This window comes from Electrona antarctica (assembly GCF_951216825.1).
Source record: "Electrona antarctica genome assembly, chromosome: 22".
NCBI lineage: Eukaryota > Metazoa > Chordata > Actinopteri > Myctophiformes > Myctophidae > Electrona > Electrona antarctica.
Window position 1 is genome coordinate 14928683 of NC_136805.1, and position 143251 is coordinate 15071933.

At 42.5% G+C, this 143251-nt stretch overlaps 10 protein-coding genes across 15 annotated transcripts; 6 read left to right on the forward strand and 4 right to left on the reverse strand.

The window, feature by feature from the left end:
• Positions 1-1827: 1827 nt before the first annotated feature.
• Positions 1828-25524, forward strand: taok2b (TAO kinase 2b). 2 transcript variants are annotated; one of them, XM_079492666.1, is made up of 18 exons: positions 1828-2681; positions 6472-6615; positions 9014-9085; positions 9195-9296; positions 9408-9453; positions 11198-11294; positions 11869-11982; positions 12744-12835; positions 13729-13822; positions 14095-14176; positions 15257-15424; positions 16713-16919; positions 18095-18351; positions 18833-19010; positions 19577-19705; positions 20147-20230; positions 20551-20670; positions 21184-25524. In XM_079492666.1, the coding sequence occupies exons 2-18, from the start codon at positions 6481-6483 to the stop codon at positions 23080-23082; spliced, it is 3876 nt and encodes a 1291-aa protein (XP_079348792.1). In that variant the 5' UTR covers positions 1828-2681; positions 6472-6480; the 3' UTR covers positions 23083-25524. The 2 variants fall into 2 exon arrangements, with proteins under 2 accessions (XP_079348792.1, XP_079348791.1); XM_079492665.1 differs by having other exon boundaries at positions 1829-2681; positions 19550-19705.
• Positions 25525-36143: 10619 nt separating this feature from the next.
• On the forward strand, positions 36144-45573 carry mazb (MYC-associated zinc finger protein b (purine-binding transcription factor)). Of its 3 annotated transcripts, none has more exons than XM_079493292.1 (7): positions 36144-37077; positions 37285-37435; positions 37824-38263; positions 38937-39184; positions 39820-39883; positions 40516-40687; positions 43051-45573. In XM_079493292.1, the coding sequence occupies exons 1-7, from the start codon at positions 37045-37047 to the stop codon at positions 43377-43379; spliced, it is 1437 nt and encodes a 478-aa protein (XP_079349418.1). In that variant the 5' UTR covers positions 36144-37044; the 3' UTR covers positions 43380-45573. The 3 variants fall into 3 exon arrangements, with proteins under 3 accessions (XP_079349418.1, XP_079349419.1, XP_079349420.1); XM_079493293.1 differs by having other exon boundaries at positions 39820-39841; XM_079493294.1 differs by having other exon boundaries at positions 37824-37930.
• Positions 45574-47488: 1915 nt separating this feature from the next.
• tlcd3bb (TLC domain containing 3Bb) lies at positions 47489-53926 on the forward strand. Its single transcript, XM_079492907.1, has 7 exons — positions 47489-48195; positions 49233-49432; positions 49535-49618; positions 49844-50069; positions 50326-50421; positions 51353-51462; positions 51665-53926. The coding sequence occupies exons 2-7, from the start codon at positions 49308-49310 to the stop codon at positions 51930-51932; spliced, it is 909 nt and encodes a 302-aa protein (XP_079349033.1). The 5' UTR covers positions 47489-48195; positions 49233-49307; the 3' UTR covers positions 51933-53926.
• A 277-nt stretch (positions 53927-54203) lies between these two features.
• Positions 54204-56671, reverse strand: pagr1 (PAXIP1 associated glutamate-rich protein 1). The gene is made up of 5 exons (XM_079492908.1): positions 56253-56671; positions 55850-56008; positions 55410-55737; positions 55233-55315; positions 54204-54778 (listed from the first exon to the last, which is right to left on the reverse strand). Exons 2-5 carry the CDS (start codon positions 55989-55991, stop codon positions 54543-54545), a joined length of 789 nt encoding a protein of 262 aa, XP_079349034.1. The 5' UTR covers positions 55992-56008; positions 56253-56671; the 3' UTR covers positions 54204-54542.
• Positions 56672-56980: 309 nt separating this feature from the next.
• Positions 56981-70536, forward strand: kif22 (kinesin family member 22). Its single transcript, XM_079492906.1, has 13 exons — positions 56981-57116; positions 57737-57966; positions 58474-58601; positions 58808-58962; positions 59741-59950; positions 61694-62090; positions 62417-62540; positions 66576-66690; positions 66852-67038; positions 68785-68897; positions 69254-69448; positions 69998-70057; positions 70275-70536. Exons 2-13 carry the CDS (start codon positions 57779-57781, stop codon positions 70302-70304), a joined length of 1902 nt encoding a protein of 633 aa, XP_079349032.1. The 5' UTR covers positions 56981-57116; positions 57737-57778; the 3' UTR covers positions 70305-70536.
• A 1740-nt stretch (positions 70537-72276) lies between these two features.
• Positions 72277-74099, forward strand: prrt2 (proline-rich transmembrane protein 2; the record flags this gene model as incomplete). Its single annotated transcript, XM_079492245.1, has 4 exons — positions 72277-72373; positions 72710-73014; positions 73294-73423; positions 73924-74099. The coding sequence occupies 4 exons, from the start codon at positions 72277-72279 to the stop codon at positions 73935-73937; spliced, it is 546 nt and encodes a 181-aa protein (XP_079348371.1). The 3' UTR covers positions 73938-74099.
• A 13028-nt stretch (positions 74100-87127) lies between these two features.
• On the reverse strand, positions 87128-97776 carry LOC306915208 (uncharacterized protein). The gene is made up of 3 exons (XM_079492482.1): positions 97376-97776; positions 92769-92876; positions 87128-89392 (listed from the first exon to the last, which is right to left on the reverse strand). The coding sequence occupies exons 1-3, from the start codon at positions 97623-97625 to the stop codon at positions 88476-88478; spliced, it is 1275 nt and encodes a 424-aa protein (XP_079348608.1). The 5' UTR covers positions 97626-97776; the 3' UTR covers positions 87128-88475.
• Positions 97777-98061: 285 nt separating this feature from the next.
• Positions 98062-115922, reverse strand: LOC306915555 (scavenger receptor cysteine-rich type 1 protein M130-like). 3 transcript variants are annotated; one of them, XR_013788841.1, is made up of 7 exons: positions 105501-105613; positions 104433-104524; positions 101870-102175; positions 101485-101778; positions 100111-100198; positions 99214-99362; positions 98062-98637 (listed from the first exon to the last, which is right to left on the reverse strand). XR_013788841.1 is itself a non-coding variant. In XM_079492946.1 (6 exons), the coding sequence occupies exons 1-6, from the start codon at positions 115917-115919 to the stop codon at positions 98553-98555; spliced, it is 1140 nt and encodes a 379-aa protein (XP_079349072.1). In that variant the 5' UTR covers positions 115920-115922; the 3' UTR covers positions 98062-98552. The 3 variants fall into 3 exon arrangements, 1 of the variants encoding a protein (XP_079349072.1); XR_013788842.1 differs by having other exon boundaries at positions 104433-104729; positions 105501-105596; XM_079492946.1 differs by lacking the exons at positions 99214-99362; positions 105501-105613 and adding an exon at positions 115850-115922 and having other exon boundaries at positions 104433-104729.
• Positions 115923-117094: 1172 nt separating this feature from the next.
• LOC306915004 (ras-related protein Rab-6B-like) lies at positions 117095-117733 on the forward strand (the record flags this gene model as incomplete). Its single annotated transcript, XM_079492246.1, has 1 exon — positions 117095-117733. The coding sequence occupies one exon, from the start codon at positions 117095-117097 to the stop codon at positions 117731-117733; it is 639 nt and encodes a 212-aa protein (XP_079348372.1).
• A 3935-nt stretch (positions 117734-121668) lies between these two features.
• On the reverse strand, positions 121669-122424 carry LOC306915005 (THO complex subunit 4-like; the record flags this gene model as incomplete). Its single annotated transcript, XM_079492247.1, has 1 exon — positions 121669-122424. One exon carries the CDS (start codon positions 122422-122424, stop codon positions 121669-121671), a length of 756 nt encoding a protein of 251 aa, XP_079348373.1.
• Positions 122425-143251: the final 20827 nt, after the last annotated feature.

Here is a 143251-nt window from a genome sequence, read left to right on the forward strand (position 1 = left end):
GTCCTTGAGCAAGACACAGAACCCCTACTGCTCCTGATGCATAGATTGCCTGGTTGAATATGGGTGAATGTAATGCACATAAAGACTTCTATAACTATTTGCACACATGTGAAATGGGGCCACATCCGTTAATCTTTCTTTCATAGCTCCCTTATCCACTCCACGCCTCCACTCCCACATTCATTTATATTTTTTCTCCCTTCGGGCTGTCCTAATTAACATTCACATTCTCTTCCTCTAACCCTCAAATCATCCATTTTCCATATAAGGCAGTGGTGGTGGGAATTAACTAACTACATTTATTCAAATTTACGCTGATCCCTAATACTATTACTGGGGGTTCACGTTGGTCCCAGTGAGGTTTAGGCAAGTACATCCCATCATGATTTGTGTGTGTGTGTGTGTGTGTCCATTTACACACAATAAGTTAAATTAGTGTAGGGCCTATAGAGATTTTACTGTGTATGGATATGCCATTTTATGTTGATCCTTTTCATGGTATGCTGTCCCTCAGTGTTCTTGGCAGACTTTTAACAGAATGTAAAATTGGTAAAAAAAAAAAAAAAATGTTTCCAAATTGCAATGCTGATGCTGTTAATATATATTTGTAATACTTCATGAGGAATTATACAATGACAATAAACAAAGAACAATCCCGAACACTGCTCTTTCTCAGTGTTTGCATAAACTTGATGCTGCTGAGTAAATATTGGGTAGAAAGTATATTTCCTTTGCAAAGATTCTACAAAATATCAGCAGAACCCCTCTCTGTGATGATTACATAATAATTACACTTCCTGATCAAGCTGTGTGTTCAAGTTGCATGTTTGTGTCTGTGTGTGGGTTCAAGTTCAAGTTGCACGTCTGCGTGTGTGTCTGTGGTGGGTGCACACATATGTCCATATACTCAGTATATGGACATATGTGTGCACCCATGGATTGCACACAATTCTAGATATTTGCGAGGCCGTGCTCTCCAGCTTTGCAGCAGGGTCCTTCCTGTCTGTCACCAAAGGAAGAATCTCAGCATGAGTGGTACAGTCACTCTATCCAGTATATCCATCCTCACCAACGCCACTGGACACAACAACACTGCATGTCTTGATGACACATCGGTTTAGGTTGCCAAAGCACCCTCAAGTCCATGTGGGAATACAGTTTGATCACAATCACCTTCATGCATTCTCCACTCACACGGTCACACCATTACGTGACAAGGCCCTTAGGGAACAACAACCCTATAGGGAAAACCCTGGTAACTTCCTCCTCCATTGTGCCCAAGTCATTGAGCCCTCGGGCATGGCCTCCTTCTTGGACGCTGATATGACGTAATGAGGCACATTATGATGTCAATTTTCCCTTCATTGTCAATGGCGTTTACAAAACAAACATTGAACTAAAGACAGACATTAAACCTGTGTATAGGAGGGGCTGGTGTCCCTCAAAAACTAATGTATCTGTAAACTGCAGCGGTTATAGACTAGCTGGTAGTAAGATGACCTGAGACCATAGTCCATAAGGTGGTTCTCCATTGGTATGGTATCTGCACCTAATTCTATCAGCACATATGTGGAATACCAGGTGGAGGAGGAAAGAACCTCCGCACCTGATATCGCTCTCAACCTGGGACACTGCAGATGCAGAGCATTTAAGGTCAAGTAGCCACGGGACAGACCTCCATGAGGTGAGGTGACCACCGCTCCGGTGGCACCGAAAATCCAGACTATGAATGAGCCTTAAACCGGTTCTAGGGTGGTGCCTGGTGTGCCAATCATAATGGACATCTGACACCTGACATTAAGGTCTGGGTCAGTCTCTGGAAGTGGGAGCCCACCTTTAACAATGTACTTTCCTGAAGAGGGGGTTCAGGAATCTGGACCACCCTATTTAACTCTATGGGGGACCACCACCACATCATAGAGTTATACACACCACCTACACAGTGGTGGTCTCTGTTCTGGAATCTGGAGAGCGTCGAAGAAGAAAGCACTTCCGATTTCCTTTCGGCTGGCTCGCGCCCCGCTCCGCCATGATGAAGTCCTCCTGAACAAAAAAAAAGAAGAAAAAAAAAAGAAGAGAAAAAAAAGGAAGATAGAGACGAGGTTGAAAATGGACAACCCACCGGAGTGACAGATGAAACGCAACGACAACGCCACTGTAATGACAGCGCACAGTGGAACACGGGGCGGACGAGTGGAAATACATGGTCCGGTTTTCCATTGAAAAGCATCTCTCCGGGTCCCCGGCAGCCAGCCAGGGCTCGCCGCTGATGCGCTAGCATTGTTGCAGCTAACCCGAGCTAATAACTCGCCACTGGGTTGCGCTGGGAAGACGGCTAGCCGCGTTAGCCACACAGATACATCAGTCAGTCAGGCAGTCGGCTGGCTGGCTAGCAAGCTAGCTGGCCGTGCGTGTGTGCGGTTTAATTGACTGACATAATATCACCGATGCTAACGTCGTGCTAACGCGCTAGCCAAAGCCCAGTCAGTGCATTGTGTGAACGACAGAATGATGGAGAGGACTTTGAGTAAAACCGATGACAGCCAGAATGGTGTGGCCCGAGCGTGTTGAATAGGCACCGGCGGCCGGAGAGGAAAGGAGACGGAAGAGAGACTGATATTTTACACCCAGGCCAGTGTAGCTAGCTCACCAGCTAGCTACAGTGGATCCCAAAAGTCACGGTAAGACAGACATCATGAGTGAACAGTCAGAACGCCACAAATCATGACATCTGATTCCAATGGGGTTTGGTCAACGTTTGCCTGCTAATAATGGGATCCATCTGTTAACGTGGACGCCGGCCGTCTCGCTTGTTGTTGATTTTTTTTTGCATTATTATTTTGTATATTATGGGCTTGTTGGCCTGCATTTTGAACGGGTGACTGCCTGTCCCAGCCAAGCCTTATAGTTGTTGCCTTGTGTATAGAATACATGTCTGCATTTCTTTGACATAACCTAATTGAGCAGCCATGTGCAAACCCGTCTAGCTTGCTTGTTGAGGTGTATATTGTACACAGTGCACACACTACTTAGGATGTCCATGGTCAGAAAATAACTAACCACTAACGCAGTTGGACACCTTGTTAGCCATTAATTAGGATATATGAGCGTGCATAATATAGTTCCTGTGCACCAGTCTCGTTGGATTACATTACTGTCTGGACTCTGGATAGAGCCTTTTGGACGAGTCCTCGTGCATGTGAGTGACAATCTGGGAATGTGCACATCACCAGACAGTGAGTGTTGCCTTCTGCATTTGAGCAGCTTCTCTTACTAAAAGGGAAGTGCATACTTCCTCACTGAAATTGCACAATGTCCCGAGCAAGGTAGCTGCAAAATGTCAAATTCAGTCAATCAGTTCAAGTGGATTTGGGGATCTTGCCAAAAAAGTGAGCAGCAATGTGTTTTATGGTACAAATGTTCTGTGATGTGATCAGCAATGTGTTTTATGATACAAATGTTCTGTAATTTGACTAAGAGATAAGTAATATGTAGGTTCTAATCGACAAGTTACTTGTCAAGTAGAACCAACAGTTTACTTATCTCTCTCATAGTCAAATTACGGGACCATCAAGTATACTTTGTCATCATCATAATTTGAATTCGGAACAGTGGTTATGGAACAATGTTGTCTCGCAGGGAAGGAGGCCTTGTTAGTAGTTGTTAACCTTTTTTGTCACCTGCTAAAATGGTTGCTGCATTTTAGAATTGGTCAGCCACTATTGGCCATTATTTTATATGGTAAATGGTGCATATTTATAGCGCCTGGCTTTATCCAAGGTGCTTTTGTTTACATAGATTGTGCATTACATTCACCCATTCACACACACATTCATACACCGATGGCAGCGGAAACCATGCAAGGCACATCACACCAGCACATCAGGAGCAATTAGGGGTTCAGTCAGTGTCTTGCTCAAGGGCACTTCGACACTAAAGGCTCATTCATAGTCTGGATTTTCGGTGGTGGGGTGACCACCGGAGCTGAAATAACGTTGAGCGGTGGTGAGTAAAAACAGAGAAGGGCTGGGCCTGGGGCGGTGGATTGCTCTTCACCGCGGCTCGTGATGTCATGTTGTAGTTCGGTGGTCACCTCACCACCGAAAATCCAGACTATGAATGAGCCTTAACTCTATCTGCCACATTACTTTTTAGAGTGGAAAAGTCAACTTCCATGCAGTGTTTGGTTATCTATAAGAGTGGCTGCAATTGGTTGATTAGGCTCCCAGTACAGCAGATGCACCATCCTACTGCACCATCACAGTGCAAGTGGCAGGACTGACCAGTTCTCCCTGCGTCAATCCATGTGGGCTATTTTGAAATACAGGATTTGCATCTCTTCCAGTATACTCCCAGTTGTTTATAGCATGGTTCTGCAAGAGGCTAGCCGTCTGAGAGGGTCTGTCTTAGCCTAAGATTTAAACTCTCGTAGATGTATTTATCAATTCTGAATTTCTGACATTTTCAATCTACGAGAGTCTAAGGGCTCTCGCCCCATGGTGGTGAGCGTGGCACCCCGTGCCTCAGAATAGCTCGGAACATGTACAAATGCTAAATCTAAGGTGCTTACCCTGCTGCCCCAACTGTTCGCTTTCTTTGCGCAAAGTGTTTGAAGACTCAGAGACAGAACAGATTAAAACACGGACCTCCGGGTTTCAAATGCTTACAAAGAAAGCAAACAGTTGGGGCAGCAGTGCAAGCACCTTAGATTTGTACATGTTCAGAGCTATTCTGAGGCGCAGGGTGCCGTACTCACCACCATGGGGTGAGAGCCCTTAGAAGGCTTAGACTCTCGTAAAATGTCTGTCAGAATTAAATACATCTATGAGAGTCTAAATCTTAGGCTAGGTCTGTCTCACTCTCTCTCTTTTTCTATCTCTATCTCTATCTCTCTCTCTGTCTCTCTCTCTCTCTGTCTCTCTCTCTCTGTCTCTCTAAAACCGCTTGACCAATCAGTGCCAAACTTTGTACGCATGCTGCCAGTAGTCCACAGAACCACCTCCACAAAAACAGTTTCACACGGTTTATACATTTTTGAAATATTTAATAATGGAAGCCAATGCGGGCGGCTGTGATCGATCACACTGAAACCTTGCCAAAATGTTGGAGTCATGCATCATATAGATGACGCACGTCACATCAGAGATGACTGATGTCACAGGCTGGTCACACATTAACACCCACATTAGCCATGCCATTTCTATGTGGAGCCACTATTTCCTAGTTTGTCTACACATTATGAAGCATAGTACATGTTTTGTTTTTTAGCCACCCAAAGGAAATACAACTTCCCTCAGTCCCTGGCTGCATTTAATATTCTCAGTAATTTCTAATTACGGTCGGGCACCCCCCGAGCGTCAAAAATGCCCGATTATCGGCTAGTGTAAGGCAAGGCCACCTTTATTCTATTTGTGACATTTACCATCTAGAAGTCCTTTGATCAACCCTGATCAATGAGATGCCTTATATAGAGTATATTATTGTTCATAGTTGGATTAGTTGCCCACTGCTCATGATTTGCAGTCAAACCATTGGCGACCCTGCCCAGATGGGGGGAAATTATGGGCCTGCTGCATTTGCTGAGAGCACTGTAGATTTACCTTGTTTTGTTCTTTGGCGATCATACTGATGTGGACTGGTGCTTTTCAAAGACGTCTTTCTACTGGATATCCTTTCTTATACATTCTTAGATTATTATTATCTTTCTATGCATAATTGCATATGCTGCACAGCATCTGCACATAGACATGCTCCTGATATAGATGACTTGGTTAATACTAAGCTGTGTGTGCGTGACAGTGTGTGTGTGCAAGTTAGTACATGTGAGACAATGTAGTACCTGTCAGTGTTGTTTTTGGCAGCAAATTTCTATTCTAGTTTTAGTCAGTCTCTTGAATAGTTTTCATTTAGTTTTAGTCACATTTTAGTCACCCGGAATGTTTTAGTGTTAGTCTAGTTTCAGTCGACTAAATATCATAAGATTTTAGTCGACTAAATCTACAGATGATTTAGTCGACAAAAATGCATTTGGCGGGCCTTGATGCCGTCGTAATGGCTGTTTTTACACCTGCTGAAAATAGCCGATCTACAAGCTCACAGCGCGTTGCGCTGCGACGCGTTGTGAGCTTGTAGATCGGCTATTTTCAGCATGCAACCCATTGTAAAACGACATACTTGATCTCGTGTCCACTAGTCCCTTCCTAACATTTTAGTCTAGTTTTTATCTGTTGACGAAATTGTCAGTATATTTAGTCTTAGTTTTAGTCATCGTAGCTTAGTTTTCATTTAGTTTCCATTGAGTTTTCGTCAGTGAAAAAAAGGTAGTCGACGAACATTTTTCGTCTTAGTTTTAGTCGACAAAAACAACACTGGTACCTGTAGGCTATGTTACCAGCATGAATGTCTATAATCCTTCCAAATAGCAGCCTGTAACCCACTGTGTATCCCATTTCCCCCCTCAAACGGCCCCAGGCGCTGGCCATGCCGTCGAGTGCCGTGCGGGCTGGGAGCCTGAAGGACCCGGAGGTGGCGGAGCTTTTCTTCAGGGACGACCCAGAGAAGCTCTTCACAGACCTGCGAGAGATAGGCCATGGCAGCTTCGGAGCAGTGTACTTCGTAAGTCACACTTAACACGCTTTGTTCAGATTAGGATTCTTCACTATTATAAATTATTCTTTATTCTACATAAGTGAGATAAAAAAATTATGCGAAGCAAAATCTATCATGATTCTGGAATCCTTGATGTCTCGGCAATGATCACAGGATCTACTGAATGTGAAGGTAGCCTACTGGGGGAAGCCACACTATGTGTGTCATACGCTCAATAAGTCAGTTTTACATTCAATAGATCCTTTGATCTTTTGTTGCCACATGTAATTTCTTGGGGTCTAGTAGGACTATAGTAAATAATAAAAAAATAAATTGCTATAAAATTTGGTAAAAAAATACATATTTAGCCCCATGCTCGAATGCCCCGCCCCACTGTCAAAAACAGCTAAAATCCCTAAAACGAAAGAAAGCAGCAAATAAAATCAACACTCATCTTTTACTTTCTCTAATAACAACCTAAAACATGAACCTTGGTTGAAAAAAAAAAAGTTGTCCTTTAAGCTTTACATTCTTAAAACTAACAAATGAACATCATATTTTCAGTTAGTTAAGTTTAAGCAATTAGGTTTAGTATACAGAATTGTGTATTTCTGCTCCAGCAGAAATACTTTTGTTGATGATAAGTATATCTTAACATTCATTCATTATGTTAAATATAAAGAAAATAGTAGAACCTGCGCACTCCTATGCTTCACTGATAAATGTATTGACTTTTTTTTTTGCCTAGGCTCTTCGTCACGTCAAAGATGAAGAGCACAGGCTCGAAACATTGTCAATAAATATTTTTGGAGAAGATCTTCTCTTATGATCATTCCCTTATACAGCAGCCGACGAGTGATGTGGACATTCTTTCAGTAATTATGATAATAAATGTTAAATAGTTAATTTATAAGAGTATTGGTGCATGCCCGGCTGTTTCAGTACATGCTGTAACAGTCTGCAAAAGCTCTATTGAAGAGAGATTTTGTCAGACAATTTGTGCATGTTGCCCCAACATTAGTAGGCATTTATTGCAATTGTACTGTATTAGGAAAGGTGTGCTCAGATGTGCATGTGCTATTGAGTTCATGCAATATATCTACATTATTGTTAACAGTTTTATTACACCATATATGATTTGTAGATGATATATGGGCCTGTGGAGAGCCAGGGTGCTCATACACGTTCCTTCCTTATTGCCTGATGTTTGTTTTTTGCTTTTCCCCACATCATTTAATAACATTGTGAGAAATGTAATGACGATTCAATGCATATTGCTCAGCTTATACATTATAAGAATGTAATACTAGAACTGATGTTGAAATGCAGTTAGCTGTGACAGAACAGAACAAGTGATGGCATGTGTGCTTGTTTTCTTCAGCCGCACAAAGGTGTGACTTTTCTAGTATTGCAATAAATTGTGCAACACGGGATGTCACCTGACCAATCTTGAGTAATTGTTCACTGGGTGAAGCTTTCTTTCTGTGGTGGGTAAACAGTATGGCCATCATTGCCTGAAAACAAATGCCGTTCAGTAGTGAGGGCACTTGATTGAGACGTACAGAATGTGTTTAAAGCCGGCCAGCATCAAGTGGGGGATGGAAAAGCAAGGTACAGCAGTAGTATGCCTGAGGGATGCATTTGGTAGGAAAGAGTGATGCACATCATTTAGCCATAATAATGATAATAAGGACCCAGGTTCAATCAAAGAGCTAGTCAGCGTAGCATTAAAGGTGGCAAGGCAGTTGAAAAGATTAAAACAAAAGCGTGATGGTGATCGGCAAAGGACAAGTGGCTCATGGTGGATGAAAAGCCTTGTTCAGTGAAGGGTGAACAAGTAACGTTAGGGATGAGTGAAGAGAGTGGAAGGACAGAGGCTCAGCAAAAGAGGTCAGTTTATCTTGTAGTGAACCAGCGTTGCGGTGCGATGGGTCTCAGCTGGTGAAACACACAGCTCCCCCCTTTAAGGAGGCAGTGGCAAGGTGATACTTGTCAAATCTTAGAAAATGATGATGCGACTGTAGTGATCCATTATGAGGTTGACTGGTTGTTAAGTTCAAGGTAAAGCTTCCTTGTAAATGTTCATAAAATTGTGCAATTTTGTTTATTATTGCAAGTTAAATGTTTTGCTGGACAGACAGACGGATAAATAAATAAATGATTCATCGTGGATGAAAGGGTAATAATGGCACTGACAATGCTGTGGTCCCTTTTTTAGTCTTTTCAATTCCTGGTTTGCTGCCACAGCATCATCGCTCATGCAGTGTGTTCTCTCTCTATTATCTCTCTCTTTATCTTTTGTTCACAAGGTGGGGCAGCTTTATTGTTATGATGTTGGTATTTGTTCCAACAATATTTTGTGGATGTGATCATCTTGAAGATCAAATTATAAAAATATATTTTAACCCATTTGCTTCCACTTCAGGCCCATGACATCCGCACCAATGAGGTGGTGGCTATCAAGAAGATGTCCTATAGCGGCAAGCAGTCCAATGAGGTAGGAGCTGGCAGTGCTCAAATACACACTGTTTTTGAGCCAGATTTGGGCTCAGTTTCTCTGTCGCTTGTGGGCACTCATCAATATTCATGCCCCTCTCATGTTCCAGAAATGGCAGGATATCATCAAGGAAGTGAAGTTCCTCCAGAAACTGCGCCATCCCAACACTGTTGAGTACCGTGGCTGCTACCTGAGAGAGCACACAGCATGGGTGAGTGTGTGTGTGTGTGTGTGTGTGTACATTAAACGTACTGTATATGCACTCATGTTGAGTTCCCTAATATAGCTCAGTTTGTTAATGCAGTCTTTCTCTTTCTCCTAGTTGGTGATGGAGTACTGTTTGGGCTCAGCCTCTGATCTCCTGGAAGGTAAGTGAGAAAATCTCTTGCACATTGCTTGTGTATTTATTGCACATTGCTCTATTGCACGAAGATTTAGCATTAAAGTTCATGGAGGCTGTAGTTGTGTTTTTTCATCATGAAAAAACACCCATCATGCGCCTGCACAGGAGTAGAGCTGCATGTGTACAACATACACCCCTCTCCGGTACTTAACAGTAACACATAGACTAAAGGTGGCCTTACACTAGCCGATTTATTTTAATCTGAAATCTGATAGCACCACACACTACAGGATAATCGGAGCGGGGCAGAGCAAATATCAAACATTCTTGATGTTGATCGGGCCGATCCCGATCGCGCTTTGAGCGCGGCCCCGAGCAGATCGATTGAGTCGGGCACCCCCCGAGCGTCAAACAATGCCCGATTATCGGCTAGTGTAAGGCCACCTTTAATTTCTTCTGGGGGGAACCCTGAATTACAGATTAATTACTAATTAATCTGTGACTGTCTTCTTCTAAGTAATTAATGGAAGACTCCGTGACACGGAAGACTCTTTGTGCGAAAGTGGAAATCCTACCGCTTGAACTTTTCGTTTGTCCCAGCCTCCATTCCAGGGGTGGAAGGCTCTAACAGAGACGACTGTTTGTTCAGGCGTCTGTATGGTGCAATCACAGTCCCCTCTGGTTAGCAAACAACTAGTCACACAGATTCATGGTAGCCTGTAGATGTGTTATTTTTGGCATGCAAACAATGTTTTACTATGGAGTATAAATGTGTGTTTACTTAAACATGCAACATTTAGTTGCTTTGATATTGACATACTATGTGGCTATTGACATTTTGAAGGATTCTGGCTTTACAGGGAGTCTTTGTTCAAGCAAACTTATGAAACCACAGTTACATGGAGACTGAAAGTACATAAGCATAACTATTGTAGGTCATTCATTGTTTCATTCATTTATTTTGGCCTAACATGAGCATGTAAAGTTTGAATAGAAGAAGCCCTAGTATTGACTTACTGTAGGTTTGGGACTCCACATGTCATGTTATTTAGCTCGGATGCATAGTTTCCAATGGAGACAAAGCATTCCCTGTCTCTTCAAGATGAGATTTGAACCAAATTAGGACCGTGCCAGGAAGTCTAAGACAGTTTTTCAGCCTGTCTAGATGGCAGTATTATATGGCCTACCGTGTCAATCGTACCACTAAGATCTAGTAACGCTATTCTTATTGAGTCCATTTTCGAGCATTTTCTATTATTTTGTGGAAGAATGGGAGATAATACATTCTGAACAGAACCAGTATATTTTACTAGGGCCTTCAACTACAGTACTTTTATAACAAACGGAAGGCAATTGACCTTTTTACCAATAAAATAATATTAAAGGAACTGTTAACTGGTTAATACTGTATGTGTACAGACAGTGACTTTAAACACGTAATGTTGTTTACTCTGTTGGCAGGTATCAATACACTTTTAGACATGTTTGTGCCAGCGTGGGCGATTATCTTGATCGCCTCTTGTCTTGATTGTTTAAACATGGCGTCATGGGCCGCTATGCTCGATAAAAGGCTTGATAAGGCCAAAGCTTATTGATAACGGGTACTCAATAAGCTTGTTTTCGGAATTTGTTGGGTATCGGTTATCGAGCTCCATCCCTAGTCTTTATAGGTGTCAAAGTGAGTTTGGAGTTGTATTTCTCATAATTTGCAGCACAGAGTTCAGGCAGGGATACTTAAGGCCCATTTCTTTGTCTCTACCCTCATGCAGTCCACAAGAAACCCCTCCAGGAAGTGGAAATAGCTGCCATCGTCCATGGTGCATTGCAGGGTTTGGTGTATCTACACTCTCACAACATGATTCACAGGTAAGTCCTTCTCTACCTAGTACCTACTGCACCTTCATCCCCCTACACATACATTCAGACTAGGGCTGCTGCTATTGCATATTTTCTTAACGATTATCCTATCGATGAACGTTTTGATCAATAGAATAATCGAGATGCTTTTTTTAAAGTAAAAAAATCACACCCGTATGAAGTGAGGGGCACTGATATATTAAAGTCTAACTCATGTTGATTAGGTGATGTAATGGTGATGTAAAACAGACGGTGCAAACAAACATTAAACATACCAAAGAATCAATTACCCATTTTCAGCATACCTTTACAGTCACACAATTGTGTTAGGGAAAATGGCAGATCTACAAGCTCACTGATAAAGCTTATGCAATGGTGTTGGTGATTTCATGCTGTGCAGTAACCCACTTTTATTGCATCTCACCTTGCTCTCCTGCCTTTGTCTCCTCTCTCCACCCACTTTACTGTTCACCCATCTCTCCATCTCTCTTTATTCATCTTCCTGTCTTCCTCCATCTTTTAATTTTCTACGTCCATCTAACTCTCTCACTCAACATTCCTTTTTACACTTTCTCCCTCTCAGGGATGTGAAAGCTGGGAACATCTTGCTGACTGAGCCAGGCCAGGTGAAACTGGGGGACTTTGGCTCCGCTTCCATCGTTGCCCCTGCCAACTCCTTTGTGGGCACGCCATACTGGTGAGATCTTAGAAGTCACAGCGCAGCATATTCTTTGAATAATCAAAGACGTTTTAGCCAGAACAGTAGAATTTTCAAATTGGATTTTGGTCAGTCATGCACATCCCATTTTAGAGTCTTACAGGTAGAACACTGGGAGTTGGTTAAGGTCTGACAATAGAACTTACCAACGACTATTAGACGATGGACATTCAGTTGACAGTAGCAGTGTCTAGTATTGACCATCATTGCTGGCCTTTTATAAACTTTACTTTATGGTTTTTGATTGACGTCGAAACAGTCTATTCCTCATGTTTTGTGGAAAGATGTAGTGTGCTAACTCAACATTTCAATTAGTAACTAATCGCTGTTGGGCGAAAAGCTTATATGTCCACAAACGGTTACTTTTGAGGAAATGGAAAAAAGAACCTGTGTTCCATTGTTGCAGTTACATTATTTTTTATTATGTCATCAGTTAAATATTTATAAAAACCCACAGACAGACTTTGAATCAGGTGTCACGCAAAGCAAAAAAATAGCAAACAATAGGCAATTTTTCAAGCTCAAAACGCATTGCTATGCGACACTATATGAGCCACGTATAAAATAGGCCTATGAAAAAACAAAAATTAAATATAGAGATCCAGTGGTTTCTGCCAGACAGCGACAAAATACAGGTTGGAGTGAGGTAGCAGAAGCTGTCCGTTCCTTTGATCCTCCCTGTGGGTCAAAATAAGGGAATGACGGGTTACTGAATGTGTGTATGCTGTCACTCCATGCAGGATGGCTCCCGAAGTGATCCTGGCGATGGATGAGGGCCAGTACGACGGGAAGGTGGATGTTTGGTCACTTGGCATTACCGCAATCGAGCTGGGTAAGACTTGGCTCTAGAACGGACCCTAAAGTAAATTTTCTCAGCCTCTTACTGTGCTCGTGTGCTCGGTAAGGCTGTCCCAGAGTCTTCGGAGGTTCGGACAATCGCTCGTTACGTTGGCACTCAAATCTTAATTAATATTTGTGTGTCAAATAGGCAACAAGCACGTGGCATTCTGCGTGGCACAACAAATCTGGGTGCTCATTTGACAAATGTAAATAAGAGCCGGAGGTGCCCAGTGCTAAAAGTATCTCCTTGGCTCGTGCTGCGTGCATATTAACTAATTTAGATCGTAGGACATGTGGAAACGTCATAGCTAATCCAACCGATGGATTGTGAGGACGTGTACACACGTCCTAGCGCATTTTCATTGATATCAAACAGGGGGTTTGGCCTCTCCTTCTGCACCATACTCCTTGCTGTTTGTGCATGCGCGTTGCAGCGGCCATATCTGCGCGGCACCCCGAGCTGTTATTTTGAAAGAAATCCCGGCGCTGATTGTGTTTTAATAAATGCGCCTCAAATAAATATGTAATAAGAGCAAATGATATAGGCTGATAATAATTTCAATTATCAAATTGACGCGTTGTGATGTGAAACTAAACTTCATCCTTTTTTTACCGATAGACTATGCCCCCCAAAGGATATATAATTAATTGCACCTTGGTTAAAAGCACTCGGAAGAACCTTCGGTGCTCGAAGATTATTCATTTTTATTTCATTAAAACGATAGTTTGGACGTCCGCTCGAAAATCCCTGCCGAAGCTGGAATCCTAAAAACAGGGTACAGCCTTAGTGCTCGGTGTGTGTTCTGTTGATGCTCCCTTTTTTACCCCTCTTCTGTTTTTACTCACTCTCTCTCTTGCTCTTTCTTTTACTCTGCCTTTCTGTAGCGGAGAGGAAACCACCTTTGTTCAACATGAATGCTATGAGTGCCTTATACCACATTGCCCAGAATGAAAGCCCTGTATTGCAGTCCAATCACTGGTCAGTAATCTGAATTCATTAATTTGTGAACATAACTGTGGTTTGTTGTAATCTAATCAAACATTTTTAAGGTGGGCAGAAATTCCCTGCAAAAAGTGCAGATATTAAAATGCTTTAAAATGTTGCCTATTGGTAGTTACCAATGTTCACATACAATGATGTGTCAAATCAGTGTTCATTTTTAAGAACAACATAATGGTCTAAAATGATTTTAAATAATGCATATATCATGTATTTCCTTCGTTTAATATACTATATCTTGCGCTTTCCAGGTCCGATTATTTCCGTAATTTTGTGGACTCCTGTCTGCAGAAGATTCACCAAGACAGACCTACCTCTGACGTGCTGCTGAAGGTCTCTTGAACCATACATTTTCTTTCTACCACACAAGAAAGCACAAAGCAAATTTATTCACAATCTCTAATATTTTCTTCAGAAATTATATTTAACATCTTACATGATAAATACTGAAACATATTTCTTGTGTCCAAAGTCTCACGAGGACTAAAGCTTTAAAAGGCATATTTTCCATGAGCCATTGGTTCTTGTAGATTTTCATGTCAAACATCCTTAACCCATTTAGGCCTGACATCGAAATTAAAAAAAGTTTTCTGTGTCAGTGGTTCTCAAACAGTTTCATGTCAAGGACCCCCAAAAATATATGTAATTGGTCGCCGACCCCCATCTGAAAATATGTTGTTCCAGGGACCCCCCCCCCCCCCCCCCCATGTTGTTCCAGGGACCCCCCCCCCCCCCCCAGAAGCAAAGATATGAGTTAAAACGTTCACTCTGAAAGAATACATATTCAAGGGCGTGACGTCAGGGCGTGACGTCAGGGCGTGACGTCAGGGCGTGACCTCCGGGCGTGACCTCCGGGCGTGACCTCCGGGCGTGACGCCCGGAGGTCAAAAGCAAAGATTTGAGTTAAAATTTTCACGATTTTTCAAAAATAGCAGACCTACAAGCTCGTAGCGCGCCACTCGGTGGCGCACTATGAGCTTGTAGATCTGCTATTTTTCAATAGCATAATTATAACATAATGTTTAAAACACCAAAAGGGGTTCCCGCCCAAAATGGGTTAACACCTAATAACCTTAAAAGTTTTATGTTGTCCACAATGCAACTTTTGTACAATTGGGTTGGCTGTATGTTGTCTCCCGGCTCTTCTATTAAGACATTTTGGATTGTGTCAAAGGTCCTGTATCACCTAGACGCAGGATATGACACAAAGTTTGACTTGACGGTCAAGATTTGATTTATTCCCTGAGCAAGCGGGCAGGCTCTGTTAGCTCAATGGTAAAAATGTCACAACCGGGTTAAAATCCGGGGTAATGGAGGAAAGTTACATATACTTTAGTGCAGTTTTAAAGTGGAAACAATCTCCCCAAAACCTCTCTGACCATCTCAACTACAACCCCACTTTCCACTACGCAGCACCATTTCCTATGCAGAGAGCGTCCCGTGACGGCGGTGATGGACCTGATCGCACGCACCAAGGATGCTGTCCGCGAGCTGGACAACCTGCAGTACCGCAAGATGAAGAAGATCCTCTTCCATGAGGCTCTCAACGGGCCTGCGCCTGAGGGAGGGGAGGAAGAGGAGGTGAGAGAGGGGGGAGGCTATTAGAAGGTGTGGTGTGACGTAGGGAAGGGAGGAGGGAGTGTTTGAGGAGGCATAAGGGACTGCGACAAGAATAAAAAAGAAAATGTGGCTATGTGACACATTGTGAGCTTGTAGATCGGCTATATTTGGTGTGCGGCACTCGCACACAACTTGGTACAAATCTAGCTTAATCTCACAAAAATAGCCCATGTATACGCTCGCAACTCGTCACATCAATCCAATTTAGATCTTGAACACCTATACGTTGTTATACCTTTCAAGCCGGCAACACCTCTGTTTGTAGTTGTTGCTATATATATATACAGTATATATAGCAACATAAAATTCTTAACCTTTTTTGAATACGTTTTTAAAAAATCAGAAAACGTAGGTCAGGATTTAGAAAATGGCCTCAGGTCTAAATGTATAATATCTGATATTCCTTTTTATTGTCTTCGCTTGCACACTGTCTTTGTAAAGCTGTTGGCTTAGCAAAAAATCTCAGTGCTTTGTTCCTACAGGGCCTCTGAGGATAGAATCAGACTCCAACCAAAATTTGAAGAAAAATCCCTACTAGTCTTTTTTGCCTTTAGAGAAAGTAGCATATATAGTTTATACAGTGAGGGACAGTGCTTGCATCCATCCTGTCTTTGTATTGTGTCTCTTGGTACATCGTGTGAACTCTGGTGTCCTTCCTCTACGTACAAAAGGCTTTGTTCCACTCAGAATCGGAATCAGAATTTGCTGTTGGCCGCTGCCTCAAAAAAGGAAATGAAGGAATTCAGGGAATGCCAGGCTTTGAATGCCTTTAATCATTAGTAGTAGAGAGAGTACACTCCTGGTTGAATGTTAGGATATTCATCATTACTCACTGACTTTTTGTAGAAAAGGTATTTTATAACTGTCTACTTAGGACGATGATGAAATGAAATAATTACTATATTTACCCAGGGTATCTGGGCTAAGCTCAAGAACTTGTTTCCAGCCAGGCCCTGCTCATAGAACATTTCATCGTAGTGGTTCAATGCCTTGTTCAAGGGCACTTCAGCGGTGGTAATTTTAACGTGTCGGACCGCTGATTCGAACTGGCGACCTTCCGGTATCAAGACCGCTCCGCAATCCGTTCGGCCACGTATGTGAGCACATTTACAGTACATGCTTATCCAAAAACATCCTATGAAATGCAAAGAGAAAACGGGCAGGGCACAAAAGTACAACTTAACAAAACAAATGGACTCACTAAAATCTCCCCTGCTTTATTTTGCTTCCCTCCCCCTCACCCCCCAAGGATGTGGAGCAATACATGCTGCGTACGGGCACTGTCAACAGTATGGAGAGCTCCCATTCGCTGCCTTCCATGTCGATCAGCGCGAGCTCACAGAGTAGCTCGGTCAACAGCCTGGCGGATGGCTCGGACGACAGCTGTGAGATGGCCATGATGCAAGAGGGGGAGCACACTGTCACCTCCAACAGCTCTGTCCTGCACAAGCCCCTGGTCAGTCCAAACAATTCAATTCAAAGGGCTTTATTGGCATGAGAAAACATACGTTTACATTGCCAAAGCAAAAGTGGAACAATCCAATCAAAACAAAATGTGAAAATTGAAAGTCAGAATGTCCAATAAGTCCATTTCTATGTACCGAGGTCACTCGATGCAGATACTGCAGGAATAGAGCGTCGCAGTCCCGCCCCTACCATGGACCAGGAAATGAATCCCAATGCATTTTTCCCATAGACATTTCAAAAAGTATTTATTTAAAGACGGTTACGTGTTCGGCCCAATTTTTTTTTTGTTGTCATGATTTGTCACGACTCGAGTTGGCTTTGTCCGCGGCGTAAACGTCTTTAAATAAATACTTTCTGAAAGGTCTATGAGGAAAATGAACGGAGAATCATTTCCTCGTCCATGGTAGGGGGCGGGACTGCGACGCTCTATACACACAATGATTAGTAGTCTTTTGTGGTGGTTGCGTTCCATTTGATTCTTCTCCTATCACAGCAGCTCAAGAATCTTGCTGCTGTTTCCAAAGAGAGTATGGGGGGTACTGTATGTGTTTAAGATGTGAAGGAACTATGCCAACCTGATATGGTCTGCTCATATGTAGTTCCCTAACCACTCATTGGCACAGTTTGGCATAGACCTTCAGTTTGACACAGCCTGTTTTTAGAAGCACAGAAGTTAACCTCTTTAAGCCCTATACTTAATGTTTGAAATCTTATCAATAATAAAATGACATGCCCAAAATAGCCATGATGTAAGCTGTTCCAATGGATGCTCACCAGCAGCATGCACACTCCAAACAAAAACTTAGGTTAACTTATGCTTTGTCCCTGATTGTGTTGCTCACCAAAAATACAGATTTACAGGAGAAACACATTGTGTATTTTACTTCACATCAATCTACTATTTTTAGCCAGCATCAAAGTATACATTTATTAAATACACCAACGATAGAGTGCATAACTATAAGACTGATTAACATTATAAAATACAGGGAAAAGAGTGGGTGCTTTCTTTGACATGAAAGGGAGGTTGGAAGAGACCAGACCAGAATATAGGTATATCATACAACCCTCATGTCAGTCAAGTTAAACTTTAACTCATGACTTTGCAAGAACCTGACACCGTCTCTGTCTGCATTCCATTCTTGGTTCTCCCGTCATCCACAGAGCCATGACAACATCTATGACGACCCCTACCAGCCAGAGGTGGAGGTGGAGCCCTCACGCGCAGGGATTGGTGATGTTGGTGGTGGTGGAGGAGGAGGAGGAGGAGGAGGTGGAGGAGGGGAAAGGGAAAGAGAAAGAGGTGGGGGCAGGCGCCGGCGAGGCAGGGACCACTTTGCCACAATCAGGACGGCCTCGTTGGTCACCCGACAGATCCAGGAACACGAGCAGGGTTCGGCCCTGCGGGAGCAGATGTCCGGGTAAGAACCCATAACTTTTGAAAGGTTAGGGTTGTTTCTGCTTCACCAAGACGGGATACAAGGGGTCCAGAGAGGGGCTTTGGGGGGAAACGGCACAGGTCCACTAGGCTGGAATCAAACTCAGGACTTTGCTGTTATCCTGGTTGAGCCACTAGGGAGAGTGAGACCCCTTCCCGGCTAACTAGTCAAAAATGATACAAAAAGTATCCCTTCATGCAAAATTACTAACATAAGCTATACCATACATGAAAATAGCAAAATTAAGAATGTTGGCTTAAAAAAAAGTACATGCCAGAGTGGCTTGTTAGTCTCTGTAATTTGCCAGCCAAAGAGGAAATCTACATTCCATTGGCGGCTGGCTGGTGTTCATTTAGTTTCCTGCATAATAAATAGGAAACGTTTCTATGAAATTGTAATTGGCACCTCTCAGCGTTTTCACACTTCTTTGACAGGAAACCTTTGACCATCCATGTCCTCACAGGTACAAGCGCATGCGACGACAGCACCAGAAGCAGCTGATGGGTCTGGAGAACAAACTGAAGTCTGAGATGGACGAGCATCAGCTCAGGCTGGACAAGGAGCTGGAGAACCAGAGGAACAACTTCTCAGGGGAGGGAGACAAACTGTCCAAGAAACACCAGGCCATCCTGGAAAAAGAGGTATGTGATGTGGGGTAGGGCTGGGTGATATCACTTCACTTTGCCTCGATAATGATTAATAAAATAAAATAAAAGATCAGCCCTAGTTGTCTGAAGTATGTGCATGTATGATCAGCTATGTTTGCTATTTTTGTATACCACCATTGTACAACGAAGTAGAACACAGGCTTAAGTGGTTAATCAGCCTAATCGATTGAAATACATTTATTTTAATGTTTTTGTGCAGATTCTAAGTAATTTGATTCATCTACATGAGCAAGATTAAGTCTGTTATTGTTTTTAAATATCGGTTTTGACATATTTTCGGTTAATTGCCCAGCGGTAACGTGAGGTTTAACAAGGGACCGGCAGGTCAGTGCGGTCCGAGCTGGAAAAGAGGTGAGCAGAAGGGGCTTGACAGAGGGATGAACTAGGACTGAGCTCCACACACACACACACACACACACACACACACAACTCCTGTTAACTGATGATAATTAATTGTATGATTTTGCTCTCATTGCCCCTTTTTCCCGCTGTTTACACTGTACTGATCCCAGATAAGCGTAAACTTTGCCTGTGTCCAGACAAAAGCAGCCTTGGCTGAGGAAAAGAAATTCCAGCAACACATCCTGGCCCAGCAGAAGAAAGAGTTGACCAGCTTGCTGGAGTCCCAGAAACGACAGTATCGTCAACGCAAGGAGCAGCTGAAAGAGGTGCAGGTCTACAGCCTGTCGAGTGTCGACTGTCACCACTGTTTCTATCACATTGAATGCTTTTTAGAGATTGTTTCTTCCCTAATTTAAATGTGGTTCCAGCAGGGCATAAAACATCGTGTATTTATAAAAGAACAAAACATACAGTAATGTCCCTCGGCTCAATCTTTAACCGGAGTCCGCTGCGAGAAGAACTATATCCATTATGGTATGCATTCTCACTCGGTGAACCAACCTGCCCCCATTTCTTGCAGTTGGACTAGCTCTAAGCTAGGGGCGAAAGGCTTAATCGAATAAAGAAGTTTAATAATTTGAACATTTATAATGTGCTATTAACATCTTGCCCAGAAGGTGAATGATTGTCTTAGTTCCATGTCGTAAAATGAAAAGCTTTGTTTTTCACTCCAACCGTGTTCTCTTGAAACTTGTCCTCCAATCCAGGAGCTGAATGAGAACCAGTCGACGCCCAAGCGGGAGAAGCAGGAGTGGCTGGTACACCAGAAGGAGTGTCTCCAGCAGCTGCAGGCATGGATTGAAGTTCTCAGTCGCCACGACTGATTTCAGTCATTTGGATTCCATAGCATGCCACACACCGAAAATAGCAGAATCTACAAGCTCACACAACACGTGTGTAGAGCTTGTAGATTCTGCTATTTTCGCTTATTGGTTATATTAAGATTAAAAGAGTATTTGAAGTTTAGAAGCATCTTCCGTAAACATGGATAGTCATGAATGGCAAAGTTTTAAGCCTCAAGCTGTGATTTCGATTTCGAAGGTTTAGAAACATCATAAACGTCATTACATTTTCAGTCATGAGATTTTATGTTGCTTTATTCCGTGTGCAGGCGGAGGAGGAGGCCGGCCTCCTGCGGAGGCAGCGCCAGTACTATGAGCTGCAGTGTCGCCAGTACAAGAGGAAGATGCTGCTCGCCCGCCACAACCTGGAACAGGACCTGCTCCGAGAGGTACACTTACAGGCCTTTGGTGGAAATAGTGTTCCAAGGTTTTACTTTGAAGTAAAAGTATCAATGCTGCAATGAAGAAATACCCTGTTACAAGTCAAAGTCCAGTAATCAAGTAAAAGTACTGGCAATAGCCAAAGTTTAAATAGGGCTGAAGTGGTTAATGTATGTTTTGTAATAATAGTACAATATTTGTTTCTGAGATGTATCACGACGTGTTGTGAGCTTGTAGATTGGTTGTTTGATAGTCAAAGGATATAGAAGTTGTTAAGCTTTGATCCTAGAACTTTCGTTATAAGATCCCGTTCGTCAGGGCATAGTCTCAGAAACTACAGCGCACATGGGGAATTGCCACTGACCTAACATGTATAGTACCCAGGTGCTGACGATACACAATTATTGTCAGTACGTTTTTGTTCTTCACAACTCAACATAACATTATTTCTCTCTCCACTCCCTCTGCTGCCTTCATTCTCTTATCTTCTCTCCTCCTCCCACCCTCTTCCCTTCAACCAGGACCTGAACAAGAAGCAGACCCTGAAGGACCTGGAGTGTGCCATGCTGCTGCGGCACCACGAGTCCACCCAGGAGCTGGAGTTCCGGCAGCTAGGCCTCGTGCAGCGCACGCGGGCCGACCTGATCCGCACGCAGCACCAGACGGAGCTCACCAACCAGATGGAGTACAACAAGCGGCGCGAGCAGGAGCTGCGGCAGAAGCACGCCGTGGAGGTCCGCCAGCAGCCCAAGAGCCTCAAAGTGAGTGAGAGCGACGCCTCCTCCACCCAGCAGAGCCAGGGGGAGGACGCCGACGTGGTGCTGGGAGGTAGTACCCAGGCTGGGGTCGAGGGGTCAGGAGAGGTAGAGGAGGGTGAGAAGCAAGGGGACGAGACGGGAAAATCCAAAGCGGAGAGTGTGAAGGCGGTCAGGGAGGTGAGACGAGATGTAGTTGAGGGTGAACTGGAAGAAGGAGCTGTGGAGGGAGGTGCAGAGGAAAGCAGGGATGAGGGAGGTGACGTGGTAGGAATAGAGGAGGTGATGGTAAGAGAGAAGGACGAGTCGGACGAGGTTGAAGGTGAAAGAAAGCCAGAAGGGGACAGAGAAGATGAGGAGCCGAACACAGCAGAGGGAGAGGTTAGGGAGGTAGAGGGAGTGCAGTGGGAGGATGAAGATGATGATGAGGATGATGATGATTACTATAAAGCTGAAATAGACACCACTGATGATGATGATGAGGAAGAGGGCAGGGGCGTGGCCGACGGCTGCCCGTCCGACTTCGTCTCCTCCCTGGAGAGGAGGCGGCGGCATCTCTGTGGGCTCGACGAGCTCTCAGAGTTCTACTTCCCCGAGGTGCATGAGGAGCTGGAGCCCTCCGCTGTGTCCCCTTCCCGCACCCCTGCTCCTGACCCTATGCAGAGCTCCCCCCTCCCCTCTCTGTTCTCTCACACCCTCTGCCTCCTCCTCGCCATGTCGGCGGCAGCACAGCCCTCCAACCTCACCTTTCTTGCCCTCTCTGTCTTCCTTCTCTCCCTCCGCCGCAACCCCCCGCTCCCCTCTCTGTCCTCCCTGCTCCTCTCCGCCGAGCTGGCGCTCATGACCCTCTTCTTCTCGTACCTCTTCCTCCGCTCCTGCATCTCTCTCTCGCTGTCCACTTTCCTGTCGCTCAGTGTTTGGGCGTGTGGCTTCTTCAGCCTGGGCCTGTCCCTGAGCCTGGGGCTCTATTACGTCCCTGTTGTCCTGGTCTCGGTCTCCTTTCTCAGCTCGCCTTCCCTTTTCCTCTCCCTCTACCTGCTGGTGGTGCTTGTGGTGCGGCCGGCCCGCGACTTCTTCCAAAACGCCCCACGCAAGGTCAACCGCCTGTGCATGCGTTTCCTTTTCCGTCTTCCCCGCCCCCTGTTCGCCGTCTGCCAGTCGGTCCTTGGTGGCATAGCGGAGCGCAACCTCTACGAGATGTTCCCCAAAGCGGGCCGCAACTGGGGCGTGCGTCAGTCCCAAATCCCTGTGCCCCTCCGGAGCCTGCCCCTGGAGTACCAGGCCCAGCAGAGCAGTTGCTCTCCTCTAGCCAAGGGCTTGCTCTGGCTGAAGCGTTTCGTCAGGCGCCCCATAGGGGTCCTAGCTGACCTGGCTAATTCCGTGGTGCTGAAGCTAGCCAGCCGCGTGTTGAAAGAGCTGCCACCCGGCTGCCTGGTCAGACTGCGCACACTGGGCCTGTTGAGGGAGGAAAAACCGAGCAGGCTGCCACGCCTACTGCCCAGGGAGGTCAGGGAGCACAGGCTCCGGGAGAGGATTAGGAGGACAGAGAGGGAGATACAGAAGAGGGAAGAGAGGGAAAGGATGATGGAGGGCAGGTGGGAGTTTGAGCTGAGGCGAACCTCATCTGGGAGATTTGTGAGGGGGAAAGTTCGGCCGTGGAGATAGCGACAATGTGGTTACATTGAAAGAAAGCGAAAGTACTAGGGACTATTTGCTGGTGGTATGTGTGTTCATGCAAAATCCTGAGTGTTAATGGGTCCATTTTCGACACACTGACTCAAGTTAAATTAACACGTAAGATTTTACAGTGTGAATGTGTTCCATCTTCCATTATCTCATCATTGTCTTTTTCATTTTATTTTTATTCAGGTCCATGTGTTGTTATAATTTCTTTTGTTATTCCGACATCCACATCAGTCTTCATCGTTAAAGATTAGTGAACTAAGTAACATCGAATGCACACAATCTGTATTTAGGTGGATGTGTGTGCATCGGCTGAATGTGATTGGCTTTAGTTTTGAGTTCAGCCAGTTATATCATGCACAGTTGCACACAAGTCATGCTTGGGCTTTTTTATGGCTGCTGAATCACTGCGAACAGCCAGCAAATCACTGTCACTGTCTTACACCCAGTGAAGTTTAGTATCTTACACTATTGTGCTTTTTGTAAAAGTTTTCTTTTATATTCTCTGTTTTATTATTTCGATCTTAATTTGTAAGACAAATAGTTTTTTTTATGGTTATTGTGAAGGCCATGTCTGTGCAATCTGTGTTGTGTGTGTTAAGTGTTTTTTGGAGTCTTATGATTTCACAAAGTCTTGTTTTGTCGGTGCCTTTAATCAATGGCCTCTTAAAACAACGTTTACACGTTGTCCACATTGCTGAACACACAGCTGAAATTTCACTCCCAAAAAGCTGTATACTGTGAAAATAGGATACTTTACATAATACTAAAATCCTCCCTGAACACTAGCACAACAGTGTCTGCAAAAGTGCAATAAGCGATTGACCATGAGTAGAGATTTGGACGTCAATCGATATTTAGAGCTAACAACTGGAAGCGGTGTAGCTGAAGTCTTCTATACAGGACATGAACAATGAGACGGGGGGCCTTTTTAGTTATAGCCAAAGCATTCAAAGAAGTGTCCTTAGTGTAAGGTAGCCTACACCAAATATAATGCTCATTGTTTGATGTTAACATCATAGAAAACAATGATGGCTGTCGAGATTGTTAGTGTTATCTTACAGCCTATAGTTAAACAATATATTATTGCGATTTAAGCGATAATATTATAATGATTTACCATGTAAACATCTGTTATTTTGTTTTGTTTTATTGTTATATGCAAGTCTACTGCAGGTGTCTGCTTTGTTAGCTGGTTGCATGAGTGTTAATGCTCTGTTGTGAAGTGAAATATGTTCATCTCTTTATTCTTGAAAGTTGACATACATTAATCTAGTTTAGACTTGACTATAAAACTTATTTAATATTTGAATATTTCATGATCGCTAATATATCTGAAGCCATGCAGACAATCTTTTAGGACATGCCATACTAAATTAAGTCCCAAAGATTGGCAAAACTACTGAATGTGAACGTTTAGAGCAAGCAATTGATTATCCTATGAAGAAATTATAGAATAACCAGGCATCTAATTGTTTTTTGCACTGTCTCAGTAAAATGTTAAAGATTTAACAATAAGCCATCAGCATATTTCAAAGGCTTGGACCAAATATAATTTGAAGAAGCTAATAGTGGCTAGTAATTTTCATGGTATTATCTGATGAGAGAAGCATGTACCAAAATTGCATTATTGTGCACATGTAATTGAAGTGACCATGAGATAAAAAAGAAAATAGCAGCTTTAACCACATAGTGAGTCTTTGGAATGATCATAAATACTGCACACTTGACAGGGACCTAAGTACCAGAACGTAGATATCTGTCAGTGTGGTAGTGCTGCTGCTAAATATTTACTAGTTTCCCAGAAAATGGTGCCCTGCTTTATGCCACAGTCAGAGTGTCTACATTTGTCATAGGAGTGGACTTGAGCCATTGAAATGGAAATGATTAATTACCGAATGGAGGAACTAAAGATGAACTCTCTCTCGGCTGTATTTTGACCCAAAGAGAAAATGGGGCATTGCTTTCTGGGTGACCTGTATTCAAGAGTTGCCAAATACATAACCTCCTTAAAGAAAAGGAGATACTGTTCCACTCTGTGATTTTTAGGAGAAATATTTCTGAATCACACAAAGGTTTCACCCTTATGTTTGAATGTAACTTTTGATTTGGAATTGTTCTTCCATTGTCTTCCTATGAGTTATTTCCTGTTTGTCTACGTTTTGTATGTTTTTATGTTTGTAAGTGTTCTTTGTGCATGTGAGATTTCCACAGAGTTTTAGCACCTCGTTTTATATGATTATTTTATTTATGCAGTAAGGATAGGATCTTGTATGGCAGCCTTTTTTCCAATTTCATCCTCATGAAATTGGAGAGTGCACGAGTGTTTTACTGTATGGCTCCGTGCTCCAAAGTATAGAGAAATATTTTGTCATATTTTAAGATTTTTCTCCACACAGAAAAATAAATTATTTTGTGTTGAAATCATTGTCTTGTTTGTTTTTATGATTTTATTTAGCTACCTTGTCCTCATTTGTCACCATTTCCCTTTCCTAATTTGTTGTCAAATGTTATTTTTGTCCCAGATTTCATTGTCTTAATTTCTTCATTGCTTCCCCTGTCTCATAACTCATGCCTCATTACTTCCCTGTGTGCACTCTTAACATCACCAACTCCTGATGCCAGCAGCTTGTTACTTTGCGTTAGTAGTTTAATCATTCTGATTTCAGGTGCAAATTTAAGAAACTATGTTAGTGGCTTAGTCAGCTTGCATTCAGGTGCAGAATAATAATAATAAAGCTTTATTTCTATAGCACCTTTCAAAACAACGTTACAAAGTGCTTTACAAAAGGAAACAGCAAAAGTAAACGGCACACAGCAGGAAAAAAAACACAAACAATGCAAAGCAAATAATAATAATGCAGGCAATCAATTCCGTACAGAATAGTAGAAACGGGAAGCTATGGCAGAGTAAACAATCAATAGAACACAATCAGGAGAAATTAGAATGCATTAGAACAAGGACAATATGAGAAAAGGAATTCTTATGTCATTACAGAATCGTTAGAATAACATACATTTTAACCAACATTTTTAAATACATTGAGAAATTCTGCTTTAATAATTGCAGTTTAAAATGTAATGGTCAAAGATTCACAAGACCACAAAATATACCATATCCTCATTTCACTCACTGCCTGAACTATCTGAAATGTTAAAGCTTAATCTATACTTAATCATCATTGTGTCACTTGTCAATCTGATTCTTGTGAGCAATGAGTTCTTCCAACAGTCTTGGATGTACAATTGCACACAATTTTAAATGCATACAATTTCTATTATTTTTCTATTGTCAACTGTATCCTCTGTTCTGCATTCTTTCATTCCATTCTTACACGGTTCATGTTTTTCAGTTCAGTTCATCAGTCATTCTCTGTGTGCGACATGATTGTAGGAAGAAGTATAATTAGCCTGTTACATTGCCATGTTTTTAACAATGTGAGGAATCTAATATCCCGTCTCGTAAGTTTAAACCACACACCCCCATACTACACAACATTATTTGCAAAGGAGAAATGGATGATGAGAAATTACATCCAGAGGGGATTTAACATCCCTCTCGAAGGCGAAGCCATTATCTGTTACAATAACTATTGCCATTATCAGTATGTACTATTTTCCAAATCTTCCATTTGAAAGTACTGACTGACTTTGGCCCAAATTTATAGCTAAAGACATGGAGCCTCTACACTAACTACAATTATATAAACCTATACTAAACCATCCCTGGCAAATATTTGTTGAATTCATATGAACACATTGAGTTATTATTCCAGTTCTGAACACAGGTTTTTTTTCCCTTCCAGTTAATGGCCAGGAAATCATGGTTTTTTGAGCCTCAAAGACAAACATTGAGCTTGTGCTAGTTCAGCTCATGCTACACAAACTGATGCGCTTCAGCAAAGTTGGGTCCGTCTCTCTTTTCTCTCCCCTAGTCCAAAGAACTGCAGATCAAGCGCCAGTTCCAGGACACCTGCAAAATCCAAACGCGCCAGTACAAGGCCCTGCGTAACCACCTACTGGAGAACACACCCAAGTCAGACCATAAGGCTGTGCTGAAAAGGCTGAAGGACGAGCAGACTCGTAAGCTGGCCATACTGGCCGAGCAGTATGACCACTCCATCAATGACATGCTGTCCACACAGGCTGTGAGTAAGGCAAGGAGACGTCTTTCACTAAACACTCGCACCACACCACCCTGGGGATTGTCCCTGACCTGCCCCGGGAGTTGTACCTGCAGTATCATGACCCTAGGGGTTGCACCTACCTAACCCATCCCAAGTGCCCCATGAGATGTACCTATACCCTGCCCTGGGGATTGTACCTACCCTACCTGCCAACCGGTCTGCTCCTATTGCAATAGTCTTTGTCACACGATGGTGTTCCTTGCTGGAAACTTATTTTCAAGCCACAAAACTTTTTTTTGTTTTGCTTGAGAATCTGATGTTTTTAGCAAGTGACACTATCATGCAATGAATTACAGTGTACAGTAAATGAAGCTTTAGTCCTGTTCTTTAGTGAAATCTCCCCTTGTTCTGTTTCACCTACAGTTGGAGGCCATCGATATTGTCCTTTTCTTTTTGCTGAGGTTTGCGTGATCTGCGCAAAAGGACAGTTAACACATTTTGGGCGGGAACCCCTTTTGGTGTTTTAAACATTGTTATAATTTATCTATTGAAAAATAGCAGATCTACAAGCTCATAGCGCGCCACCGAGTGGCGCGCTACGAGCTTGTAGGTCTGCTATTTTTGAAAAATCGTGAAAATATTTATTTCAGAAAACTGGAGGATTTAGAAGGATTTTTAAAAAATTTGAGGTCAGGCCTAAATGGGTCAAATGATAAGGGACAATATCGGTGGCACCCAACTGTAAATGACTACACTGTTAGCTGTTGAATTTCTCAGAGAAGTTGTTGGTTTACAGTAGCATCACTCCATGCATGAGAACTAAGCAGTGGAATGCAAGCGTTGATGAAACGTGCCATCTAAGATCAATGGTTCATCTGTTGGAACAATATAAAGGAAATCAGGTATGTTTTCAGTTTACAAATCTTTTCAAAGGAAATATTCACACATCCAATTCATCTGGTGCAGGTGCATTGGACAGTATCAATTTATCCGTTCAGGAAGAAAGATCCCACATACTACTGAGACTTTATTGAGTGTCTTGACTCTTGAGGGCACTCTTGACGACATGTGTTTAGCCGAAAAGCATCTGTCATTTTTTTTTGCGTTGGCTATTTAAAAATAGCAGATCTACGAGCTACTGTAACGGTGCTTGAACATTGCAATTTTTTAAAATGTTTTGAAAAATCTTGAAAGTGTGAGAACTACTGATTTAGAAGGCATTTGTAGAATCCGCCTCAGATCTTAATGGGTTAATAAAGTTGATGCTGCTGAGCAAGAGCAGTGTGCGGAATCTTTCTTTTTGTTTACAAATCTTGACTTACTAGTCACATTACTTTAAACCATTACTAGTCACATTACTTTAAACCATTACTAGTCACATTACTTTAAAGTGAAAATACCGTTTTGATTGCAATGGGACATTTAGGCTTCATTAAAATGACTAAATGTCCTCATAAGGCACTCCTTGTTTGCCACAATGTCTGCTGGTACTGGTGTTAAAGATTTTCCAGACACTGATTGAGTCAAACAATGTCCTTTGAGAGCAGACATAATGTTGGCTTGGGATCAGTGTCCTACACACTGCTGGTGTACACCTGTACGTTTGGTTTAATTAACTTAAATCTTAGTGGCCGCTTTTGACCTTCAGGTAGGTTATCACTTTGGCTCAAACCAAACCACCATTTTGATGAAAGATGATCTCTTATTGTTCCTAAGTCAATCTACTTACAGTACTATAATGGCCTATGATCAAAGATGATCTCTTATTGTTCCTAAGTCAATCTACTTACAGTACTATAATGGCCTATGATCAAAGATGATCTCTTATTGTTCCTAAGTCAATCTACTTACAGTACTATAATGGCCTATTAGTACAGGAAATCTATGGAAAATACAGGATCAACCTCTAACTAATTGCAAAAAAACCGAACTCAGCTGATTTTGCATCTTCAATATATCCTGAATAACAGAAAAAAAGTTGCCTGGAATTGTCTGAGGGGAAAGTGTTGAAAATGGCCTGTACAGTGTGGCCACCATTAACATCCTATTATAAGGTAATATTTTCTAAATGTCCTTATGCTTTAAGTAGCATGTGACATATCAAACTAGGGGGTTTTCATGATGCTGAATCCATTCCAAGCATTAGTTTTGCATAAAAACACTCATTGGGCTAAATTTGGCCATAGCAACTTGCCCAAATGTGCTGACCTCGTTACATTTTGGCAAGTTGCTATGGCCAAATTTAGCCCAATGAGTGTTTTTATGCAAAACTAATGCTTGGAATGGCTTCAGCATCATGACAACAACCTAGTTTGATATGTCACATGCTACTTAAAGCATAAGGAAATTTAGAAAATATTGCCTTATAATAGGATGTCAATGGTGGCCATACTGTACAGGCCATTTTCAACACTTTCCCCTCAGACAATTCCAGGCAACTTTCTTTCTGTTATTCAGGATATATTGAAGATGCAAAATCAGTTGAGTTTGGTTTTTTTGCAATTAGTTAGAGGTCAAATTACATTATTACTGGACTATATGCCATTCGACCAAGCTCTCTTAATGGATTTTGTACACAATGAAAATTGTGTACATAATTATAACGTGTTATAGTTTCCCAGCTTATATGCTTGAAGGTTGATAATAAAGTAGTTATCTTCCCTAAAAGTTGTTTCACTACACTGTACACTTGTCGTTCATTATATCATGCATCATTGCAAGATTATTTCAGGTTGCACAACAGTTGCATCTATTACATCCTCTATTTCAATATCCTCAAATGTGTACTTTAATTTAACTTTATTCTCAATTTCTTAAGTGTGGTCAAAAATGTAGTCAACTCCAGCACATTGAGCAAACTTGTGGAATCATGGCAACCCACTTAATGCACACAACCAACGTATGGCTGAACGATCTTCATCCCACTGCACACACTCAACACACCTGAATGATCTTCACCCCACTGCCTTTCCATCTCTGGGGAAGCTTTGCTCTTCCACAACCGTTAACCTCTCTCTAAACCTCTTTCCTAACCCTGCAAACGAACAATGAGCCGGTCCCTCACACAAACCCTGCTGTGTCATCCAGTCTTTTTACTTTCCCTATTTGCGTCCGTTTTCAGCTGCGACTGGACGAAACCCAGGAAGCCGAGTACCAGGTGCTGCGGATGCAGCTCCAACAGGAGCTGGAGCTGCTCAACGCCTACCAGAGCAAGATCAAGATCCACACGGACACACAGCATGACAGAGAGGCCAAGGACCTGGAGCAGAGGGTGTCCATCCGCCGGGCCCTGCTGGAGCAGAGGGTGAGAGTATTAACCCGATTAAGACCTGAGGCCCATTCTAAAAATGTCTTCTGAAACAGTTTTCTGTTTTAGAAGTCAAAGGTTTTAAAACTTTATTCGTGTCAAGGAACCTCAAAATTATATGTAGTTGTTTGCGGACCCCCATCTCAAAATATTTTGTTCCAGGGACCCCCAGAAGGAAAGATTTGAGTAAAGAATGTTCACTTTAAAAAATAATATATATCCGGTGCAGCCAAACATCCGTGCTGTGTACTGGACACTGGTAAGAATGTACAGTCCATTTAGATATGCATGATCAGCACATTTCAGCTGGTTATTGAAAATTAACTTGGCGGCCTGGACCGCTGGCGCAGCTGTCCAGGCACCTAGGCTACAATGTAGTCTGAAACGTGTCGCTGATTCGAGTCCCGATCCTAACGGCCTTAGCACGCATTTCACTGCCCATTTCCTATCAATAAAATTAAAAAAGGAACATTAACGTTGCTATAGATCAGGGGTTCTCTACGTTTTTGGCTGGGGACCCCCGGAAATCCTTTGGCCATGTCTCGCGACCTCCGCCCTGCCACCCTCCCCACCCCCAATACAAATTGACCGCTACAATAAGACTAAAACTAGGATTCTAGACTAGAGCATTGTGACAATGGCATTCTGAGAACCTTTCAGTCGACAAGTGAAACTGTACATAGGATTTCTCAACAGCACCACACTACCTAAGGTTTTTAAATAATATATCTGCATACAGTCATTATACGCATTAGGCAACCTGAAGCTTATATTTATAAACTTACTCCAGAAGGGGGTAGTAGAGAGGAGTATAGGCAATGTGCTCTAAACTTCTAAAAAGTGACAAGGACACATTTTGTTAATTTTGTTAGCCTGAGCATAATAATACATGGTGTAGCCAGACTAGCCACATGTTGTCATTATCTTCATCATCAGATATTTAATTTGTATTTATTGCTGGATATTTTATTTTATTACAAACCCCCCCACCCCCCCCCCTCCACACCCACACCCAGATCGAGGAGGAGATGGTGTCATTGCAGAACGAGCGCTCGGAACGCATCCGCACCCTGCTGGAGAGGCAGGCCAGCGAGATCGAGTCGTTCGACTCGGAGAGCCTGCGCCTGGGCTTCAGCAACATGGCTCTGACGGGCATCCCCAGTGAGGCCTACCCAAAGCAGGGCTACCCCAACGTCCCGCCACCGCCCGGCTCGCGCTCCTCCAGCCACTGGAGCCACGGCATGCACCCTCAGAACCCCACCCCTCAGCCCCACTCGCGCCGCAGCCACAACAGCAGTGGTGGAGGGGGAGGAGGGGAACGCAGGAGCGAGTCCTCTTCTTCCCATGCTCTGAGCATGGCCCTGGGACTGGGGCGCGACGGCAGGGAGGCACACCACTCCTCCCGCTCCTCCGCCTCCTCCTCTTCCTCGTCATCATCGTCCTCGTCCCACCACCAGCGGCATCACCTGCCGCAGCACTACCACCACCAGAGCACGCCGCAGTTGTACCGCGAGCGGGAGAGGGATCGAGACAGGGAGCGTGAGAAGGAGAGGGAGAGGGAATGGAGTGCAGGGGTGCGGGGATCAGGGGGAGACCTGGCCCACCCGCACCCCCACCCCTTCGCCCATCACCTGCCGTCGCGCTCGTCCTCGCAGTCCTTGGCCATGCTGCCCCCGCCTCCGCCCGCCCCTCCCTCCGTCTCTGGCCCGTCCTCCTCTTCCTCCTCCTCCTCTTCCTCACAGGGAGGGATATATGTCAGTGGTGGTGGCGGGCTGGCTGTGCGTGGTGGCCCCAGCCTTATGGCGCTGAGGAACAGCCCCCAGCCCCTGAGGAGGACGGCGTCTGGAGGGGGCCCCGGGGGGGCTGGAGGGAGCGACGGCGTCCTGAGCCGGAGCACCTCGGTCACCTCGCACATCTCCAATGGCTCACACATCTCCTACTCTTAAAGCAGGGAAGAGGATGAGTAGGGAGAGGTTAGGGGCTGGCATGGCAATGCACTCTTAGATTTAGAGAAAAGGGTGGGAGGGAGGCATTTAGGAAAGTAGCTACTGTATTAAAGGCTGTATCTCAATACTCTCAGGTGGCCTCCTTGTCTTGTGTCAACTCATTTACTTGCCTTTGCACGTTAGAATCCTCAGTGTTCAAGGTGTAGGTGGACCTTTGAGGTGGTCTGAGGGCCCTATGAATTGAACACTGAGGATTTTACTGTGTAGGCTGATGTCAAATCGTGGGACGGGTGAAATCACGCACGTTGACATACGTGACACATATGAGGCGAGGGAGAAGGCCAGCCGTCAGACTACTGAGGCACAGTCTTTCTCTCTAGACTCAGGGTGGGCAGAGGCTAGAGGTTTCTTCCCATTCTCAGAGGAACAAAAGGAAGGAGTGACGGAGGAATGTAAATCGCCCGTCGTACCGTTGGGGGGAGGTATGGGAGGTTACAAGTTTTTTTTATTTTTATCCTCACTACTACTTGTAAAAAAGTGAGATAGGAGGCACAAGAGGAGGGACATTTGACCTTTTTTTTCTTTCGTTTTCTTCCTACAGTTGCAAAGCGACAGGGTAGTCATATAGCCATGTCTTCTTCTATGATATTCTGTGATGGAATGGAGAAAGAGAGAGGACAGTTTAAAGTATAGATGAGTCCTTTGCATTGTGTGCGTACTGTATGTATTGTGTGGTGTCCAGATATATCTAGCAAGCACTCGTAATGGGGAAGAATACAAATAAGAAAAACATGGGACACGTTAGTCTCTGTTCAGAGAGATGGCTGTGGATTCTAATTTTTTTATTTATTATTATTGATTTACAACTGTTATTTGATGTTTTGTTGATTTTTGTATTAAGTGTAAAAAGTAAAAAACAAACGAAACGTTGCTTGGAACGTCACCAATGCCTTTAAGGGGTACTTAAGGGATGTCGTGCCATTAAGATTTTGATTTGATGACCGCAAGATAATTATTATGGTATATACTTAAATATGAGTACACCGAATGTTTGTAAAGGCAAAAGACACTGCTCTATAAAAAAGCACCCTGAAATGACAAGAAACATTTGTGTGGACATGTACAAAAGACATGAAAAAAAGAAAAGAAAAAAGCTTTATGGCATTCCCTAACATATTGCATATCTAAACAACATAGTGTCTATGGAAGTCACTGGCAATGCATGATATAAATGTACAAAACATTTGTAAACATGACCAAACGCATCTGAAATGTACGGTAATAGTTACCTGTCCAAGTTTCACTGGCATCTAAAAATCACCTGTCCCACATTTTTGACATTTTATTGTAAATATTTATGGGAATATGAAAAGTCCAAATGAAAGTAATTGGTTTTATATAGTAACAAAGAGGATGATAGTAATTTTGATATATTCAAATGAGTATTGAATTCCAGATTTAGAGCAACAAAGCCAACTGCATTTTCTATAGGTGTCAATATTACCATGACCAATCCTGATGTAATTGTTGTTGTAATCATGTTCACATTTTTCATACTCTCAAGACAAGGCCCACTTTTGATCATGGGGTTGGAAAGTTGTAAAAACTAAAAACAATCAATTAATAGTTGATTAAAAAATATTGCATTGTCAGGTACGGGGTGGGTTCCAGGAATTAATGATTATTAATAAGGGATTATTAATAATTGTTAAGGATTTATGTATGTGTGTGTGTCGAGCAGTATACAGTCTAGTTATATTGCCACTTTTGTAGACAACAAAACGTAATTTTATTGACACTTGTGACCCTTCTACAATGGTAGGACACCACTGAAAAGCAACATGAAATATTCAAGAGGCAACATCAGTTCAGGTGAACTTTACTCCTCTGTACAATCCTTTTTTATTATTGATTTTGTTTTGTTAAAATGCTGCCTATACTAGAATGAAAGTGACGGATTTCCTTTTCTTTTCAACTGAGAAATAAGTTAGTTGTTCTACTACTTGAGCTCACGCTGAACCTCTCAAAGAAGCATGAAGAGCAAGGAACATGGAGGAGGCCAGCAGTGCAACCAACTGATCTGGGAGTGTGTTTTTGGACTGGGGAAAGGGACTTGGCCCCCAATGAGCTGCTGTGAACGTGCGCCCTCTTGTGGCAGTGACCGGAGCAGCCTGTCTATTTTTTAATGGAGGTCAATCAATGATTCATGAGCATGATGATGCCCATGATTCTGAGGCCTGAAGGTTCTCTCCCCCTCACTCCTTCCTGCAAGGCTGCCGTTTACTTGAAATGGGGCTCTGGAATTATGTACCTTTTGAAATGAAAACACCAGCTCAAGACAATTCCCTGTTTACAACCTAATACTTTATGCTTGGTTGGAATCTCAGTGCATGCATAAACTCATATAAACTATTAGGAGTGGCTATTTGATGGTGTGAAGAGGTAGGTTTCACAATGGCAACATGCTTGCTCATCTCTCCTGTGAGGATTGGACTGTTCTCGGATTCAAAAGGGGGACTGTGGTTAGAGCAGGGAAATCCCAGTTGTCCCATGTTGAAATGGATGAAGGATAAGTAATGACGCTGACTCATCTGTGTGGACAAAATGTTTGTGTTTTGCAGAGGGGACATTTTGGGTTAAAAAACAAACAACTCTTTAATCGTATTACATATTCAAATCAAGCAATTCCGAGCTTGAGGAGGAGTGGAAATGATAGTCTTTAAAGACGTATTGAGGAATAAAAGAAGGGTAATTTAAAGTAATTAAAATGATAATAAATTGATATTAACACACGTGACTGTGTCTTTATAATTTGAATGCATGTAATATATTTAACCATGTTGGTTATTGTTAATAGCCTATAACTTAGCCTAAGTAGGTTATCATTATCCAGTGTATGTTGTCATCTATTGCAAAAAATATCACGTAGAACAATATGGGGCTTTCTTTAAATTAACAGTGTCTTTCTTGTGCTCTCACTGACTGTTCCTGTGCTTATTATCTGTCTCTGACATCATCATTATTAATAAGGCTCTTTTCCTGTGCGCACGCACTACCCTTTAAGATGCGTCGCTAATGGAATGTCATTATGGTAGGTATGGTATGTCGTTTCCCATGCCGACCATGTTCCCTACACGGTGACGGTGGCAGCATAGGAATGCTGCTGCTCTATGCTCTAGTAGTAGTCTACTGATCTATTTCAGTGGTTCTTCTTCTTCTCAAGTTCTCATTCTCAAACTTTTTCTTGAAGCATTTCGCACCATAGATATATATATCTATGTTTCGCACCCCCTTATTGGCGTATATCTATTCGCCCCTTATTGTTTTGGCTACACGCCATAGGCTAAATTTATTTTGTGTCTGACCACTCCGAAGAGATTTTTCTCAACTTGTGTGTGTGTGGGGGGGAGCTCAAAGCACATCGATTTTTTTTGAATAGCCTGCTAAAGTATAAAATAAGGATAAAAGCAAGCCATGGGGTTAAACTCAACTGATTGTATAATGTTGTAGCTAATAATGTAGTCCCCCTCCTCCCTGCTTCAAGGACCCCCGGGGGTCTCTGGACGGACCCCTCTTTGAGTCACCACTGTTCTGTTCTATTCTGTTTATCTCTACCAACGCTGCCTGCTGGCTGGCGCTGCTGCATTTTCCGTCGGCCAAAACAATCCCAGGGAAGGAAGAGGCTCGGATCCGCTCCATTGAGGGAGACGGAAATGAGAGGGGGGGGGTTGTCCCAGAAACCCTATCCCTTTAAGAGCAAGTGGGACATAGCGGTGCGAGGAGAAAAAAGGAGAGGAGGGGGAGAGAAGAAAGAGGAATTAAAAAAGAAAAGGAAGAAACAGACAGGGAGGGAGGAGGGAGAGCGAGCGATAAAAAAAGAAAGATGACATCCTCGCAATCCAACCGCCGAGGTGGAGCGAAAGGCTGCGGCCCGGCGAGAGCGCTCTTTGCCCGGGTCACGGCTTGAATCCAACAGCGAGGCTTCGACAAACACCCGATTGGCCTATTGGGGGGGAATCGGGAGAAAATAGATTCATACATTAAAACAAGCATGAGCTGCTTATTCTTATCAGATGCGTGTTATTTAAGCTCTTGTGATACTTATACTTGTGCGTAAAATGCATTTTATTTCACGTAGAATGTATTACGTTTACAGCTAAACAATACTGATAATGTGCTATTTGTTGATTTGAAATATATTTTTGTTGTTGCTATAGATATATGCATTTCTGTATAATCAATCTTTGATCAATTAAACTTCAAAGAGAAATATAGTCCATTATTGTTACCCGGGCCAGCACCACTACTGTCTCGTCAACTGCAGCGCAGTCAAACAGCTGCGTGCATTTTAATTGATAGAATAGACTACCTCAATGAGAAAACATATTTTTGCAAACAGATTCACTCAAGTTATTTTTTCAAGAAACATCCAGAAGCCCGTCGTTTTTTGCTGCAGTATAGGCGACTAATCGTCGGTGGGGTGATCAAAAGAATGCGAACGGCTCGCTCGCTTATCTCAATCAGGACTAGCTGACTTTTATAATCTCCATCGCTTTGGCGCAAAATGGATGCTGCTTGGAGCAATTTTCTCTTCCAGGTAGGCCTAAGAAACAATTGCAGTAGTAGATCTGTTTATGGTCGCATTTTCTGGCCGCAGTTCTGTAGCGGGGCCTATATCGCCTCTGTCCAGCAATCCTTATACCTTCAGCATCATCTTGTGTTTAACTAAAAGTGCCACCACCTCAAGACAATGGCAGTCACTTCTATTTACATTTGGGTGATGGCCTTGTGTTTACTTCTCCAGAATACTCCCACCCAAAACCAAGTGGAGGGGAGCCTCCAATCAGAGCTCATGCCAGTGCATACGAGTTCTCCCCAGACCCCACCCACAGAACACATAGCACAGCCTCCCTCAACGGTGGACACTGCTGCTCTCAATGAAGATCCTACACCTGGTGAGGAATAGCCACACAACATGTGGATTTGGGTGTAAAATAATAATAACTTTTGTGAACATGTCTTTGTTGTCTAGCTACTGTAGTAGAGTGGTTCTCAAACCTTTTAATTTCAACAACCCCCCCATAACTCTTTGAGTGTGTACAAAATTGTCTTGTGGGTCCATTTGGTTCCATTTGTTACACGCTCCATTTGGAACCCCCCTCAAAGAACCCAGAGACCCCACTTTGAGAACCACTATGTCAGATTTGACACGGTTGTAAAATGACCTCTAAGACTCAAATTTACAATTATTTTTGTTCCCATCTCTCTCTCTCTGTTTCTCCCTCTCTCACTTCCTTCCATTCTTCCCCTCCTGGTGTTGTTGCACACCCACCGACTGTGCAGTGAAGCCAGTGTCCCGGCCGGCACGTGTCCCCCACATCTGTGCCATCTGCAACAAGCAGTTCAAGAACAACTACAACCTGCGTCGCCACCAGTCGGTTCACACCGGGGTACGAATGAAGGACAGGGCCAGAGAGCAGGCGGAGGGGGCAAAGGAGGGAGCAGATGGACAGGTGTTGGTGGCGGCGGCGGCAGCCCCATCGGTGATGACGGTTGGGGCAGGAGGGAGGATGGAGAGGCACACGATTCCCCTCTCTCTTCTCCACCTCTCCTTACCTCCCCCTCTAGCCCCTCCCGGCGTGCTGGCGGGGGTCCAGCACCCTCCTCCCATGTGTAGTCAGGATGGCCAAGGGGTTGCCATGGCGGGCATAGTGGCTAGTGTTAACCCCCTTGTTCCGCCTCCTGCTGCTGTCGTCATGGCCACTACTGGGGCGACAGTACAGGTGGGTCAGGGCCTTGTGGAGATGGCTGTCGTCCGGCCCCAACGTAAGAGCATACCTCTAGCACACTGTGTCACAAACCGCTTGGACTCTCGGGGAACCAGATTGTTTTTTTGTGGCCCCGGAACTTGATCACTTTAATTGAAACTAACCATTTTTATGTACAAAAAAGTTTACTCAGTTCAAGGGCCTGTCATTAAGGTCTATCATCAGTCCCCAGGTCCTGAGTTTGAGAAGCACTGTGCTAGAAGCCCATCAAACTCCCCTGCATGCTCTCAAGAGATAGAAAAAGACTTGCATCTATTGGAAAGTGTTTCCCATGACATGAAAAAGAAACAATTGTTGGAAATATCTTACACTAGAGCACAATATTTCAGGAAACAATTACACATAGATCAGGAAAATTATCATTGTGGATTTGCATGGTTTCAATAGGAGATATGAAATATAATAATAAGAATGAATGTACTCTACGAGAGCAGTGGTTTTCAAACTGTTGGTGACCACGGCACACCACAAGGCAAGTTAAAATCTCAAGGCATACCTTACATCCATGTGAAATAGCCTGGGCTTCCCTCATGGCACGCCGTTTGGGAACCACTGTACTAGATTATAGTCCCTACCTATCAAAACCATGTAGCGTGAGTCTCCCTTTCCTTGTTTTTGTCCGCCTCAGCGACCATCAAATCCCAATCCTAACCCAGTGAGGAAGAACCATGCCTGTGAGACGTGCGGGAAGGCCTTCCGTGATGTTTACCACCTCAACCGCCACCGTCTGTCACATTCGGATGAGAAGCCCTTCTCCTGTCCGATCTGCCAGCAGCGTTTCAAGAGGAAGGACCGTATGAGTCACCATGTACGCTCCCACCAGGGAGGGGTGGAAAAACCCTATGTCTGCCCCCACTGTGCCAAGGCGTTCTCCAGGTGATGCTATGAAACAGACTGGGAACGTTTCTCTCGTTCATTACAATTTCTGCAGGGCCTGAGTCGGTATTTAAGGCTGTGTTCATATTCATACTGGCAGCCCAAATTCGATTTCTGCCTATCCAGATTACAATTAGGTTGGCTTTATGAACAGCAGAAAAACAAATGGAAACAGATTTTTGTTCATCGATTTGAACCACTTCCCTTCCCTAGGTGGTTTGAAATGTGACTCAAATCTGATTTCTAAAGATGTGTCTCAGTCGGGAGTCTCTTGACACTGAAGCCTGACTGACAATGCATCGCATGTAGATTGGCTATTTGCTGTGAGTGTCAATTAAGCATTATTCATGCCTATGCTGTTACATTGTTACAGCAGCGACCAATGCAGATAGGTTGATAATGTCTAAAAAGATAATCTGTCTGATCACTTGCAAATAACAGCGTGCTCAGTCCTGAAGATCATGTTTGAGAAACAATCCGGATTTGACTGCAGTCTGAACAAAGCCTTATTGCGTGAATAATAATGCATTATTGGCCCGTTTCAAAATAGCCTGCCCTTGCTTATCCATTGCAGATGAAAGATCTTTGACTTTTGCAACTTTTATCTAACAGATTGTGTGTCCTCTTTCCCTCAGGCCTGATCATCTCAACAGTCATGTAAGACAGGTGCACTCTTCTGAGCGTCCCTTCAAGTGTCCGGTACTTTACTTAGTTACCTGATAATGATAACAGTAATAATACTCATTTAGCAAATTTGTTATTTGCCCCAATAAGATTAGCAACGCCTGTACTAACATGTACACAGTATCCCTGATAGAAGTTGATATTGTGGCTATGGCTAATGTATTTAGGTTCATCCCTTTTATATATCAACAAATGAATCTTCAGAATATGAATATTAACATTCATTATGCCTTTTAGCTTTTTCATAATCAGGATAACAGGTTATTATTTTAATTTGTCGTAACTTTTGCCTCAAAATGAATAGGCCTACTGAATACTAAAGCAACATAAAAATATGCAGGGTGTTTCTGAGGATAAAATTACATTTGATAATCCTTTTTTGTGAGTTTCCAAGCTCTCAATGGGTCTTGTAGGGATGGATAGAATTAAAACTTACTGTTATTACTTGTTTGCAATTGTTGCAATTAGCTTTTAGGCATATTTTATTTGAAGCATTTCAACAAAAAATATATATAGTTAAATGCAGAATATGACTTTATGCCAAAAAAGCATTTTTCCTTTGTTACTTTATTGAATCCAATACACATTTCAAGGTCTAACTGTTCTGCATTTAATAATAATCTGCCATTTATCACGTTCTCATTTAGACCTGTGACTCTAGCTTTGCTACAAAGGACCGCCTGCGTGCCCACATGATTCGCCACGAGGAGAAGGTCCCCTGTCACATCTGTGGCAAGCTCCTCTCTGCTGCTTACATCACAGATCATATGAGGGTACACAACCAGTCCCAGCACCATGCCTGTCATCTCTGTAACCGCAGTAAGTACAAATGATATTTAGTGTCATCATGGGGAGTCTCTATAAAAAAGTGATGCATATTTAATTCATCCTTAAATACAATAAATGGTGCACTTTATATAGCACCTTTAATATCCAAGGCGCTTTACATAGATTGTGCATTACATTCATCCATTCACACACCGATGGCGGAGGAAACCATGCAAGGCACCACCCTGCACATCGGGAGCAATTAGGGGTTCAGCGTCTTGCTCAAGGACACTTCGACACTAAGTCTGTTATATTCACAACAATGTGAAGGGTTGCAGGCACAAGCTAGCTGGATTTGTCCTCGGTCCGAGCTTATTGTGGAGGATAATGATAAAAGTACCCACAGCAGGGACCCTGAAAATATCTGTTTTTTTAGCAGTGCCATCAGCAATCGTGGTGCCTCTGTGGGGGGTAGGTTGTGGTGTTTTTTTGTGGAGTTACAGAGGAGGGGGAAAGTGATTGGCCGTTTTAAGCATAATGGGGCTTCTGGGCTGTGTTGGACAGGGGACGAGGGAGTTTCTCGGGAATAGGTTTAATGCAAGTCTTTTCTAGTTGTTCCATCCTATCGGTGAACTCCAAATGAGGGTTGGGGAGAGGGGGGGAAAACAAGAATAATGGCGAGTCTAGGACCGAGGGTGTGTCTGTAGTAGAAGGTCATTCCATTCACCTCTGCCACGTGGCATCATGGTTGATTCTTCTTTTTAAACAAAACATACTGAAAAAAAAATGTATTAAAAAAATACAAGCCACACAAGAAAAATACAGACCCCCCTCCCCCCACACACACACTTCCTACCCCTATCCCAGAAAGGTAAACAACACAGCTACTCAATATTGTCCATAATACCCATTGACAACAGCAACTTATGTAGATAGTGAAATCAACCAAGAGGGGATATTGAAGGTAGAACCTCAAAGAGCCTACTCCAAATCTTTTCATAAGTAGCTTTATCACGGTTGATTCTGGGTCCTTGTTGTGCTATTATGTCCTTGTGGGGTAAAGATTGCTATTTCACAGATTGGACTGGGATTGTGGTTAGGGTTAGGGTTACAGTGGGTGTTACAGTGGGGGACTGGGGAGTATCAGAGGTGATAGAGGACAAATAAAATATTGCCCATTTGTAGCTTTACTCTGAACTTGGATCAGGTGGCCATCCGCTTTGAAGAGGTGTCTCCAGAACAGATTGAAACGGTCAATGTAGTCCAGCTAGTTGCAGGTTCTATGTAGATAGACAGAGAAGCCTGCTAAACGTATGTCTCTGTTGGTTGCTGTTGGTACTCCCTGATGAATGTAGATGCATCTACTTTGCCAAGTATATTAAACAGTTCAATGAACTCGTTGTAGCTGTGAATGTTATTATTTGTTAATTTGCTTACACATGCACAATGATTACATTTAGGTGCTTAGACAGTATGATGTTTTCACTTTTGTCACTGACCACTGTATCATTTAGGCAGCAGATGTCTATGTCAATCTCCATGTACATTACCTAGGCCCTAGGTAATGTACATGGACCCTAGGTCCTAGGTAATGTACATGGACCCTAGGTCCTAGGGTAGTCACCAAAGTGACTTTTAACAAATGGTCTTTGTTTCTCATTAGCAGGCAGAATAATTCTAATATGAACACTTTGCCCTAAACACATCTCAATAACATTATCTTTGACTTTATTTGGAATTTATACTATTGGGCAGGTAACTTGATAGCTTTGGCATACTCGCTTCCAACGTATGACAACGATTTGGCCCCTGTCTGGGTCCAGATGGAGGCTGATGTAGCCTGCCTGCCTGCCAACCTCCCTCCCAGCTGTGTGTATTCGACATTGTCTATCGCACCACACCACACTTCCACCGCGCCTCATATCCCATCAGTGTATGTACTGTGTATGGGCTCAGGTGTGGTAACACTCGTTGGCACACTGTGCTCCAAATATCAGTTTGCCCCTTCGCTTTAGTGACTCCTTGGTCTGGTGTGAGAAGGCTATAGTCACATTTAAGCAGATTTATTTTGTCCATTTGACCAGCTCAGAGCTAAAGTTTGTATATTGATAGGCTAGCTGCTAGCACATTTGTGCTTGTTTGTTTAATTATTTACAGTGTATGTATTTATTTTGGGGGTTATTTTTCTCGTACAGTGAAGAGTTGTACAACCATCGACTATCGTCTTACTAGTGCACAGTCAAATTGCATCACTTATGTCATTCAACACAAACATACAAATCTGCCTGAGCAGCTATGATGTTGTGGTATTGTTTGTTTTCAACATTTGGGGAGCAGTATGAACCTTATTGCAAAGCGAGTGTACCTTCTGTATGTTCTCACTTCCACACTCAACACCACCTCTCCTCCACCAGGCTTCACCACCCTGACGTACCTTCGTGTCCACGCCCAGAAGCACCACGGCCAAGAGTGGAAGGATAGTGTGGGTGGCTTCGGCGGCACAGCCTCTGGCGGCGTCCTCGTGTGCCACCTGTGTGGTATTCACTGCAAGACACCCACCCAGCTCCAGGGCCACATGGGCACCCACAGCACCAGCTCCATCACCTCCAGCACAGGGCCCAGCAGCTCCATCTCGCTGAGCAGCATGGTGACAGCACCCACCGTCTATGTCACTGGTAATACAGTGGTGGACCTGCTAGTCACAGACTGCTCTAGCATTGCTGCTCCACAGACCCAGAGTTAGCAGTAGAAAGCTCAGCAATAATAAACCTCAGTCCCATAAACAGGGAGGGGTGGGAGGGGGTGGGCACAGTTAAGGGTTTAAGTTGCTAGCTAGATGCTGGTCTGGGTTCAGTTTTGTTATTTCCCTGCAAAATGGGGACGGTTAGGAATAGGATTTTGGTTGAGTGAGATAATCACTACTCAACGCTCAAGGGCAGTGTTACCCCAAGAGAAGCAATGACTAGCAGGTGTCAGTACAAGGGAGGAGTAAAGGGGTAGAGTTATGTTTATTTGAGCAGTGAAGACACTGTGTTTTAATGTGACATTCAAGTAAAGACAAGGAAATATGATGACCACGACAGGTTCATAGACGGTAACAGCGACAAGTAAGGTTTGTCATCCAAATATTCCTGAGTGCTCTGATGTTTTCGGGACTGTGGTATTGTGAGCATCTACTGTATTTCTCCTCCCACTCTTTGTTCTTTCTCTCCTTACTCTTTCTTGTCAATCCTGGCACTGGCTACTCTCTGCAAATGCACCAAGTACTGTATATTTCACACCAGCTCTCATCTTACCCCCATTTTTACAGCTTACTTATTGAAAATCCATAAGGCTTGTTTTAAAAAACAAAACAAAAGAAAACAAAACAAAAAAACAAAGTGTGGAAAATATAATTAATAAGACAAACCAGTGGACAGGAAAATATAGATTGATGTGTGCGCACCACATATGCAGTCAGGTCTGTTCTAGCATGTTAGCCTGCTAGTTTTTATTTGTTGACAAAAGTAATCACATTTGAACTGTAATACTAGATTGTGATGAGTCTCTGGAGGGCTGTTTCTAAATTGGCAAAATACCATATTCAACATTGTGGTTTGTAGAAACAATTGTGGGACTTGACAGTGAAGGTCAAAAAGATTTGGAGTTCAAGATGGAAGTCAAAATAGATTTGAGGGTTCTTAGATTGTCTTACAGCTCGTCTTCCTCCCGGAGTCCAGCCATGGTTAACACAAACAACAACAAATCATTATGCTATACAACAGCTCGGCTTCTGATCCAGCAAATTCTTCTTGCGCCTGAAAACTACCTTTTTGCATGAAAGTAAGCTAAGTAAGTCATACTTATAATTAGGGAGCTGTCATGACAAAAGAAAGTTTTAGCAGTCCAATTAAGTTAGTTGGTCGTAAACAAAAATATTCAAGAGAGTCAAGTATTGATTTATACAAAAAGAAATGTATCATTGTTGGCCATTCATTTAACTATCTGTCATTGCCATAGTCATTTGTTTTCTTCTATGTACCAGTACCATATGTGATGCTCATAAGTTAGATTTAGTCATGTTATTGTTAACGATACACTGTTAAATCCTGAGTGTGTTAATTTAACTCTGAATGTGTATAACTGTAACCAACAGTTGTACATATTAAGAGTTAAAGGAACACTGAGGATTTTCCAGCGCATACTGTACTATGTATAGCGTTTTAAATGCAGGTCATGTCGCTCCCCATGAATCATGAGAGGAACGATCACTTGTCCTTGGTATCTTTGATTGTTGTTTTTTTCTTTTCTTTTGTTTTCTATTATATTGTAATTGATGTGTGATGTCAGAAAAGGGCTTATAAAGTCATAGGTCAGGTTGAGAATTATATCTAGGAGGTTCCAATGTCTGACATCGCCTGATATGCTCTAAACAAATCCTGGTTCTGTACTGGAGTGCTTAATTTTTCAAATGATATATTTTTCTTCTTTTCTTTATTTTTTCTTTTCTTTTGTTAAGTGTTGGTACAGTATGTTATCTTAAAATTTGTAGAACTTTTTCCTTTTGTTTCTTTTTTTTTTTAGATCTTCCTGTTGAGAAAAGTAGTGAATAAGTATTTTTAGGTTTTCTGCATTACACTAAAAGAAAGTAATACCTCTACTCTAGGATCCTGTACAGCTCTTGCGATACATCTTAATGCCTTATTGTACTCAACTGCATTTTAATTATTTTATTCTAAAATATTTTAAATCTTAGTCATGGATTCATTAAGAATATTAATGGGATGTATTTATATTTATATTTTTATATTTCTCAACAGTATGCATGTCTATAAACAATTGTTAGAGCAAAAAAAGTCAATGATGCTTACTACATTATGTTATTATTTTGTAGATGAAGTAGAGATCATGTTATTATTTTGTAATTTTGACAATTAAAAGTAAAATGAGGAAACGGGCAGGGTGTTGCGTGTTCAGTTGTTCACCAGAGTACCTCCAGGGGTCCTTGAGGAGGTTTCTGAGGTAATATAACATTCAAATCAGTTTAACCACACCACTTTCACCCTATCTAAAGGCTCACAACATGTGATGTGTTGTGAGCTTGTAGATCATCTGTTTTCTGAAAAGTTTTGAAAGTTAATTTTTGAATAATTCTTAAATGAAGTTATTAATTAATGCAACAGCCTACCCTGCCTTATTCTTGGGGCACAATATTCACAGGTAGTGGCAGTAAATGTGCAAATATCTCATAATGACATTGTTGGGTTTTCCTTGGCGTGATGTTAACCATTTGCCCTGCACTTGGTCTGATCTTGTTTCCTTCTACAGAATATTCTACACCATATATTTTCACAAGAAATGATCTACAAGCTCACCCAGCAATAAAGTGTCAGTGCCACGTAACACAGGATAATAATAGGCACACACCTCCTTATTGCTTTGATTCCAGTGTTTAGCATTGTGTTAAAGTATCTGTTGCAAAGAAGACAATAGCTCTGAAAGAATGGGTACTGTCCATGGTACAAAAGGTGCATGCTGTCAAAGTAGGGTTGCTGTCCATGGTATTGAAGGTGTCCCACAGACCAATAATGCAACATTGGGACATTGGCTAGAGAATTATCTTTAAAAATGTGTGTGAAACAAACCCTCAGCCACCATAATAGGTAGCCTATATTTCATTCATGTTTTAGCCAAGTGTAGGCTGTGGTTCTGTCTCGTAGACAGAACCACAAAGCACATACTTGCACATCTATTATTTTAGTATTTCATGTTTATTTCGGTTATAAAGATATGCATGTAGGGCAGGCTAACTCAAAGTTAATAAGAATTTCATTATGGGCTAGATGTAGGCCTATATATAATGTCAATAAAGGAAAACCCGATCATAAAACCATTGTATAAAACAAGGGGACATGCATATAGCCCATGGGCCTTCTGTAAAAACGTCATATAACCTACATGTGTGTACTTGCCCACTATAGGCCTACTCCTAAAAGAAAACGTCTTCAAAATCCATCACTACAAGAAATACATGCATTTGTAATGAATAAATAATTGAATATAGCCTAGTCTGGCCTGTATGAATTGAAGACCCTGTCTGTCAAATCAAGGTCACTAAATTACACAATGGATTTATTCACCTAACTCGATCATGATGGTAAACCCAGAAGGGAAATGTAGAAGTAGCATAATAATAATAATAAATGCAAATCTGACCAAAAGGGACAATTAATTTAATGTTAGATTCATTTAATTTTGTTTTAAACACGTAGTATGGGGTGTTTTCAAACTAAATTAGCACAAAGGAAGACTCAGATATAGGAGCAGGTTTCTGATTGGCAGGACAGCATACACGCCCGCAGGGAATATGATAGTCTGTAATGTGAATGTTTCATACATCATCTGTTAGACTGTTACTGACCCATATAAAGGTCAAATTGGCAACCTGATACGAACGTTTCTATGTTCTTCTTGGCTCCATATTCCAACAATATCACGTGCGCACGCTAGCTACTTAATATTGACAACAAGTGGCTGGTCGAGTTTAATGCCTATAATGCAAGCAATACATTAGGCTACTATCATTATTCATTGAATGTAAAAAATCTTTTTGGATGAAAAATCCAGCCCAATCCTTTTAACTCAATGCATTTTGGATCATGCCTAAATTAAAATTGCAGGTGCCGTTCCTTTATGTTACTTGCACGCAGTAGGCTAAACGTGCATTGCCTGTATTTTGCTGCATAACAAAAACATACACAAACTTTACAATACATCAACTAGGAACCAGCCCAGCCAGGCAGTCAGTACAATAACACAATAACACATAATAGCAGTAACTTAATTGCAGTGTGTGCTATCTGGTCTGCACTAATACTGTCTGAATCCACCCCCTGGGGCCATGGCACTAGTACAATAACATGTTAATGAGCAGTGTGTGTTCATCAGCCCTGGCCTCAGTGGCCTGGGGTCAGTACAATAATGTTACACGTATTAATTGCCCAGTTCATAACCCAGTTGTCATATTCATGTGTAGGACCTAGTAGGCAGCAGCAGCCCCCTATGTGGTCACTCACTACAATAACGTCGTTGCATCCTCCCTGGCAGAGGGAGGCTGAGGCTGTCATGTCATGTCATGGAGTGACATGTTATGATATAACGAGTGCATCAACATCTGGATTGAAACTGGTCTAGTGGTTTTGTCAGCGTTTCGGATGGTGTGAGACTCCGGTGAGAGACTCACTGGCGCCAGTTACATTGGTATACCGAGCTGGCCCGCAGGCTAAATGCCGAAACAGTGGAGGTAAAATCATAAACGGCTAGCGGCGGAGGTGTCCTCCTCGATCGGTGCACTCTCGCTACACACTTCGATCCAAGTTGTTGCAAGCAAGCTAGTTTAGCTTGGCGTTAGCTTAGCTTGCTGTTACTGGAGGTTCAGACAGTGTGGCAGCCACACAAACATGCCGATCATCGAGGCGAAGACGAAGACCCCCGGGACGTCTTTAACGCTGCTGATCGCTCTCTGCAGGACACGGGCTTCAACGGGCCGCTGACGGGACTGGACACTGCAGCACCAATATGTAAATGTTGCCGGAGACGTTTCATTAATTTTAACCTTTTGCTGTGTGTGTGTGTGTGCTACCAGTTAGCCTAGCCTAGCCAGCTAGGAAGCTAACTAGCGTCAACCGGCTAGTTAGCTTAGCGGCTATCGGTCGCACACATAATAATACGTACGGTGTGTGGGGAAGAGAAACGAAAACAAACCTAATGGTCACGCAACACCGGGCGAGATCAGCTAGCAAACTTCTCTCGCCACAATTTGACAAGCTCTCTCTAGCTGCTGGGCTCCTTTAGCCCGTTAATGGGTTAACTATACTTAACACCTGGATTGTGTTCTGTCCATTTACAGACAATGGATCATTTTAACAACAATGTATTGCCAGCCATTACAACAACAAAAAGCACGTTTTTGCAGTTGAACATATCATTTTGTTGTCTTTCCCTTGGTTGGGATTTCTCTGTGTGTGTGTGTGTTCTGTCCAGAGAAAATGTTAAAACTTTTCTCCGTCTTGCTCCTTAATTGGCCCGTATTGAAGTTATTGGTGGCGTTATATGGAACTTCTTAATCCATAATAGGAATACATATTGATGTCATTATGACCTAGCACCGCAGGGTGACAGTCTTATCCAGTAAAGGTTGAGGAAAGCTGCTAAAATATAATTTAATAACCCCAGCCTCGGGATCGCAGGCACACTTCGCCTGACCACCACCATTGTCATTGCAAGCCTAACAAATGCCCTCTTTTTAATGGTAAATGGTGTATTTACATAGCACAAGGCCCTTTACAATGATTGTGCATTACATGTACCCATTCACACGCATATTCATACACCCATGGCAGAAGAAACCATGCAAGGCACCAACCTGCTCATCGGGAGCAATTAGGGGTTCAGTGTCCTGACTTCATCTTGTGTCTAGAGATGGCTCTGGAATTTACTTAAGGGAAAATTGCAATACATTTATGTAGATTGGAATGAATGCAGGTCAGATTCACAAATGATTGAGCTGAAGTTGTGTGAAGTGTGATCTCACTTGTGGATGCTTTGTATTTTTCAGAGGGCGGAAAGAGCACCAGACCTCAAGGACCAGATTGTCTCCTGAACGTACCTCCCAGACAGATAGCTAGGGACCATGTTGACCATCCTAGCTGCTGGGTCTGTGTTCTTTCCAGGCCTTTTCCTGCTGTCGAAACAATGTCTCAAATACATCCCTGCGCTGAGGTGGAGCGAGGGCGATGCGGTCATTGTATCTGCCAGGTGAGACATTCCCTGTCACAACATAGGCTAATATCTCATCACTTAAATGCATCATCATGTACTGAGAAAAACACTGTTGTGATTTAACTTGTCTTTTCTTAGGTTGGTGTCTTCAGTTCAGGCAGTCCTGGCTTCTTCGGCCGGTTACGTCATTGCTTCTTCCTGCGATGACATCATCGAGGACCAGTAAGTCCAAAAATGCATATGCATTGTTATTGATTCAGTTTGAATACTCGGACACCTACTTAATGTATAGTCCGTCGTACAGTGATGTCACAAGCTCAACTTGTTGATCTACAAGTGTCGTATCTGGTAGACACGAAACACTCTATAGTATATCACACAAGCTTGCAACATCCACTGTACAGTGAAGTATAAATCCGGCATTATACTGTATTTCTCGCTACCCAGGCATTGGTTGACCAGCGCCTACATCCTGTTTGCTGTTCCCTACTTCGTATATGACACCTATGCCATGTTCATGTGCTACTGGTACAAGCTGCGGGTCAAGGGACACGAAGAAGCTACAGCAGCCCCCCAGCACATGAGCTCTGCACTTACCAGCTACTTGCGCCGTGAATTCCTTATGGTGCTGCACCACGTTGTCATGGTTGCCGTATGCTTCCCCGTCTCCGTGGTAACTATCACCAATAGCTAGCCCAGCAGTGAGCACTCATGGGTAGAGATTTGATTTGGTATGAAGAAAATTATAATATTGCTTATTATTGCATATAATATTGGACGTATCTAATGGACTAGAATTATACGGGGTCCATTTGGTTACATTTGCACTCTCAGATCTAAATTTACACTGGGGATTTTGCTACGTAATGTATTAGATGGACGCAAACAGGACTAGTACAATGACAGTCTTTCCCTTTGTCTTTCCCTAGTTCTGGCGGCAGGGAAAGGGTGACTATTTCCAAGGCATTTTGTTTATGGCTGAACTCAGCACTCCGTCTGTCTGCTTGGGAAAAATACTTATCCAGGTAACTGTCTTTGTTGTGCCTCAAAGGAAATTTTGTTGTGTGTGTGTCTTTGTCATATTAAATCTCTCTTGCATTCTTTACTCCTTTTCCATTTTGTTTAACTGAATACATTTATGGCCATTCCTCGCATGTAGCTTGTCACTTGCACTGGCTCATGCTGACTGCGTGTCGTGTATCCCTCACATGAACAAAACGGCGTGATGCATCTCCTCGTCTACGGTACATCGCAGTTTGCTTGAATACACGTATGAGCTGCTGTACTCCATATGTGTTTAAAAGCAGAGTTGATATGTATATATGCTTTGAGTGCTTTCTATGCCCCCAATCTAAGGCTCTCACAGCTGTTGGCCTCTGAATATAGCCACCAGTATTTACACTGGCTTTAACAGGGATACAATAACGGCCTATATCCTCTCCCCTCCTCCCTCAGCCTGTATCCCCGCTCCTCTTCCCTTCCCCTCCCTCACTTCTGTGCATGTGGCCATTTGATAATCAGCACTTGTCTTGAAGCTGTGACCTCAAAGAGTAAAACAAGGGGGTTATTTGTTGGTGGGGTACATTGTGGGTGAATGGTTGAGCGGAAAACCTCTGTGTGAACCTATGCAAGCATCCACTCAGTGTTATCTCATTGAGGCAAGCTGGCTGTCCCAGATAACAGCGTAGTGTGAGCTGGTTTAAACAAATTAGAAGAATGCCTAAAGCAATTGGTCCATTGTCGCCCTCTCTGCAGCCTTGCGTAGATTTCAACCAAAGTGGACAGAATCCAGAGAGAAGCATGACATACATGGCCGTCTTATATCCACTTGTATTGTTCATGCAACTTCGGTGCTGGATTAACACTTTTAGCTTTCGCCAACCTGTTACCGCTTGCTTTTTTTTTGTTTTTCTTCTCTTCATCTATCTCGACCTCCTCTTTTTCCCTTCCTCTCAGTATAAACAGCAACACACTCTCCTGCACAAAGTGAATGGGGCTCTTATGCTGATCACTTTTTTCATCTGTCGAGTACTTCTCTTCCCTTACCTCTACTACGCCTATGGCAGGTATGTCTTTCTGTCTATCTCTGTTTCTCCCACGCTCCATTTTCTTGCTGAGCTTGGGTGAGATACACAATGATTCGGGCTACTGAAATTCAGAAGATATGTTTTAATATTTTAATTGTAATCCCTCATGACTATGTTATTTAGCAGTTACATTTTACCCAAATAGATCACAAGTCTGTTGTACATGTTTTTTTCCGTACAGGTACGCCTCAATTCCGTTTCACATGGTTCCACTGTCCGTGCCCTGGCCGGTTAACCTCGGCGCTGCTCTGCTTATGGCCCCCCAGGTCTATTGGTTCTCCCTCATCTTCAGGGGCGCCATGAGGCTCTTTAGGGGCACCTCTCGCTCACGGCGACCGCCAGTAACATCGGCAGCTGCAAAAGAGGACCAGACAGGCAGCCATGCACTGCCACAGCCTGTTAACGGCTACAGCAGTCGTTCCACAGAGCCTGAGTCGGCCACTCACTGAGGTGTGTGAAAGGGAGAGGAGGGTCACTTGTGGAACGGAACAAGAGAGTGAGAAAGGAAGAGGGAGGGAGAATGTACCCATGAGCTTGTAAAGGAATGGAAGGTACAAAAGAATGGTGAGACTGGACACAATAAGCAGTACAAAGATATGAGAATATGCCTCAAATTGTGTTGGAAGTCACTGTGGCCATAACCCAACAGCCAAAGGATTTGGGGAATGGCATTATTTGGCTTCAGCTTTTGCTGTGTCTTGGAAACAAATGGAACATTTAGCACATTCAAGCACACATGGATGTCATCGGGCACTGTGATAGATAGAAAACATGCACTGAATTGAGAGCAATTTGCCTGGGAGTATAGCAAGTGAAAGGCATCAATTTTCCTTATATAGATCAAATTCAATCCGGTCTGCCTCAACACTAGGGCAGCACAGGAAATAGGAATGTATTATATTGTGTGTTAGTACATTTGCTGTAGATAGATGGCCTAATTCAGCTTAGTAACAAGAAGCAACAACATCCCAGCTAAACAGTATTTTGAATTGTTAGTGTTATTACCTGTATCCTCTATGTTGTCACTGCCACTCTAACAAAATGTAACCAACCCGCAGACTGACTCATCTTTAGAAGGGAGGTGATGTCATAAGACTGTATTATGCTGCCTTATCCCTTTTCTCAATTATTTGCCATTTCTTTTCATTCATTTCTCAATGTGAGAGAAGAAAGCTTTCCTTGGTCAGACAATGTGACGTGTAGATAGTCTATGTAAAATTGCTGTCACCATTTCCTTTCTGTGAGTTTAATGTTGGATTTCTTTTTATCGGGTCAAGAATTTCTGCATCTAGAATTTTTGTATTCCATTTTCCACTGTAGTACAAGAATTATAGCCGTTTGTCATTTAATGACAGGGTTTTACAGTCATAACTCAGCTTAATGTACACAAACCACCCCCCAGCTGTAGTGTTTGATACAATATAGACATGACTTTATTCCATGTACTGGTGTCACAATAGTGATTTGCAATGACAGGTGTTTAGCATTTTGCATAAAATGTAATGAAAGATAGCAATGTCACTTTAAAACGAACTTCTGTGTATTGTAGGTTCTGTGTTGGTGTCACTGTTACCTCTAAATAGCTATCCACTTGGCTTGAACAGTTCAGTAAGGGGTCCATGAGGTTTGAGTAATTTAAGCTACACAACAAGGGACATGTAGTTTTTTCTCTTTTTTTGCGGTCATGCAGCCGCTGCTAATTACATGAATCAAGAGGTAGTTGGTGTTGCAATTGGAAGGGAAATACTGAACAGTACTTGTATGGCATTGGCAGCATTCACTTGAGGTTGACTTTGGAGTCACCTGTCCAGGGCAACTTATTTGTGTGTGTGAGTGCGCGTTTGTGTGTGCTTGCCGTGTGTTTCTTTAAAATGTTTGTCTTTTTCTAATGACTGTTGTGTGTATGAGTTGTATCAACCATTGAGCCATTTACATTGTTCGGATTGTACCACACCCTGAGCCAATGGTTAAATGTAACCTAAACTAGTTGGGTGACCTGGCTCTTATTTAATTAAGCCCTATTATTTAATTGTCAAAGCTTCTTCTCCCACCTCCATATGACAATTCTCAATAATATGAAAATGGGGCACAAGTGTTTAAGCAGCTACACTTATCTGGAAATTTTATGAAAATCAAAGTTCAGAGGAAACCAAGATGGGCATGCCCAACAATGGGCAACAACGGGCATGTTCTTGAATCGAATCTACTTTCTGTTCCACCATGAAAATAGGTTATTGCTTCTTGCCAATACTAAAGTATTTCAACTGATGTACTGTATATTCCACAAAATGCTCGTTATTTATTTGTATTTATTTATTTATTTGGTTTTATTTGTGGTTTTGAATGCATATTTATGCATACATATTCTACTATATGCTTCTGATCCTCATGAAGGCTGTATTGTCACTCATTCAGCCAAAATATACTCTGTCCTGAAGTTGAAGTCGGGTCTTAACTCCATTTTCTTTGAAGTTCCAGTTTTATGCTAATCTCAAACAGGTTCAGCACTTTTTGATGATGGGTTCCCAGATTGTGTTTATACTGAGTAGTTTCTGCAATTAATGCCAAAGCAACATGAACCACCAGAGGGAGCAACAAGCCACAATCAAGCACAAACTAGGTATACATCTGGAAGAAAAGTATTCAATGAGAATTTGATTTACTGGCCACTTTTGATAGTGGGAGTGAGTAACATTTTCACATGTGGGAAAACCAGTAAATCACATGAGTAAAATGTTTATTAACATCTTATAAAACATAAAAAAGACAAGTCCATCAAATATAAAATTCAAGTTTTAGCGGGAGCCTGGGAAAGCTCTCTTGGCCTTAATTCCTTCTGGCTGAAGTCCTTTTCTATTAAGATAGTTTTTGGGGCATTTTTAAGCTTTTAGAATGAGAAATACTGTAAAGGGGACAAGAAACCTAGGGGAGACATGACAGGAGTTGGATTCTTCCTCGGGTCCTTGTGACGCACAAAGTCAGTGCATTGGCTGGCTGAGCCACAACGCACCCCCATTAGGTCGTTACACAGGTTTACAGAAACGGTGTCTTACAAGCCTTCAGTATCTCCTTTGCCTTGGAGAGAAGATGGTATTGGGGTTGCTGTCTCGCTCCCTTTCCTTCTCGCGCTCTTTCTGGCTGTTGGGAGACAGGGCTTCTTCCAGCCTTTTGTCACTCTTGAAGAGATCTCGCCCTGTGCGCAGAATGTGCTGCTCCATCTTTCGGTGGCGCTTCATGTCCGACAGCACCTTGTCCAGACGGGCTTCCCGTTTCACTGAGGATCGAGCTGAAGATCCTGGGACAGGAAATAAATAGTTTACCACCAACAATAACACCATTATTATTCCCACGATTAGAGGGCTATAGCTCATGCATTTATTGCAATTTTCCACAGTATCCTATGCATTTATGGTAATGATTCATCTTCATTAACAGCCATACCATACATATTATGCATGTCTCTAATGTGACATCACTGGAATAAAATCTGAGGAGATCAGAGCTTCAATCCTACTAACCTAGGTAATAATTATGGCTTGCTCAGAAAATGCATTATGGCAATTGTAACACAGAAAGTGACATGTCAATATGGATTGCACTGTAAATATTTGATAGAACCATTAACTGAAATGCTCATCAGTTACCACAGACTATTAACTGAAATGCTCATCAGTTATTTAAGGTTCTTATACATGTCAAATCAATTATTGCAATGTATTTGTTACATTTGTACAGATTTCTTGTCGTACCTGGCGTTCTACGTCTGTTGATGAAAGCATTCTTCGGAGTGGTTTGCTCCTCACTAAAGTCAAACTCTGTGGGAGCCAGGGGCCTGAAAGAAAAAAAACATTTTTCAATATTCATACTCATTCCTTTTGAAATACAGCTTGGAGGTCTTCAGCAGAACAAATGTAAATAATTCTCACTTTCGTTCTTCCTCCCTGTCCCGTTCTTTCGTTGCCTCTTCCCCTTCCTCTCTTTCTGGTGAGGGAGTGTGCTCTGGAGTGGGAGGCCTCCTGGGAAGGGGCACAAAGTTCAATTCCAGCACTTCCCCTTTAGCAAGGAGATCATACAGTCTTTTAATCTCAGCAGGAGGTGGCATCCAATTTTTGGGATCCTCCATTTCCTCATCACTGTAAGCAAGCTCCCAGTCACCGTCCTCAACTTCGACCTGCTTCCCTTCTCCAACTACTTGTGTGTCTGCTTGTTTCTTCTCCTCACGTGCCTCTCCCTCCACCGCATTTCTGTCCTCATCTGATAAAAGAAAATCACATTCAGCTCTGTTTTTATTCAGATAAATGCATAAGCATTAACTTTAAGAATGACTGGCATAAACCCGAATACATACAAGTAAGGTTGTTGTTACCTTTCCCTTTAGATGGTGTCTCCTCTTGTGTTTCAGTGTCCCCTGTGTTGTCCTCTTGTCTTCCTGTCATCTTGTCTGTGTCCCTCAAACCAAGAGCCTCTATGTCCTCCCTTAATGAGGCGTCTGTAGCCTCAGCCTGCATCTCTCCTCGCCACAAGTCTGTTAAAAATACAAAATATTGGAAAAGCATATTAATATGGCAACACAGAGATAATAGATATTCATGAAAAAACGCTAAATATATGATGTGTTACTGACATCAGTATAAACAGTACAGGGTAGTGAGTGTTAGTTTAGTATTTTGCAGCATTAAGCTAACTACATAGCAGAAACATTAGGCCATGGTTGTTTGCATACAACACATTGACCCAAACATTGTTGTCTACGGTGATCTTGACTTTACCTAATGTCCAGTTTGCTGTCGCAGATCAATGCTGCTGCAAATCTATTATTATTTTGCTCTGAATAAAACCACCAAAGTTCCCCATAAGACTCGTTATAAATGCTAAAATAACATTATACAGAGACGTAAACATAGCGCCATTTTGGATTGAAGAAGAACCGCCTGGTGTTGTGACTGGATTACGACGACGTTCATTTCCACGGATTGTTAAACACAAGGATGGTCGAGCGTCGAAACAAATGAGTGGCCGCAGCCAGTTCACAGTAGATGGAAATCTGTGTTCTTCCTGCGCATGCGCAGTATGCAAATCAGAGCGGAGGACGAGCAAAAACACCTGTAAATGTACAATACATTTGAATGTACGTGTAAATAAGGTTTACGCTTTTAAAAGATCAACATTGTCCTTCAGCGTTCAAATAATCTCGCGTCAACACCAGGTTTTCCGCAGGCGTAGTAGTAGTAGTGCGGTGCCTGTGTAAAGCATAGCATAGATAGTAAGGTGGAAAGCCAGTTTCTATTTACTGTTCCGTGCTCCGATCCGGTCTACAGCCCGCCTGTACTGTATCCGGTATTTTCAGCACACACATGCATGCAGGCACCGTTTCCGTATCCGCTCAGACCTGTTCAGCAGTGGAAAGCGAACCGACCCCACGACGAACGACCGTTTGACCGAAACCTGATTGGCTAGTCTCTCGTAATCAGACATTCAGCCAATCATGGTCGAGATGGAGGTCTGACTATGCGGCACTGTGATTGGCTGAGTTTCATAATGCAGCTTCACCGCTGCTCATTTGAAAGTTTTTCTTGGATCCGTCCAGAAGAAAGAGCAAGAGAGGCCATCCCCAGACCCCGTAGACTTTAAAGGTATTTTTCCCGTGATGTTGTTAGCATTAGCAATACCATACAATAATACTGTCCAGTGTTTTATGACTGTCTGCGAGACTGTTGATTATCTTTGTACTGCATAACATTGTCGCTTGGGCGTACAGGTTCCCATTTCAGTTTGTTTGTCCAAGAACAGCGACGCTAATGTGGCATTATCTTTGCTATTGCTAATGCTAGCTTCCTCTTGTTGTCTACACTAGAGAAGGCCTGTGTTTATCTCCATGGTTCAACGAGTAATCGACACGGTTTCTAACCTGGGCCTCTAAAACCCGATGTGAGATGTGGGCAAAGTGTTTATAAAACCTTACAAATAATAAAAATCATATCGGGCTATATTTCTGGTATACATTATCAATGAAAGGGTACTGATGCTTGTGCGAGGTCTACCTTTTTTCAGCACTGGGCATTATAAAAAATAAATGAAGTAACTAAATGTATACATCTTTTATTTTTAATTTGTATCTATATTGATGCAGCTAATATATGGCACCAGTCTCAAGACTCATTTTCACAATGAGACAATTTAATGAACTCCTTGTGTAACATTTACTCCTGTTTGGAGGATCACTGTTAACATGAGCTTTCTTTTTTGTCTAGAGACCTGGCCTGGCCTGTTTTTAATTGACCTTACAGATACAGACATGGCTCAACGTGTCGCCCTAAAAGATGGTGGCACCAAGAAGACGTCCAGGATTCGCGTCACTGTTCGCCTACGGCCCTATATGGACGCACAAGACGAGAAGGCAGAGGGGCCGTGTGTTCGAGGTCTGGGCACCGAGGATCTGGAGATCATAAACTGGAGGAACGCCACAGAGACGGTCAAATACCAGTCAGTACCATGTCCAATTTCTACACCATTGGTTCTCAAGGATCCAGTGTTCATTTTTGACCTGGAGTGTACATATGGACCCATAACAGTGCGTTTTAACAGTGGGTGAGCATCGGGTGACACATCGCCTAATCGCCCGCTATCGGGCGAAAAGATTAATCTTTTCGGGTGACGTTCCTCCGCCCACTTTTCCACTATCGGCCGTTCGCCTGCTATCGGCGGTAGTCACCGGGTCCCATAAACAAATAATGCGCTTCCGGAGAATTCGTAGGACTGTCGCCTGCTGTTAAAACGCACTGTTAGGGTCACTTTAGTTCCATTTGTACCTGGTCGGAGTTACAGACATGTAAGGGTCCATTTGGTTCCAATTGATTTATCTGCAGAACAGAACGCCCTCAAGGACCCCTCGGATCGAGTTCCTGTTGAGAACTGGTGTTCAACATATAACTTCACATTTCATATAATCATAATGCTGTGGTTAATTTGTATGTGTTCCTATTACTTCAGTTTTGATGTCTTCCATGGTGAGGAATCGACACAGCAAGAGGTCTACCTTTCATCAGTGAAGCCTGTACTACCACACGTGTTAAATGGACAGAATGCCAGCATCTTTGCCTATGGACCCACAGGGGCTGGTAGGAACTCGCTTATTAAATGTTTTACTCAATCAGCAAGTAGTCAATGCAAAGGCTATGTGTCAAGTAAATCATGCCGTAAATCATTCAACTCATTTTTAGGATTAGTTTTGAACCTATTGGCCATATTCTCTGCAATATGTTTGGTCTTTTGTACACACGCTGCTGTTCAGCTTCCTATACTAAGTTGATGTCCTAACTCATAGGTAAGACCCATACCATGTTGGGCAGTCGAGAGCAGCCAGGTGTCATCCCTCGGGCTGTCCGTAGTGTCTTCAAAACTGTGAAGGCTAAGGAGAAAGAGGAAGATGGTTGGAACTACAGTATTGGCATGTCTTACCTGGAGATCTACAATGAGAAGGTATGACTGGAGGACATAGTGTGAGCTGTCTATTCCCATTCTGGCCTGTGCTGTGTCCACTCCACTCTTGACCTTGTGAGAAATATTGGATGCTAATATTACTTGGCAAATGTGAAATTATGAATTTATATTAATGTTTCATTTACTTTTCATACTGCTGTTTGTTATACTGCCATATAGTAACTCTTTACTGCACTGACTGGTTCTGTGTATAAGCCTCCTAGCCAAGGGGAGATTTCTTTGTTGGGCATATTGAGTTTGGCATGCCCTGGTTAGGGGGTTTGACATACTGTAACAACTAACAACCCTTCTTTGTTCATCTCCCAGCATTTCCCATGTATTAACTAAACCCTGGCAGTCCACCTCATAATGAACCGATTTAGTCATATTTTCTCCATGCTTTTCATAATACATTGATTAGCATAATGTGGCGACCCCAGACATTCACGGCCATAGTCGGGACAGTCCTCCACATACCCACCTCAGTCTCCGAATTCCATTCCCAGGAGTGCAGCTCCACACTACCGTGTCTGAACGCAGTACAATTATTTTATTTTAATGATTAACTGCAATATATCAGGTATTCTGAACGGACTGGCATGTCATGTTCACTTCACTTTGCAAATAGCTACATGTCTTCTGTCTAGAAATGTGAAAATAAAACGATGTTCTCTTCTGTATTGCACTTTACTACTAGAAATTGACCCTCAACCTCAAATATATAAAGGATATAACCTGTCTACTTGACTGATATCGCTCTCGCTTTCTTCACGTTCAGGTATTGGACCTTCTGTCACCCGGCACACAAGACTTGCCCATCCGAGAGGACAAGGACAGGAACATTCTCATCCCTGGCCTTACTCACACACCACTGTCATCTTATCAGGAGTTTGACAGTCTCTTTGTCCCAGCCAACCTCAACCGTACCACAGCCTCCACCAAGCTCAACCAGCGGTCCAGCCGGAGCCACGCTGTCCTCCTTATCAAGGTTAACGTAATTTCTGTTCTGGCCCCAACCAATGGTGTAGCGGTCTGGGAATCGGTATGCGTGTCGCACATTCTAATCCCGACAACCTTTGCTGAGTGTCGCTCTCCATTTCAGTCTAAAAGCCAAATAGAATATTGTGGAAAAGTTCATTTTCTTCCATAATATAATTAAAAAGTGAAACTTTCATATATTCTACATTCATTGCACATACAGTGAAATATTTTTTGTTTTAATCTAGATGATTATGGCATACAGCTCATGGAAAAAAAAATAAGAATATTTTATGATGTATATTTTTATGAGACTACTAAACATTTATAATACAGAAATTCGACCATCTGAAAAGTATGTTACTTGTGCACTAAATAGTAAATACGTGGTCTGGGCTACTTTTAAACAAATTATGTAATCAACGGGAGTGGCATGGAGGTGATAAGCCTGTGGCACTGTTGAGATGTTATGGAAGCGTGAATCTATTCTACGTCCGAGCATAGACATGGTAACGCCCCGCCTGCCTCTGATTGGCCTACCGACAATGCCCATCTTGACTGTCCTCCGAGACACGATGTTACTGGTGGTAAATAATACAAGAGAATGACAGCTTGGCACGCACGACAGAAAGGCAAACTAATATTGTTTATGCCGTTTGCTTCGATTGAATAATTGAACACATACATTGTTACTATGATTTGATTTGGGTGTGTTCTAAATAAAGTGTTAGTGTTGATCGTGTATTCATCTAATTATAGTAAACGAATAGTATACTAAAAAGGATAAAGATCAAGGGAAATCACAATAATCAACACAAACACTTTATTTAGAACACACAAATGAAATTATATTACGGCGTATGTGTGGGTTCAGGTCATACCAGTTGGCTGGTCAGTTAAGCACAGTAATTCCATGGTCGGTACACCAATACTAGTAGTTTTGGCACTGTGGGCAGGTGCCAAATTGAGCTGGAAAGGAAAAATCGGCATCTCCATAAAGCGTGTCAACATACTGAAGCACAAAGTGCTCTTAAAAATATCCTGGTAGATGGCTGTGTTGACTCCAGTGTGAGGTTTTCACTGCCAGTGGACTAACACCATGCAGATAACATGGCCCCAAATCATCACTGTATTTTACAGCACTGTATGCTCCTGTATGTTGACAGCTTTATGGATATAGTGATTTGTGATTTCCTTTTCCAGCAGCACATGGCACTTCCCCACAGAGCCAAAATGACTAGTAATTGGTGTACTGACCATGGTATTACTGTGCTTAACTGACCAGCCAACTGGCCTGACCTGAACCCCACAGAGAATCTGTTTTATTGTCAAGAGGAAGGTGTGAAACACTAGATTCAACAATACAAATTAGTTTAAAGCTGCTATCCAAGCAAATCTGGGCTTCCATAACGCCTCAACAGTGCTTATCACCTCTATGCCATGCCCCATTGATGAAATAATGTGTTTAAAAGTAGCCCAGACCACATTGAGTGCACAAAGTTTTCAGATGGTCGGCATTTCTGTATTATAAATGTTTTTTTAGTGGTCTCATAAAGGTTTTAAATATTTCAGTTTGACTTTGTGCACAATGAATCTAGAATATATGAAAGTTTCATATTTCAAATTGAGCTTATTTTCCAAGTTTCTAGACTGTTCTCATGGTATACTGAGGGCTTCAGAGGACTGCATTAGTTGATGTCCAGTTCTTTGCTCTCCATACCAAACCTCTGTCTCTTCTGCCCTTTGTCATTAGGTGGTGCGGACCCAGCGCGCACCTCCTTACCGCCAGCAAACTGGAAAGCTGTACCTGGTGGACCTGGCAGGCTCCGAAGACAACCGCCGCACGGGCAACCAGGGCATCCGCCTGAAGGAGAGCGGTGCCATCAATTTATCTCTCTTTACCCTCAGCAAGGTGGTGGATGCCCTCAACGCTGGCGCTGGTGTCCGCGTTCCCTACCGGGACAGCAAGCTAACGCGGCTGCTCCAGGACTCGCTCGGTGGTTCAGCTCACTCAGTCATGATCACTAACATTGCGCCCGAGTACCAATATTACTTTGACACTTTCACCGCCCTCAACTTCGCCTCCAAGTCCAAGCTCATCGTCAACAAGCCGTTTGTGCGTGAAACCGTGACGGTCCCTGTACCGCAAGGTGAGCAAGGGAAACCAGGTGTGTGGGTGTGTGCTAGGATACAGTTTAAAGTCCTGCAGTAAAGAAGCTTTTGATATTTAAATGTTAAAGTCAAGGTTTTTATACACACCTACCTGCTTTGTGTGACATTCTAGCATTCTTGCTGAAAATTCATGATAGTTATTTACTGTATTTGTGGGCTTTGTATATTTGTGTAAGCACTGCAATTGCCATTACTGAGACTGCCAGTTTCATTTGGATGGCTCTAAGCTCCACAGAGAGTGCTGAAGTGCCTAAAGGTGCAGAATGCCAATGTTGTTGTTTTCCCCTCTGCTTTCGCACTCCAGTGAAGCGAGCCAGAGACGACCATGAGGCTGGAGCTTCTAGTGAGCCCCAGATAAAGAAGCCAAAAAAAGGAAGTAAGAAGACTGAGCAAGGGGCTCCCTCGCCCCCAGCAGTACCTCCACACAGGTTGGAACCCCCCATGCACACACACACGCTCTGTGGGACTCCCTTCTTTGTTGGTGTACTACACACAGCCAATGCATGCAGGACGGAACATTTTAATATTGCCATTTAGAGTAGAGCGCACACACGCTATGGGACACTCTTTGTTGGTGTACTACACACAGCCAATGCATGCAGGACAAAACATTTTAATAATGCCATTAAATTAGGCATGTCAAACTCATCGAGGTTACGTAGGATTCGTCAAAACGCAACTTTGTGCGAGCTTGATTACTTTTTGTCATAGTATTTGGCCAAAACACACTGATTTCAGATCTTGCATATTTACATTTTAATACTTTGTTAGGCATATACCGGTACTGTATATAGGAGCTTTCTGCCTACAGTGTTTGCAGCCTTTCAGTTTCAGTACACTTAATGCTACACACCTACAAGTGTGCGCATGGCACCGAAACCTGATGGTCTACAAATGTTTTCTTGAGAAAGTCCGGCGGGGCGGAACATTTTTTTTTCTTCTACAAATGTTCTGAAACATTTATTTTTGTTCATTACAGGATTGTAAGCAATGTTTTGAAACTAATTTTAATCTGGGCACAGGTCTCCACCAGGACAGGTCAGGTTGTGGCCTCCTGTTGGCGCTATAATAGGCCAATGTGAAAAGGGTGCCATTTCTTATACGCCTTTGATGGCAATTGGATGATTTGAGGCATTTTGTTCCAAAAATGTGTTTTGCAAAAATCAACCTGTTGGTGGCGCTATAACAGGCCAATGTGAAAAGGGTGGGATATATTCCTCAGCCTAGTAAGAAAATGTGTGAAAGATTTCACGTAAATTGCATGCTGCGTTCATGATTTGAGGCTTTTGTTCAAAACGGGGCAATCTTGCAAACTGTGAAAGCCAATTATAGCCAATTAGGATGGAATATGAAATATCGGACAGATCCGACTTGAGCACATGACCATAGAGATACTGTGTAATGATTTGTGAGATTTTTGGACAGAATCTGGAGGAGTAATATAAAAAAATGTGTTTTACAAAAGTCGGCCTCCTGGTGGCGCTATAAAAGGCAGATGCGGAAAGTGCAGGTCAAAGGTTTGTCCTTAGCCTCTAGGGAGTGTGCATGCAACGTTTCACGCAGATCGGTGCAGTTTTCGGTAAAAAATGTGAAAAGCTGCCTCATGGTGGCGCTATAACAGGCCGTTCTGGAAAATGTGGGGCAGAGGTTCATCGTTGGCATCCAGGGAGTGTGTGTGCAAAGTTTGGCATCGACCGGGTTAACGGTGCCGGAGATTAGCTGGTAACAGACGGACGGAAGGAAGGAAGGACGGACACACACACGGACGGAGTGCAAAACATACTCTCTCCCCATGCCTTCGGCCTGGTGGAGACAATGGAGACAATGATAAAATCCATGGAAACATTAAGTACAATAATGAGTTTGAATGTTGCTCCAACACAAACTGAAGAACTGGTACACTCCACCGGTGAGTACCGGCCCATTCAAGCATTGTCGAACACTTTTGAAGTAGTCCAATTTCCGACGTATCCTAATTGAAAATAATTTTAGCACAGCCCCTCTGGTCAACCAGCGGACCAGTGTGGCCATGTAAAATGCTACTTTCAGACAATGGATTATTAAATTCCCGATGGTTGAGGCCGTCTGCTGTAGCCGTATTTATCACTACACTGACATTGTCTATTTTAATTTGTTTTGCTAGACCTACTGTACATTAGAGACTGACACGGGAGTGGATTTTCACTCCTGTCCTGTCCCACTCCCACAGAAAAAATCCTGTCCTGTCCCACTCCTGGGCCAGAGTTTAAAAAAAAATCCCATCCTGTCCCACTCCTGTAGAATGACTCCTGATCCCATCCCGCTCCCACTCGAAATGACTCCCGCTCCCATCCCGCTCCTGTTTTTTTTTTTTTTTTTTAGTTAGTCATTGACACTGTTTTTCCCTGAACAGAACTTAAAGCTTAACAGTTAACAAGTGCTTTGTCAATTAAGATAAAAAAAACCCCTCGGTGTTAATTTAACTCTATATGAATATTTATTCAGTGTACAAGTCTGTGTGTATGGCAGTGGTTCCCAGGGGTCCTTGAGGGAGTTCCAGGGGGTCCCCAGCTAATTAATAGTTTGGAACCAAATGGACCCTTATGGGTCTAACAAATTATGTTATGGGAGTGTACAAATGGAACCAAATGTTGTTCCATTTGTATACACTCAGAGTTAAATTAACTTGATTGATTTTACAATATAATTTGGGGGTCCCAGCGATAAAAATGCCATGGGTCCGTAGACTAATGCATGTCAAACTGGGGGTCCTTGAAATTAAAATGGTTGAGAATCACAGCTAGAAGTTGAACCGTAATAAAAATCTTCTCTTATGGGGGTCCCCGTCCCTGGCATCTTTTCAAATGGGGGTCCGCGGGCTAATAAATGTCGATTTAGGGGTCCTTGACACAAACATGTTTGGGAACCACTGGTGTATGGGACATTCGCTCAGACAGCTGTTCAGGGAGCTAGCTAACAGTAACAGCGTTAGCATGTAGCTAACGTAGCATCACAATTGAAAGTTGCAACATTGCCACTGCCAGGGGAAACAAATGCATCAGGATGATCTGGTTTATAAATAATCGATTAAATCACGGCACCGGCGCGATGCAGAATCATACACGGCCGCATTGCGATGTTTTCATATAAAACTGTAAAAGACGTCCAGCCCGACTGGATTGCATAGAGGAGTTTTTTGTGTTGTGGAAGGCAGCACTAGCACTGCTGGATTATGGGTAACTATGTAGTTCTTTTGACCTGTGTCAGCAAAAGAGTGTTGGCTCACAGAAAGATGACTACAACAAAAATGGGTGCTTCTGTTCTTTTGGTTGGAATTTGGCAGCGCGACCAACGTCATTCACGATCCTGCACGCTCCCGTTAACTTTCATTCCCGTCCCGTCCCGATCACGGGATCATTAAAAATATGAATCCCATCCCGCGGGAATCCCGCGGGAATCCCGTGTCCCGCGGGAGTCCCGACAAAATGTCAGTCTCTACTGTACATAACGCCTCGGCACCAGCACTACAAACTCATCGGTCAGACCCGACAGTCAAAGATAAATCACCAGTCGACAAATAAATATTCCCAATTGAGCTTCATGACTCATGTTTGTGTTCATAGAGAAGGCAGTTAATGCATTTACATTTTTGTTGACTGTTAAAAAATATCCTGCAAGGTCACTGATCTCTCCCTTGTGCAAGGGTGGGTTGACATAAATGGAGGTTCAATGTACACACAGTAGCGGCTTTGCCATTGCAGCAGAAAAATATGGTGATAAAGCTATAATACATTTTATTTATGTTTTATCCAAAATAATTCTGATTGGTTGAGACTATCTGTGTTTGATCTATGTGATGGCGGTTTAGCAGTTCGTGGACACAGCACAGTAGGCCAGGATTTGGTAGCAGATGCTTAGACTGAGTGAGTCTCATTGCAACACGCCCATTGGCTGCTGCTCTCGTGCCAATTTGGGAACTCACTGAGAAACGAGTAATGTGTTTATACGCGTGTTTGCCTGCTGCAATGGCCAGGAGCACAGCTGCTGCTCTAGTGTTTTGACACAGATTCTTCTGTCAGCGTTTTGCCATGGTGAAGTAGGGCAGAACGATTGATTGGGGGAAACTATCTCATTGCAATTGTCAGCCTAACATTGCGATCCCATTCGCAACCCTTTTTTCAATTTGAGCTTCAATTGTTAACATTAACCACATTAGATGGCGTCAACATACATTTATATTTAAAGGACCACACTGGGGTTCTATTGCATTTTTAGCCACACTAGACGCTACACTAGAATACCTGGTGTAGAAGTCTTTATTTTGCTATTTGAGTAGTTCATATTGTGATTTTAGATTGTCAATTCATTGTTCAGCCCTACATTGAAGTACAATGCCGGCAAGGAGGTCCATATTCTCCCCCACTGACTGTACTATCACCCTGCTAACCCATGTTTCCATCCCTACCACCCTTCCACTGTCTCAGTCCATCAGACGTGCTTGACAGACTGGTGGCTCTGGAGAAGCAGTTAAAGGACTGCCAAGAGAAAGAGAGGCTCAACCTGCTCCAACATGAGGCCAAATACCGCAAGGAGATTGAGGTGAAGACTTGAACCTGCTTCTGCATGAATCCAGTGCCTGCTGGGTTTATATATTTAAACTAGTCTGGAATTTGTTTTATCATGTCTTATAATTGTACTTGGTCAAATCCTTGGTGTTAATGTGGAGATCAACCTATTCCTTTCAACTGATACCTTTGCAGGCACTAAAGGACAAGCAGAAGGAGTGGGAGAACAAGGTCAAGCTGCAACAACGGCTTGCTGACAAAGGCTTGACAAGGGAGCCATTCAATTCAGACAAGCAACCTCTCTTCACAATGAACCCTCTACAGAAGAAGTCCACTGCAGTAAAACCTGAGAAACAGCAAGCTGTAGTTCAGCCATTGCAGGGTCAGTTATACAGTAAAATCCTTAGTGTTGTTAATTTAATTCTTGTGTACAGTTGGAACCAAATCAACCCATTTCAAGAATTGTACCCATTGTTCAAACTGGATGTGTCAACCTGCTGACCCGTCTTTCAGAGTTGGGTTCTATTTTCCAGCATCAATGCAGGGGACAGACCACCGAAATGTGTGGGATCCCGGCATTGACAAGTAAAAATGGGGTCAAGAACGATTAACAAAATATGGTATTATGACCCTGAACTAGCCGAGTGTAAGATTATTTGCTGCTTCAATTATCCCACCTCAGATGTAGGGCTCACCCCAAACATCAATCTGGAGAGGGAACCCATTTATCAGCTTCAAATGTATATAGAGCTAATTTAGTGTTTCATCACTTTCTCACTTGTTTATCTTTTTATCCTGGCAAAGAAATGTGTCGGCAGAATTCAAAATAATCATTTAATCGGCCTCATGAGCACACGCATGTGGCAATTATCAAAAAATGGGCATGGGCCCAATTAATCGGTCACTAATGGAGATCTCTGGCAGCTATGATAATGGATACTGATAATGGGTCCTGCATGTTATTCTGACAACAGGTGCAACAAGCGGGGGCTTGCGTTCCCAATGGGCATCACCTATTTTTACAAATGGATTTTTACATTATGGATGCAACAGCGATGCAATTTTCTTACTTTGGTACCAGCTTAATTTAGGAAAGATGACTCATTATGATAGTCCAGGAAAGGAAAGTGTCAAATGTCCTTTTTGTCCCTCTCCCCTTCTCTGTACAGTCAGTGTAACACTCACTGTCACCACCACCTTGATGTTTTCTTTTCAAAATCTTTTTATTTAGGTTTTATAACAGAAGCCCAGGGGCAAGGCAAGTATGAATGTCATCAAGTCACAGATTCTTAGAGAAAAAAAAACATCAGATTTTACATGAGTACAGCCTTCAGTGGTCAAGTGTAGTCTCGAATTTGAAATTATATCGTATAATATTGAAATGGCGCCCTTAATCATCGGATCAAAAGACAGAAATTCATCAATAGGGTTAGCATTAGGCTTATCGGGAAAGCCAGGTAATGTAGAGCTCACATAATGTCGGGCCTGCAAAAATCTGTGGAAGTGTGGTCTAGGTAGAAATTTGATCAAAGGATGCAAAACTCCCCTCTATAAATAGGTCTTTAAACCATTTGATGCCTTTCCCATGCCAATTCTGAAAGGTCATGTCTTGCGTTGATGGAACAAAGGTGGTTGGAAGCAACAGGACTGACCAGGGAGAGGTCTCTATAAGTTTTCCTGAACTGGGCCCACACTCAACGTATGACACCACCGGGTTAGTTTTTGAATCGGGCAGGGGGCGGCCAAGCGGTGCACTAAGAATAGCTGGAAGCGACAGATCCCTGCACGACTTTAGCTCCAGAGATGTCCATTCTGGGAAATTCGGCCACCTTGATGTTCTGAGTCTATGACACCTCGTATAGAGTCACTATGGTTATTGATTAAAGCCCCACCTGATACAGGGGCTCAGTTAGGAATATGGGAGAAAAACAATATGTATCAAATGATGATGATGGGGGTTATTTTTTTGTCCCTCGGCAGCCATGATAATGAAATGGCAACCTATCTTTGATACTTGTATTGCATATACTAACTATACATTTTCTTTTGTAAAGGACTATGCTGTAGAAGTGGTGTATCTTGATATATAATGTTTCTATAAAATGTTTCTTTATGACTTCCCCAACAGTTTCCCAGCCAATCCAGCCTCTTCAGGTCCAGCCTCTTCAGCGTATTGGAAATGTCAAAAAACAATCTGTCTGCGTCAAGAAGAGAGGAAAAAGTGCTTCAGACAAGTCTGAGGTCAGCAGTCAAGCCCTCTCTCTGCTTAGCGTGACAATTTGTCGTGGGTGTGAGTGTACGATACAAGCTGACATAGTGGAATAGATTAGCCTTGTTGCTCAGACATGATGATGCACCCTGCAAGATATCCATACCTAATTAAACGGAAGTTTCACAAAATGCAAATTTTCTCATCCTGATCTACTATATGCATTTGGGGTGTCTGTGCAGGATGGTTCATGTCACTACTATGTATAACCTAGTTAAACTGATTTGGTGTAGTTGGATGCCCTTGTTTGTATTTAGCTCAAACGATACCTTTTGCCATGATGGTGCCGTTTGGTTAATTGATGTTGAACCTGTGTTTTCATTCCTAGGAGCCTGAGGATAAGGAGAATCGAACATGCTGGGAGGGCCAAATTGATGCATCTATACTGGAGCAATCTAGAGGGAAGATCTTGCTGATTCTCAATACAGGTTCACTCAAGGACCTTAAAGGCCTGCAGGGGATAGGCGACAAAAAGGCCAAGCTCATCCTGGGATGGAGGGAGCTCAATGGCCAATTTGCCAAGGTTGGTCTACATAAAAACAGTGGTTCTCAATCTTTTTCATGTCAAAGCTCCCCAGATGAATGTATTTGGCCATGGACCCCCCCCCCCCCCATCTGAAAATATAGTTCCACTCAACCCAATACAAGACCTGCATGTTTCAGAAATTCACATTTTCCTCCAATTTTCCTGCTATTTGTTTTAAATGGCAGATCTACAAGTTCACAATGTGCTCCAATGTGATGTGTTGTGAGCGTGTAGATCGGCTATTTTATAGATTAAAATGACTACCAACGATTCTATAAACATGTTGTGTACATGATCAAATGTGCCTTTATTGAGCCCAGTTAACATTTGTATTTTATTTTGACGGATACTAGGTTTGATATTTACCTGGTATCCTAGTTTCTTTCTAGCACTAAAATGTTTTTCGTTGCACTCTTATTTGCTCAATACCATGATTTATTTACCTGATTTATTGACTATAGGGTTTGTGTCAGACTCTGATGTTGCACTTTTAAGTCACTCTAGATAAGAACATCTGACAATATCTAAATTATTGTCTTCGTAAAGGTGGAGGATCTGACCAACATCGAAGGCTTATCTGAGAAAAGATTTTCTTCCTTCATGAAGGTATGCCCATGTGGTGAAAAAATGAGGTCACACAATCAAATGTTTAATAATCCATTTTAGATATTTTTAGGAAGATTAAAGGATTTCCTTTGACAAAAAAAAGATATATTAATGAGCAAGGTGATTTGGACTGGTAAATTTGTTTGCTGAGCTGTCCTTTGATATGTTTGCAATTATATTATTGAATGATAATGGTTGGTAATTGTTCTCTTTTCAGGCAAACATCCTGAGTGCCATGGTGAAGTGATCGTATTTTATATACAGCCATGCAATGACATCCTTTTGTATTGTATTTTTTTTTGTGGCTTTCGCCTTTATTTTGTATTTTTATAGAGGGATACTTTTAAGCCTCCCCTTTTAAAACATGTTTTAACATATTCTTTTTTTTTTTTTTAATGGATCTGTGTTTTTGTAGATGGCGTTATATTCCACTTGTTGGCGCAATTTTGCCTTCTAATAAACACATATCACACAATCAACGTTGTGTATTCATTTCCTAATCATCTTTGCATATACTATTATGTGATGGTTAAAATATTACTAACATTGGCATTTTATAATGTTTGTAAAGTCGTCCCTTAAGGATCTATGAATCCAATAGCCATCCAATAGCATGTATTATGATATCACAGGCATGGCTAATTACAAAATCATGATGTAATTAAAGTGCAGACCGGGTGCCTTAAAAAAAAAAAAAGCGAAATTTGATGTGGATTTTGTAATTGTATAGCTAGGGTTGTATATTAGTCACCACCTGATGTGATCTGTCATACAGTGTGTGTGTGTGTATATATATATATATATATATATATATATATATATATATATATATATAGAGAGAGAGAGAGAGAGCGGAGGATCTTCTGTGGTTCTCGTCGAAGGTTGCACTTGCATCCCTCCCTCCACACACGTTCATTTAACTATTCATTTCACGGTAGCCTACGCTTAGAAAATCCACCCAGCCATCGGGGATCTCCCTAGTATCCCAGCGCAAGGGCTTCCAGAAGACGCGACATCATGGTGAATGACACCTTTTCATGTATTTAACTGAGGGGATCGCACGGATCTACTACAGAGAACGTTTGCCTACAATTGCACAATTCAGTGTGTGTAAAGAGATGTTTGGTTGCAGTCTTCCGATCTAGCTGAAAACACTATGGTGCCAAGGTTATCGACGTTACATTGAAACGCAGGATAGATTAAAAACGGGTATGTCTTAATTTTGTATCATAATTTATTGCGCTTTTATTCGAATTGACACGTATATCATGGAATGCAATGCCATGTTTATTATTGGCTTGCATTGCAATTCCGCCGTGTGTGCCCTCAATGCAAGTGCTATTTTGCATGTTTTTTAATCTATCGATTGATTGTCATTGGCATTCAGGAAACAGCCTTGTTAGACCAGCCTTGATTATAAGAGCATCCTTCACTGTCATTCGCCTTTTGTCCTCCCTATTTTTTTTTCCGCTTTTGGCTTTGTCCTCAACCCATAGCCTTCTGCTTCATGTTTTCCCTTTCCATTGTCACCGCGACCATATGCCCCTTTGTGCAAAGACGGTACGTGTGTACCCATGATGAAATGGCACATGGTATATGCACACCTGCACAGACCTTTGCCAATACAAGCATAATTTAAAAAGGGCCTGCCCCGTTCATTATAAGCATGTTAATAAGGCCTAGCAGTAGTTGTTTATTTAATAAAGCTCATATTTATTGCAGATGGCTTTATCTTGTGAGGTTTAATAATCTGTCAACCATGTGTTTGTGCTCACTTGTCAACTGTCATCCATTTTATGACCTATTGGCATGAGAGGTGCTCTTTAATCATCATTTAGGATAAATTGAAGTCACAGTGGATTAAGCCAGTTCTCAAAGTTGGGTTTCAGTGGGTGAACTGTTAGGCTACTATGGCATCACAATCACTTTGACCACTTCAAACCTATTTTATACTTTGGATATACAAACATATCAGATCTATCATATGAAAATGAGATGAGTTTGAGAACAACTGTATTAAGCAATGACTGTGTGTAGGGGAGGTTAGCATTTTGTTTACAGTTATTGTTATACCACTAAATGACCTCCGGGTGTAGACCTACAGGCAGCAGGATAAGGACTACAGGCGAAGACAGCGCTTTCCCCAAGTATGGCTGCTAACACGATGCCAGACGCTACCATTTGGGATGGAGATGAACAACCTTCACTAATGGACGAAGATGTCTCCCTGTCGAGCCAAGTCTCTGTACCATGCCCGGTTGATGGACACGTGCAACTCCTCCATGGTCATGTGGGCTCGCGGCCCGTCCGCAGCAAGTCCAAAGGAGAGCTTGTCATCGTGATCAATGAGAAACTGGAAAACGGTAAGTGTATTACTGTAGTTTGTTTGTTTGAATATTTATACCGTACAATGGTGCTAAAAGGAAAACACAAGCGGGGATGGATCTGGGATATGCTTGCATGTAGTATACCTGCTTGGTCAGTTGACTACAGACTAGTCAGATTCCATGTAACTTGTCATACTGTTGTATTGTCCAGTATTTCATAAAAGTGCTATGAGAACAGGCACCCGTCAAATGAATTCACTTTAAATATTTCATTTACACAAGCCTTCGCCTTCTTTTCCTCATTTTCCTCTCATGTGTACGGTAGGTAATGGAATTCATTCATCTTGTGAAGAACCAACCTCTTCATCTATTGCTACTCCTCCCCGGAGACAACAGTCCATCTCCTACTCTCATCACCCGCATCACAGCAAGACGCGGAAGGGAAGCAGGGCGAGCTCCATCGGCTACACTGCCTTCTCCCCCAGACCGTCAATTTCCCGCTGTTCCAGCATTGCCACTGAACCACCCTTGGACCGGACCAAGGCGAAAGACTACCTCCTCCTGGCAGTGTTGGCTTGCTTCTGCCCCGTCTGGCCCATAAACATTGTAGGATTTGTTTACTCCATCATGGTAGGTGGAAGTGTAATGTTTCTTTACAGCTCAGGGTCTGTTTTGCAAAGTTTGCAGTGCTGCTTTAAGCTTCACTTTGATTCAAGGGTGCTGTGTTAGTTTTCTTTCCGGTCTGCAACTTGATCTCTCTTCCAGAATGCTGCATCAGATTGCCATGAAGCTGTATTTGTGCCATCACATCATATCACTCAGCACGTTTTCGGCTAAAACTGTTTTTTTTTCTTCTCTTTTTTGTGTGCTAAAAACACAGGCTAACGGACTTTGTTTGATCTCCTATAGTCCAAGAACAGTCTGGAACAGGGGAACATTGACGGTGCTTTGCGTCTGGGACGTGTGTCCAAGATGCTCTCTATGGTCTCCCTGGTGGGAGGGACACTCATTATCATTGCCTGCATTGTCAACTTGGCCAGTGAGTCCCCTACTAGCCACGACCTCTGAAACCCTGTCTTCCTTCTTTACCCTACATTTAGTAATGCTAGGTGAGATAGTTTTCCCTGAGCTCATATTGTTTTTTTTAAATTGTAAACAGTAATCTGACCACAAAGGATCTGTAGCTACAGGCAGATCTAATATCACTGTTGGTGATTATTAGAGTGACATACATGAGAAGGTCGCTCAGTTAAATGTTTCAAGCCTTGGTCACTGCAGTTCAAGCAGATACCTATTGGTACTTTGGCAGTGTTTGTATGGACAAATTGACTTATTAAGCCAAGCGATGTCCTAATTAGCTTGCGCATAGGCAGAAATTGTACATATAACGTTGAAAGTTAAGGCTCATGGGCTGGATGACGCTTCCTTTTCCTCTTATTACATAAGTGTTCTCTGTGGTCTGTGTAACTGTATATTTATTATTGAGTTACAAAATATAATGCTGCTGAACTAATATGCTTCCTCTTTTCTTTTTTTTAGTCAATGTGAAGTGAGTTTCATCCCAGGATGAAACTGGATAGGACGACTGATCACTTGGCCCATACCTGCACCTCTGTCTCTTTCACCACCTATAGTCATTACCTGGATTTGTGACAAATGTACACCATATGCAGCGCTTACTTATTCCTCCATAATCCATATAAATCCTTTTGCTAATGGAAGAAGAATTCTGCAAGACAATGCTGCTCTGAGTCAGAGTATTGACCATGTGATGATGGCTGGAGAAAGGGAGTAGCCATTTGGACTAATTTGTCCCTTTGTATTCTGGTCAGCACAAGAAATGTCCTTGAGAAAGACATCGCTCCTCAAGGTTGATTCCGAAATTGATCGAGACAAGGTGGGGCAGAGAAAAACACACTGGATGACACTGGAGATTGTTGGAACTGCGCGATCGATGTGAAAGAAACGGAAAGGATGATGTGACAAAAATTGGCACATCCATCCTTCATTGCACTGACGACAGAATGCATCAGAAATACAGCTTGCTGTTAAATCCCTTTGGATACACAGAGGCTTAGGGATATGTGTTGCATTGGAAAGACGTGCAGCCAGAAGAGTCCCTTTCCATTCCTCAATGCATTATTTTTCTTTTGTAAGTTTCCTGTCTTTCTAACTTCTAAGAGTCCTTTTATGTCCATTTATTTTTTGTGAGTGAGTATGTCTGATAGAGGGGATGAAAAAGAGGCTTGCCAAGGGTTGGATATGGGTGTTAATATGGAGGAGATTATAAAAGATTTTGGGCAGGAGGCAAAGTCATCACTGCAAAGTAAATCTATGTGCCAAACGATTTTATAAGAGGAAAAGTTTCTGCTTTGTGAACCTGTGCTCTTGGCAAAGTCACAAAATAGTTTGTAAAGGGGGTACATCAAATACCTGTAATTTGACCTATGTATGTTGACATCTGCTTTACACCGATAAATGCTTTTATAAATTGCAGAAGGGGAGCCAGGAGGACGAGATATTTTTGAAAACCATGAGTTACTCGAAAAACATTCACCATGAGTTTTCCATAAAGCTACGTTGCTTTTAATCATTGAAATTATACTACAAGTTATAGCCAACCTTTTGATAATGTTTGTTAAAAAAAAGAAAAAGAAAAAAGATTTTGACCGCAGTAATTTCATAATGTGATACTATTGAACTACTGAGCCACAGTTGTGTGTGTGTGTGTGTGTGTGTGTGTGTGTGAGTGTGTGAGTGAGTGAGTGAGTGAGTGAGTGAGTGAGAGAGAGAGAGAGAGAGAGAGAGAGAGAGAGAGAGTGAATGAATGAATGTGCAAGTGAATGAATGTGCAAGTGAGTGTCTGTTGATGAATTATTTGTGAGACACTATGTTTGGCCCAGAAATGGTTTGTTGCAAACACAGTAACCCCTCAAGGTTTAAAGCCACACCGCAAAGATGACTGAATTTCTAATGATCTAATATTATAATATGCCCCATGGCATGAGTCCTAGTCAAATGTTTTGATCAGTATTTACCTACCTATTCTCACTGTGATTCAAAACATTGCGAATGCAAATTTTATACATGATTCCTTCATGTTTCCTGGTTTTTGAGGCATGTTTAGATACCGGTATATGCCACGTCTTAAGAGTCCTCAATGATCTATATTACATACAGTACCTACAATACATTTTCTGTATTTACTAATATGAAAGATTTTTCAGGTTTTTCCTCTGTTAGCACTTGGATGTTTAAAGTCCATTGTAATCAACTGTTGGTGTATTCTGCAGATATATAAACGTATATATTGTCAATTCCATAGCTGATGAGTTAGCAGTAAGTAGCTATTCCAAGTAACCTAGACTAACGAACAGAATTAGCCTCCTGCCAGTAACTGTGATACCTGTGGTCTACTATAATCTCTGGATATTGGCATGTTGTGGATTAACCTTGATGTATGAAGTCAAATTCATATGAGGACAACTTGGCACTACTAGGCACACTGAATTATTGTATGCTTCCGAAGCACATTCTTAATAAAGACACATTGCATGAAAGTGGTCCGTCCTGTTTTGCTTTGAGAAGGGATGGAGGAAGCCCTCCAAGCAGCATTGGAGATTACAGGGATTGTGGATTATGGAAATGGTGTCAAATGTGTAAACTAGGCAGAGTTGAGCTGTGTGTGTGTGTGTGTGTGTGTGTGTGTGGTACAATATACTGTAAGTATAGTAGAATTTGAGAAACAAATCTTGTGAGGACCACTTTCCTAGAAATGGTTGTTTTAGAAATGTTTTAGACTGAGTTAAAATTAAGAGAATATTCAAATTGGGAATGGGCATTTACAGGTTAGGTTTAGCTGTTGGGGTGCGGGGTTGGAGTTATGCCGATTTCTATGTAGTTGCATGCAGTGCTGAACACTTGCTGGTCTGCCATCGGCTATTTTTCTAAAATGTCTATGTATAGTAAATACAAACGTGTGCAGTGAGAGAGAGAGAGATAGAGCAAGCCAGGGAGAGTTACGGCAGTCTACTAGGAGAACCAGGGAGACTGGGAGAGAGATAGACAGCCAGCATGTGTCGCTTCATGTGATAGCCTACTGTACAGTGTGAGAGCATGTAAGCTCCAGGGAGGAGGAGTGCTTACTGTTTTGTGCCAGTGAAGCGGAACTGATGAGGAGGAAGGAGGATGAAGCAGCTAGGGAGAGAGAAAAACGCCCTGAGCCAAGAAAGACACTATGATGGTAGGATGTAATGAGTGCCAAAACCCCTAATGACTTTGAGGAATTAACTCGCAATATCGCGCACACACAAAAATATGTTTAACCTCCCTCGAGAAAACATAATTTCATTTATATTAAAAAATGTAGATCTAAAAGATACAGTAGGGTCTATGATATGTTTCATTATATTTGTTCAACATTTTGTACAAAATCTATATACAGTGAAAATATGAAAATGATGAAAAAACGACATACTATAGTTCATGGTTTTGGCCCATCATCTGACAGAATAGTCTGTGTATTTGCACACTGGGCCCTGATTGGTGGCCCAAAACTTGGTGGGAAAGTACCTCTTTTATGTCTGGCTTCCAGGCCAGTTGGAAAAGGGCACACTGAGAGCTGGTAAGAGTATGTTAAATTGGACATTTTCATGGTAAAAGTTTAGCTGGACAGGGTTCTTTCAGACATAAGCCCCAACCGTTACATCTCAGGAAACAGGGGGAGAGAGCACCGTCTCCCGATGGTCCTCCAGCACCTTGATGACATGGGACTTGAACCTGCCAACTGTCTGTAGCAGAGGCAACCGATCAAGCGCACCACACCATTGAGCCAAGGCACCTTTGGGCATTCAGCAGACGTCTCCTGGTGCTTTTGAGTTTTTATTTTTTTATTCGAGCCTTGAAAAGTTCAAGTTACTGCAGCATTGAATGAGACATGAACACAGAAAGCCTGTACTGAAAGACTCATCATTAGACCACTGCGCCATCAGTCAGACGCTCTCAGCCAAAGTCTCCTGGTACTTTTGAAGTGATCTTTTGTGTGTTAGGCTTCAGTTAGTAAAGTGAAGATAACACAGAATCATATTAATCAGATGTTTCTTAGCGCTGTTGAGGTCTTCTTTTGCATGTTAGTCTAACAGCCGGGAATCGAACCCAGGTCCCCCACACGGAAGGCCAACATCCTAACCACTAAACCAAAGCAGTTGCCTATGGCGCAGGGGAGATATGAGAGGTCATCAGGCTGGGGCTGTGAGCCCCTGCTACAATAGGCTTCAGTTAATACAGCTCTACATGTTCAAATCCCTGTTCGCCTATAGTTTAATGCTGAAGTGTTTCAACTTTACTAACTGAAGGCCAACAAACACAATTACCAGGAGACTTTGGCTGAGGGTGTCTGACTGATGGTGCAATGGTCTAATGATCAGTCTCTCTGTACGGACATTCCATGTTCAAGTCCCATTGCTGCTATATAGGACAATGCTCTAGTACTTTGAACTTTTCAAGGCTCGAATACAAAATAAAAACTCAAAAGCACCAGGAGACATCTGCTGAATGCCCCAAGGTGCCTTGGCTCAATGGCATGGTGTGCTTGATATTGGTTGATTCGGTTCCCTCTGCTACAGACAGTTGGCAGGTTCAAGTCCCATGTCATCAAGGTGCTGGGATGGACCATCGGGAGACGGGTGCTCTCTCTCCCCCTGTTTCCTGATAAGTAACCGTTGGGGCTTATGTCTGAAAGAACCCTGTCCACCTAACATTTTACAGATAAGAATTAGGTCAAACGTTTAAAAATAAAATAGCAATGCATTTTGGCCCATCATCTGACAGAATAGTCTGTGTATTTCATCTGACAGAATAGTCAGTGTATTTGCATACTGGGCCCCGATTATAATCGTCGACAATGGCAATGTCATTTTTCTTGACTTTTGACGATGAAAAAACTACACACTATAGTATATTTGTTTAATCATTTTCATCTTTTTTTGTAATCGTCGCAAAAACCATGAACTATAGTTCATGGTTTTCGCAACGATTTCAAAAACAAATATGAAAATGATGAAAAAACGACATACTATAGTTCATGGTTTTGGCCCATCATCTGACAGAATAGTCTGTGTATTTGCATACTGGGCCCTGATTGGTGGCCCAAAACTTGGTGGGAAAGTCCCTCTTTTATGTCTGGCTTCCAGGCCAGTTGGAAAAGGGCACACTGAGAGCTGGTAAGAGTATGTTAAATTGGACATTTTCATGGTAAAAGTTTAGCTGGACAGGGTTCTTTCAGACATAAGCCCCAACCGTTACATCTCAGGAAACAGGGGGAGAGAGCACCGTCTCCCGATGGTCCTCCAGCACCTTGATGACATGGGACTTGAACCTGCCAACTGTCTGTAGCAGAGGCAACCGATCAAGCGCACCACACACACCATTGAGCCAAGGCACCTTTGGGCATTCAGCAGACGTCTCCTGGTGCTTTTGAGTTTTTATTTTTTTATTCGAGCCTTGAAAAGTTCAAGTTACTGCAGCATTGAATGAGACGTGAACACAGAAAGCCTGTACTGAAAGACTCATCATTAGACCACTGCGCCATCAGTCAGACGCTCTCAGCCAAAGTCTCCTGGTACTTTTGAAGTGATCTTTTGTGTGTTAGGCTTCAGTTAGTAAAGTGAAGATAACACAGAATCATATTAATCAGATGTTTCTTAGCGCTGTTGAGGTCTTCTTTTGCATGTTAGTCTAACAGCCGGGAATCGAACCCAGGTCCCCCGCACGGAAGGCCAACATCCTAACCACTAAACCAAAGCAGTTGCCTATGGCACAGGGGAGATATGAGAGGTCATCAGGCTGGGGCTGTGAGCCCCTGCTACAATAGGCTTCAGTTAATACAGCTCTACATGTTCAAATCCCTGTTCGCCTATAGTTTAATGCTGGAGTGTTTCAACTTTACTAACTGAAGGCCAACAAACACAATTACCAGGGGACTTTGGCTGAGGGTGTCTGACTGATGGTGCAATGGTCTAATGATCAGTCTCTCTGTACGGACATTCCATGTTCAAGTCCCATTGCTGCTATATAGGACAATGCTCTAGTACTTTGAACTTTTCAAGGCTCGAATACAAAATAAAAACTCAAAAGCACCAGGAGACATCTGCTGAATGCCCCAAGGTGCCTTGGCTCAATGGCATGGTGTGCTTGATATTGGTTGATTCGGTTCCCTCTGCTACAGACAGTTGGCAGGTTCAAGTCCCATGTCATCAAGGTGCTGGGATGGACCATCGGGAGACGGGTGCTCTCTCTCCCCCTGTTTCCTGATAAGTAACCGTTGGGGCTTATGTCTGAAAGAACCCTGTCCACCTAACATTTTACAGATAAGAATTAGGTCAAATGTTTAAAAATAAAATAGCAATGCATTTTGGCCCATCATCTGACAGAATAGTCTGTGTATTTCATCTGACAGAATAGTCAGTGTATTTGCATACTGGGCCCCGATTATAATCGTCGACAATGGCAATGTCATTTTTCTTGACTTTTGACGATGAAAAAACTACACACTAGAGTATATTTGTTTAATCATTTTCATCTTTTTTTGTAATCGTCGCAAAAACCATGAACTATAGTTCATGGTTTTCGCAACGATTTCAAAAACAAATATGAAAATGATGAAAAAACGACATACTATAGTTCATGGTTTTGGCCCATCATCTGACAGAATAGTCTGTGTATTTGCATACTGGGCCCTGATTGGTGGCCCAAAACTTGGTGGGAAAGTCCCTCTTTTATGTCTGGCTTCCAGGCCAGTTGGAAAAGGGCACACTGAGAGCTGGTAAGAGTATGTTAAATTGGACATTTTCATGGTAAAAGTTTAGCTGGACAGGGTTCTTTCAGACATAAGCCCCAACCGTTACATCTCAGGAAACAGGGGGAGAGAGCACCGTCTCCCGATGGTCCTCCAGCACCTTGATGACATGGGACTTGAACCTGCCAACTGTCTGTAGCAGAGGCAACCGATCAAGCGCACCACACCATTGAGCCAAGGCACCTTTGGGCATTCAGCAGACGTCTCCTGGTGCTTTTGAGTTTTTATTTTTTTATTCGAGCCTTGAAAAGTTCAAGTTACTGCAGCATTGAATGAGACGTGAACACAGAAAGCCTGTACTGAAAGACTCATCATTAGACCACTGCGCCATCAGTCAGACGCTCTCAGCCAAAGTCTCCTGGTACTTTTGAAGTGATCTTTTGTGTGTTAGGCTTCAGTTAGTAAAGTGAAGATAACACAGAATCATATTAATCAGATGTTTCTTAGCGCTGTTGAGGTCTTCTTTTGCATGTTAGTCTAACAGCCGGGAATCGAACCCAGGTCCCCCGCACGGAAGGCCAACATCCTAACCACTAAACCAAAGCAGTTGCCTATGGCGCAGGGGAGATATGAGAGGTCATCAGGCTGGGGCTGTGAGCCCCTGCTACAATAGGCTTCAGTTAATACAGCTCTACATGTTCAAATCCCTGTTCGCCTATAGTTTAATGCTGGAGTGTTTCAACTTTACTAACTGAAGGCCAACAAACACAATTACCAGGGGACTTTGGCTGAGGGTGTCTGACTGATGGTGCAATGGTCTAATGATCAGTCTCTCTGTACGGACATTCCATGTTGAAGTCCCATTGCTGCTATATAGGACAATGCTCTAGTACTTTGAACTTTTCAAGGCTCGAATACAAAATAAAAACTCAAAAGCACCAGGAGACATCTGCTGAATGCCCCAAGGTGCCTTGGCTCAATGGCATGGTGTGCTTGATATTGGTTGATTCGGTTCCCTCTGCTACAGACAGTTGGCAGGTTCAAGTCCCATGTCATCAAGGTGCTGGGATGGACCATCGGGAGACGGGTGCTCTCTCTCCCCCTGTTTCCTGATAAGTAACCGTTGGGGCTTATGTCTGAAAGAACCCTGTCCACCTAACATTTTACAGATAAGAATTAGGTCAAATGTTTAAAAATAAAATAGCAATGCATTTTGGCCCATCATCTGACAGAATAGTCTGTGTATTTCATCTGACAGAATAGTCAGTGTATTTGCATACTGGGCCCCGATTATAATCGTCGACAATGGCAATGTCATTTTTCTTGACTTTTGACGATGAAAAAACTACACACTAGAGTATATTTGTTTAATCATTTTCATCTTTTTTTGTAATCGTCGCAAAAACCATGAACTATAGTTCATGGTTTTCGCAACGATTTCAAAAACAAATATGAAAATGATGAAAAAACGACATACTATAGTTCATGGTTTTGGCCCATCATCTGACAGAATAGTCTGTGTATTTGCATACTGGGCCCTGATTGGTGGCCCAAAACTTGGTGGGAAAGTCCCTCTTTTATGTCTGGCTTCCAGGCCAGTTGGAAAAGGGCACACTGAGAGCTGGTAAGAGTATGTTAAATTGGACATTTTCATGGTAAAAGTTTAGCTGGACAGGGTTCTTTCAGACATAAGCCCCAACCGTTACATCTCAGGAAACAGGGGGAGAGAGCACCGTCTCCCGATGGTCCTCCAGCACCTTGATGACATGGGACTTGAACCTGCCAACTGTCTGTAGCAGAGGCAACCGATCAAGCACACCACACCATTGAGCCAAGGCACCTTTGGGCATTCAGCAGACGTCTCCTGGTGCTTTTGAGTTTTTATTTTTTTATTCGAGCCTTGAAAAGTTCAAGTTACTGCAGCATTGAATGAGACGTGAACACAGAAAGCCTGTACTGAAAGACTCATCATTAGACCACTGCGCCATCAGTCAGACGCTCTCAGCCAAAGTCTCCTGGTACTTTTGAAGTGATCTTTTGTGTGTTAGGCTTCAGTTAGTAAAGTGAAGATAACACAGAATCATATTAATCAGATGTTTCTTAGCGCTGTTGAGGTCTTCTTTTGCATGTTAGTCTAACAGCCGGGAATCGAACCCAGGTCCCCCGCACGGAAGGCCAACATCCTAACCACTAAACCAAAGCAGTTGCCTATGGCGCAGGGGAGATATGAGAGGTCATCAGGCTGGGGCTGTGAGCCCCTGCTACAATAGGCTTCAGTTAATACAGCTCTACATGTTCAAATCCCTGTTCGCCTATAGTTTAATGCTGGAGTGTTTCAACTTTACTAACTGAAGGCCAACAAACACAATTACCAGGGGACTTTGGCTGAGGGTGTCTGACTGATGGTGCAATGGTCTAATGATCAGTCTCTCTGTACGGACATTCCATGTTGAAGTCCCATTGCTGCTATATAGGACAATGCTCTAGTACTTTGAACTTTTCAAGGCTCGAATACAAAATAAAAACTCAAAAGCACCAGGAGACATCTGCTGAATGCCCCAAGGTGCCTTGGCTCAATGGCATGGTGTGCTTGATATTGGTTGATTCGGTTCCCTCTGCTACAGACAGTTGGCAGGTTCAAGTCCCATGTCATCAAGGTGCTGGGATGGACCATCGGGAGACGGGTGCTCTCTCTCCCCCTGTTTCCTGATAAGTAACCGTTGGGGCTTATGTCTGAAAGAACCCTGTCCACCTAACATTTTACAGATAAGAATTAGGTCAAATGTTTAAAAATAAAATAGCAATGCATTTTGGCCCATCATCTGCCAGAATAGTCTGTGTATTTCATCTGACAGAATAGTCAGTGTATTTGCATACTGGGCCCCGATTATAATCGTCGACAATGGCAATGTCATTTTTCTTGACTTTTGACGATGAAAAAACTACACACTAGAGTATATTTGTTTAATCATTTTCATCTTTTTTTGTAATCGTCGCAAAAACCATGAACTATAGTTCATGGTTTTCGCAACGATTTCAAAAACAAATATGAAAATGATGAAAAAACGACATACTATAGTTCATGGTTTTGGCCCATCATCTGACAGAATAGTCTGTGTATTTGCATACTGGGCCCTGATTGGTGGCCCAAAACTTGGTGGGAAAGTCCCTCTTTTATGTCTGGCTTCCAGGCCAGTTGGAAAAGGGCACACTGAGAGCTGGTAAGAGTATGTTAAATTGGACATTTTCATGGTAAAAGTTTAGCTGGACAGGGTTCTTTCAGACATAAGCCCCAACCGTTACATCTCAGGAAACAGGGGGAGAGAGCACCGTCTCCCGATGGTCCTCCAGCACCTTGATGACATGGGACTTGAACCTGCCAACTGTCTGTAGCAGAGGCAACCGATCAAGCGCACCACACCATTGAGCCAAGGCACCTTTGGGCATTCAGCAGACGTCTCCTGGTGCTTTTGAGTTTTTATTCGAGCCTTGAAAAGTTCAAGTTACTGCAGCATTGAATGAGACGTGAACACAGAAAGCCTGTACTGAAAGACTCATCATTAGACCACTGCGCCATCAGTCAGACGCTCTCAGCCAAAGTCTCCTGGTACTTTTGAAGTGATCTTTTGTGTGTTAGGCTTCAGTTAGTAAAGTGAAGATAACACAGAATCATATTAATCAGATGTTTCCTAGCGCTGTTGAGGTCTTCTTTTGCATGTTAGTGTAACAGCCGGGAATCGAACCCAGGTCCCCCGCACGGAAGGCCAACATCCTAACCACTAAACCAAAGCAGTTGCCTATGGCGCAGGGGAGATATGAGAGGTCATCAGGCTGGGGCTGTGAGCCCCTGCTACAATAGGCTTCAGTTAATACAGCTCTACATGTTCAAATCCCTGTTCGCCTATAGTTTAATGCTGGAGTGTTTCAACTTTACTAACTGAAGGCCAACAAACACAATTACCAGGAGACTTTGGCTGAGGGTGTCTGACTGATGGTCTAATGATCAGTCTCTCTGTTCGGACATTCCATGTTCAAGTCCCATTGCTGCTATATAGCACAATGCTCTAGTACTTTGAACTCGTTACTTTTCTTCCAGTTTATTATGTATACTCGTCGTCACGCTACTAGTCCTACATACTTACACCTAGAAACCCCATTCAAACGTACTTAGGTTCATCTTACGGGGGACATGTTTGCCTGAAAAGGAATCTTTGAAATGTGTCATAGTTTTAGCAATAAAGACATCTCTTTCCAGTTCTCTTCTGGATGTTATTCTCCAAAACATGCTGCAGAGTGAAAGTAGGAGGAACTCAGCTGGATTTGAACTCACAACCTCTGGCTCACATGGACGTCATCTTAACAAGGGTGCCACTGAGCTCTCAGTGATTTTTAGGTTGTACGTTGTTCTTCGTGGTGTCACTTTTCAAATGGGGCCTTGGGATCATGTACTGTACAGAGCATTTGAATGGTGCTGTGCATCAAAGGTGTCTTTAGTGCTTTTAAGTGTTATCGTGGATGTTAATCAGATAATACAAAGGAGAAACCATGACAGGACACAGACAGCCTCCCCATTGGTGGATGTGATCCTGGCAGCCAGCCCAGGTGTGTTCTGGTCCTGTTGATTGAGCTGAAAAGACCTATAAACCTTCGAAGGTTTATAGGTCTTTTCAGCTCAATCAACAGGACCAGAACACACACTCGTTACTTTTCTTCCAGTTTATTATGTATACTCGTCATCACGCTACTAGTCCTACATACTTACACCTAGAAACCCCATTCAAACGTACTTAGGTTCATCTTACGGGGGACATGTTTGCCTGAAAAGGAATCTTTGAAATGTGTCATAGTTTTAGCAATAAAGACATCTCTTTCCAGTTCTCTTCTGGATGTTATTCTCCAAAACATGCTGCAGAGTGAAAGTAGGAGGAACTCAGCTGGATTTGAACTCACAACCTCTGGCTCACATGGACGTCATCTTAACAAGGGTGCCACTGAGCTCTCAGTGATTTTTAGGTTGTAAGTTGTTCTTCTTGGTGTCACTTTTCAAATGGGGCCTTGGGATCATGTACAGAGCATTTGAATGGTGCTGTGCATCAAAGGTGTCTTTAGTGCTTTTAAGTGTTATCGTGGATGTTAATCAGATAATACAGAGGAGAAACCATGACAAGACACAGACAGCCTCCCCATTGGTGGATGTGATCCTGGCAGCCAGCCCAGGTGTGTTCTAGTCCTGTTGATTGAGCTGAGAAAGACCTATAAACCTTCAGGTCCTGCTCTGCTCAATCAACAGGACCAGAACACACACTCGTTACCTTTCTTCCAGTTTATTATGTATACTCGTCGTCACGCTACTTGTCCTACAAACTTACACCTAGAAACCCCATTCAAACCTACTTAGGTTCATCTTACGGTGGACATGTTTGCCTGAAAAGGAATCTTTGAAATGTTTCATAGTTTTAGCAATAAAGACAACCTTGAACCTTGAACCTTGAAATGCCCATGCCATTAAATGCAAGGTAATTTCCAGCCTTGCTAGTGGCAAACGCTTTTTCGTCACACTTTTGCATAATTTATAGCCCATGGCCTCGGACGGCATACTATAGCATGCCTTTTTTCATCATTTTTGAGGATTGGAAAAAAAGACGAAAATCACTCCAAGACCATGGACTATAGCCCATGGTCTCGGAGTGATTTTCGTCTTTTTCAAATTCTCGTTTTTCATCATTTATAGCCCATGGCCTCGGACGGCATACTATAGCATGCCGTTTTTCATCATTTTTGAGGATTGGAAAAAAAGACGAAAATCACTCCGAGACCATGGACTATAGCCCATCCAGTTTATTATGTATACTTGTCACTAAAATGTGGAACACCCTACCAACAGCCATTAAGAAATGTGAATCCCTAGACTCCTTCAAAACCACTCTCAAAGAGCACTTATGTACGGCTGCAATTCAAAACTGTCCCCTCTAAAAAAGTTAAAGTTCCCCTCTTTTTAAGTGGTGCAACCACTTCCTTAAGTGACTATGTGTGTGTGTGTGTGTGTGGGTGGGTGGCTGGCTGGCTGGGTGCGTCTGAGCACGAAAACAGCATGGTTGTTTTTCACCACCTGTGCGCAACCTAACACACACACAAACACATATTAACTGTATATATGGTGATTTAGGGTGTGCCAGTACAGTACAGTGGCGGGTACAATAGAGGGACCCCCACACGGTAACTCTGTCATTTCTTAACCGTTTCGGACGCGGGGCGGCTCGCCAGAATCGGGCCGGCACCCTGGGTGCGTTCCTGTTGGTCTGGAACCCCCCCCCCCCCCGGACCCCCACACGGAGTTGCACCACTTACTTCACACGGGTGTACTGTACATGTTTTTTACTTACTTTAACTGATTTCCTTTTGTTTATAGATGTGTATATTTGTACATCTTAAGATGCTGATGAATTGAAAATGGAGGACCAAAACAAGTCCTTACCCATTTAGGCCTGAGGCCGATTAAAAACGCCTCTAAAGTTTTCTGAAAAACTTCAAATATTGATATAGCAGCATCAATTTTTTTACATTTTTGAATACTGTACAGAACCCCAAAATGGGTTCCCGGCCTGAAGGGGTAAAACACCAAAAGGGGTTCCTCCCTGCACACGGGACACTGTTTTGGGATTTTTAGCTTCGTTTTTCCGTCGGTTTTCCGAAAAACGCGTCCAGTGTACAACCACCTTTAGTGCTTTTTCTGGTTTTATCCTTGTATTGACTGATTGAAAATTTTCAATCAGTGAAAATCACACATAATATTCCACAGCAGATAAATACTAATAATAATAATTTTAAACCCTTTATTGTGAGTCATGCAAAAAACATTGGCAGAAGAAATGTCAAAGTTCCCATTCTCTCAGAAAAACCAAAAACAGGGACAACAGGGAAGTAGATCAATTCCGTGTGTAAGAACATGATCAACATCCGATTGTGGCAGGCTTATTATACGTAAGGAAAACTAAATAATATTTGAACTAAAATGAAATCTAAAGTAACAAATACATAAAATAATACTAAATGAAAACTAACAATGCAGAATAAACTGAAACTGAATTTGGAGGCAAAATCACATTTTTAGTTTTTTCCACAACATAACTGATGCCATGCATATTCATCCTATGCTTGTCAGCTTCTATGAATCAAGCTTTACCTAATAATACCTGAAGAACTAAAACTAAAATTAAATAAAAACTAAGCTCAAACCACTCAATTCTTAAACTAACACTACTGATGCACCCGTAAATCAAAACAGAAATCTAACACAGAACTGAAAAACTAAATAAAAATGAATAATGAATATTCTAAAACTATAATACCTTGTGAGGAGGACCTTCTCCTCGTGTTGAATATAATAATCTCATACTTGATCACACCAAAAAGTGACTGAATACTAAGCGACTGAGGCTGTGTTTTAAATTGGTTACTAGCAAACTCGTAATATTGTTGAACTGGTCACATTTTGTGATTTCACTGGTTTAATATCTCTGTATCTTGTTATTGTCATACTGCATTATAAATAATGTTCCTTGGATTTTAACAAAACGAGATAAACGTGATTTTCAGATTAAGACATTTGAACAAAAACTTTGTCACAAACTGAACATTTTTTTTATCTGCATGAATCCTTCATGCAGATAAAAAAAATTGACCTTGCATCTTCTTCTTCTATTTCATGCTTTTTCATAAATGAATCATCATCATTTTTCGACCACGGTCGAGATCATGGATTTCACAATGCCCCGCCAGACTTTCCGGTCCTTCATTACTATCCCCAGTTCCTGCTTACTGATGATGCATGTGTCCCTAGCGATGACATCAGGGAGGCAAGAAGGGAAGATGTAACCTCATTGTCAGCTCTATAGCAGTGGCCGGCAAACTGTGTTCTTTTGGATCGGACTAGTGAAGAAACACAGGGAAGGTTTTAATTAATTAATTAATACATTAATAATACTTGTTCGTGCAGGAGTAACAAATATAGCTTTCTACAAGCTACAATGCAGCTATGCTAATTTAGCTGTTTTTGCCATTTAAAAGATAATAATGTTTAACATACCCAAAGTAAGTGGGGTCGCTATGTTGAAAATCTGTCAGTGGGCATTTATAAATATTTAACCAATGAAAGGTATTATCAATAACTGACTAAATGACATTATTGCATCCATTGGACACAGGATTGTTTTTTCCATTTCTTAAAATGAAACAGTTTTGGACATCTGTTTCCACCCGACAGTGACGATATGGTGACTCAGATTTGTTTTGTACACTAAAGCTGTTGCCATAAACTGTAAACTAACGGGTCTGCACAACTAAATGCTTTTGCCCCTGTATGAGTCCTCATGTGTCTTTTCAGATTAGACATTTGAACAAAAACTTTGGAACAAATTGAACAAGAGAAGGTTTTTTCACCTGTATGAATCCTCATATGCTGGCTAAGATTAGTTTTTACACTAAAGCTATTGCCACAAACTGTACAACTAAATGGTTTTTCCCCTGTATGAGTCCTCATGTGATTTTTCAGGTCACACATGTAACTACAGCCTTTGCCACAAACTGTACAGATAAAGGCTTTTTCCCCTGTGTGAGTCCTCATGTGTTTTTTCAAATCACACATGTAATTACAACCTTTGCCACAAATAGTGCAATTAAAGGGTTTTTCCCCTGTATGAGTGCTCATGTGTTTTTTCAGCTCGCACCGGTAATTACAGCCTTTGCCACAAATCTCACAACTAAAAGGTTTTTCCCCCGAATGAGTCTTGGGTGGTGTTTGTTTGGGTGCCTCCAGGTCCTGGCTGACTGACTGAGCCTCCCTAGTTTCATCCCACTCATCATCACTGTCTTCATCATCTCCAGTTGGTTGTGATGTTCCCCAGTACTTTATATAAGCTTGTGTTTTCATGTGCTCAGCTGAGGTGCCGGCTGGCGGGTCTTCCTCTTTGTTTTCATCATCTTCACTTTTCATCGTTGGGGATGTCAACGCTGACCCAAAAGCCTCCTCTGGTCTGAGAAGAAGCTCCACCTGTTCCACTTTGATCTGTGGAGACTCTGGTTCCTCCAGGACCAGACTGGAGATCCTCTCCTTTTGTTCGTCTTTAATCTGTGGAGACTCTGGTTCCTCCAGGACCAGACTGGGGCTCCTCTCCTGCTGTTCAGCAGAAAGCTCTTCACAAAGGTAGTGGAAGTCTAGGGAGGAGAAAAATAACACGATTGGTCAGTTTACTGAGATACAATGTTACAAGTTTTTCTCCCCAATGTAGTCTTTATGCCAATAGAGCGTCGCAGTCCCGTCCCCTTTCATGACGACGCCAGGCCCAGAAAATTAATCACAATGCATTTTTCCCAAAGACATTTCAAAAAGTATTTATTTAAAGACCTTTTAAGCGGCATATGAAGCCAACTCGAGTCGTGACAAATCATGACAACACACACAATATTTTGGACCAAACAAATAATTACAAAGAAAAACAACAAAAAAAGTGTTGTAACCTGCCGTTTTTTTCTACTTTCTAATTCTTTGTTTGGCCCGAAAAATTGTGTTTGTGTGGTCATGATTTGTCATGACAAGAGTTGGCTTTGTCCTCGGCGTAAACGTCTTTAAATAAATACTTTCTGAAATGTCTATGAGGAAAATGAACGGAGAATCATTTCCTGGGCCCTGGTAGGGGGCGGGACTGCGACGCTCTATAGATTATGTGTTATCACTGCTGTTGTATCCTACCGACTCACCTGCCAGTGAGGAGCCTCTAACCAGGAGGACATAGAGCCTTCGTTCTACTCCTCCTGCTCAACACTCCCCGCTGACAGGTGCCGCTCCAGCCTGTAGGAGCACATACAATGACCAGTATCACCCTCTCCACGCCCGGCTTTCCTCCCCCAAACGCCGACCAATAGACCTTTAGCTAAGCCCTTCCCCAAACTACTATGGTCCAATCACAACTAAGCATAACATGGGTTAGACAAACCTCTCCACCAATAGTTTTCCTATATGATAAAACATTGTTTAAAAAAAAGAAATGTCACGCACATATTTTTCCAGTGCATATGGCAGGCCTTGTTGACGGATTTGGAAGAGATTTTGAAGGTCTGGTAACAAAAATGAACCAGTATTCAATGTGTAAAGTCCATGATATTTACATTGGAATGAACGAGCCCAGCTGGAAAGTGTCCAACCCATGGGGAGAGGGTGGGGCTATTGTGTTCGCATAGGCGTCCGACAAAGCTGGCTGCACCACGGTGGATTTGAACCCACAACCTTCATGGTGGTGGGCAGGGGACATTTTGCAGCCCTGTGCTTGTACGAGTTCGAGACCCACAGAAACACACCCAGGGTGCCGGCCCGATTCCGGCGAGCCGCCCCGCGTCCGAAACGGTTGAGAAATGACAGAGTTACTGTGTGGGGGTCCCTCTACTGTACCCTTCACTGTACTGTACTGTCACTGGCACACCCGACATCACCATATATACTGTTAATATGTGCGTGTGTGTTTGTGTGTGTGTTAGGTTGCGCACAGGTGGTGAAAAACAACCATGCTGTTTTCGTGCTCAGACGCACCCACCCAGCCAGCCAGCCACCCACACACATAGTCACTTAAGGAAGTGGTTGCACCACTTAAAAATCCACCGTAGACATTTTATGCGCTACTTCCTGTCAAGAAAGTATCAGAGTATGGAAGCGCTCGTTATCAGTAAAGCTCCTCCTGCTGCCTCCTGCATTATGTGCACATTCAAAACAGGTGGTATGCATGGGCTGTTGAGAGATGGTCAACGAGCACTTCCAAACTCCAAAAACTTAGAAAAAAATTATTCCCAAATCCCAATGCATTTTTCCCATAGACATTTCAAAAAGTATGTATTCTAAGACGGTTACGCCGTGGACAAAGCCAACTCGAGTCGTGACAACTCATGACAACAAACACAATATTTTGGACCAAACAAATAATTACAAAGAAGAAAAACAACAAAAAAAGTGTTTTTTCTTCTTTCCAATTATTTGTTCGGCCCAGCAAATGCTTTGTTGTCATGATTTGTCACGACTCGAGTTGGCTTTGTCCGCGGCGTAAACGTCTTTAAATAAATATTTTTTGAAATGTCTATGAGGAAAATGAACGGAGAATCATTTCCTGGGCCCTGGTAGGGGGCGAGACTGTGATGCTCCATAGTAGCGGTTCCCAAACCTTTTTGGCCATGCACCCCCTGTTACCTCCTGACCTAGCTGACGCACCCCCCACATGGAAATAAAAATCACACCCGTGTGAACTGAGTGGTGTAAGGTCTTATATAGACTGATCAGCTGTGGTCTGACGTAATGTCTGACGTAATGAAATCACACCTGTGTGAACTGGGTGACCATAGCAACCATGCTCATTTTTTGAGCAGACAGACAGACAGACACGTAAACTAACAAAGCCAGTTGTAGGAGTGGTTTACACCACTCAAAAATTGCATAAGCTATATATATATACACATACAGTATATGCCCATATATGAACCTGAATATGGCATATATATGCAGCATAGGCTATATTCTGCATATACTTGCCATATATTGGCATAATACGTAGTATGTTGATATATTTACTGTATAATAAATACATAGCACCACCATTAGCCTTTTCATGTCGCGCAACCCCTAGAAGGCGCTCGCGCACCACAAGGGGTGCACGCACCACAGTTTGGGAACCACTGCTCTATAGGATATAATAGAAGCCATTGTCCTCACATTAATACAAAAATACGATACCGATTATGTCACTGGTAGGCAGATTTCTGAACTGTCCATGCACAGCCCTCCTCTAAGACACAGTGTATTATATTTAGCTTGCGTGAGGACCAAGTATATGAAGATAGGTAAAGAATGGGTGAAGTGGTCCTTTAAAGAAAACCAACCTGGGAATATAATGGGTTTTATCCAAATGATAAAGGTCAAATATTAAAATGATACATTTAACAACAGCTCCCTAGGCAAGACCACTTTTTGGACGTTTGAATTGTATAGTTACCTTGCCATTATGTAACTCTAAATGTGGACAAGAAATCAAAAATAATTGCTCCAGTGATTGGAACTTAACAATTCAAAATATGCTCCTCGTTGACTTAATTGTACGCTGAAACAGCTCTCAAAGTCACTCTTTTAGCACATAAATGAACAAACAAAGTTGATTCAGACAATATAGAGCATCACTAAACCCAGTATTTTTTTTGTTAGTTTGTTTTGGGGTTTTTAAATAAAAAAAAATCTGTTGATTTTACCATTTGAAAATCTGGATCTGGATCCACGGATCCACTCCAGGTTTTCTTAATTTCTTCCTAATAGAAAATCAAATAAATCCAATTCTTAGAGAAGTCAAGTCAACAACCTGCCAAACCTATTGCCTTATCCCATTTTGGGCGGGAACCCCTTTTGGTGTTAGCATTATGTTATGCTTTAGCTATTGAAAAATAGGTCTGCTATTTTAGAAAAATCGAAGAACAACTGACATAGAAACATAGCTTTTTCAGAAAACTGTCAGGATGTAGAAGACATTTTTAGAATCTCAGGTCAAAATGGGTTATACTGTACCTTGATATCCTCCATCCTGTTGTTCCTCCTGGACCATTAGACTGGGGCTCCTCTCCTGACGTTCAGGGGTAACCTGCTCCTTACACACAAGGAGCAGAGGGACATCATCTGCAAGAGGAGTTTACATCAGCACAGACCAACTAAAAGTGTTCTCCAGTTCAATAAAGATTGATACTCCTACTTTACTTTATTCATACGTCATCTCTTTGTACATTGAAACTGCTGACAAAACAACACATGAAGTGCTTGCTGGTCAGTTTGTTTTTATGAAACTTACAGAGAATGGTCAGCAATGTGCCCTAAGAGATAATCAAAAATGGTTGGGCTTTTATGCCTTTATTTCTAGGACAGTAGAATAGATGGAGATAATCAAATGTTAATGACAATTTAAAACCTATTAAATTGTCATGTAACCTTGCACAGATACACACACCAGCTCTGAGTGACAGTGAATGTGATTAAAAAAAGACCTGTGAGTGGTGCTGTACTGTGTGTGTGTGTGTGTGTGTGTGTGTGTGTGTGTGTGTGTGTGTGTGTGTGTGTGTGTGTGTGTGGGCTGCACAACAGTGACACTTGGTGGTGTTAGGCTGTGCAACAGTGACTCTTGCTATTTCCGTGATCAGACCCAGCCAGGGACACACATTGCTGAGCATTGGAGTGCTGCACCCTATGGTTGCACCACTCAAAAAGAAAAAAACGTTCAAGAAATGGTAAATGTAAGTATTTTAATATGATTGTCTTTTTGTCCCTGTGTCTTTATTGTATTATGTGGTCTTATGCTCTGCCTTGTCATGCTGGTGGTGTGTCGTCTAGCTTTTTTGCCTAATAAAAACATATTTCAAATTCTGGCTGAAAACAGGTACGGTACTATTCACTAATATCTCCACTTCTCTACAACACTGAGCAGAGCAGCACTGAATCTGAGTCCACGAAAATGAGTGTTCTGTGGCTGTGGCATACTCACTGGGGTCTGGCTAGCTGCAAGCAGATGCTCTCAGATGCTATAATTCTATCTGAATCTGGCATCTAGAGTTGCAATACCAAATAGAAAAGTCCTAGATGATTGTATTAAATTTAGGGCCGGGACTTTAACGCGTTAATTGAGATCAATTAACTACAGAAAAATTAACGCGTTAAAAAAATTAACGCATTTTAATCGCACTATTTTTTTCACCGCGGAACGTTGTCACTGGACAGTTTTCAGATGGACCGGCGCACCACCCAGTTCACCGAGTGAAGTGTCCGTTGTTACAGGGAGTGGAAACCACCCCCCTTTAGAATGGTATGGCCCAGCAGCATTGGGGGAACAATAACACCACCAGACAGTTCACCAGACCGGGGGAAGCCGCTGAGATCACTTTGCTTGTCCCCGTGGATTGGAAATAGGATTTAAAAGGCTATCCGATGATAGCGTGGATTACAGCACAGTTGTGTGCAATTATTCAATAAAGAATTCGCATATCACCGAAGACCGCACCTCGTCAAGCCTCCAGTATCGGCTCGATGCGAAACATGTTGCATGTTGCCTAGCCTGGAAGCTAACGTCAACAACAGTAGCTCTGGTCCATAGCGTAGTTAGGACTCAGGAGGAGTTCTATGGTACTTAATTTGATCCTTTCCCCTCAGACCCACGGAAGTGCAGGCTGTGCAGCCCCTCGTTTTTAGCACAAAAAAATATGTGAAAGCCTACTTTCCTCCTTCTAACACTATGGATCAGAGCTAACGTTATTCCAACTACCAGTAGCAATTCAAGGACCCGACCAGATGACATGGTTTCTAACTAAACGGTTATGGCCAAATAAAATGTAAAATCTGTTAATGGCTGTTACTGTATGTCCACGGAAGAAACACAGAGGTGCTTTCTTATGGTCATGTCACATATTTGCTGCACCAAGCCCCCCCCAACCCTGTGGAATGCATTCCCCAAACTCTCAGAAACATGCCCCCACCATCCAAACCTTCAATATTGCTTTCCCCAGCTATTTCATCTATTTAATTCCTTAGTGTTTTTCCTCTAATAAAGTTGTTTTTGATTTATCATGTCCCCCTTGTAAAGCATTTTTGGGTACTCAGAAAAGCTCTATATAAATTATTAAATTTGAGATATTATTATAATTTATTACTACAAAAACAATGTTTTATTGCTTAAACTTATGTATTCACTATTCATTGATTCACTAGTATACCAAAATCCATTAAAAAAAATAGCTTTCTCACTGTTCTCGGGTCAAATAATGATATGCGATTAAAATGCGATTAATCGAGATTAATTAACTACAAAGCCTCTGATTAATTAGATTAAAATTTTTAATCGAGTCCCAGCTCTAATTAAATTACATTACACTCACCAAGAATGCAGCTGCATGGATGGCTTGGATTGTGCTCTATATCTCTATCTGACAAGTTTATGTTTCATAAAAGTCCACCGTAGACAATACTAGACATACTACTTTCTGTCAATACATGCTGTGCAGGACCTGCAGGTGCAAGTGTTGGAGTTTGGAAGGACTTGTTTTCAATAACACCACGTCCAGTGGTCTCCTGCATTAGGTGTTTAAGGTGGTATGCACTATGCAGGACTGTTGAGTGATTTCCAACAAGCGCTTCCAAACTCAAACGCTTAGAAAAATAGACAGAAAGTAGCTCATAACATGTCTACGGTAGATTTTTATTAAATAAAAAAAAAACACAATGGATACAAAGAGGACAATCCAAGCTTTCCGTACAGCTGCAATCTTGGTGAGTTTCTGTTTCTTTTCTTTTTTTCTCTTTCAATGAAGGGCTGTTCAAGGGTTGGTATTGTAACTCTAGATGCCAGATAGCATTTTAGCATCTAAGAGTTGCTATATAAGAGTTGCTTGCGGCTATGGTCTGGCTATGCTAGGGAACCCCAGCGGTCCTTAAGGGGGTTCCAGGAGGTCCCCAGCAAAATTAGTTAAGTTAAATAAAAGTTATTATAATTAGGGCTGTCAAACAATTAAAAATATGCCAAAATATGTTTTTCTGTATATTGTTGTGGGAATGGAAAGATAAATGTCAGAAGGCGGATATATATACATTTTATTCTTTATAACAAATCCAGTGTGGCAGGATGGTGTCTCTCTGTCACACCCCATTATCGTGATTTGAGCCGCTGCCTAAATTGTGCAGCCTTTTATGGCAATAACCGACTTGTGTTTTAACTTTTTTCCCCTTCCAGATAGGGCTAGATAGTGTAGAGTGGATGGGAGTGAACCCTCAATACTTTGTAAACTTGACCTTTCACGCTGTACTTGGTCTGCTCTTTTCCCCCTCTACACCAAACCTCTGTCCCTAAATCTATCTACAAGCTCACAGCGCCTAGCTAGCAGAGTCAGGCATTGTGAGCTTGTTCTTATCGGAGTGTTAGCTAGATCTGCTATTTTTGTCTAATGTTCTCCTCAGAATAGGGATGCTAGGGTTCAAGTAGCCGCAAGCAACTGATCCTATTTTTGACACTCCGTCTGTGTTTTGCACTCCGTCCGTGTGTGTGTGTGTGTGTGTCCGTCCTTCCGGCCGTCTGTTACCAGCTAATCTCCGGCACCGTTAACCCGGTCGATGCCAAACTTTGCACACACACTCCCTGGATGCCAACGATGAACCTCTGCCCCACATTTTCCAGAACGGCCTGTTATAGCGCCACCATCAGGCAGCTTTTCAAATTTTTTACCTAAAACTGCACCGATCTGCGTTGCATGCACACTCCCTAGAGGCCAAGGACAAACCGTTTTATAGCCTTTTATAGCGCCACCAGGAGGCCGACTTTTGTAAAACACATTTTTTGATATTACTCCTCCAGATTCTGTCCAAAAATCTCACAAATCGTTACACACTATCTCTATGGTCATGTGCTCAAGTCGGATCTGTCCGATATTTCATATTCCATCCTAATTGGCTATAATTAGCTTTCACAGTTTGCAAGATTGCCCCGTTTTGAACAAAAGCCTCAAATCATGAACGCAGCATGCAATTTACGTGAAATCTTTCACACATTTTCTTACTAGGCTGAGGAATATATCCCACCCTTTTCACATTGGCCTGTTATAGCGCCACCAACAGGTTGATTTTTGCAAAAACATTTTTGCAACAAAATGCCTCAAAAACATGTTTATATTAATCCTAAACATTTTGCCAAACATCTCACACAGTCCTATCCTCCTGGTGGAGACCTGTGCCCAGAACGGCACTTTTTCTAGTTAATATCTGGAATCTAGAGTTACAATACCAATACTAAGTGTTGAACACTTGACAGCTTATTCATCCAATAAAGAAAAGTCCTGTGATTGTATTAAACGTTAAACTCACGAACATTGCAGCTGTACGGAAAGTACAGCTGCAAACAGGGGGGGTCCACATTATTTGATGGACCCCCTGTAGTAACTCTCTGAGGAGTGACCCCCTAAGCCTTAGGGCCTAAGGGATGCCCCATTGAAGACCCCATGTACAACCTGCAGTGTGTAGTTTGTCCAGGTGTGTGTGTAGTTCTTCTATACTGTGTGTTGAACCAACATGCAGTGTGTAGTTTGTTAAGGTGTGTGACTGTGTGTGTGTGTGTGTGTGGTTCTTCTATAGTGTGTGTTGAACCAAACCTGCAGTGTGTAGTTTGTTAAGGTGTGTGTGTAGTTCTTCCATCTCTCTCTGGAACAGGCCGCAGATGCGCTCAGCGACCGCAGTGAGGCGCTCCAACACAAACACTCTGACAACATTATAATCGCCGCTTTGTTTTTCCAACACGCACAATATCTGCTCTAAGATCTGCTCTCCCACCGACGTCAGTTGTTCATTTACCCTGAACCTGACGGACTCGATTTGACACATTTTAACTCGTTTACGAGACATTTGTGTTTAACACTGGACTGGAGAAGTGATCCTCCAGCAGAATGACAACACCACGACACACTTCCGGGTCAACGTGTTTCGCGCATGCGCAATAAAGAAGAACCCAGGGCTCGTTTGGTGGACGACTGTTGGCTTCTTCCGCCATCTGCTGGAGGTAACGTCACTGAAGAAACTATCAAAACATACAATATCAAAACATCGATCATCTCTACATTAAATACACACTAGCCTCTTAGCTTCATATATACTCTAAGACTAGCCTAGGATGTCAGGTCTATGGACCCGACCAGTCAATATGCTATCTAAATTACATTTGTCAATTACATTACACAAACGAAACAAATATTTGCATACATTCAGGCAATTCTACCTTCGTGCCTGTAATTAACTGTAACATTCACACAAGTCTGTCAAAGGACTGCGTACAAAAAGTCAATTAAAAAATATATATATTTATTTTGAAACCATTTTGAGGGAAACTCACAGTTGTGCAGATGCTATTTTATTTCCCAGCATATTAGCATTGAGTTTTCTGGCTAGTACGCGAGACTACTGATTGTAAATAGCAGCCCACAGCACAGCGTTGCTGGTGCAGAACGAGAACGGTATCTTGCCTGAAGAGGGCTTTTACAGCTGCAACGCGCACAGACAGGGCTTTCTACAGCCTAAAGGAAGTAAAAAAAAAAAGAGAGAGCAAATAAATACATTTTCCACTGCAATTCTTTCCTTTTAAAGGCACACCAATGGAGATGTTAAGGGATGTTAAGGGAGATTTCTGCACACTTGGATGCAGTATTTCACTTTGCTTTGAGTCTATCGGACCTTCATCAGAGCATACATGCAATATTTTTCAACACACAAGGTTCCATCCAAGAGTGACAATATCAAAAGCCACTTTTGTTTAATTGAGACCCACAGTTGAACTAATTAGCCTATTATCTGAAGTGAGCTCTCTTTGACCGATCTTTCCTTCCATAGCTCCCCCTGCTGGCCATTTGATATGTTCAGGGCCCTGGTGTAGAGAAGATAGAGGGTGTAAAAAGTCATTGAAATGAATGACAGGCAACAGGACAGTTCATGTCATTGTATCTGATGACGCTTGCTTGTGTGCTCAGCTCACTATTACTACCCTCTTTTCAGATGTTTAAAGAAATCACATCACATAGGCCTCTTAAAGACCTGTTGAAATGAACATTTTAGACCATATCCATGGTCATACTGTATATAATATATAATTGATTGATATGTAGACCAACTCTAGAACAACTATAAATTTAAATTAATTTTGATTTAATAATGTTTTGAAATAATAATAAAAAAACAGCTGGTGGATGGAAAATTAAGCTCCACCCAGCAAATTGCCGGGTCGGCCAGATTCCCGGAAAAGCTTGCCCCAATGGGTGGAGCTTAATTTCCATCCACCAGCTGTCTAAAAACTCGGAAATGACGTAAAACACAGCTTCTTCTGTCCGCGCATGGAAGTTCAAGTGTGCCCATGCTGAATGTTTGTGTGCGTGTGTGCGTGTGCGTGTGCGTGTGCGTGTGCGTGTGCGTGCGTGCGTGCGTGCGTTAGAGGACTGACACTGACCTCGACATTTGCCAGGGTATTTGGCCACTATGTGCTGCTGTTTCATACACCTGGCCTTCCTCACTTAGCAGGGATTGGCATAAGAGCGTCCGTCCGACGCACACACGGGGTCGAAGCTTTCGTTCCTGCAGTCAATGTTGCACAGACACCTGGACACGCACACACACAGATCTACAAGCTCGCAATACCATACGTGCATGATGGGCTATTTTCAAATAGTCGGTTGAAAATGATTTCTAGGGTGTTGTTGCCGACCCCTGTGGGGGTCCCCAGACCCCACTTTGAGAACCACAGCTCTAGCAGTGTTTCGTTTGTTGGTTACTTTTTCTTTTAAAAGATATTTTTTGGGGATTTTTGCCTTTGTTGATAGATTACAGTAGTTTGAGAGGAAGGGGGGAGAGAGATGGGGGGAAGACACGCAGCAAAGGTCGTCAGAGGATCAGGACCCGAACCCGCAACACACTGTCAGGCTGAATTACCAGCCTAGGTGCCTGGACCGCTGGGCCAGCCCAGGCCCTTGTTGGTTACTTTTGACATAGTAGCCCCTAATGGTCTTTTCTTCTTCATTACTTTACATGACATTATGCACTGCAAATGTGTTAATTTGACCCCAGAGAGCTTAAGAAATGTACCCATAAGGGATCCATTTTAATACTTAGACATTAGACAAAGCTCAGGGTTGGATTTACCACTGGGTAAAACTGGGTGGGATGCAGCGAACGTCTGCACAGCTTGCCGTGTGGCAGTAAGGGCCCGGGGGCCCTCCAAAATTACTCTAGCCCAGGGGCCTCCACTCCTATAAATCCGGTCAAATCATGGCCAGTTATGATGAAACAAGGATTTGTGTTTGTCCGCGTGTGTGCGTGCGTGTGTGCGTGCGTGCGTGCATAAACTCACCAAACATCATATGCGTCATGGTCACACTCGGCCCCGAACCGGCACATGTCACATCTCTTCTCCCCTACCCATGGTGACCCCTCATCCTCTGAGAGAGAGAGAGAGAGCTTCAAAACATCAGCCATCTATGTATCTTTCTTTGTATATTGTTGTTGTGGGGCAGAAACCTCGTCTCCATATTCTAACTTTTTGTGTTCTTTTGTAAATTAACACCATACTTGATTACAATACAGCTTCACACAAAAGCAGATCCACAAGCTCGAAACGTGGCTCGAAACGAACTTGTTGGTATACATTTGAGGTTCCTGAAAAGTAACAGTTTCGGACAATAAATATGAGGTTTCACTTTCCACCCGACAGAGACAATATATATCATGATATAGTGCCTATAGAGAGAATGTGTGGACCATGGACCGACGATGGACGGTTGAGGTCACAAATGTAACATAACAAATATTTATTCAAAAATTACAAAAATGTTATATTGCTATATACTGTACTGGCCAGATGGGAACCGCAAGGTTGCCAGATTGAACCCGGGCTCCCCCAGAGTTAGTGTCGAAGTGTCCTTGAGCAAGAGACTGAACCCGTAATTCCTCCCGATGTGCAGGTTGGTGCCTTGCATGGTTTCCTCTGTCATCGGTGTGTGAATGGGTGAATGTAATGCACAATCTATACATGTATAAAGCACCTTGGATAAAGGTACTATGTATATAAATGCACCATTAGAAACAAGAACCCAAAAATGGGCTCCCATCTTAAGGGCAAAAACCCAAAAGGGGTTCCCGTCCTAAATAAAATGGCGATATTTCACTTTCAAAAGATTTTTTTGTCATTTTATCATCTACTCAGGCTTTTGGCAGTAGCCCTAACACTGTACAGTAGCCTAACCCTAACAAAGTACTCTGTACTGTACTGTACTGTACTGTACTGTACTGTACTGTACTACTCATACTGTACTGTACTCCGACCGCATTAATTAATTATTCCAATTAATACATTGGATTTTAAATATATGAAGGTATTGTAGGCTGGGATTTTACAAAAAAGCCCCCCTTTTAAATACATACATACATACATACAGACATACAGACATACATACATACTTATAAGGTATGCCATCTGGTGGCTAATGAACCAAACACATTCTCAGAAGTTGAAGCAGTTTTAGAGGACCCACTTTTAGGCCAGTGCAACAGAGCATGCTTTTGCCTTTTTTAAAACCTTACCCATTTTAACCAAATACATACATACATACATACATAGAGACACACGCGGCCGGTGATGAGACAGTTTTCCTGTTTAATTAAATAAAAAAATATGCTAAATAATAAGAACCATAAAGATTATGGTATAAGGTTCTGTTTGTATTACCTGAACAGATCAGCTCATATCTGTTAAAGGAAGAAGTAGACGTCCTTGTTCCGCAATCTCTCAGCGAGATCTCACATGCCCGGCTAATCCACCATACATCCTGAAATGTGGAGGTACGTCTATCTCTTTTGCCAAGAATATGGCCACAGCGAAGCTCTCTACACACTACAGCTGAGAGCCGGTCCAAGTCATATCTTGTCATAGCTTGTGCTGGTCTCCACTCTCCCAGGTGTTTTATCTCCAGTGTACCATTACAGCGACTGGATCCTCCCACCAACCTGACATCAACAAGCTCTGGACAGAAACGAGAGATTAAGCAGGAAAAAGGTATTATACTTCCATTATAAAACAATAATCCAAACGATGACTATAGTTTGTCTTTTACCTGAGCAGATCAGTCCAACAGCCTTGTCAGGAGAGCAGGTGTTTCTAGTTGAGCTTGATGTTCCACAGTTCAGGAGAGCAGACTCATTTCCTTTACACTGGAACTCTTTGGTCAACATCAGAGCCTTTGCCTCACCATAGAGCGCCCCCTGGAGGAGTGAAGGAGCCCCACAGCCAAGCTCCCTACAGACCACCTCTGCATCCTGCTCGTCAAAGTCACCTTCACACACTGAGACCCAGGACTGATTAGACTTCACCTCCACTCTGCCTGAACATTGCCTAGTCCAATCCACCAACCTTGCAGACTCTGCAGAGAGGGATGAAAGATGGAGAAAGTTTAAATGATTAGCACATGAGGAAATAAATCATAATTATCATCACCAGTCCACATCTAAAACTCTACAGAAGTCTGACAGGCAACAGGACTCCCTCCATACTCCACCACCAGCTGTTTCATCTAATCTCTTTAGTGTTTACAACCCCACTACCTACAGCACATCATCCAACCCCACATCCAGGGCTAAATTAGCCATTGGGCCAATGGGGCCGTGGCCCAGGGGCCCTTGGCTCTCAGGGGCCCTTCTGGGAAAATGTAAAGCCCTGTAATGGGTTTGAGGCCCTGAAAAAAGCTCCTGGGGACCTTCATTGGCCATTGATTTTGTTAAATTTAGGTAAAAAAAATGATAAAAACACAAAAAACCTCGAACATTCTGCACGCACGCGCGCTAGGGGGGGCCCCAAAAAATGTACCGGCCCAGGGGCCCTTGTGGGGTTAATCCGTCCCTGCCCACATCCCTTCCCTCTACTTAGCTCAGCTAACACGGGATGTCCTGACACCCAAAAACACCCTGCATGCCAACTCCACACATCTTTTAGTCTCTTCTAAAGGGGCTGCAAAGCTCTGAAAACGTTTCACTTCACACCCTTGCACTCCTCTTTCCTTGTGCCCCATGTCATTTGTTTTTGAGGGGTGCTAGCCCCTCCTATGCCCAGCTTTCCGGGTGTGTGTGAACACAAACATAATGTTTGTGTTCACACACACCCGGAAAGCCAATGTTTGAAACATTGGCTTGTAATTGGCTGATCACCCCATAGCGGTGATTTGATTGGGCAAAGTACATATTGAAGATAAAAGTGAGGTCAGAAAAGTGATTGGCCGGAATTACTTTTGTGATGATTTGATTGGCTGAGCATGGAATGTGATGTATGATGATAAGAGCGCCCCTCACTTCACAGTTCACACGTTTTTTTTTCCTTTTATGATACTATCTATTATTACAATTATCTAAATTCCACGCCCACATTCTTTGGTGCACGTTGAGCACCAAAGTAGTATGCGGAAGTGCCCGAATTACGCCTGTACTTTGTGGCCATGATACATCACTGACTTTACCTCTGCGTTTTCAACCCAGCTTTATTCAACGTTGGCCAATCACAGCGGGGCTTTCCTAGAACTGCGGTGAGATCCACAGCGGACGCACAAAATGTACGGTTTGTGTGTGTGTCTCACTTAGATCGCACTACCACATAGACACCCGGTATTAGACGTGAGTGCATCGCAGGCAAGCAAGCTTCTAGTAGCATACAGATCTATGTTCGCTACTTGTTCACATGTTCTGTTATTTAGTTATAGTTTTTGCAGCACTTCATTGTTCTTTATGCACTCTACTTATGTGTGTCTCACTTAGATCGCACTACCACATAGACACCCGGTATTAGACGTGAGTGCATCGCAGGCAAGCAAGCTTCTAGTAGCATACAGATCTATGTTCGCTACTTGTTCACATGTTCTGTTATTTAGTTTTAGTTTTTGCAGCACTTCATTGTTCTTTATGCACTCTACTTATGTGACTATTTTACAGTGTTGGCTGTTGGCTATAGGGTTCATGTCATTTTCTCTGATTTTACACTTGCAAGAAAAACATTGTACAAAGCAGAAAAACAGAGAAAATCACACAAACAGCAGGTCAGAAAGAAAGGCTAGATAGGGCCCTGGCGGCTAGCGTAGTCGTCTGGGCACCTAGGCTGCTAATGCCCCCTGACAGCGTGTATAGCAGGTTTGACTCCCAATCCCGATGACCTTTGCTGAGTGTCACTTCCCATGTCTCCCTGTCAGTCTACTGTAGGCCTATCTATCAATAAAGGGAGAAAAAATCCAAAGCATACATATTAGGAATCTTAATAGATAATCTTTAATCGATTAAATCGCTGTTAAGAAATTAATCTGTTAAAGTTAATGCTGTCTGCGCACGCATGTGGCCGAGGAACGCACGTACAAAGATGCCATTGCCTGGCCCTGTATCGTTAATGGTTAAATATTTGATTAAGGAATATAATATTCATTTTGTATTATTTCTGTATATCAGCAAAATGTAAATTTGTATGTTAGTCATTGAGGAAAATTAAGATTTACTTATCAACTAATATAACCGGTTAATCGATCGATAAGCTTATCAAAACGTATCAATTAACTATTAATGCATTAATCGATAATTCACATCCCATATAAATAATAAAAAGCCTGTAAAGATGAGTCATTATTGAAGTCTAATTGTTTGTGTTACCTGAACAGATCAGCTCCAGCCTCTCATCGGATCTTCCACGATAGATTCTTCCACACTCGCTCAGGTTAGACGCAGAACCAACACAGGGGGATCTAAACTGCCATACAGAGACAACTGTACCATTACGCTGCACTGTTGAAACAATAGAGCCACAGTCCAGCTGTCTACACACTATATCTGATCTCTTCCAGTTCCAGAAGTAATCAGCAGATACTGGTCTCCACTCTCCCTGGTATTTCATCTCCAATGTACCAGTACAGTGACTGGTTCCTCCCACCAACCTGATATCACCAGACTCTGTGCAGAGACAAGAGAGTAAGCATGTAAAGTGTGTAGAGACTACAGACTTACAGCTGCAAAAGTGAGCGCTGCAACTGTGGCCTGCACTGTGGCCGTGTTCTTGGGAAAAACACATGTTGCTCCACATTTCGGGATGTATGGTGGATTAGCCGAGCCTGGGTTCTGACAAAATGAGCCTGGCATTTCTTCAAGTTAAGGGAGAGTTTTCTTCTTCTTTTTTTTTGTCAATGTCACAAAGATTGCTTGCTCAGGGTGGGTCAATGTCTGGTATCTGTTACAAGTGTCATATTGTGATTTGACACTTTATTACAATTGGATTGAATCCAAAACAGACATGCAAATGTTTGAACATGTATGATGATATATATTGCATGCTGGTTTGTTTTTGGAAGGATCAAATATAGTCAGTGGTCGTTTCTTCTCTTCAAAGATTAACTGTGATCACTATGAGGTCACTCATGTTCAGTATATATTTGGACTTGATTCCTTTTGGACTGACTAAAGAAGAGTACTCATGTAAAAGTATTTTTCATTGCATAGTCATTGGCACAGTAATCAATTGAGCAAACACAACCATTTGCAGTATGCTTATACATAAAGCTTGTGAAATATTCATAGTACCATACAGCTGGGAGATCCATTGTGTGCTGTGGGCAGTACAACGTGTGTACAATTCTAAACAGCTCCTAGATAGCTCTATTGTTGGCATGAAAATGTTTGAGAACCGGCAATCCAATCTGCTCTGTAAATGAGAATGCATGGTCTTACCATGTGCACTTGCCAGGTTCAGAGAAGGAACCCATATGAAGAGGAGCCAGCTCTGCGTTATCACATGCAGCCATCTTGTTCTTCATTAGACAGCAGTGCACTGTGGAGTTTAGGAGGAAATGTCTAATATGTTTTAGTCCCTCCCCCATATGAGTGAGTGAGTGGACAGTTTGGATTGGCTGCCTGATGGGAGTGGAGAATGTATGGATATTCTACTACTGTTAGATGATAGGTTCTTAGTTTACTTATGATCCTAGTGAACTTTGGACCTATACGGACAAGGGAATCTATAGTACTGTTTTGTAAGTGAAAGAAATTAAGGTTTTATGAGCCAATGAAAATTGCTGTTTTGCGAAATTTCTTCTTTTGCCCACAATACAGTGTCATATGCTTATGAAACTTTACAGTATGGTAGAGGGTCATGCCAAATGCAACTGAAACCAGCCTTATTCCAATTGGCCAAAAGGAGGCGCTATAGCATTTTTTGAAAATGAAACCTTTGAACAGGCGTAACTCGTGCCTTGTTTGGTAAAAAGTCATGGCACTTGTTTCCAGTCATGTTCTTTGGCTCATGGGGAACACATCTGTCACTTCGACTAGTAAGCTCCGCCCTCAGATATCCCGCCATTTTAAGTAAAGTAAAAGTACGACAATAGTGTACGGTGTATTTCAAACAATAAGCACTTGTATACTTAAGGAAGGCACTTAGTTACTGAATGCAGCCAATGACTAGACTAGTGGTACACTAGCTGTACCAATTGCTATAGGCCTAGTAGGCTATAGTGCACAGGGTTGATTAATGGTCTTAACTTAACACACAGCTTAGATCCCAGACCTAATTGAAGTTGGTGATGTTAAGAAAAATATCAATTATATATATATATATATATATATATATATATATATAATTATAGTTGATATTTATAAAGTATAAATGTTGTTTGCATTTACTGACTCTTGCACTTTTGTCGTTTCTGCATTTTTGGAATATCATACATTGTGAATAATGGCAACCAATTACCCATGGGAGATATCTGCAACAACTGTGGCAGAAGGTTTCACCCTGTATTCCCTAATTTGGGGAAAGTCACTATAGCTCAGGATTCTGCAAAAAATAGGCAACAAATGAATCAAATCTTGAGGGACATTTGTCACATATTTGGCAGAAAGTGAGCAGAAATAGAAGATTTACAAGCTCATGACTTTGGTGTGTCATGAACTTGTAAATTGTCTATTTTTGCTATTGAACAGTGCTGAAGTAGCCTACTTTAGAGCCTATAGGATTTAATTGGTTCAAATGTTTGGAGTCATGACCTGAACTGGTTTAGTTTCCTGTCCTTGTAAACGGAACACTCACTTGAGACTAATGGAAATAAAAATCCGGCGACCCCAAGGATCAATTAATAGATATAAAATTGATAAAAATGGCGAAAGGCCAATTAATGGATAAAAATAAATTATATCTATTCTGTAATGCTAATTAGAAAGGACTGTAAATATATACCTTCAATAACCCAGCAGGGAGACCAAATACCGTGCTGTATTTACCTTAAAAATGAGTGATTAGCCCTTTAAATCTTGAATGACAGTCACTGTACCATAAATAAATAGGATACCTTAAAAACGAATTGGAGACAGACGAAATAAAGTTCTGAGAGGAGGTTTAAGGTTTTAACTGTAATTTTTAGTAGGTAATAAAGTCAATTTACATAGAGAATGTGCTACATGGTTCAGATAATAATAATAATAATAATAGTACAATACATCACTATAATTTAGAGTATTCAATTGTTCCAATATGGATCCGAACTGAACCTCTTCACAGTATCTTCCTGGCTTATACTGCAGATCACGGTGGTGCTGGTTGTCGAGCACTCATTGGACCAGCACATGGATGATGAGACTGGTATCATTGATGTCGCCTCAAGCCGGGAGAGCGTGGACGCTGGCGTTGCCAGGCAACCTGTTGATAACTTTCCCTGCACTGTGAACCTTCGACAGAGAGAAACACTCCCTGACTCCCACTGAGCAGCTATCTCTTTTCTCACTAGGCATCAAGGTCAAATACATGTAGTCTCGAATCAAAATAGACCTTTCATTATGGCAAGTTTACTTGACTGGGGACAGACAGTATGGAGACCGAATAAGGAGTAAACAAGATATAAGATATTAAATCTGAATGTGGCGTCAGGAAATCTTTTTCTTGTAATGTTAGAAATTAATAAAATACAGAAATAACATTTATTGGTTAAATAAATGTGCTGTGTTGCTTTTATTCTATTAGCCTACTGTGTTCATAAAACAATATCTAAAGACAGTATATATGAATGTGGTGAGCCTGAACAGTCTGCCAAACACATAATTAACACCTGTCCCCTGTGCAGTCCATCTAAAAACAAAACCACATGATTGTTAAAAACACTGAATGATTATGCTGTTTACAGCTAATTGTGTCCAGATAGCTAAGTTGGTAGAGCTCTTGCCTTTGGACCACAGAGTCATGGGTTTAAATCTGGGCACTGCCAACTCAGTGTATGAGTCAAAATTTACTTGAGTAAAAGTACAATAGTATTGGTATGGAAATGTAGAAAGTACTCATTATGCAGAATGTCCAATTCACAAGTTTTCAAATGTATAAAACATATTTTGAAAATAGGAGATCTACAAGCTTGTGACAAATTGTAAGCTTGCACATTGGCTTTTCAAATGGCTGCTTTGTATAGGCTACACTCTACAGGGCTGTATAAAAGAGAGACAGCGAATTCCCATGAAAGCCATAAGCCACTTTGAGACCCACAGCTGAAGTATTATCTGAAGTGTCATTAGAGCTCTCTTTGACCGATCTTTCCTTCCATAGCTCCCCCTGCTGGCCATGTGATATGTTCAGGGCCCTGGAGTAGAGAAGATAGAGGGTGTAAAAAGACATTGAAATGAATGACAGGCAACAGGACAGTTCATGTCATTGTATCTGATGAAGCTTGTGCGCTCACTAATCATCTGTTTCAGCAAATAAATCTTTGGCATTTTAAGCAAGCATGACACTTTTGTTACTAACCTTCGACAACTTTTGAGTTGTAGGCCTACTTGTCATACATCTTAATCATCTATTAGAAATAATGTATATATTTTTTCTGGGTAGTTTTTTAACTGTGATTATAACAATGGGCAAAAATACAATAAATATTTAGCTTGACACTCCATTTGAATTTTCATTGTAAAATATGTCGGGTGATGACATTTCTAAAACCTGTCGTTTCTGTAAAGAAACAATTTATCATAGGTGTTAGATAAATTCTGACATGTTGTTTACACGTCATGTCCAGTTGGCCACTCCATCATATTCTGTTGGTCAACACAGATAGAATTTTGGCCCAGACCGTGTTCCATATAGATCATATTTTGTCATCCTGTCCTTTTATCATCATTTTACTCATAGCCTACTGCCTGTTTACACAGGATTGTTCATCTTATCCTTTATATTATTTTATCATATTTATATTATGGATTTCCTGACACCACATTCAGATTTAATATCTTATATCTTGTTGACTCCTTATTCGGTCTCCATACTGTCTGTCCCCAGTCAAGTTAACTCGCATACTGAGAGGCCTATTTTGATTTGAGACATGTATTTGACCTTGGTGCCTAGTGAGAAAGTAGATAGGAGTATTTCTCTCTGTCGAAAGTTTACAGCTAGCAGGGAAAGAATGTTATCTTCAGGTTGCCATAGCAACGCCAGCCTCTGTGCTTTCCCGGTCTATGGCCCTCAATGACGGAACCAAGGAAGATGTCACAATACCAGTCTCATCATCCATGTGCTGGTCCAATGAGCGCTCGACAACCAGCGCCACCGTGGGATATTGCTCTATTGAGCCAATGAACGTTTATCAACAACTGACGTGATCGGCAGTATAAGCCAGGAAGATACTGTGAAAGGTTCAGTTCGGATCCATATTGGAACAATTGAATACTCTAAATTATAGTGATGTATTGTACTATTATTATCTGAACCATGTAGCACATTCTCTATGTAAATTGACTTTATTACCTACTAAAAATTACAGTTAAAACCTTAAACTTCCTCTCAGAACTTTATTTCGTCTGTCTCCAAATCGTTTTTTAAGGTATCCTTCTATTTTTTTATGGTACAGTGACTGTCATTCAAGATTTAAAGGGCACTTCACTCATTTAAGGTATTTGATCTCCCAACTGGGTTATTGAAGGAATTTATAGATACAGTATTGGCCTTTCCCCGTTTTTATCAATTTTATATCTATTAATTGATCCTTGGGGTCGCCGGATTTTTATTTCAATTAATAGGGCGTCATCGAGTTGAAACGGCGCTGATTGACTCTATAGTCACCAGACCCGAATTTCCCAGAACACATTTTTCAATGGCCGTGGCTAGTGATTCAGGGGCTGGAACCAGGCTAATAAATATTGGCTTATTTTGGAATATAACTACTATAAAAGCTTGTGATGATCAGAATGGATGAATTCAGAGATTAAATTAAAAACTGAACAAAAGATACTAAATAATAAGAGAGTATGGTCTAAGTTGCTGTTTGCATTACCTGAACAGATCAGCTCATATCTGTCAAAGGAAGAAGTAGACAACCTTGTTCCACACTCCCTCAGTGAAGTCTCAGACCAAACACAGGCCCAGGTAATCCGCCATACTCTCCGAAATGTGGAGCCACTTTTGCTTGTTTTGCGAACAACGCGGCCACATCGCAGCTCTCTACACACTACAGCTGAGAGTCGGCCCATGTCATATCCAGTTGCTTGTGCTGGTCTCCACTCTCCCTGGTATTTTATCTCCAGTGTACCATTACAGCGACTGGATCCTCCCACCAACCTGACATCATCAGGCTCTAGATGAGAGAGTAAGCAGTAAATCGTACTATTACTTCCATTATAAAACAATAATCCAACCAATAACTATAGTTTGCCTTTTACCTGAGCAGGTGACTCCAACAGCCTTGTCAAGAGAGCAGGTGTTTCTAGTTGAGGCTGATGTTCCACAGTTAAGGAGAGCAGACTCACTGGGCCTCATGCGCCAATAAGTTCCTAACTTTTCCTCTTACATTTCTTCCTAAGTGAATTCCTAAGAGCAGTCCAGTCAGATTCATGAAACGTTCTTAAGTAGGCAGAATTGTTCGTAAGCATGTTCTTATGATGATGAATACAAATCCTCGTAACTTGAAGGGGTGTGCCAGTTCATTCAAATTATCATAGGTAGACGCCCCACATATCCTAATTAGCATCCTAATTACCATAGGGAACCGCCCCACCAATCCCATATAAGGCATTGGGAATTCACTTTCCTACCTGTGTCCACCCAGGTGGGTGTGGTTTTGCATGACTCCATGGCCTTGCCTGCAGTCACACCTGTGTGTGATTGCAGCACACAGAAATCACAGGACCTCACACATAGAAATAAAGTTGAGTGAAGTCAAGAATACCTAAACTAAAGTCTAAATATGGTGGAACACCAAACTCCAAACATTAAAAAATAATAATACTGTGAAGGTACTGAAGTGAACAGAAATTTTCATATTTTCAATATTTCAATTCAATATTTTCAATATTCATGAATGTATTTTATTATTTATCTCACAATAGTCAACTGGGGTTATGTGGTGGGTATGGTGTGTTTGTTTGGGTTGGGTTGTAAACTCTAAACCAGTGGTTCTCAAACATTTTCATGTCAAGGACCCCCAAATTGACATGCATTCGGCAGACCCCCATATGAAAATATTTTCTGCTAGGGAAATGTTTTGAAGATTTATCAAAATGTTTCGAAAATAGCCGATCTACAAGCTCAAAATGGGCAGTAATGGGACGCGTTTGTGAGCTTGTAGATTGGCTATTTTCAAAGTATAAAATGGGATTAAAGTGGTTAATGTTCCATATTTTGCTGTGGACTGCCTGGAACTTCCTCAAGGACCCCTTGAGGTCCTCAGACCAAACTTTGAGCATCATGCAGATGGCGCTGTTTTTCCTTTATGTTTTCAGATTGCACTTAAGAACGAAAAAGGCACCCTAAGAGTGCTCCACAGTGTGCGTAGATTCTGTTCTTACCTACGAACAAATCACAGCTAAGAAAAGATTGAGGGATCCCAAAACCTTCTTAAAAACTTCCTAAGTGGGTCTAAGAACAAATTTTCTCTTGAGAACTTCTTAAGAACGGTTGGCGCATGAGGCCCACTGCCTTTACACTTGAACTCTTTGGCTGACATTGGAACGTTTGATTCACCATAGAGCGCCCCCTGGAGGACTGAGGGTGCCCCACAGCCAAGTTCCCCACAGACCACCTCTGCATCCTTCTGGTCAAAGTCACCTTCGCACACTGAGACCCACGACTGATCAGACTTCACCTCCACTCTGCCTGAACACAAACTAGTCCCATTCACCAACCTCACAGACTCTGCAGAGAAGGAAGGGAGGATAGAGGAGAACATAAGAAAATAAATCATCATTTTCCTCAGTCCTCACTATAGTCCACATCTAACAGTCCAGAGAGTACAGAGGCTTAGGCCAAAATATATATACATTTAGAACAAAGTTAGACAGATGTTAGGCTCTCAGCTTGATCCTGGATGACTATTTATATCTATTTGATGGATTGTCGTGTTGTTCTTGTTTACTGTAAATCGCTCTGGATTAAGAGTGTCTGCTATACATGCCTAAATGCCTAAAAGTATCCTCTTTCTGTGATTACAGCCCAGTACCTATAAATAGGACATCACCCAACACCACATCCCTTCCCGTACTTAATAGGATGTGTGAACACCCCAAAACACCCTGGACAACTCCACACTTCCTAGTCTCTTCTTCCAGGGGGCTGCCAAGTTATAGAATAAACTGACAACTCACATCTTCAGGTTAGGTCTAGCACTCCTCTTTCCTTGTGTCCCTTGTAATTTTTTTCTTTTATGATACTATAATATACAGACCTATGTTAGCTACTTGTTCACATGTTCTGTTATATAGATTTAGAGTGTTTTTTTTGCAGCACTATATTGTTCTTAATGGTATTTACCCTGTTGTATGTTGGCTACGGTCGCTCTGGATAAGAGGGTCAAATTAAAAATACCAAATAAATCATACAAAGCACTAAGATAGAGAGAATCACAGACACATCTATGATCATAGATACATAGATGGAGGGATGGGTGAAAAAAAAGACTGTAAAATTCATTGTTATTGTTAAAGTAATTGTTCATGTTACCTGAACAGATCGCTCTAGCCTATCACCGGATCTTTCATGCTTGAGTTCTCCACACTCGCTCAGTTTAGACTCAGAACCAACACAGGACGAGGAGGATGTCCATACAGAGACATCTGGACCATTAGTCCCTTCTGTTGAAACAGTAGAGCCGCAGTCCAGCTGTCTACACACTACAGCCGATCTCTTCGGGTTCCAGAAGTAATCAACCACTGGTCTCCACTCTCCCTGGTATTTGATCTCCAGTGTACCATTACAGTGACTGGTTCCTCCCACCAACCTGATATCATCAGACTCTGTACAGAGACAAGAGAGTAAGCCATAAAAATATTACTTTGTAGTGAAATAGAGAGTAAGCGATATTACTTCATTATAAAATAATAATCTGAACCTGAAGTTTAGAATGTATTTTACCTGAGCAGGTGAGTCCAACAGCCTTGTCAGGTGAGCAGGTGTTTCCAGTTGAGCCTGAGGTTCCACAGTCCATGAGAACAGACTCACTGCCTTTACACTGGAAATCTTTGGTCGACATCGGCCCCTTCGCTTCTCCATAGAGCGCCCCCTGGAGGACCGAAGGAGCCCCACAGCTTAACTCCTTACAGACCACCTCTGCATCCTGCTGGTCAAAGTCACCTTCACACACTGAGACCCACGATTGATCAGACTTCACCTCCACTCTGCCTGAACACAAACTACCGGTAGTCCCATTTACCAACCTCAAAGACTCTGGAGAGAGAGGGAGGGAGAGAGAGAGAGATAGTTTCAAAGAGCATTTTTACAAACACAATCACAGAGACACCCTACTATGTCCACTTGGCCTCATGCATATCAAAGTGGAGGTTCTTGGAATTAAAAAGGTTGAGGATCACTGGTCTACACTAGATAGATTCAAGAAGAGACTGTAAAGGCATGTCATTGTTAAAGTCATGGTTTGTGTTACCTGAACAGGTCACCTTCAGTCTGCCAAATGAAGTATCGGACTGCTTTTCTCCACACTCTGTCAGTGAAGACTCAGATCCATCACAGAGCAGATCTGACTTAGATCTAAGCCACCATACAGGTTGAATTGGAGCATCCATAATGGTTTCTGTTAAGACAGCAGACCCACAGTCCAGCTGTCTGCACACTACGTTTGATGACTTCTGGGTCCATTCGTACCAACCAACCACTGGTCTCCACTTGCCCTGGTGTTTCAACTCGACTGTACCCAAACAGTGACTGGATCCTCCCACCAACCTGACATTGCCAGACACTGTGAAGAGACAAGAGCAGTGAAGCAGTATTATCATAAAACATAAGGTTGTCATTGAACGATTCGTCCAAAGCAACAAATAAAAAAGTAGGTGAAATTAAATTTTCATACAAGCTCATTTGCACTTTCAAGAAGAACAACCCATAAAGAATGTATGAAATGAAATGCTTAGCAGCAGCAGAAGATATTGGCTTTCCCCCTTTTGGCCTGACTAAACAATTTGTAATCAATAATTGAGCAAACAAAACCATTTACAGTATTTTGTTTTGTCCATTTGTTTATCCATTAAAGCTTTATTATTCATACAATACAGCTGGGAGCACCATTGTGTACTTAGGCAGTGGCATGTGTGTGTACAATGCTAAACAGCTGACTATCAACAATCCCGAATGGCATATAATTAATGGACAGACACATCTCATCTTTCTAAAATGACAGTGACCATTCTTGATTCAAGGCAAGCAAGTCAAACTAAAGCAATAGGATAGTTTAGGGTCAAACTAAAGAAATATGACTGTATTTATTTTCATTATTATTATTAAGGGACAAAGCCTGAAGGGCCTATGGGTCCCTGATTGTATTTGTATGTTTCTTCTTCTTCTTCTCCTTCTTCGTTTTCTTCCGCCATAAATTGCAGTTCTGGCTTAACCGTGCAGTCGTTTTTTCAAAATTTGGCAATATGGTAGAGGGCTATCCAAAACGTTGATGACGCGAAGCCCACAACTATTGGCCAAAGGGTGGCACTATAGCGCTAATTTGAAAATGCAAACCTAGGCATAGCTCATGAACCGTTTAACCATCAGCAATAAAACAGCAGAAAACACACAAGGTAACATCTTGTATTTAGACACACCCACAGACAGGCCCAGACCCAAAACTCAGACTGTAGTCCTGACACTAAATAGATGTATGTACGGCCTCTTTTACCAGTCCACACAGAGTTAGAGTTGACCTGGAGGTTGAAACAACACAGGAGGTTCAGCCTGATAATATATTGACCGTGAGAGCACAATGTCATTGAATATCATATAGGCTACTACTGTATACAATACGTAACGCTATCTTTGATATCTTATTGCTACTAGTTGTACTTGCTTGTATCTCTATGTCTCCCCTTATCTCTGTCTCTCCCCCTCCCTCTCTCTCTGACACAGCCCGAGGCAGATGGCCTGCACCCACCCTAGAGCCTGGATCTGCCTGACGTTTCTTCCCGGAGTATTTCCGTAAAATGGGCTTTTTCAGGCTAGGGTGGGACAATGTCGGATCTCTGCTCTACATAAAGTGTCTTGTTGTGCCCTGCAAATATTTCAAAATGTAGCCTACTGTATGATGATATTGCTGGGTTCCTTTTGGAACTTGGAAGGATCAAAGCTAGTCAGTGGCTGACTGTTTCTTCTCATCAAAGATTAACAGTCACTGAGGTCAATCATGTTTACAGTAATTTGGACTCGTTTCTTTTGGCCTGACTAAACAATATGTAATCAATTGAGCAAACAAAACCGTTTACAGTGTGCTTATCCATTAAAGCTTGTGTTTATTGTGAACTATTCATACAATATAAGGCTGGGGAGCAGCACCATCATCATCCTCCACGAGACTTGAATGCATTTTGTGTTGAAACAAAATTAATTTCAAGTTGTATTTATATCGGCCACATAGACTTGGCTGGCAAATTATTTGCATCTTAAGTACCCTAAACAAACATTAAATCCCATAGACTTGGCCCCTCAAAAATGTATGGGTTTCACCTTGCACAACATATTTTCATATAGGGCTCCATATGGGGGATTCTTAATTGACATGATGAAAATGTTTGAGAACCAGCGATCCAATATCTGCTCTGTGAATGAGAATGCATGGTCTTACCTTCTGCACTTGCCAGGTTCAGAGCAAGCAGCCATATGAAGAGGAGCCAGCTCTGCGTTATCACATGCATCTTGTTCTTTATTAGACAGCTGCAGTGCAGTGGAGTGAGTGGAGTGAGTGGAGTGAGTTGAGTGAGTGGAGTGAGTTGAGTTTTGAATTCCGGACTTTTACTCACAGACAGACAGAGTATTTCTACATTACAGTATTACTTAAGTAAAACATGCGAGTACTTTTTCCACCACTGGTTATGAAACATGAGGAAATCAACGGTTTGGATTGGCTGCCTGATGGGAGTGCAATGTTGTGACACACAGATGGGGGTAGGGGGGAGGCATCACAGTAGAGGAAATTGTAGAACCGAACCGACCAACCAGGGCTCCAAGTTGGGGGTGCCTCTGCTCAGACTTAACTGTGTTTTTAACCTCGACATTTGACATCCTCGTGAAGCATGTACTATAACATTGTGTTTTTCTATTTACCATGCCGTCTAATAGATAAACAAACATAATAACAATACATTAGGCCTATAGTAAGTTCATCATAGTTTAGGATTTGACAATGTCAAACGTAACATTTAGAGTCTCCAACTTAAAAATGCTTCTGATTGATTATAGCCGTAACTTTTGAACTTTTTTGTGATTATGAAATGACTACTGCAGATTCTGATTACATAAAAGTTTGATGTAGGCTACTTCAAACATTATAGGCAGGCATATTATTGAAACTGATTTTGGGGAAAAGTGACAGAAACCTAAAATGTATTATTTACATTATACACATCATGTATGCTTCTATGATAGCTGCCATACAATACCAGCCCTTATTCATTCTCGCGTACTGCAACATTAGCCCACATGCACAATTGCTGGTGTAGCTAGCAGATGAAATGTACTCACTAGAAGACTTTCTCTGGCTGTGCAGATGTCAGGATTAACACTTTTTGGTGTCGCACGTGATTTCATTTCGTCATTGGTAGGTTATATCCACAGTTCTGTAGCACCCACAATTAATTATTAATAATGATTAATTCAATCTTAAACTGATATCATGTAAGTTAACTGTGACATCAGTATTTGGATGTTGTCACTATAGCGTGACGCCACTACTGTGACGTCAGGCATGGAGACAGATAAATAGAAGGATCTTCAAGGATACCCTGGCAGCAGTGTTCAAATAAGAGGTGACTGTTGACAGCATCGCAAGATAAAATACCGTACATCGGATCTTTCCGAAGCTTCAACAAACATGTCCTCCGTGGGCAGTGACTTCCGGAGCCCGTTGAAGAAATTCAAACTGGTCTTTCTGGGTGAGCAGAGCGTCGGGAAGACATCTCTGATCACGCGCTCCGTTAGCGACAAATTCGACAACACGTACCAGGCCACGATCGGCATCGACTTCCTGTCGAAGACGCTCCACCTGGACGACCGGACGGTGCGGCTGCAGCTGTGGGACACGGCGGGACAGGAGCGCTTCAGGAGCCTCATCCCCAGCTACATCCGCGACTCCACCGTGGCCGTGGTGGTCTACGACATCACGGACGTCCAGTCCTTCAAGCAGACCACCAAGTGGGTCGACTACGTGAGGAGCGAGAGGGGAAGCGACGTCGTCATCATGCTCGTGGGAAACAAGACGGACCTGGCGGATAAGAGGCAAGTCACCACCGAGGAGGGAGAGCAGAGGGCCAAGGAGCTGGGCGCCATGTTCACCGAGACCAGCGCCAAGACGGGTCATAACGACAAAGAGCTGTTCCGAAGCCTGGCGGCCGCCCTCCCCGGGATGGAGAACATGCAGAAGACGAGCATGGAGGAAATGACCAACAACATCAAATTGGACATGCCTCACATGTTGGACAAGCCACCGGATAACTCCTCCTGTTCCTGTTAATCCGCCACAACCACACCGGAAGACTTCGTTCTCACCAATGCCTGTTGGGTTGCTTCCTGTCGGGTAACCTCTGAGATTACCTCTGGATTAAATACCAACCAGACTGTAAGAAACAATCCGAATAGCAACCGGAAACAAATGCTATTGGCTGCAACTGCAGCAAGGGTGTGTCGCGTTTCTTCACTCGGTAGAACCAGTAGAAGCCCTAGAAGAATACTATACTTTATCATTTTCAATTTTATCATTCAATTTAATGGAGCGAAACTGCTGCAGCCAGCAGAAGGGGAAATAAATAGAGACACCAGATGAGCGGAAATTAATTAGAGCATGCTGATAATAACTTATTTGGCCTCAGATCCAGCAGAGCTTCCTTGCTGCTGATACCAACATGCATGCATGTGTAGTGATGCGCAGGAGTGTCTCCCACTCGCCAGACCGACACACAACCTGCCATGCCAATAGGGCTGGGCCCGGTTTATAGCTTGCTCGGTGCTACAATCACCCTCCCAGTCTTTGGAGCGCGTCTTCGCACTTCACGCCGTGGACCACTGCACGACGTCCCTCATGTCCCTCACGCAAGGATCCCCGCGCTCCTGCCGACTACGCCAGATTGTAGTGATGCACAGGATGTGGTTTTCAAATGGAACAAAATGTCTCAAGGAGGTTAACGAGTTGAAGTTGAGAGGAAGGTCAACAAGGATAATGTTCTAATTTGGGATTCATTCAATTATGAGCCTCACTAAGCACACCATTCCTGGTGTACCGTGTGATTCCTGCAGAAGTGAGTTCAGCATGCCAATACTAACAGGGATCCTGCTGATCAGTCAACCAGGAGGTCGCTCCCTCAAACAGAAACTGATGGGACAGTTCTCCTTTCACCATCCATGTTTGAAGTCATCTCTGACGCCATTTTCAAAAGAAAGGAACCACAAGCAGCTTCGTCATGGCAGACCCACCACCCGCGGGAAGATCCGATGGGCCGGTGCGGTGCGCTGCCAGACAGATAGCAGTGAGAGGTTTTAGATGGACAGACCTGGAGTGTCAGCTTGTGCGGGAGGTGGAACGCTACCAATTAGATCTGGTCGGGCTTAACTCCACACTCCACAGTCCACACATAGGTGGACTGGAGTTCTGGAGTTTAAGCTTCGAATAAGGAACTTGTCAAGAAGACTTGAATTGCAAAACAAAAAAGAGAAAGTCGTGAACAAAAAGCATGCGACCGTAATAATTAACAATAGATGATGAAAACATGGTACACTACCGGTCGACACAAGAAATAAGCAGTGCAGTAACAAACTTGATTCAACACCGCCTTGTTTTGTTTTTTGTTAGCTTTTTACTTTTTGGTTCAATTGCTTGTGATTATGCTTGTGGCATTCAGTCTCATAACTGTAATTATGGAGAAACATAATTCGGTTGATCCAACCCCATCGCTGTGTTTGGCTTAGACAGTTTTTATTAGGAAATAAATCACGCCATTTCACTTCGTCTAACACATTAAATCCGGGACATTATATCCGGGACAGTCTGTATCATTTTAGATTTTAGGTATAAATATAGCAACATGATTTAACATGATGATAAGAGTGCCCCTCACTTGTCACAAGTGTGATCTTTTGTAGAAAGGCAGAAAGATTTCCTTTGTGTATCTTTTATGTTTTTCAACCAACTTGAAATGTGCTTGATTGGAACAGAGGGACGTGAAAGGGCAAACTTATTATGAGCATTACTATTCGTGTGAACAGGTTTGAAAATTGACCCATTTCTGATATCTTTAAATAAACTAAGGTATAGTGACAGGTGACCAACTCAGTGGCCTTGTGGTTAGAGTGTCCGCCCTGAGACTGGGAGGTCGGGGTTCAATCCCCGGCCGGGTCATACCAAAGACTGTAAAAATGGGACCCAGTGCCTCCCTGCTTGACACTCAGCATCAAGGGTTGGATTGGGGGTAAGTCCCTGCGACATACTAGCGTCATGTCCAGGGGGTGTACTTGTACATCAAGCTGCCTCACGCTACAGAAACAGGAGATAGGCTACTGCCCTATGGGCCTCATGGCTCGGCAAGGCTACTAACTTATAGTTACAGGTTACATAATTAAATAAACTAAGGTATAGTGACAGGTTACATCATTATTTAAATCTGTCCCAAGCAGTGGTCACCAAATTACATACAATTTTGAGGTATTTGTATTTTACTGGATTATTTCCAGTTTCCAATACTTTTACTCACGAGTAAAACACGTGAGTACTTCTTAATTCCACCACTGCCCGGTTGAGACAAAACAGGGGTTCAGCCTGATTGTTGAACCAGCTGTGGGGGTGCGTGCATCATGCATGCATATAGAGGGAGAGCTCCAAATGTCACTTGCCCCCCAAGTGTACGTGTCCAGTGGTGTCCGATAATAACTTAACACGGAGCACGGCAGAAACGGGCTTAGTACCCTAGCCCGCCAAAACACGAGACTCGAGACTCTCGTTTTCCATGGCTTGTATTCTTTAATCCATGTTTTGATCTGATCGCTAACACAACACCACCAAGTAGGACAGTGGCCACGGCCATTTTGAAAATGCGCACGCATCCACTTCCATTCTAAGCCCTGTATCTCAGAAACGACATTGAGGGGACACCACACACAGCAGTTTGTCACTGTAACATGCGATTACGGATATTTGGCTCTTCAAAGTAAGTGTTACGCGCAATAAAACCCTGGCAGTACGCTATTAATTAATGGCGGCGGATTAAGAGTTAGCCAAGATGTCAACCCTATGGTGATTATGATTATGAGATTGTTTGGATCCAAGGAGCCCTGTACAATGCAGAATATTTGGGTTGTAAGGCCAAATATCCGTACGGAATTTACAATAACTAAAGGAAAAAGAAAAGAAAAAAAGAAGTGGAACTTTGCTGTTGTTTGTTTGGACTCTCGCCTCTGACCAATCTGGTATGGTTGAACCTGTCAGGGATTTAAACCCCCCACCAGCATCACCCTCAGGCTCTGAGTCACTGAAGCCCCTCCACCACGACAAGGTCACAGCACAAGGAGAGGAGTTGGCCCTGAAAAGGACCGTTTTTCCGTTCATTTCTTTCTTCTATTATTATCTATCTATCTACCATTCATTGTGAGTCTTTCAATTGGCTTTTCCTGATAAGCTAGTATGTGTGCCGGCTTTGCCACTGTCACACTATTATACGTCATAGACTGGCTTCCAAGTAGCCTTCGATCTCCATCAGTGGAACGCATCTCTGCCAAGCCGGGTGGAACTCTATATTTGGGCCAGTCTATGTCTGTCATCTATGACATAACTTCGACAAATAACTTAATTTTTTGGGCAAAGTTTCAGCTGGACATTTAATATTTTATTATAGGTACTGGTACTACAAACAAAAATAATATTGTGGAAGTATGGCCTACGGGCAGCGTGCACAAGAAACTTGCCACTTGCCTTTGGCCTGGTGTTTGAAGACTATATGACTTTGTTTCATTACTTTATCTGCTCATCAGTTTCAACAATTGCTCCTCGAGCTGCTTCACTTCCTCCATTCCGGAGTAAGCATCATCCTCTTCCTGAAGTCACTGAAACGTCTTCTTCCCATCATGGTTTGAGGTCATAAGGAAACAGCCGATGAAGGTCTTCTCTTTGGGGAGCCCTTCTCTCTATAGGTTGGGGGGGTTGCAGGTAATTGAACACAAATCCATACAACTCCAGACAGTCATCCTGATGGAAGGGGCCTGGCTACTTTTTTTCCACAGGGATCACATTCGATTTGGTACTTTTTTTTGGCACTAATGAGAATAATCTGCTTGGCCTACTGGCAGTGCGCACAAGAAACCTGGCTCTATCAGTACCGCGGTGTTGAAGGCCATAAAACATGCCGTTATGGGCAGACGGGAGGGGAAGACCGGGGACATTAACGGGGACAATGGCTTCACCCTTTAGCTGGTGTCCATCATATCATTGTTGTATGCATCCAACTGGGCATCAAGTTTCTTTTTAGAAAGACCTTGCTGTGCCCACTGGCTCCTGCGGCGCTGTGACCTTGACGTATTCTGCACGCCTTCAAAGCTGTTGAAACGATTCCAACGCATGCCTCCATGTTTGCTCGCACCCTGCATGGGTGGCCGCCGCTGTCTCTCAAACTGTGGGCCGGATATGTGCATGGGCCGCCCATCGAGTGTCACGCGGTCATACTTTGTTCTGGCGTCCAGGGCATCTTCCCTCAGCTCGAAGTGGACATCTGCGACGCCTAGACTCTTTCCGTGTCGGTCATATTGAACGGCAGCCTTCTTCACCGTGCCAACGGTAGAGAAGAGTTCCATGATGTCTGAATTGCTGACATCCCAGTGGAGGTTTGAGACAAGGAGCTTGCCTCCGGTTTCCACGCCGCCGGTCCAGCCGCCGCCGTCGCTGCCGCCAGCACTGGCGTTGAAGTCATCGTGGTGATGCCACCTGGGCCTTCCGTGCGGCGGCGCTCTGCCTCGGCCACGGTACCTCGGGGGGCCAGATCCTCCTCTGGTGGGTCCTCCAAAATGATGAACACCACCTGGGACGCTGCCGCCTGTGCCGCCACGACCGCCACGACCTCCGCGACCTCTTTCCTTACCGCCTCCTCCTCCCCCCTGCTGCTGCTGTCTGTCCTGTTTGATAATGTCGGCTAAGGACATATCCATTTTATCTTCGGCGGCCGTCATCATGCCTGCAGTCCCAAAAAACAATTTTTTTAAGTGAAATACAAAAGCATTCACTGTAGCAGTGGTTCTTTGATGCAATCTGGCACACTTGTCTTGCTAAAGTGTGACAGCTGGCCTGGACAAAACAACAGTAGAGAAGGTAATGGTCCTCAGAGTGTGAAATGTGAAATTAACTCTAGCTCGCCCAAGCTTTTATAATGTCGACGTGATGTCAGAGTTAGCTCTGACTTTGCATTAAGATTGGCTGAGAGGCGTCGCCGTCAATGCTTCCAAATATAGAAACAATTTACCATACCTCAATCCTGACGCATAGTGAGGCTAGTTATTGTCACATCCATCACATTCTTATAATAATATGCTATAATAAAAATCACACCCATGTGCAGTAAGGGGCGCTCTTATCATACATCATCTCATTCCGGCCAAACACAATTTACGGAGATCATTTATGGAGATAACTGATATATTAAAGTCTGACGTCATAGACTTTATCCTGGAACTGGAAGTCCATATATGGAGAAAACTGATGTATTCAAGTCTGACATCAACTCCATCCTGCATGGAACTCCATATATGGAGATAACCGACACATCCAGGTCTCAGTCTGACATCATAGACTATCTTTGGGCATGACATGTTTACAACACATGTCAGACACAACAGAAAGAAATGTCATGCCCAAAAGATAGGGGTAGGGGCTTTAGCCCGTATGGTGGAGTTAGCCCTCTTAAGCCCCCCCCCCCCCCCCCCCCCTTTCCCACAAACCCAAATGCATGACTGACTTCAATGTAAACCAAAATTCATTATCACCCTCATCAGCAATTTGTGCACATGGACAAATTGTCCATATATTGGCATATCAGTCATATCATGGGTGTGATTATCACACCCATGATATGACTGATATGCCAATATATGGACACTGTGATATGAGGCAGAATCTCTAGTGAAGACAACGCAACATATATTTATTGTCTCCACCAGGCCGAAGGCATGGGGAGAGAGTATGTTTTGTCTCCACCAGGCCGAAGGCATGGGGAGAGAGTATGTTTTGCACTCCGTCCGTCCGTGTGTCCGTGTGTCCATCCGTGTGTCCGTCCGTCCTTCCGTCTGTGAACAGCTAATCTCCGGCACCGTTAACCCGGTTGATGCCACATTTTGCACACACACTCCCTGGATGCAAACGATGAACCTCTGCCCCAAAATTTCCAGAACGGCCTGTTATAGCGCCACCAGGAGGCCGCTTTGTGCAAAACAAGTTTTTGGACAGTACACCTACAGATTTTGTCCAAACATCACGCAAATTGGTACACAGTCTCTCTAGAGCATTCAACAAAAAGGGTCTTTCAGATTCCATCCTGATTGGCTAAGATTGGCTTCCAAAGTTTGCAGGAGTGCTCAGTTTCAAACTAAATGCTGCAAATCATGAACACATCGTGTGATTTCCGTGAAATTGTGCACGCACATTTCCACTAGGCCGAGGAGGAAATGCCACATGAACATTTTCAACTCAGCCTCATGGTGGCGCTATAACTGGCCGAAAAGTGTTTTTATCTCTAACTGCACGGATCTGTGGATAACTTTGTATGCCAACTCCCTAGAGGCCAAGGAAAAACCTTTGCCTGGAATTTTTCACATCTGCTCTTTATAGCGCCACCAGGAGGCCGACATATGTAAAACACATTTTCTAATATTACTCCTTCAGATTTTATCCAAATTTCACGCAAATCGGTACACATGCTCTTCATAGTCATGTGATCAAGACGGGTTTGTTTGATTTCTCATAATCCACCCTCATTGGCTACGATTGGCTTCTAAACTTTTCAGGAGTAGCCCGCTTTGTACCCGTTGTTTACAAATCGCCACAACTACTCAACGCAGCGTCCGATTGTGGTGAAACTGTGCATGCATATTCCCACTAGGCTTTGGAAGAAATGCCACTTGACAGTTTTCAAATCAGCCTCATGGTGGTGCTACAACAGGCCAAGCCGCGACACACACACACACACACACACACACACACACACACACACACACACACACACACACACACACACACACACACACACACACACACACACACACACACACACACACACACACACACACACACACACACACACACACACACACACACGTTTATATTGCTCCTAAACATTTTGCCAAACATCACACACACTCCTATCCTCCTGGTGGAGACCTGTGCCCAGAAGGGCACTTTTTCTAGTACTGGATCTCTTTTCCACTAGTTCCACATTTTAGTCTAGTTTTTATTTGTTGATGAAATTGTCAATATATTTTGTCTTGTAGCTCGTAGCTTAAAAATGTCGTTTATAGTTTTCCTCAGTGAAAAAGAACACTAAACATATTTATTTGTTTGTTACACCATCACGAAACACGTGTATATTTTACCCAATGTAAAATATTCCATAAAAAAATATTTCTCATCAAGATATATTGAAGTACAGCAATACATGGCAACTTGAACTACTCTTCTTTAATATTTGTGACAAATTTTGACTGAGTGTCATATGAAAGCAGGGAATCATAGCTTCAAATGGACATATTTGTTTGACCCACCAGTTTTGGAGATATGGCTTATAGAGTAATGTCTTGCAGAGAAACAGCGAGTTGAGAAAACAGGCCTGAAAGGTCCACTTATGTGGTCTCTAACATTACACCTAGCTACATGTTTAAGCATTTATTTCATATTTACATGTCTTCTGTGGACTCTAACATTACACCTAGCTACATGTTTAAGCATTTATTTCATATTTACATGTCTTCTGTGGACTCTAACATTACACCTAGCATTTATTTCATATTTACATTTCGATTTCAGCTCTGACACTTATTTCAGACATGTTCTAGTATGTGAAGAGTCTGCCTGTGCTATTAACTCATTTTGGGGAAAAACTAAAAAAATATTTCATGGGGGGGCAATTATACTCCACTACAGCAGAGACAAATATTGCAAGTTTTACTACAACTACACGTGATATAATCCGGCCTCGGCTGTCTGACTCAGACGACACATCGCTGCATAAAGCATATTGATAACCATGACATGATAATTGTCTACTACTGTATCAGAGGGCCTGACTGTACGTACAGTATGATATGAGATGCAAGCGTGTTCTGATCATTCTGTTCTTATCATGGTTTCCATAATCTATACCAGGACGTCATAGATCTACTGTCATACTGCATATTGTTCAGTGGTGGAAAGGAACTAAGTACTTTTACTTAAGTACTGTACTTAAGTACAATTTTGAGGTATTTGTACTTTAATTGAGTATTTCCAAATTCCAGTACTTGTACTTTTACTCCACTACATCTCGGAGCCAAAATCTTTTAAAAAAGGTTTAATTTAATGTTATATGTCCTTTAAAACACCAAAAGGGGTTCCCGTCCTGAACGGGTTCAGACCCAAGGAGGACGATGGAGTCTCCAATCTGATCTTCTATAGAGCTAGTAGGCTATAGTCAATTCTAAGGCATGGTATCACCAGTTGGTTTGGAAACCTAACTGTAAAATATAGCGGTGGCCTAAGGGTTAGACTAGAGGAGCGTCCTTGTAGCCGAAAGGTTGCCGGTTCGATTCCCCGGACGGGCAGGAAGTGATTGTCATCACTCACCCAACACCGCTGAAGTGCCCTTGAGCAAGGCACTGAACCCCCAACTGCTCCCCCTGGAGCTGCTTAGAGGCCAACAGTATAAGACTGTGGTTGTACTGGTCAGCTCCCAGGTTTTAGTGTGTGTGTGTGTGTGTGTGTGTGTGTGTGTGTGTGTGTGTGTGTGTGTGTGTGTGTGTGTGTGTGTGTGTGTGTGTGTGTGTGTGTGTGTGTGTGTGTGTGTGTGTTTGTGTTTCTATGTGCAGGGCGTTGCTGAAAATGAGCACCTGTGCTCAGCTATACCTCCCTGGGTAAATAAAAGATAAAAAAAAAAGAATCTGAGATCCTTAGATTACCCAAAATGGCAGGGAAGATCATGGGTATGTCTACACCTCCGATCACCCCCCAGGTCATCTTTGAGCAGGCCACCATTGGACAGGTTAAGAAAATTGTGTCCGACCCCTCCCATGTACTATACCCAGAGTATCGGCTAATGCCATCAGGTAGGAGGTACGAGGTCCATGCGTGCAAGTATAACAGGTACAAGCATTCCTTTGTCCCTCTGTCAATCACACTCCTTAACAGAGTCCTTGCAGAGGGCAGACAGGGTAGGGGTCGAAGGTTATGAGGTGATGTTCTTCCTCTTTTGCACTAGGTATGTTGGTGTGTTGTCTTGTATTGTGTATTGTTTTGTATTGTATTGTATTGTATCTGTATCTGTATGCTGCAGGGCGGGTCCTTGGGGTCCAAGACAAATTTCTCCCTTGGGAGGGAAAATAAAGAAACCTTGAACTTGAACCTTGTACAAACGTCAGATCTCTCCCACAGGCTGTAAGACTGCTTAACAAGTCTAAACAATTCACTTTAGTCTGTGGTATTCACGGCCCCGTTTGTATGCTGAATCTGTGTTCTTTTAAACTTTAGCACATATAAAGATAGTCGATATTTAGATGTCATGGGGGGGGGGGGGCACCGGGGGGCAATTATACTACACGTTTTAATACAACTACACGTTTTAATACAACTACACGTGATATAATCCGGCCTCAGCTGTCTGACTCAGACGACACATCGCTGCATAAAGCATATTGATAACCATGACATGATAATTGTCTACTACTGTATCAGAGGGCCTGACTGTACGTACAGTATGATATGAGATGCAAGCGTGTTCCTGATCATTCTGTTCTTATCATGGTTTCCATAATCTATACCAGGACGTCATAGATCTACTGTCATACTGCATATTGTTCAGTGGTGGAAAGTAACTAAGTACTTTTACTTAAGTACTGTACTTAAGTACAATTTTGAGGTATTTGTACTTTACTTGAGCATTTCCAATTTCCAGTACTTGTACTCCACTACATCTCCAGAGCCAACATTTTTACTTTTACTTCACTACAATTATTTGAAAACTTTAGTTACTAGTTACTTTGGCGATTTTAATTTTGATTAGAAAACATTAACCACATTTTTTTCAGAAAACTGGTAGGATGTAGAATGTTCAGAGTCGGCCTCAGGTCTGGAGAAAAACTGATGTATTCAAGTCTGACATCAACTCCATCCTGCATGGAACTCCATATATGGAGATAACCGACACATCCAGGTCTCAGTCTGACATCATAGACTATCTTTGGGCATGACATGTTTACAACACATGTCAGACACAACAGAAAGAAATGTCATGCCCAAAAGATAGGGGTAGGGGCTTTAGCCCGTATGGTGGAGTTAGCCCTCTTAAGCCCCCCCCCCCCCCCTTTCCCACAAACCCAAATGCATGACAAACTTCAATGTAAACCAAAATTCATTATCACCCCCCCCCCCCCCCCCCTCATCAGCAATTTGTGCACATGGACAAATTGTCCATATATTGGCATATCAGTCATATCATGGGTGTGATATGAGGCAGAATCTCTAGTGAAGACAACGCAACATATATAAAACATGAGTTTTATTGTCTCCACCAGGCCGAAGGCATGGGGAGAGAGTATGTTTTGTCTCCACCAGGCCGAAGGCATGGGGAGAGAGTATGTTTTGCACTCCGTCCGTCCGTGTGTCCGTCCGTGTGTCCACACACACACACACACACACACACACACACACACACACACACACACACACACACACACACACACACACACACACACACACACACACACACACACACACACACACACACACACACACACACACACACACACACACACACACACACACACACACACACACACACACACTTATATTGCTCCTAAACATTTTGCCAAACATCACACACACTCCTATCCTCCTGGTGGAGACCTGTGCCCAGAAGGGCACTTTTTCTAGTACTGGATCTCTTTTCCACTAGTTCCACATTTTAGTCTAGTTTTTATTTGTTGATGAAATTGTCAATATATTTTGTCTTAGTTTTAGTGATCGTAGCTTAAAGATTTCGTTTATAGTTTTCCTCAGTGAAAAAGAACACTAAACATATTTTTTTGTTTGTTACACCATCACGAAACACGTGTATATTTTACCCAATGTAAAATATTCCATAAAAAAATATTTCTCATCAAGATATATTGAAGTACAACTTGAACTACTCTTCTTTAATATTTGTGACAAATTTTTACTGAGTGTCATATGAAAGCAGGGAATCATAGCTTCAAATGGACATATTTGTTTGACCCACCAGTTTTGGAGATATGGCTTATAGAGTAATGTCTTGCAGAGAAACAGCGAGTTGAGAAAACAGGCCTGAAAGGTCCACTTATGTGGTCTCTAACATTACACCTAGCTACATGTTTAAGCATTTATTTCATATTTACATGTCTTCTGTGGACTCTAACATTACACCTAGCTACATGTTTAAGCATTTATTTCATATTTACATGTCTTCTGTGGACTCTAACATTACACCTAGCATTTATTTCATATTTACATTTCGATTTCAGCTCTGACACTTATTTCAGACATGCTCTAGTATGTGAAGAGTCTGCCTGTGCTATTAACTCATTTTGGGGAAAAACTAAAAAAAGATTTCATGGGGGGCAATTATACTCCACTACAGCAGAGACAAATATTGCAAGTTTTACTACAACTACACATGATATAATCCGGCCTCGGCTGTCTGACTCAGACGACACATCGCTGCATAAAGCATATTGATAACCATGACATGATAATTGTCTACTACTGTATCAGAGGGCCTGACTGTACGTACAGTATGATATGAGATGCAAGCGTGTTCCTGATCATTCTGTTCTTATCATGGTTTCCATAATCTATACCAGGACGTCATAGATCTACTGTCATACTGCATATTGTTCAGTGGTGGAAAGGAACTAAGTACTTTTACTTAAGTACTGTACTTAAGTACAATTTTGAGGTATTTGTACTTTAATTGAGTATTTCCAAATTCCAGTACTTGTACTTTTACTCCACTACATCTCGGAGCCAAAATCTTTACTTTTACTTCACTACAATTATTTGAATTGAATCACATCGCATTTGTGGGGATAGAAAACACATGCCTGTATGGGAGCCCCAAAAACACAAAACACAAAAGGAGTTCCCGTCCTGAACGGGTTCAGACCCAAGGAGGACGATGGAGTCTCCAATCTGAGCTAGTAGGCTATAGTCAATTCTAAGGCATGGTATCACCAGTTGGTTTGGAAACCCAACTGTAAAATATAGCGGTGGCCTAAGGGTTAGAGGAGCGCCCTTGTAGCCGAAAGGTTGCCGGTTCGATTCCCCGGACGGGCAGGAAAAATCTGGGTGGGGAAGTGATTGTCATCACTCACCCAACACCGCTGAAGTGCCCTTGAGCAAGGCACTGACACCCCAACTGCTCCCCCTGGAGCTGCTTAGTGGCCAACAGTATGACTGTGGTTGTACTGGTCAGCTCCCATGGTTTGTGTGTGTGTGTGTGTGTGTGTGTGTGTGTGTGTGTGTGTGTGTGTGTGTGTGTGTGTGTGTGTGTGTGTGTGTGTGTGTGTGTGTGTGTGTGTGTGTGTGTTTCTATGTGCAGGGCGTTGCTGAAAATGAGCACCTGTGCTCAGCTATACCTCCCTGGGTAAATAAAAGATAAAAAAAAAAGAATCTGAGATCCTTAGATTACCCAAAATGGCAGGGAAGATCATGGGTATGTCTACACCTCCGATCACCCCCCAGGTCATCTTTGAGCAGGCCACCATTGGACAGGTTAAGAAAATTGTGTCCGACCCCTCCCATGTACTATACCCAGAGTATCGGCTAATGCCATCAGGTAGGAGGTACGAGGTCCATGCGTGCAAGTATAACAGGTACAAGCATTCCTTTGTCCCTCTGTCAATCACACTCCTTAACAGAGTCCTTGCAGAGGGCAGACAGGGTAGGGGTCGAAGGTTATGAGGTGATGTTCTTCCTCTTTTGCACTAGGTATGTTGGTGTGTTGTCTTGTATTGTGTATTGTGTATTGTTTTGTATTGTATTGTATTGTATTGTATCTGTATCTGTATGCTGCAGGGCGGGTCCTTGGGGTCCAAGACAAATTTCTCCCTTGGGAGGGAAAATAAAGAAACCTTGAACTTGAACCTTGTACAAACGTCAGATCTCTCCCACAGGCTGTAAGACTGCTTAACAAGTCTAAACAATTCACTTTAGTCTGTGGTATTCACGGCCCCGTTTGTATGCTGAATCTGTGTTCTTTTAAACTTTAGCACATATAAAGATAGTCAATATTTAGATTTCATGGGGGGGGGGCACCGGGGCGCAATTATACTACACGTTTTAATACAACTATACGTTTTAATACAACTACACGTGATATAATCCGGCCTCAGCTGTCTGACTCAGACGACACATCGCTGCATAAAGCATATTGATAACCATGACATGATAATTGTCTACTACTGTATCAGAGGGCCTGACTGTACGTACAGTATGATATGAGATGCAAGCGTGTTCCTGATCATTCTGTTCTTATCATGGTTTCCATAATCTATACCAGGACGTCATAGATCTACTGTCATACTGCATATTGTTCAGTGGTGGAAAGTAACTAAGTACTTTTACTTAAGTACTGTACTTAAGTACAATTTTGAGGTATTTGTACTTTACTTGAGCATTTCCAATTTCCAGTACTTGTACTCCACTACATCTCCAGAGCCAACATTTTTACTTTTACTTCACTACAATTATTTGAAAACTTTAGTTACTAGTTACTTTGGCGATTTTAATTTTGATTAGAAAACATTAACCACATTTTTTTCAGAAAACTGGTAGGATGTAGAATGTTCAGAGTCGGCCTCAGGTCTGGAGAAAAACTGATGTATTCAAGTCTGACATCAACTCCATCCTGCATGGAACTCCATATATGGAGATAACCGACACATCCAGGTCTCAGTCTGACATCATAGACTATCTTTGGGCATGACATGTTTACAACACATGTCAGACACAACAGAAAGAAATGTCATGCCCAAAAGATAGGGGTAGGGGCTTTAGCCCGTATGGTGGAGTTAGCCCTCTTAAGCCCCCCCCCCCCCCTTTCCCACAAACCCAAATGCATGACTGACTTCAATGTAAACCAAAATTCATTATCACCCCCCCCCCCCCCCCCCCCCCCCCCTCATCAGCAATTTGTGCACATGGACAAATTGTCCATATATTGGCATATCAGTCATATCATGGGTGTGATATGAGGCAGAATCTCTAGTGAAGACAACGCAACATAATAAAACATGAGTTTTATTGTCTCCACCAGGCCGAAGGCATGGGGAGAGAGTATGTTTTGTCTCCACCAGGCCGAAGGCATGGGGAGAGATTATGTTTTGTCTCCACCAGGCCGAAGGCATGGGGAGAGAGTATGTTTTGCACTCCGTCCGTCCGTGTGTCCGTCCGTGTGTCCACACACACACACTCTCTCACACACACACACACACACACACACACACACACACACACACACACACACACACACACACACACACACACACACACACACACACACACACACACACACACACACACACACACACACACACACACACACACACACACACACACACACACACACACACACACACACACTTATATTGCTCCTAAACATTTTTGCCAAACATCACACACACTCCTATCCTCCTGGTGGAGACCTGTGCCCAGAAGGGCACTTTTTCTAGTACTGGATCTCTTTTCCACTAGTTCCACATTTTAGTCTAGTTTTTATTTGTTGATGAAATTGTCAATATATTTTGTCTTAGTTTTAGTGATCGTAGCTTAAAGATTTCGTTTATAGTTTTCCTCAGTGAAAAAGAACACTAAACATATTTTTTTGTTTGTTACACCATCACGAAACACGTGTATATTTTACCCAATGTAAAATATTCCATAAAAAAATATTTCTCATCAAGATATATTGAAGTACAGCAATACATGGCAACTTGAACTACTCTTCTTTAATATTTGTGACAAATTTTGACTGAGTGTCATATGAAAGCAGGGAATCATAGCTTCAAATGGACATATTTGTTTGACCCACCAGTTTTGGAGATATGGCTTATAGAGTAATGTCTTGCAGAGAAACAGCGAGTTGAGAAAACAGGCCTGAAAGGTCCACTTATGTGGTCTCTAACATTACACCTAGCTACATGTTTAAGCATTTATTTCATATTTACATGTCTTCTGTGGACTCTAACATTACACCTAGCTACATGTTTAAGCATTTATTTCATATTTACATGTCTTCTGTGGACTCTAACATTACACCTAGCATTTATTTCATATTTACATTTCAGCTCTGACACTTATTTCAGACATGCTCTAGTATGTGAAGAGTCTGCCTGTGCTATTAACTCATTTTGGGGAAAAACTATAAAAAGATTTCATGGGGGGGCAATTATACTCCACTACAGCAGAGACAAATATTGCAAGTTTTACTACAACTACACGTGATATAATCCGGCCTCAGCTGTCTGACTCAGACGACACATCGCTGCATAAAGCATATTGATAACCATGACATGATAATTGTCTACTACTGTATCAGAGGGCCTGACTGTACGTACAGTATGATATGAGATGCAAGCGTGTTCTGATCATTCTGTTCTTATCATGGTTTCCATAATCTATACCAGGACGTCATAGATCTACTGTCATACTGCATATTGTTCATTGGTGAAAAGTAACTAAGTACTTTTACTTAAGTACTGTACTTAAGTACAATTTTGAGGTATTTGTACTTTACTTGAGCATTTCCAAATTCCAGTACTTGTACTTTTACTCCACTACATCTCGGAGCCAAAATCTTTACTTTTACTTCACTACAATTATTTGAAAACGTTAGTTACTAGTTACTTTGGCGATTTTAATTTTGATTAGAAAACATACATTAACCACTCCAGCCCTATACAATTTGGCCATTTGAAAATAGCCGATCTACAAGCTCACAATGCGTCACATCGCATTTGTGGGGATAGAAAACACATGCCTGTATGGGAGCCCCAAAAACACAAAATAAATTGAAAAGGTTTAATTTAATGTTATAGGTCCTTTAAAACACCAAAAGGGGTTCCCGTCCTGAACGGGTTCAGACCCAAGGAGGACGATGGAGTCTCCAATCTGATCTTCTATAGAGCTAGTAGGCTATAGTCAATTCTAAGGCATGGTATCACCAGTTGGTTTGGAAACCTAACTGTAAAATATAGCGGTGGCCTAAGGGTTAGAGGAGCGCCCTTGTAGCCGAAAGGTTGCCGGTTCGATTCCCCGGACGGGCAGGAAAAATCTGGGTGGGGAAGTGATTGTCATCACTCACCCAACACCGCTGAAGTGCCCTTGAGCTTAGTGTGTGTGTGTGTGTGTGTGTGTGTGTGTGTGTGTGTGTGTGTGTGTGTGTGTGTGTGTTTGTGTTTCTATGTGCAGGGCGTTGCTGAAAATGAGCACCTGTGCTCAGCTATACCTCCCTGGGTAAATAAAAGATACAAAAAAAAGAATCTGAGATCCTTAGATTACCCAAAATGGCAGGGAAGATCATGGGTATGTCTACACCTCCGATCACCCCCCAGGTCATCTTTGAGCAGGCCACCATTGGACAGGTTAAGAAAATTGTGTCCGACCCCTCCCATGTACTATACCCAGAGTATCGGCTAATGCCATCAGGTACGAGGTCCATGCGTGCAAGTATAACAGGTACAAGCATTCCTTTGTCCCTCTGTCAATCACACTCCTTAACAGAGTCCTTGCAGAGGGCAGACAGCTAGGGTAGGGGTCGAAGGTTATGAGGTGATGTTCTTCCTCTTTTGCACTAGGTATATTGGTGTGTTGTCTTGTATTGTGTATTGTATTGTATCTGTATCTGTATGCTGCAGGGCGGGTCCTTGGGGTCCAAGACAAATTTCTCCCTTGGGAGGGAAAATAAAGAAACCTTGAACTTGAACCTTGTACAAACGTCAGATCTCTCCCACAGGCTGTAAGACTGCTTAACAAGTCTAAACAATTCACTTTAGTCTGTGGTATTCACGGCCCCGTTTGTATGCTGAATCTGTGTTCTTTTAAACTTTAGCACATATAAAGATAGTCGATATTTAGATTTTATGGGGGGGGGCACCGGGGGGCAATTATACTACACGTTTTAATACAACTACACATGATATAATCCGGCCTCGGCTGTCTGACTCAGACGACACATCGCTGCATAAAGCATATTGATAACCATGACATGATAATTGTCTACTACTGTATCAGAGGGACTGACTGTATGTACAGTATGATATGAGATGCAAGCGTGTTCCTGATCATTCTGTTCTTATCATGGTTTCCATAATCTATACCAGGACGTCATAGATCTACTGTCATACTGCATATTGTTCAGTGGTGGAAAGTAACTAAGTACTTTTACTTAAGTACTGTACTTAAGTACAATTTTGAGGTATTTGTACTTTACTTGAGCATTTCCAATTTCCAGTACTTGTACTCCACTACATCTCCAGAGCCAACATTTTTACTTTTACTTCACTACAATTATTTGAAAACTTTAGTTACTAGTTACTTTGGCGATTTGATTAGAAAACATTAACCACATTTTTTTCAGAAAACTGGTAGGATGTAGAATGTTCAGAGTCGGCCTCAGGTCTCAACCCATTGTCGTTTCATTTTACATCTAAAAAGCCTTACTTTATGCTTTAAGGCTATTCAAACATTTCATGGCCCAAAGTCACGTCCTATGAGCTTGTAGATCTGCTATTGTTTTTTTGAACAAAATAGCTACATGTTTAAGCATTCATTTCATATTTACATGTGGAGTTTCAGCTGACATTACATTTTATTTCAGACATTCTCTATGTGAAGAGTTTGCCTCAGCTATTAACTCATATATTGGTTAAAAAAATGAAAATAAATTGAGTTTCTCTCCTCTGGTGAAATGCTGGAGGCTCTCAGTCAAATCTGGTCACATTTGTAGAATTGTGCTTTAATGGCCTCATGTCTTAATGGTCATTGAGTTTAGGTCTCTGACCCACCGATTAGGCCAGACGGCGTATATATATATACGTTTTACAATGCATTCTTCAGTCTGGTCCGCCCGAGACTGACCTGTATACTGGTCACCCTGGTTTGTCCCCCTGGCTGTCCCTTCAGGGCGGGGCTTAGAATAGTATAAAAAGGGGCTGTCCAAGTACTTTGTTGTATCAGTTCAAACCACCACCCGAGGTCTGACGGACGCTGACACTGAATCCAGTCACACCACCAGAGAGGATATCCTGGACACTGAATCCAGTCACACCACCAGAGAGGATATCCTGGACACTGAATCCAGTCACACCACCAGAGAGGATATCCTGGACACTGAATCCAGTCACACCACCAGAGAGGATATCCTGGACACTGAATCCAGTCACACCACCAGAGAGGATCTGCTGAACACAGAGGAGCTCGAACATGTTCCTGCTTCTCACTCTCCTTGCTGGGTTCGCGCTGGACGGCGGACGGTGTCGCTCACCGATAATGTGTCCCCCAGGCACAATGCTGACCGGTTTATGGAGTGTGCATCAAGAGTGCATGGAGTGTGATCGTGTGGTCGACGCATTGGTGAACGAAGACGGAAATTGCTGGTGTCCCGCAGACACAATGCTGAGCGGTGCTCGGTGTGTGAAGTGTGATAGTGTGACCGGCGCAACGCGGGGCAGCCATGGACAGTGCTACTGTGCCGTAGGCACACTGCTGACCCGTGGAGAGTGCATGGAGTGTGATCGTGTGGTCGGCGCATCGTTGGACAAATACGGATACGGACATTGCTCGTGTCCCGCACACACACTGGCGAGCGGTGGACAGTGCATGCCGTGTCAGTTTGTGGACGATGCAGGGGTGGTCTATGGACGGTGCGAGTGTCCCGCAGACCAACTGTTCATCGATGGACAGTGTTTGCCGTGTGACCCTAGGTTCGGCGACCATATGGACGTCGATGGACTCTGCATACCGTGTCCCACAAAGGTGGTCGCTGGACAGTGCCTGCCGTGTCCCACAGAGGTGGTCGATGGATGGTGCTTGCCGTGTCTCACGGAGGTCGTCGATGGACAGTGCCGGCTGCCGTGTCTCACAGAGATGGTCGATGGACAGTGCATGCAGTGTCCGGGCGTGTTCATCAATGGGAAGTGCTGCGATCTCACTCTGGCCTGTAGGTATTTGATGTGATTTTTGTTTGCTATCACAGACTTTATCATTATGACCATTGTAGCCTATGAGATATATAGGGCTCCATTTTCGTCACCACTAAACCCCTTATCCCTAAACTTCTTTGCCTTTTTTTTTTTTTACTATTTTGCAAAACATTTTTGAATAGTTAAAATGGCCAGTCTACAAGCTCACAACGTGTCAATGTAGATTGGCTAGTTGAAATAGTCAAAAATGTTTTGCAAAATAGTAAAACAAGGCAAAGAAGGTTAGGGATAAGGGGTTTAGCGGTGACGAAAATGGAGCCCTTAGACTCTCGTAGATGTATTTTTCGATTCTGACGTCATCCCTCTCTTCATGGGGTTTAACCCATTTTGACTTGAGATCAGATTCTATGTCTTCTACATCCTGACAGTTTTCTGAAAAAGCTATGTTTCTATGTCAGTCGTTCTTCAAATTTTCAAAAATATCAGACCTACAAGCTCGTAGCGCACCACTCGGTGGCGCGCTATGAGCTTGTAGATCTGCTATTTTTCAATAGCTAAAGCATAACATAATGCTAACACCAAAAGGGGTTCCCGCCTAAAATGGGTTAAATGTTTCGCTCGCGGACCTATAATCGCTCTTAGCAAAGTCTAAGGTGCTTACGTTGCTCTAGTATGTGAAGAGTCTGCCTGTGCTATTAACTCATTTTGGGAAAAGCTGGAGGCAGCACGATGGCATGGCTCTCAGTCAAATCTGGTCACAATTGGTTGAAATTAACAGGCTATCCAGCCGTGCTGAAAAGATGTAGCTCTGGTCCATGAGTAAGGCTATGGACCAGAGCTACATCCCTACCTGCTTTCTCTGCACCATTTAAGGCCGTTTCCAAATGTTAAAATGTAAAAGACCAATATTATTATGAAGAAAACAAGATGGTAAGACAGCTAAAAAAAATAGAATAAAGTTTACCTTCATAAAAAGTGTTGTTTATGGCTTCTGAATGTAGGTCTTTTAACATGTAATGTCTATGGAGTGACGTCACGTCAACACCACTAGGTCTGGAAAGGGGGCGTGGAAAGGGGGCGGGGAAGGACTGTGAGATAGGCCTATTGAAACTGGTGACACATACAGTAGCAAAGGCCTCGTTTGCTTTATGCTTATACTCCACTACATAAGAGACAAAATATTGCACGTTTTACTTAACCACGGCAATTTGAAAATACATGATCTCCAAGCTCATAGCGCATCACTTTGTGCCGCACTACAAGCTTGTAGATCTGCTTTTTTTAATGTTTCATTATTTTTTTTCTCCAAAAACTGTTAGGATTTAGAAGACATTTGTAGAATCACCCTCAGGTCCTAAAGGGCCAATTCACCCCTTTTGCAACCAGATCTTATTTGAATGATGTTTAGGACATGAGAAACACTTTTTTGTGTATGCATATTTTAGTCATGGCGCCATCCATGTTCATGACCAACATTGGTCTCACTTCCTTCCTGGACTACAAGTCACACCACCACGTAGCCTCCCCTCTCTCCACGAGGATAACCAAATGCACTAAAGCATTATGGGCATTGTAGGAATTCAGCAATCCAGTCAAACCCTATATATAGTCAAACACACACTTTATTTTTTTGGCCATATAGGGTGCACATTTATAATAGTTCTACTGATATCAATTACAAATACTCTTAACATTGAGTGACTGCAGTTTCTTCCAGGGGTGAAATGTCCCCTTAATCCATTCTGGGCGGGAACCCCTTTTGGTGTTAGCATTATGTTATGCTTTAGCTATTGAAAAATAGCAGATCTACAAGCTCGTAGCGTGTCAGTCGAAGAACGACTGACAAAACATAGCTTTTTCAGAAAACTGTCAGGATGTAGAAGACATTTTTAGAATCTGATCTCAGGTCAAAATGGGTTAAAATATAATAATATATATATAATATATAAATATAATAATGGTGACACTGATTTGAAGCCCTATAACTAAACCTTGAAACATTCTTCCTCCTCGCCCCTCTCTCTCTCTCTCTCAGCTCTCTTTGATCAAGAACGAGACGATCCCCGTGGAGACACCTGCCAGTGCATTACGCAAGATGCAATTGCAATGCGTGACGACGTGACTGCTGATGACATTGCAGCTTTCATCGACTGCACCGGCATATTTACCGGTTCAGGCGAGAACCCTACCCGCGGCCGCGGGTATGCTGACATGAAAGATGGTGAACGTGACATTTGCAAAATCATGAGGAGAGCAAGTGCACGGCCGCTGTGCATGTTTTAGAAGGTAAGGCAACACGTAACGTAGGCTACAGTCTGTGGTGGGAAAAATACAGTTAAAATTACATTATTATTTTGTTTTACAATTGTACAATTTTGAGGTATTTGTACAGTATCTCCAATTTCCAACACTTTTACTTCTAGTCCACTACATCTCGGAAGGCGGAAGCAAATATTGCACTTTTACTCAACTACGTTTAATTGAAAACTTTAGTTACTAGTGACTTTGTAGTTGTAGATTTTTAGATTAATATTACAAGACATAGAGTAACCATTTCAGCCATTTGAAAATAGCCGATCGGGGGGCGAATCAAATCAAATCTTAAAATAAAGAAAAAAGAAAATAGCCAATCAACAAGCTCCAATGCAACACATTGTGAGCTTGTAGATCTGCTATTTTCTTTCGCACTGGACTGAAAGATTTGAAAACTTGAAGTGAGACATTCTGCACAATGAGTGTTTTTTCTCTTTTGGTACTTTTTATGTACATTTTGATGCAAATACATTTGTACTTTTACTCAAGTACTTACTTTACTCAAGTACTTTCTATTCCTGAAGAGTTACAATGCGAAAATGGAAGCCATCGTTCTCACGATAATAAAAATCTAAATATATATATTTTGTAATCTTGTTTTTTTTTTAAAACACGGGTTTCTGGACGGGTTTCTGAACTGCCCACGTTTTAGTGCATAATGAAATGTAGAAATGTTTGCCTTTATAGGAAGTTAATGGTGGCCATATGGATTTGGCCGCTGCGGCGACCCCAAAGGTCGCCGGCCCAGGCTTTAATCATTAGAGCATGCCCTGGACTACATCTGTGCAAACTTAGGCGTTCTTAGACGAATTAGCGCAAAAGATATCCCTTTAGGATCCTCCACTAGAGTGTTGAAATGATCTGTTGTGTGTTTATAAACCAACAGCTGTTCTCCTGAAGCCAGAGAGGGAGTCGACTCAACAACGCCTCCAACCCTCCTGTTCTCCTGAAGCCAGAGAGGGAGTCGACTCAACAACGCCTCCATCCCTCCTGTTCTCGTGAAGCCAGAGAGGGAGTCGACTCAACAACGCCTCCATCCCTCCTGTTCTCCTGAAGCCAGAGAGGGAGTCGACTCAACAACTCCTCCATCCCTCCTGTTCTCCTGAAGCCAGAGAGGGAGTCGACTCAACAACGCCTCCATCCCTCCTGTTCTCCTGAAGCCAGAGAGGGAGTCGACTCAACAACGCCTCCATCCCTCCTGTTCTCCTGAAGCCAGAGAGGGAGTCGACTCAACAACGCCTCCAACCCTCCTGTTCTCCTGAAGCCAGAGAGGGAGTCGACTCAACAACTCCTCCATCCCTCCTGTTCTCCTGAAGCCAGAGAGGGAGTCGACTCAACAACTCCTCCATCCCTCCTGTTCTCCTGAAGCCAGAGAGGGAGTCGACTCAACAACGCCTCCATCCCTCCTGTTCTCCTGAAGCCAGAGAGGGAGTCGACTCAACAACTCCTCCATCCCTCCTGTTCTCCTGAAGCCAGAGAGGGAGTCGACTCAACAACGCCTCCATCCCTCCTGTTCTCCTGAAGCCAGAGAGGGAGTCGACTCAACAACGCCTCCATCCCTCCTGTTCTCCTGAAGCCAGAGAGGGAGTCGACTCAACAACTCCTCCATCCCTCCTGTTCTCCTGAAGCCAGAGAGGGAGTCGACTCAACAACTCCTCCAACCCTCCTGTTCTCCTGAAGCCAGAGAGGGAGTCGACTCAACAACTCCTCCATCCCTCCTGTTCTCCTGAAGCCAGAGAGGGAGTCGACTCAACAACGCCTCCAACCCTCCTGTTCTCCTGAAGCCAGAGAGGGAGTCGACTCAACAACGCCTCCATCCCTCCTGTTCTCCTGAAGCCAGAGAGGGAGTCGACTCAACAACGCCTCCAACCCTCCCGATAAGTCTTGATGAATTGAATACATACTGTAGGACCACAATGGTGTTATCCTTTTCTTTTTTAGCATGGTTGTACAGTAACTGCACCGCTGTAGTGTTTTGCAAGCTATTATTAAAGTATTCAACCAATCAAAGCATCCGTCTACCACGTCATAGAATTGATTTTTAAGACATCACTGTTGGTTTATATTGAGTGGTTCTAGGTCGTTGGTTTATTGAATGGTTATAAAACTAAGAAGAAAAATGTCCGTCGACTACCTTCTTCCACTGACGAAAACTAAATGGAAACTAAATAAAAACTAAGCTATGATGACTAAAACTAATATATTGACAATTTCGTCAACAAATAAAAACTAGACTAAAATGTTAGGAAGGGACTAGTGGACAAAAGATCCACTATAAGTCATTTTACAATCGGTTGCATGCTGAAAATAGCCGATCTACAAGCTCACAACGAGGTAGATCAGCTATTTTCAGCAGGTGTAAAATCAGTCATTGTTATGATATTAGCCCATGCACAGTACATCTTAGTCTATGTACTTGAACTTGAGATACAGTGTACTTGATATGTATTGTGTACTGCCTGTACTGTAGCATACTTTATAGATAGGCTACGAGATACATCTCGGTGGCAGCAAGGTCAGCCTTGCTGCAGTAGGCACGTTCTTCTGTCTCATATCTTATTGTCACGTCATTATGATCCAGCACTTACAAACAGGAAACATATATAGTGCTGGATCATAATGACGTGACAATAAGATATGAGACAGAAGAACGTGCCTACTGCAGCAAGGCTGACCTTGCTGCCACCGAGATGTATCTCGTAGCCTATCTATAAAGTATGCTACAGTACAGGCAGTACACAATACATATCAAGTACACTGTATCTCAAGTTCAAGTACATAGACTAAGATGTACTGTGCATGGGCTAATATCATAACAGTCATTACGACGGCATCAAGGCCCGCCAAAATGCATTTTTGACGACTAAATCAACTGCGGATTTAATCGACTAAAATCGTATGATATTTAGTCGACTGAAACTAACACTAGAATATTCCGGGTGACTAAAATGTCACTAAAACTAAATGAAAACTATTCAAGAGACTACAACTAAAATCTAAATTTGCTGCCAAAAACACTGATTTCCATTTTCCTCTCTCTATTTCCCATTCCCAGTGGGTTTGTCTCATATGTAACGCCAGTGCTGCTTTTTTCAGCAATGGGATAATGTTTTTTGGGGTGGGTAGATGTTGTTGAGCTAGTCATTTTTAAAGCAGCTCTTAAAGGGATACTTCACCCTTTAAAAAATAAAAATAATAATATGTTAATTAGAACACTTTCCTGGCCGGTCTTTATGTGTGTAATATGTGGTTTTAGAATATTTTAGATGTTAGCAGTGAGCTCAGTGTCTCTGATGTCATGGACACTGGGCTCACTTACTTCCTGGACTACATGTTGTCTCAGTAAGACAGCCCCCTCCCCCTATCCACAAGGAGGAGCAGTGCACCAAAGCATTATGGGAATTGTAGTCCAGGAAGGAAGTGAGCCCTGCAGTGTCCGCATGCATGACATCAGAGACACATGGGCTCACTGCTAAAATCTAAAATATCTGTGTGTATTTAGTAAATATCTGTGTAATATTTAGTGCGTGGCACTTATAACTAAGTGCTACGCTACGAGCTTGTGGATCTGTTATTTTTGAAAAATCGTGAAAATGTGGCGCAAATCTTTGAATATATATTGTTTCAGAGCGAACGTTTTTAACTAAAATCTTTGCTTCTGGAGGGGAGGGGGGGGGGGTCCCCTGGAACAACATATTTTCAGATGGGGGTGGGGGTCAGCAGCCAATTACAAATAGATTTCTTTGGGGTCCTTGACATGAAATAGGCTATTTTGAGAACCACTCATATGGAAACATAGGTTTTTTTTTCTCTCCAGAAAACTGTTCAGGATTTAGCAGACATTTTGTAGAATCTGGTCTCTCGGGTCTCAGTGGGTTAAAACCAACCTAGGAGAGCTATTAGGAAGTGATGTCTGCGTTTACATTTCTGAGGTTAGATCTTAACGAACGTGAAAATGAGCGATACCGTCGTACACTCACTGGCTGTTCTGCTCCGTAAACGATACGGTGGGCGGGGGTCTTTGGGGGATCGAGGCGCAGCCGTGCATAACAAACATGTTTTGTTTTGTTTTTTTGTTCCCCCTCAGTTTGTACAATTGCAACCCTGTTATACATAATTAAATATAGATTTAATGGGCGGGTTTATTTAATTTGTCGCTTCAGAGCTATAAACACCACAGCTGTGTAATGCTAAGCATGGTCGTTTTCTACAGTGAATACAGTTTAGCTATTCTATTAAAACAAAATGTCAACATAACATGTACGGTATACGCCTTCGGGAATGCAACACG

Excerpts from the sequence above, each read along its gene's own strand:
- taok2b (XM_079492665.1), top strand. The coding sequence starts at position 6,481 with ATGCCGTCGAGTGCCGTGCGGGCTGGGAGCCTGAAGGACCCGGAGGTG. Across the intron at positions 11,983-12,743 it reads TTTGTGGGCACGCCATACTG|GATGGCTCCCGAAGTGATCC; the intron begins GTGAGATCTTAG and ends CACTCCATGCAG. Across the intron at positions 19,706-20,146 it reads GCAAGGAGCAGCTGAAAGAG|GAGCTGAATGAGAACCAGTC; the intron begins GTGCAGGTCTAC and ends CCTCCAATCCAG.
- mazb (XM_079493292.1), top strand. The coding sequence starts at position 37,045 with ATGGATGCTGCTTGGAGCAATTTTCTCTTCCAG. Across the intron at positions 39,185-39,819 it reads TGTGCCAAGGCGTTCTCCAG|GCCTGATCATCTCAACAGTC; the intron begins GTGATGCTATGA and ends TCTTTCCCTCAG. Across the intron at positions 39,884-40,515 it reads AGCGTCCCTTCAAGTGTCCG|ACCTGTGACTCTAGCTTTGC; the intron begins GTACTTTACTTA and ends GTTCTCATTTAG.
- tlcd3bb (XM_079492907.1), top strand. The coding sequence starts at position 49,308 with ATGTTGACCATCCTAGCTGCTGGGTCTGTGTTCTTTCCAGGCCTTTTC. Across the intron at positions 49,619-49,843 it reads GATGACATCATCGAGGACCA|GCATTGGTTGACCAGCGCCT; the intron begins GTAAGTCCAAAA and ends CTCGCTACCCAG. Across the intron at positions 50,070-50,325 it reads TATGCTTCCCCGTCTCCGTG|TTCTGGCGGCAGGGAAAGGG; the intron begins GTAACTATCACC and ends GTCTTTCCCTAG.
- pagr1 (XM_079492908.1), bottom strand. The coding sequence starts at position 55,991 with ATGCAGGCTGAGGCTACAGACGCCTCATTAAGGGAGGACATAGAGGCT. Across the intron at positions 55,738-55,849 it reads GACACCATCTAAAGGGAAAG|ATGAGGACAGAAATGCGGTG; the intron begins GTAACAACAACC and ends TTCTTTTATCAG. Across the intron at positions 54,779-55,232 it reads CAACAGACGTAGAACGCCAG|GATCTTCAGCTCGATCCTCA; the intron begins GTACGACAAGAA and ends TTCCTGTCCCAG.
- kif22 (XM_079492906.1), top strand. The coding sequence starts at position 57,779 with ATGGCTCAACGTGTCGCCCTAAAAGATGGTGGCACCAAGAAGACGTCC. Across the intron at positions 57,967-58,473 it reads ACAGAGACGGTCAAATACCA|TTTTGATGTCTTCCATGGTG; the intron begins GTCAGTACCATG and ends CTATTACTTCAG. Across the intron at positions 70,058-70,274 it reads GATTTTCTTCCTTCATGAAG|GCAAACATCCTGAGTGCCAT; the intron begins GTATGCCCATGT and ends TTCTCTTTTCAG.
- LOC306915208 (XM_079492482.1), bottom strand. The coding sequence starts at position 97,625 with ATGTCTCGTAAACGAGTTAAAATGTGTCAAATCGAGTCCGTCAGGTTC. Across the intron at positions 92,877-97,375 it reads TAACAAACTACACACTGCAG|ATGATGTCCCTCTGCTCCTT; the intron begins GTTTGGTTCAAC and ends CTCCTCTTGCAG. Across the intron at positions 89,393-92,768 it reads ACAGGATGGAGGATATCAAG|ACTTCCACTACCTTTGTGAA; the intron begins GTACAGTATAAC and ends TCTCCTCCCTAG.
- LOC306915555 (XM_079492946.1), bottom strand. The coding sequence starts at position 115,919 with ATGCATGTGATAACGCAGAGCTGGCTCCTCTTCATATGGCTGCTTGCT. Across the intron at positions 102,176-104,432 it reads GCTGGAGCTGATCTGTTCAG|AGTCTGCAAGGTTGGTGGAT; the intron begins GTAACACAAACA and ends CCCTCTCTGCAG. Across the intron at positions 98,638-100,110 it reads CATGACGCATATGATGTTTG|GGCCCTGAACATATCAAATG; the intron begins GTGAGTTTATGC and ends TCTCTACACCAG.